Source organism: Solanum verrucosum, unplaced genomic scaffold (genome assembly GCF_900185275.1).
Source record: "Solanum verrucosum unplaced genomic scaffold, falcon-dt-bn FXZP01000306.1, whole genome shotgun sequence".
NCBI classification, from domain to species: Eukaryota; Viridiplantae; Streptophyta; class Magnoliopsida; order Solanales; family Solanaceae; genus Solanum; species Solanum verrucosum.
This window is the reverse complement of record NW_026020398.1, coordinates 198,493-303,725: the sequence shown is the minus strand read 5'-3', so window position 1 is coordinate 303,725 and position 105,233 is coordinate 198,493. Positions and strand designations below refer to the sequence as shown.

At 31.5% G+C, this 105,233-nt stretch overlaps 7 protein-coding genes and 1 pseudogene across 9 annotated transcripts; 5 read left to right on the top strand and 3 right to left on the bottom strand.

Annotated features, from left to right (window-relative positions):
• Window positions 1–5,520: 5,520 nt before the first annotated feature.
• LOC125839630 (1-aminocyclopropane-1-carboxylate oxidase homolog) lies at window positions 5,521–7,841 on the bottom strand. The gene is made up of 3 exons (XM_049518626.1): window positions 7,253–7,841; window positions 6,057–6,378; window positions 5,521–5,820 (listed from the first exon to the last, which is right to left on the bottom strand). Exons 1-3 carry the CDS (start codon window positions 7,789–7,791, stop codon window positions 5,569–5,571), a joined length of 1,113 nt encoding a protein of 370 aa, XP_049374583.1. The 5' UTR covers window positions 7,792–7,841; the 3' UTR covers window positions 5,521–5,568.
• A 3,226-nt stretch (window positions 7,842–11,067) lies between these two features.
• Window positions 11,068–14,271, bottom strand: LOC125839645 (uncharacterized). The gene is made up of 5 exons (XM_049518639.1): window positions 14,100–14,271; window positions 11,900–12,014; window positions 11,737–11,826; window positions 11,489–11,587; window positions 11,068–11,392 (listed from the first exon to the last, which is right to left on the bottom strand). Exons 1-5 carry the CDS (start codon window positions 14,165–14,167, stop codon window positions 11,279–11,281), a joined length of 486 nt encoding a protein of 161 aa, XP_049374596.1. The 5' UTR covers window positions 14,168–14,271; the 3' UTR covers window positions 11,068–11,278.
• A 3,641-nt stretch (window positions 14,272–17,912) lies between these two features.
• On the top strand, window positions 17,913–33,478 carry LOC125839626 (actin-related protein 9). Of its 3 annotated transcripts, none has more exons than XM_049518623.1 (21): window positions 17,913–17,924; window positions 18,008–18,080; window positions 18,167–18,276; window positions 18,436–18,495; window positions 18,654–18,719; window positions 18,949–19,051; window positions 19,824–20,032; window positions 20,326–20,446; window positions 23,178–23,242; window positions 24,404–24,493; window positions 25,271–25,321; window positions 27,944–28,075; window positions 28,375–28,464; window positions 28,826–28,896; window positions 28,969–29,132; window positions 29,211–29,254; window positions 29,328–29,377; window positions 29,680–29,725; window positions 31,473–31,523; window positions 32,221–32,367; window positions 33,091–33,478. In XM_049518623.1, exons 1-20 carry the CDS (start codon window positions 17,922–17,924, stop codon window positions 32,362–32,364), a joined length of 1,743 nt encoding a protein of 580 aa, XP_049374580.1. In that variant the 5' UTR covers window positions 17,913–17,921; the 3' UTR covers window positions 32,365–32,367; window positions 33,091–33,478. The 3 variants fall into 3 exon arrangements, with proteins under 3 accessions (XP_049374580.1, XP_049374579.1, XP_049374577.1); XM_049518622.1 differs by having other exon boundaries at window positions 19,821–20,032; window positions 33,101–33,478; XM_049518620.1 differs by having other exon boundaries at window positions 19,821–20,032.
• A 5,167-nt stretch (window positions 33,479–38,645) lies between these two features.
• On the top strand, window positions 38,646–39,246 carry LOC125839647 (uncharacterized protein At4g14450, chloroplastic-like). Its single transcript, XM_049518642.1, has one exon. The coding sequence runs from the start codon at window positions 38,718–38,720 to the stop codon at window positions 39,063–39,065; it is 348 nt and encodes a 115-aa protein (XP_049374599.1). The 5' UTR covers window positions 38,646–38,717; the 3' UTR covers window positions 39,066–39,246.
• Window positions 39,247–59,585: 20,339 nt separating this feature from the next.
• LOC125839625 (uncharacterized) lies at window positions 59,586–61,915 on the top strand. The gene has a single exon (XM_049518619.1). The coding sequence runs from the start codon at window positions 59,963–59,965 to the stop codon at window positions 61,757–61,759; it is 1,797 nt and encodes a 598-aa protein (XP_049374576.1). The 5' UTR covers window positions 59,586–59,962; the 3' UTR covers window positions 61,760–61,915.
• A 1,044-nt stretch (window positions 61,916–62,959) lies between these two features.
• On the top strand, window positions 62,960–70,293 carry LOC125839646 (bet1-like SNARE 1-2). Its single transcript, XM_049518640.1, has 6 exons — window positions 62,960–63,181; window positions 65,937–66,093; window positions 68,332–68,388; window positions 68,518–68,577; window positions 68,713–68,798; window positions 70,238–70,293. The coding sequence occupies exons 1-6, from the start codon at window positions 63,168–63,170 to the stop codon at window positions 70,263–70,265; spliced, it is 402 nt and encodes a 133-aa protein (XP_049374597.1). The 5' UTR covers window positions 62,960–63,167; the 3' UTR covers window positions 70,266–70,293.
• Window positions 70,294–73,034: 2,741 nt separating this feature from the next.
• On the bottom strand, window positions 73,035–73,965 carry LOC125839407 (uncharacterized; annotated as a pseudogene).
• An 11,913-nt stretch (window positions 73,966–85,878) lies between these two features.
• LOC125839641 (AT-hook motif nuclear-localized protein 20-like) lies at window positions 85,879–86,742 on the top strand. The gene has a single exon (XM_049518636.1). It carries the CDS (start codon window positions 85,879–85,881, stop codon window positions 86,737–86,739), a length of 861 nt encoding a protein of 286 aa, XP_049374593.1. The 3' UTR covers window positions 86,740–86,742.
• Window positions 86,743–105,233: the final 18,491 nt, after the last annotated feature.

Below are 105,233 nucleotides of genomic sequence, written 5' to 3'. Positions count from 1 at the left end.
TATTTTAAGAAGTCTTTTACAAACGTTTTAACTTTGTTTTAAGACTTAAGTTTTGAGTTCAGTAAAGAGTAAAGAGTAAAGTTTGAATTCCTTTTCTTCAAAAGTATATGGGGACTAAGTATTCCCAAAGAGTTTATAAATGTTTTCACATTTAAATAAGAATGGAAACTGAGATTTCCAAAGGGCCTTCGGGCTAGTTTTCAGAAAAGAGTAATAACTTTCTAAAAGAAGCAAGCAGGGAAACTGAGATTTCCAAGATAGCCTTTGAGCTAAGTTTTTGAGCAATTATCTCAAATCAACAGAAAAAAGTATGTTTTTAAAACATAAGAGCTAGTATATTTTTGGAGTAGTATTGAGCACCGATATGGGGGAGAGTTCAGACAACTCACAGCCCCCATAAACCATGTAGCCATCATGGGTAGAAAAGGGTCATACTTTTTAGATGAACCCTTTTCACATAGACTAGTGGATCCATTAGTAGTTCAGGTCCTATACCTTTGGCCGGGTATAGGATACGCTGGCAGCGTGAGGTAGATCGATGTATCATCACTATAGCTCTTATGTGATGGTTGTCGGTTAGAGAAACTCCCACAGAAGTTATTGTATTTTTATATACATCAGTTTATTGTATTTTTATATACATTTTAGAGTTATGTTGTATCCTTGCATACACACAGATTTGACAGCATGTTTTTAAACAGTTTGTTTCTTTATATTGCACTTGTTTTAAATTGCTTTATATTGAAATTACATCAGTCATATTTAGTTGAGTATTCAAAGTTGAGTATCCAGAGTTGAGTAAACCAACACAACCACCAATGTTCCACCCCTTCTCTTAGTGAACAATGAATAGCCTAAATGACTTTGTATGTACCCTGAACTAATCAAAGCATTTGTTAACTTTGCATTCCATTGTCGGGAAGCTTGTTTCAGTCCATATAAGGACTTCATAAGCCTGCATACCTGTTGTTCCCCCTTGGTAGAGAACCCTTTAGGCATGTCCATGTACACTTTCTCAAGAAGGTCTCCTTGTAAGAAGGTATTAAAAACATCCATTTGATAGACCATCCAGTTCTCAGCTGCTATAATAGCAATAATTGTCCTCACTGTGACCATTTTCACTACAGGTGAAAATGTTTCTTGGTAATCGATTCCTTCAGTTTGGCTATACCCCTTTGCCACAAGCCTGGCCTTAAATCTTTCAACTTCCCCATTTGTTTTATATTTGATTTTAAAAATCCATTTGCATCCTATTGCCTTCTTACCTGGTGGAAGTTTCACAACTGACCATCTGCCATTATCCTCTAATACAGCAATCTCATGTTTCATGGCTTCCACCCACCTGTGGTCCTTTACAGCTTATTTATAAGTTTTTGGTTTAACTTCTGCAGATATCTTACTCAGGTAGGCCTGATATGGAGCTGATAATTGACTATAGGACATGAAGTTAGCTAATGAGTGAGGGCGATCAGTGACATGAATGACATATTTTTTCATCCAAATAGGTGGATGAGAGTGTCTAGCTGAGGTACGAGGCAGAAAAGTTGTTTCATGAGCATTTTGATTCTCCTCATGAATACCTGCATTAACTAAATCACCTGCTGCATCTACATCATTCTGTGGAAATAATACTGCACGATCATGATCAACATTTATTTTTTGTTCATTACCCAGAGAGTCGACTGGAAGAACATAATCAGGGCTCAGATCAGTGGAATCAGATAAGGAAGTATCAGAAAATACTGGTGAGAGCTGCTCCTTGAGGCCATTGAATGGAAAAACAGTTTCTTTAAAGACAACATCCCTACTTACTATAAACTTTTTAAAGGTTCAAACTGTATAGAATACCCTTTTTGAGTAAGTGAATAGCCCATCAGTACACAAGCATCAGCTCGAGCAGAAAATTTATCATTTTTGACCAACTTAGTTGCATAGCATAAGCAACCAATAGTTCTCAAATGATCAAGGCAAGGTTTAGTATGATGGAAAATATCATAAGGGGACAGACCCTGCAATACATCAGTAGGCATCCTATTAATTAAGTACACAGCTACTAACACACATTCTCCCCATAATCGAATTGGAATATAGCCCTGAAATCTGATAGCTCTGGCCACTTCAAGAATGTGCTTGTGTTTTCTCTCAACCACTTCATTCTGCTGTGGAATATGAGGACAACTACTTTCATGAATTTTTCCTAAAGAAGTAAACAATGTATGACATTCTGAATTGAAGAACTCGAAACCATTGTCTGATCTAATCCTCTTAACCTGCTTACTGAACTGATTATTTACCAGGGCAAAGAAAGATTTTAAAGTAGCAAAAACATCACTCTTGAACTTCAGTAAAAACAACCAAGTCATCCTGGAATTGTCATCCACAATAGTCAAGAAAAATCTGAATCAATTATGTGTAGTAAACTTGAATGGACCCCATACAGCAACATGAATTAGATCAAAGACATTTCTACATCTAGACATACTACTTGGAAATTGAAGTCGAGTTTGCTTAGCCAAATGGCAAATTGAACAATCAGTCACACTTGCATCTTTATTCACTAATGACAACTGCTTTAAAACCTTGAATGAAGGGTGCCCCATCCTATTGTGCCATAACATTTGTGAAGCATCACCTGATCTTGCCATCAAACTCTGACCATTGCTAATACTTTTAGCAACTGTGCTTGCTTGGCAAAAATTCTTAGGAAAATAGTACAGACCTTCTATCTCTTTACCAATACCCTTCACCTCTCCACTGAAGAGGTCCTGAAAAATACAGAACTTAGGGAAAAAACTAACATAACACTTCAACTGTCTAGTCATTTGAGAAACTGATAATAAGTCATACTTAAAATCAGGAACCACCAAAACATCCTCTAGTAAACCACCATCTCCCATTATGCAGTTTCCAGAATGAGTAACAATGGTAGTCTGACCATTAGGTAGATAAACCTTTCGTCATATGTTCATATTAGAAGAACAAATGTTATCCAGCTTATCAATATTAGAAGTCATGTGGCAAGTTGCTCCTGAATCAACTATCCATTGTTTCCTTTTTATTTTGCATAATATTTGCATTACCAGCATTCAACACATCAATTCATTTTCTATCAGAGAACAAGGAAACATTAATGTGTTTAGAATTACTTGTCATGTTGACTACAGCTTCCACCTTATGTTCATTATTTTCTGATATTGGGCAGGTGTGTATGTGGACTTCATAGCAAGAGCCTGCAGGTTAGTTTGAACAGAATCAAAATCACCTGACCCTTGTGCTTCGTAAGATTTTTGTGCAGATTTCTCAGACCTCAATCCATCATCAACCTTATCTACTTGCACATTATTTGCCATGCCTTTGTTGAGATTTGCTCCCCTAGAATTTGTGAATCTAGGTTCATTGTTGTGTCCTGTTTTCTTCTTAAACTTCCAATCTTCAAGATATCCAACAAGTTTAAAGTAAATGTCCTTAGTGTGCCCATGAAGCTTACAATGATCACAAAACAAATTCCAATTTATTTTCTTTTTATTGTTATAATTCCCTTTGCCATATTCACTGTTATCACCATTAATTCGACCATTTTTAGATCCATAATTCCCTTTTCCTGCATACAGTGTTGTGGCCTCGATCATGTTTCCTCCTGTGTGCATTTCAAATGTGTGTCTTTGACTTTCATCTGAAACTATTAGTGCATATGCCTTACTGACATTGGGTAAGGGATTCATCATCAATAGTTGACTCCTTGCATGACCATAGACATCATTTAATCCCATTAAGAAAGCAAATAAACGCAAATATTGCATGTGATCAACATAGGTCCTTGATTTGTCACAATTACAAGATGGAGGTGGTACAAGAGCATCGAATCATCCCATAACAGTCACAACTTAGTAAAATAGGCTGAAACAGTCAAATTACCTTGATGAATTGTGCAAATCTCCCTATGAAGTTGATATGTCCTCGATCCATCCACCTTATCAAAGCGTTCCTTTAGATCTGCCCACACAGTCGCAGCATCTGAAGCATAAACAATTCCGCTTAGCAATTCTTTCGAGACTGTGTTCACGATCCATGCAAGGACGAATGCATTGCATTTCTCCCATTGTTCTTCCAGTTCCAGTGCATAATCAACCCTTTTACACTTTCCAAGCACAAAACTCAACTTGCTCTTTGCTCTGAGATTAATCAACATTGATTTGCTCCATAGTGAATAATTCTCAGATCCAGTCAATTGGACAGTGGTTAATGTGCTTCCAGGAGTATCGGATGGATGAAGATAGAGTGGATGATTCCTTTTTGACTCTATCAACTCAAGTGTTTCACGAACAACGACCTGTGGTGCATTTTCTTCACCGGGCATTGTTTCTAATCGAAAGAAGCTTTGTTCTTCGCTAATGGAGATTTCCAAAATCGAACTATCAACTTGAATCAAACAATTATTGACTCAGATAGCTCTGATACCATATTGAATTTAGAGAGAAGTAATTTGGGAATTTTCAAATTACTATTTCAGAATGAATTGATTTCAAAGTAAGAGGAAAAATCCTCTACTTATACAAGTACATAAATAGTAAGTATGAGGGTCTACAGTAGTATAACCAAATTAACTAACTACTCTAACAAACTAACTAACTATGTGACTTACAAGTAATTAAATAACTAACTACAATTAAATACTCGAATTAGCTAACTGATCATTCATATCTCTATCTTCAATAGTTATCAAAAGAAAATCCTCCAAAATATCGCTCAACCACAGTGAAGGACCACACTAGTTACCTCCATAATAGAGGTGTAGATGGAACTTCTGCATTGTCGCGATACAAGATCTAATCATAATAATAATAATAATAATAATGTTATCTATTTTATGCTAGCTATTTGTCGGTTGTATTTTATACTTGTGCAGATTGTACCTTTGAATATGAAGTGTCATTTTTGTATTAGTGAGACAATTTTTAACCAAAGGAGACTCCTATGGTAGCTATTCAAAAATTGAAACATATGTTGCTTTAGCAACAACCAAACAAAATTGTCCCAGTATGTAACTATATCTTACGTTTATTGTTTTTCTTAATGGGTGTGAAATCATGAGCTTAAAGCGACACTTATTTTGAGACGAAGAAAGTATATTTTACAATGCTCTATACTCTCCTTCTCCAGTATGTAACTATGTGTTAATTGGTGTGTTTTGACATTCTGCTTTCACCAAAGAGATAACTACCATCGAGACAAACAGAACATATTTGTAAAAAAAAAAAACAGAGTATACTTAATTTGCTCTCATGGACCGGATCTTTTCAACTTCATAGAGTCAACCAACTGAGCTATTAAGATTTATCCGAACAATATACTCCAAAACTCATATTAAGCATAAATAAATCATGTGTCGCAGTATGTTCAATTTATTCGGAATAAGAAATGACATATGTACCTACACAAATCAAGAGATATATAGCAGTTCAATTTATACATTATCATTGAAATTGTTACTTTATTATTCATTGAATAAAAATTCTTGCATTACAATCCCTGCATAACTAGAATGTGAACCAAACGAACCCCTAACGTTTAGATTTTGTAGTGAGATAGAGTTGAAGTTCCATCAAGTCCTTTCTGGCTGAAATAATCATAAAAGTCCTTCAATGTCGTTGCGCGATACTTTGGGGGATTGTTTTCTGATAGCAACTCCTCAATTGGTCCATAGAGTTTGGAAGATGGCAATGACCCTGAGCTGAAGAAGCTTGCTATTGATATTCTTGGACCAATTTTGTTTGACAATGCTCTATGATCTACACTTTTGTACTTGTCATTTGATATGAGCTGAAAATACAGAGTTTACACAAAAATAATATAAGTTGATACATGTGATACTATATATTATACTGACTCTAGATCCTGACCTACTGACTCTAGAGCCCGAATTCAACTAGCTAGAAAGTAAGAATAAGAAAAAGACTTGTCTTATAAATACATGTGATACTATATATTATACTCGTTCTTCACATACTGACTCTAGATCCTGAATTCGACTGATTATTAAGAAGTAAGAGACTTGCCTGGAGAACGTCTCCGATATTGATAACTAAAGCTCCTGGTGTAGGAGGAACATCAACCCAATGATTGTGATGAAGAACTTGGAGACCTCCAATATGATCTTGTAGAAGGATTGTGAAGAAGTCATTGTCTGCATGTTTGCTAAGACCTATGGCTAATTCTGGTTGAGGACATGATGGATAGTAATTGCACAAAATGCTAAGACCCTCTGAACATTCCATTTCTTTGAGATGACTTGTTTTTAGACCAAGAGACTCTGAGAGTAACTCAAGCAAAGTGCATCCCATTTTCATTACATGATGTGAGTACTCCATTACTATTTCCCTTCAAGAATGCAAGTAAAGTTTATAAAATTTAATTGTTGAAAGTAGATAAAATATTCCATGTGTATTTTCTTTTATATGACATAGTATTTGACTAGACGTAGAGTTTAAGATATAAGTTGACTTTCATTGGAGTATTACTCATCTGTTTCGTATTATTCCTCGTTTCAAATGAGTGATGTTGTTAGCCTAGGCATACTCCTTAAGAAAACTACACATTCTTAGAAAGTAAGAAGTATTTTTACTTACCTTTAATTAAATGCTTGAAAAAGAAGTAGCTCTTTAATGGTTTATTGGTTATGTAAAATTTCATTTATTCAAATAAGGGTAAAATTGGAAGAAAATAAATTAATGACTTCTTGATTTAGTAAAACGTCACTTATTTTGAGACAGAGAAAATATGTGGCTGGATTTGAAATACAGGGGCCAAATAAGTTAACTATCACTGTGAATTCCAACTCACTCTTGAAATTTTTTTCTAAAATTAAATTTACATATTTGATAATCATATATAAAAAATATATATTACTAACTCACAATAGTTAATAATTAAAAATACTCTACTTATAAAATATGGTCAAAGAAGAAACTCTTTGACTATTCAAAGAGTAACATGAAACAGACATGACATATATATATATATATTATTGATAGACGTGAAAGAAAATAGTAAAGCAATAATTGAAAAATTAGGTTTATTGAAATAACAACATATCATAGATTCATAGTTAAAATTGTGTAATGAATTGGGCATTCTTGAAGGTTTGTTAAACTTATGTAGACATGAAATGGTGTCAAACATTTTAAAACGTCCCAAAATAGAAAGAGTGTCATATAAAATGAACAGACAAAGTAATTTTCCGAAAAATATATACCTGCAAGCCTCAGGCAATTCCTCAGGGTTAAAAGGCTCAGGACCCATAGTAGAATAAAGTGAGTCTCTCCAATTTACTGCTAAAGCTTTAGGATTATACAAATCAAAATTGCTATTGTACACCACTCTTCGTGTATAATCGCGATGATAATATTTCTTCTTAATGTCAATATCTTGCTCGAAAAAACCTCGTGCTCCTCGTAGCATTTCATCCAGGACTGACATTGGAATACCATGATTGATCACTTGGAAGAATCCCCATGTCTTTGAAGCATCACCAACTTTTTTAACAATCTCTTTGTGCTTGATAGGATCTTTATTGATGTTTTCGAGATCTATTATTGGAAAAATAAAATGTGTTTCCTCAAAGCTCGGGGAAGGCCCCGAGCCTGAGACCTCTGGATGGATGAATATCCGAGGCACTTGAGTAATTCCAGCATCAACAAGGCCTTTAACACCGGCTTTCGTGTCATCAAAGGCTTTTAGTTCTCTGTTTTTATCATAGTTTGATGAGGATGTGTCTTGAATTTGTTGTGCCATCTTGTGCAGTGACGGAATCAGAAGTTTTACTAAGTAAATTCAAATCTCTTTTGAACTATGAAATCCTATATATATTTGGTGCAAGTTTTATAAAAGTCTAGAAAGATGATAAGAATGAGATTCATTTCAAACAAATTAATTAACAGCCACTTATTTGGAAAAAAAATTTGACAATAAGCAGCAAATATGTCAGTTAAATCCTAGTGGACTAGTGGTGCAGTGAGTTATATTATTTAAAAATTTAAATGGTGGGTTTCACGCGTATAAGCAATAATTTATAAAGTCTGCGCTGACCATGTGTATTGCTGTTTAAAATAATATCACATAAATATAAAATATCATGATAACAGAGAAGTATTGAAAACACTTTTGAACTTGACGTAAATTATTAGTTTCGTTCTCAAACTATTGACAATCTTAAAAACACTCATCTACTTGACTAACTAAACTTAGATACACCCCTGATTTGCCACATGACATACAAGTGGTCTCAAACTCTTGTAGGAGCATGAGTCTCTTAATAAAAAATCAAGAGAAGTGTTGAAAACACTACTAAGCTTGGCGAGAATTTAGGGGTGTATTTCACTCATGTTGCAAGATCGAAGGTGTATTTAAGTTCAGTTAGTCAAGTAAAGGGGTGTTTTTAAGGCTATAATAGTTCAAGGATGAAACTAATAATCTGCGCCGAGTTTAGGCGTATTTTCACTACTTTTCTCTAATAATAATATCTCATGCATTTATTCAGTTTTATACAAGTTTAATTGTTTATTTGTATACATACAAAATCGGAGAGCATACATCTTAGCTAAAGTTAAGTTAAAAAACATGTTTATGTATTATATTTTTATTTTTCAGAGGTTCAAGTAAACGGTATTTCTTGGGATGGATGATGATACACTGGAATCGGAAATGCAAGAACTTTTCATAATAATTAACATGTTATTTATTTATTATGAACGAAAGAAACATAACGATATACAATAACATAATTGATGAAATTTAAATTGAAGTTTGAAAAGGATAGTGTTTAATCTTATGCTATGAAGATAAAGAAATTGTTTATGATATATCATAGACAAAAGAACCATGGAGATATGTATTTTTTGTATAGTATTAGGAGTGTACATAATCGGGTTGGTTCGGGTTTTTCAAATATCAAATCGAATAATTTTTGTAAATAATTTAAATTTATAAATCAAACCAAACTAATAAAAATCGGGGTTTTTTGACCTCGGGTTGGTTCGGATTTTTCAAATATCAAACCAAACCATTTGTGTCGATTTTTTTAAGTTTTAAATCAAACCAAACTAATAAACCTCAAATTTTTTTCAGATTTTTAAATTTTTTCAATAAAGTACTCATACAAACATATAATTTTTTTATTATTATTATTTATTTATTTATGACAAAATCCATATCTTCTTATATGCTGCAAACATAATCCCATCTTGACAAAAACAAGACATTAAAAGGAGAGTATAGGGACACGAGAAATTTGAAGGTGAAAAAGTGCCGCTACACTGAGAGTTGAAGGATGGATACTAACTTGTGCTCCAAATATTTTTTTGTAAGTCCAATTAAAATATAACTATTTAAGATATTTCTTAAAAAAATAACATAAAATATGAGATGAGTGATGACACTAAAATATTTAATAAATAAAAAATCATATAAAATAAATATTGCAAATTGATAAGTCATAATGAAAATGATCGTAATTTAAAAGTACTAAATCATGCTAAAATAAGTATTAATTACATATTTAAACATTAAAGGAAAATTAAAATTAGTTTATGTATTTTAAATGTCTAAACCAATGTAAAACTAAAAAACAAAGTGTTGTCATTTTTAGTGTTGGATTAATTTATTTTGTTAGCATTATTATTGATTTAATTTTGAATTGAGTTTTATTAGAGTTACTAATATCTATGGATTATAACCTTTATTAGACCATTCAAAATTTTAAGTCTCAAAAAATTTGAAAAAATATGTTAAAAGATAAAAAATTTAAAAACATATAAGTAATATTTAAAAATTACATCAAAGTAAATATTTTTAATATATATAAGGTCGGGTTGGTTTGGTCTCGGATTGACTTTTTTTAGTTAAAACCAAACCAACCCAAGTATAGTCGGGTTTTTTTTCCAATACCAAACCATTAGTCGGATTTTTTTTTTATTTGATTCGATTTGCGGTTTGATTCGGTTTTCAATTCGGTTTTGTGCACTCCTATATAAGTATAATTTACATTAAAAAATTCAACAATGTTCAATTTTTAAAAGATATTTATTAAATAAAAAGAATAGCTTTAACTAAAATAACACTTATTTTGAAATGGTGAAAATAAGTTAAACGAGAATGTACCCCATTATTTACCACTCCACTTACCTTCCATGCATTAAAATATGTGGCCTTAGAAGCATCAGTGGTGCGGTCCTCCTTGCAAATTGATAAGAACACCAACAACATTAAAAAACTTAAAGTTTTCCATCTGATCTGATGTTTAGAGTTCGTATTGAAGTTTCGATTAAATTTGAATTGTACATTGCAAGTCTTATTTAGAGGTAGCGCTTCCAATAGAATTTTCTTTTGGTAAGTCAAAAGTGAACTTTAGGCAAGTAAGTAGTCCCGTAGGAAATTCAGAAAACATTCATATCTGGCACTTGAGGAGGGGTGGAACTATTGAGGGGTTTATGTGAGACAGCATCAGAATTCTCCGATTTAATAGAGTCAGCAAGATTCAGATTCCAAATCAAAGAATGCAGACATGGGAACTGAATAGATAGCTTGGGACACGGGAGCTACCCTTAAGAGAAGCGTTCATTTCATACTAAAAGCTCGAACTCGAGAACCTTTCAAGAAAATTTTCTCCATACAGCTCATAGCTCAAATTCAAGACATTTGATTAAGATCGGAACAGTTCCACCACGGTACGATCCAGGTTGGTACACCAACAACATTTACTACAGCATACCGACAAAAGCTGGATTTTCTTCGAGGAAAAATCTTTGGGAAAAACGCGTGTTTTTATTTAGTGCGCACCTCCATTACTGTTGTAGGTACTTTTCATTTGGCATATGCTCAAGACTTTGATAGCTGTAAATACAAATGATTCTCCGTTTATTTTTCCTTGTCCATTATGTTAAAAATAACATAAAATATATTAGTACAAGCAAGATTTTCAATCTGTGCATGAAAAAGTGCAACTGCTGCAAAATGATTAGTTGCCTACTATGGATGCAAAGAGAACCAACATGGCTACAGATGGTAACAATGTAAATATCAACTAGATATTCCTCATATTGCACTGTTGATATATAAATAGTGTTTGTTCAAACGTTTAAAATTGCCGGCTAAAGGAAAAAACAAAGATGAATGCTTTTAAGGGTTGGGAAAGTTCAACCGTAAATAGAACAACAAGACATCGTAAAACTGCAGGAAAACTATGACATCGCGAACCCGTTGCAACAAAAATGCACTTCCCTTCTTAATTTGCTTTTGCCTTGGGACCCTTCTTCTTTGAAGATGAGGAGGATGATCTCCTGGGCATTGAGTTCTTCATGCCGATGAAAAACAATAGTGCACCTAGCAACGCCAAGTTCTGTTCAAAAGAGTGAAGAGATACACCTCATTAATGATACATTGCAGATACAAATCATAGATAAACGGAATATTTGAAGAGCAAACAATGGCTAACCTGAGAGAATTTGAAAAAGAGTTGAACAAATTCCTTCTTGTCAACATCATAGTTGTAGAAGTCGTACAAGACTGGGGAAGCAACGGCCTGATGTATCAGCTGTGTAAACAAACAAACAAGATGAGGATTAGTGAGGTATGAAACAAGAAGGTTCAAACAATACCGGTTCCCAAAAAAAGAAACCCCACGAAAGCTATTATTCAAAGTAAGTCCAACAAGAAAATGACGCATAGTAGTAAGATACAAACCAGAAGAAGAGCTCCAACAGAGCTGCCGAAGATGAATAAAAGGCTTCCCAGACTCTTCAAAACTATGGCCCCCAAAATAAGATGTTTCATCTGTAAATAACATATCATGTTAAGTTAGGTAGAACTAAGAAAGTAGGTCAAATAAGTTGAGCCAAAGTGATACCTCTACATGGGGTAATTCAAATCCGATGTGTGTTGCCACATGCTTTGACAAAACATTGAACTTTGGTCCTAATGCCTTCGCTGCTGGCCCGCCATCAGACCCAAATTCATTGAACCTATAACCCGAGCAGTTAATAAATGATGATCGGTTTACGAATAAAATAAAAGGGCAAAGAAATTATAACATAATTTTGCAATTTTCCCTACTCCCTATCATTAAGGTGGAAAAACAAATAAGAAACAATAGGCACATCTAAATTCTTCCTTTTCTAGATAAGTATACACACATTAAATATGATCAGTAGGTAGACTACATCCCAATGTTGCAGTCCAAGACAGCCAATAGTTTAACCTTTCACAAGTTCTTCAGCCTAAAGAATCCAATGTAATATCAATAAATGAACTAAGTATCGAAGCCCAGTTTTCACAAGTTCTTCAGCCTAAAGCATCCAATGTAATATCAATCAATGAACTAAGCATCGAAGCCCAGTTTTCACAAGTTCTTCAGCCTAAAGCATCCAATGTAATATCAATCAATGAACTAAGCATCGAAGCCCAGTTTTCACAAGTTCTTCAGCCTAAAGCATCCAATGTAATATCAATCAATGAACTAAGCATCGAAGCCCAGTAGATAGGAGTGCCACACAGTTGGCACTCTGGTACATGTTTTATGTTTTGACACCATTTCAGTTGTGTTATTGATCTCTAACATATTCCTTTTTGCTTCATCTTCAGCTATTTGGTAGTACAGGACTCCAGAAAGAGAGTCAAGGAAGTAGGCTGTATTTTCTATATCCGGCCACACAAAGCAAGGAGGAAAGTTTATATGCAAGTTATTGACTTTTTAAAGGCTTGAGGAAGGTTAGATATATGCACATGAAATGGAGCAAAGAAAACATTATGCAAGTCAACATTATGTCCTTGAGAATTGGCTTCCATACTAACAAATATCATACACAACTATAAACTTAAGAAGTGCATCATAAAAGGGTGTGCATATTCAATCCATTTGTAAATGAGTATCGGCAAGAGTCTATCTAAGCTAAACAAGTATTCCATAACAGATTCAGTAGAGAGAGCGGTAACAGTTAACACCATAAAACACACATACTGTACCATTGACAGCCTTAACACCAATACCAAATTCAAGAATCTAGATTGGGCCTCACATTTAAACTTCGCAATGTAATTTTCCTCTAGCAATATAAAACTCCAATGACAGATCTACTTTACCGTTAGTGTAAACAACATGTCAAGTCCCCGCTTTATAGGCATGCTTCAATCAATTCTAACACGGGTACAAAGAACATAAACCTTGACTCAAGCTATGTAATCTTTGCACCATATATCAAGTCATATAGTTGTAAATCTACATCTTGAATGGATCAACACACAGAGCAAAAACACACAGTTCCAACCAAAAGGTTCCAACTTCAACAACGAAGTCAAGAAAAAAAACTTTAAAAACATTGGGATATCTCCAATCACAACGAAGGTCCAAGTGAGCCGATTCCATATCCCAATTCCAAATCATTACACTAATTCATCCACAACTTAGTTATCCAACTCTGATAACAAATCAACCGAACCAAGTACAAACACGGGCAGGATCTACTCCCCCCAATGACAGAGTGTTCAAGGCATAGTAGTAACAACTAACAACCTAAAGATCCCAGATTTGAATCTCAATTACAACACTCAGTTACTCAATGTAAGCTATAAGCACACAAACTGACAAAGACACCATCACCTCATGTTAAAAAATTGAACTTTAAGCTTTAACTCAACCCAAAAGTTAACTTACGACGAAACAACAATAATATTCCAACACCTCACCAAAATAAATAAGCGGATCTGCATGCTGGCTAGTACAAACTAACCAAAAAAATTACAAATTGCAACTCGTACAGTCAATTATATATACACACAAGGTCAACGTGTATAGTCAATTACATAAAATTTAATGAAATATATATAAATTTTGGATCTATAACAAAACCCTAGCTTCCTCGCTATACACATCCTACCACTCCGGAGAAAAATTACACTATATATACATTACTAAAATTATTATTTAAACATACATAGTACATATTGAACCCCCTTTTGGTTCTTCGTGTGTTTACACTACATATTTTGAACCGCTTAGTGAAAAAAACCAAAAACAGAGCAGATCTGAAGATGAAAAAAGAAGAACTTACTCTTGATAAGCGGAGAGAACGAAGACGGATACGAAGAAAACTCTTCCAATGAATGATAGGGCCGCCATTACAATGTAAATGGGGATTCAAATTTCTCTATCTTTTTGCCTTTCTCTCTCTAGAAAAAGAGAAAACAGAGACGAGTTCAAACAGAGAGAGAAAAAACAGGGATCTTGTTGGTCTTTGTTTTCCTTTAATTTATAGGTAGTAAAATTAGAGATAGGGGAAATTGTTCTTTGGTCCCCTTAGTATTGGGGAACTCAACTTTGGTATTGAGTTTTTTTTTTTTGATCGGTTTAGTTCGTATTTATTTTGAAATTTGATTAATTTGAATAATATTTATTAAAGGTAATTTATTTTCAGAGTTGATAAAAAGTAGGAGTATCAATTACAACCTAACATATTTAATTTTAATTCTCGTCATTTTTTTGAAGATTTTTTAACTACTTAATTTTTGAATTTCACACTTAATATTTTTTTTCATGATTTATGAGTATCTTAGTAATATTATTATTACTATACTTAGTAATATATAAATGAATTGTTTGAGCTTTATATTTATAAGAAAAGAAAATGAAGTAATTACAAGGCTTTTAAGAAATTGTGTAAATTGCATGTTTAAGCGAAGTTATGACTTGTGAGTTGTCTATTTAATTGCAAATCTAGCAATCACTTTGGAGCTTGCAAGGGTCGAGATTCAAGAGGTTTATTCAAACTTTCTTTAATGAAAAACTATATCTAAACTTGATTTAAAAAAATATATATATAAATAGTAGATCTTGAATTTTCTTTAACCGTTTTATGTGTTTATTTTTCTAGATGCTATTTCTTTTAGTTTTGCACCTGATGTTCGAATTTATATTAGATCCCAATTAAATTTAAATTTACATTAAAAATTTCATATTAACAAATATAATGTTTTCTAACAAAAACGTCTCCTTTTTCAAAAGTTAATTATAAGTTGCATGCTTGGTTACAACACTTTTCATGAAACTACTTACAATCTAATTACTTCAGTAACTTGCTAAATTTCTCGAAAATATTTTTCTCCGAACGCACCTTGAATCACAACTCTTCTCAAAAATGCCCACTTACCTTTTCTTTTTTTCTCTATTGACGGCTTATTTTTATATTATATACTATTAAAATTTCCTCCATACCTGTTATGAATTTCTCTGTGCAGACGGCAAACGCTCGCGAGTAAGATAAAAATAGACTCGCTTTGTGGTTTGGCCATCTGTTGAAATGTACGGTCGATTGAAGGAGACACGTTTCATAACCATAGCATTGGGTTTAATGATGAGTTTCTTGTTGAACTCCTTTGTAACTTTTGTTTCTTTCATTTTGGTCCCAGTATATTACTCCCACTAATTGTTGATTCAATTGTAATAACTATAGAGGTATTAAATTGTTAAGTTTTTTATATATTATAAAAGTTTGAGAGAATGTGGTGAAGTTGGAAAAAAATTATTCTGATCGAGGTACAAGTAGTGTTAGAGCTCGTTTGGATTGACTTAAAAGTTGGTCAAATCTATTTTTAAGTTAGTTTTTACTTCTGAAGTGTTTGGCCAAATAACTTAAAATAAGTTATGAAATGTTTGACAAGGTAAAAAATGACTTAAAATAAGTTAGAAATCAAAAATAAATATCCCCTACTTTTTATTTTTTGACTTAAAAATCATTTCAATTTAACTTTTTTATTTTTTACTTAAAAGCTTTTTTTTTTAAGTCAATCCAAAACGGGCTCTTAGTTGTTTGAGGCTTATTTTGGCTGCCAAAAGGTATTTATTATTTGATTTTTTATTTTGCATTCAATATCTACATTAAAATTCAATTATTTTAAATTTGTATTGTATAGAACTTTGTTCAGAGAGATCAAGAATTTTTCATACTCAAAGCTTGAACTCGAAATCTCTAGTTAAACGAGAAGCAACATCATCCTCTGTTCCATCATTTATTTGAGGAAAAATCAAAATGAATGTGTCAAAAAATTAATTTTTTGGATGAGTTTTAAGAAATTGAAGAAAGTGGATGAGTTATAATTACACACACATATATATATATATATATATATATATATATATATTAAAAATAATGATAATATAACAAGTTTTGAATATGAAAATTTTTTGATAGACAGTATATCTTTGCGAACAAAGCCTACACAACACAAATATGAAATAATCGAATTTTAATATAAATATCGAATGTAAATAAAAAATTAAAAAATAAATATTATACAAAAATAAAATTATTATTTTAAGAGTTAACAAGTAAAAAAAAAAATGCAAGAAACAGTTGTGAGGTAAAAGTAAAAGTAGAAAAAAAGGTTAAAATGGATGAGAAAAGGAAATGAAAGGGAAGTGAATGTGGGTCTTAATGTATATTTGGCAGCCAAATAAGCCATCATACAACTGACACTAGGTGTACCTCGTCCATGATAAAAAAATTCGGTGAAGTTGAGAGTGAGAAAGAATGTTTTTATTTTAGAGAATCAATTTTGATTCATGTCAGGACGATCAACTGCAAAAGTCATTCATCTTGTGAAGAGCCTGATGGACAAGTATTCAAAAAAATAAGAGGAATTTATACATGGTGTTCATTGACCTTGAGAAGGCATATGATAAAGTCTTGAGGGAAGTCTAGTAGTGATGTCTGAAGGCAAGAGATGTATTGGTGGCTTACATTAGAGCGATAAAGAACATGTACAAGAAAGGTAAGATGTGGGTAAAAACAGTGAGCGGAGATTCTAGAGCACTTCCATGTGGAGATGGAATTACACTAAGGATCGACTTTTAGTTTGTTTCTATTTGCCTTTGTGATGAATGTTTTAACGCTAGACATTTAAGATGAAATATCATGGTGTATGTTAATTATGGACGACATAGTATTGATTGATGAGATGCGCAATGTAGTTAGTGTTGAGTTAGAGGTGAAGAGACAAACTTTAGAGGCTAAAAGATTCATGTTGAGCCGGATCAAGATAGAATATGTGGAGTAAACATTTAATAATGTGATGCATGGGATAGGCGTGGAAGTGAGGCTTGACACACAAAGTATCCCCAAGAGAGATAGATTTAAGTATCTTGGACCTATAATTCAAGGGAATGGAGATATGACATTTAATAATAGTGTTATTTTGCTTAGGGTGATTGGTGTTTGTGATGGTACTAGTTGTATTATTATAGTTTTTTTTTTATCATTATTATTTTTAACTTTTTACTAATCTACCCTAGTATGTTGTTATGGAGTTTCGATTGTCACATGTTTTATTGTTGTTTTGACTCTTCTTTTGTAGATTTTGTATTGTTTTTTTGTTATTTGTTATATTCTCTTCATTATCTCTTTCATCTTTATACCGGAATTTATTGCAATTGAGCTGAGGGTCTTTTGGAACAGCCTTTTTATCTCAATGAAATAGTGATAAGATGTAGACGTACATTCTACCTTCCTTAGATCTCACTCGTTGAATGAATATGTTATTGTTGCTTTCAAAATTCAAGAAAATTGTCAACTTTATTTTTATGTTTCACTCTTTTTAAAAATAAGATTCTTAACTATTTTTATTTTTTAGGAGAAAAGTTTCAGAAAAATCCAAAAAGAGTACTAATAATAAAAAGTAAGTTTTCAATTTAGGCCGTTAAATAATTTTCTTAAGAAATATTAATCATGAATTAACTAACAAGGAACCTCAACTAAGCTAATTTAAGTTGAGTCAAATTAATTTGTACAGAAATTGAGTATCGGGTCAAATTCCAAACAGTATATAAGCTAACCCCCTTCTTCATCAGTACCGTTTTCTGCTCCCTCAAGCTTTTAGCCATGGTGCTCATCTTCACCATTGCTATACACACTTCACTCTTCTATATTCTTCTTCTCAATCTAACAATTTTTGTTTCTATACACAGGATTACCCTAAAACAGCAGTTCCTACTAACATCTTCACTGAACGCGGGTCCAATATCGTCGTCATCAATCCAGGTACTAAACCCTAACTTCTCTCAATTTCCAGTTTTTTTTTTTTTTTTCTGTTAGCTAATTAAGTAAAATACTTCACTGTAATTTAGGTTCCGCAAATATTAGAATAGGATTGGCTCAACATGACACTCCATTCAATATACCTCATTGCATTTCCCGTCGCACTAGTCAGTTACAGAAACGAAATGCTCAAGATCAAGTAAGGCTATTTTGTGAATTTTTGTAGTTAAGTATGCAGTTTTTTGTGATTTTTCGCAAAATTTAGTTTTGAAGTTTTAAGTCATCTTTAGTTTGTTGATCATATTGCAAGGGTGTATTTTTATGTGTTTTGATGATATCCTTTTTTTTGGTGGATTAGATGCTGAATTCTCAGGTTACAACTGCACAGCATATGGAACGGGAAAGAGCGTATGACATTGTAAGTACAATGAAATATAGTAAACAAATGTTTAAATTATATATTTGAGCTTGAAAAAAAATATGTTTAATCATATAAGCACAAATATGAAACTTTATAGGTCGATGACATGAATATTTTGTAATATATTTTCAATGTTTCACTTTTTTTTTTATCAGGTTGCGTCGCTATTGAGAATTCCATTTTTGGATGAGGAGGTAGCTAACAATTCTTATCCACGCAAGGTACCAGGGAGAATTCTCTATGCTTTTTAAAGTATAATATGAATTTTTTTTTCTTGGATTCTGCAAGATTTCCATGTAAATGTGTGGTAAGGAGTGGTTATTGGAGGTTTTGAAGCTAGATTTTATCAGGAAGATTTTAATGGAATCGAAACTAGTTGAATTACAAAGTATCTATAGTCATGCTTTCTGGAATACCTCTATCGACAAGCTTTTGTGTTTATCTGCGCAGATGGGGCGTGTAGACGCATATCCTCCGCAAAATAACATGAAAGAGCCCGTGTTCACTTGGACTGATGTTTTCGAGAAAAGTGTCCCTCATTCTTCAACAACAGGTAAGAACTGTAACCTGTTCATTCTTTGAATGAAGCATTTATTCGTTCAGGTTTGGCTGTTGCATTGTCAATGCTGAAAGTTATAGATGGTGTATAGTTTTCTTGTAAACCAGTTATATGTACAGATACACAATATTTTGTATGGAGTTTGAATACTCTTTTAGTCTACTACTCATTCTTCTTTGTCCGCAAGTGATGTCCTAGCCAGTTAGTTGATTGGCAAGTAGCCCTATGTTCCAGCTGGCATGACTATATTTTCTGCTATTAATGCCTAAAGCAGCCGAATGGTTCCCCATCTATAATTCTACTAGTGCTTCTGTGGGTGGTCTAATTCATATTTTCTGGGAGATCTTTATGCGTTTAGATATCATCTGATGTTCCCATGTCAAGCTTCTCAAATGGCCAATGAGCATTATGACAAGGATATTATACTGCAACTCTTCCATACTTGATGACCCAATCTTAAATTTTGGACTTGGAAATATTTTTCTCTCAAAATTTTTGTTTTGAATATTAAGAACTCTTTGGTTATATCTCTACTGGAAATTCAGCTTCTACCTATTGTGCATATAAAAGATTTTAAGGCTTGTACACCATGAGAATACTACTCAATTGATCAGAACATCCATGTCGGAGAGATGATATTTTCTGATTGGCTTAGCTTTTGTTTGATTTTCAATAGGAGCTGGTACAAGAACATGCTTAGTTTGTTTATTCTGTTATTTACACCTTTATTTCAAGAATGAGTAAGTATGTTTTGCAATAGCAGAAGAAGATGTACCCAACGAGGGCGATACCAGCGAGTCGCCCACTCTGAAGGAAAGCAAGATTAAGGTTGAACCTAATTCCAGTGAACGTAAATATAGAGAGTACATATGTGGAGAGGAAGCTTTAAGAATACCCCCAACTGAACCATATTGCTTGCGGCGTCCTATACGCCGAGGTCATCTGAATGTATCTCAATATTACCCGACGCAGCAGGTAACATCTTCTTTCAAGATTTCTTTAGATGCATGGAAAATTTGATGTGCATCTGCTTCTTCCAGTTGTGACTCACAAATTAGTAACTTTACTTTTAAGTTTCAAAAAAAAATTAGTAACTTTACTTTTGAAATCAATGTTGGATTTCCCTTTCCAATTTTTTCATTGAGCATTGGCATGATTTTCTGAGAACTTTTCTGTTGGTTTTTCGAAAGGTGTATAAATGTAACTTCTTTCAGATTAACTAGAGGTCCAGTGACCATTATTTTAATATAATACTTGGGGAATTTTAGGTTCTCGAAGACCTGCATACTATATGGGAGTGGATTTTGGTTGAGAAATTGCATATTCCTCATCATGAGAGAAACATGTATTCTGCAATCCTTGTTATTCCAGAGACATTTGACAATCGTGGTATATATACTCTATTTTTTCCTTTTCATTTTTTCTGTGTCTGAAACCAGAACTCTGGTAAATTTATCTTTAGGCTAGAATCTTGTTATTTTTGGTCAAATCTGCAATTTTGAAATAAATATTATAAGGTGCATACACCACTAGATCTTGGAATTTAGCTGCTCATAGTCTAGCTAGCTTCGCTAATTCACATCTGCATAAGGTCTCTTATGTGTTTCTCTGAGTTGGTTTGTAAAAATGCCATAGTGTCATCCATGGGACACCTGTTTTCATTGATGAAGTAATGTGAAGTTTCAGTGTTCTAGAGAAAATAAATACTCCACTAATTGGACTATCAAGAGAGAGATATGTGTGTGTGACAGTGGGAATCCCCAGCTGCTCCAGCCTTGGTGGGCAGGTTACCAACATTTGTGCTTGTGTGCTGTAGTAGGTGGACTAGCTCAGAGTTGTGCAAATTGGCCCGGACACCACTATCATTTTTAAAAAATTGTGATAGTGTGTTCTCTTACATATGTGCTGTCCTGCAGACTGAAATGAGGAAAATCAATTTAATTGGCAATAGATTGAGATGAATCCAAAGAGCTGTTCTGGTCTCGTTTCCACTGATTTTGGGAATGGGGAAGGTAAGGCAAAAGAGAGCAGAAGTATAAGAAGTGGGTAAATTGAAGAGGAAAGGGAAATTAAAATTTGTAGGCCCAAAAGGAAATTATATCCCCATGTTCCCTCCTCTTCCTACTGCTAACACCAAATGACGAAATGGAAAGATCAGTACTTTTCCTCTGCCTTTTCCTTATCTTGACTAGTTTTCCAAGCATTAAAGTTTTCGTTGCCTCTCCAAATGCTGAAGATAGTTACCCATCATAAAATGGTTTCTCGGAAAATTTCTCAACTCATCCATTACGTGGATTTGAAATTAGGAAAATCGGAATTCAGAGCAAGAACTTTGAAAGAGGGTCTTGTTGTCCATGGAGAAGCCCAACAGTTTGGTGAAGAGGAAATTTCCCTATGGTTTCCTCAGATTGTCATTTTAATTTCTTTGGTAGGATGTACTGAAAACAACCTCTCTACCGCATAAAGGTAAGGGTAAAATCCACGTACATCCTAACCTGCCCAAACCCCACTTGTGGGATTACATTGGGTATGTTGTTGTTGTTAATGTCTAAGGGATTGCTGGTAAGTGACTAATCTTCGGATTAGGAATGGAAAACGGACGGATTGAATCGGATATGGACAAGTCGAAAACGAGTTAAACAAAAATGGATAAAATACCTGACCAGTCATATTTAACACAAATAAAAAATAGGTTGCTCACTGGATAATATGGACATCCGTATTGTCCATATTATCGTTGTGGAAGCCCCCAAGGCCTAGCTCAAGTGGCAAAAGGTGGAGGATTTGTGGCTTACGTCACAGGTTCAAGCCCCACACCATGCAAAGCGAAGCCTGGTATTTAAGTGGAGAAGGGTAGAGGGGCGGGCCCATTATCCACTGAGTTTAGAAGGCTGTGATTGGTCCAAAGGGCGGGTCACAGACAAATTTCTCGGTTATCAAAAAAAATAAAAAAACATTATCATTGTGGAATATGGTGGGTCTAAATTACCCAACCAAAGCTGATCAAAATTATCATTATCATAGTATCAAGACAATACCTACTATATCATAGAACCAAGAGAGCTCATTTTACTAGTTTTATGTACTGTGTGGCTACTCTACCGCATTATTTTGTTGGGGAACCAAGAGAATATCAACTATTCCCTTTGAACAATCCAACAATATTAATATGCTTATAGTTCAGTTATTATGTCAAACCACATTCACAAATTTCCAAGGAAATGAATTTAGCAAGACATTGTGTTTCCTGGCAAATAAATGCTAAACAATATTTATAACCTGCTTTTTTCCTTTCTTTCTAAATTCTAGGAAATAACATAATACTATATGACCGTAGCCTATGTTAAAAAAAAAGTATATGCTGTGGCCTGTAGTTTTTATCTATTTTGCCCATTAAATTACCATACTTTAAGTGGATAATATGGGTTGACTCATATTTACTCTTTTTTAAAAAAAACATCAGGTATCCAACCCATTTAAAATGGGTTGGGTTGGATGGATAACCATAGATATTACCCATTTTGCCATCCCTACTTCGGATAGATGAACCCAGATTGGACTGTAACAGTGATAGAACATTTTAAAAAGATTTTAGTTTCATCAGATCGAATAGGAAGAAGAACAAAACATTAATTTCATGTCAGTCTCTATGCTAACTTGCCAGTGCTGGTGGGTGACATAGAAGTTCTGTATTTTACTTTCTTTGCCTGGAAATTCTTTCAAATTTCACCACCTTCATTGACTCGTTAATCAAACCATCCATTATCCTCATAGTACTTCATCACAAGGAATTTAGTGGCCAAACTGGTCATTGGATCTTTTATGTTTTATTCTCTTGTTTTGTGTCCATTTCCTGAGAGTGCTTTTTCTTTCATAAAAGCTTACAGGAGGCTTCATAGTCCATGCACAAACAAGGTAAAAGAGTTTTCTAAGACTGGAGACGTGGTCAGTGAGGATTCATATAGCCGAATCCAACTTGTTTGGGATTTACACATAGTTGTTGTCGATGTTATTGTATGTGATTGTGACTTTACCATATGATCACCCCTTTCTGTCGTTGATATAGCACTTTTTGTTCCTTATAGAAAATGTAACACTACTTGTTGTTTTTGCAAAGCAGAAATCAAGGAAATGCTATCTATTGTGTTGCGTGACTTACGCTTTGGTTCAGCAGTAGTCCACCAGGTGATATTATGTTGCTGAACTTTTTAGGCATTATTAAGTGATTATATGCACACAAGTTGCACCTAAACCTTCATTCTTATTAACCTGTTCATAAAATTTTCCAACTACCGACATACATGACAGCATGAACTTTGAAATATATAGATTGCTTCATTCTATTTTTATGAAGATCTGATAATTGCTTGCCCCATGTTTCTAATCAACAATAATACCAATAAAACTTGTGTGTATGGTATGTATTTGTTAAGCAGTGCCATTTAGAGCTATAATCATAGAAGACCTTACATATTACTACCCTCATTGCAAGTTTCTTGATAGACTTGCTGCACTTTCTAAAAGGGGATCACGTTTAGTTTTCTAGAAATTTTAAGCTACTTCTTGAAAGTTGGTTTTAGGCTTTTTGATGTAGATCAAAGTTGATACATTTCATTTTCATTTACTTAAGGAAAATAGGAAGATATATCTTGTACACCATTACGTTTAGCAATAATTTGCCCAACGATGGGCCCACTTTCTTTCTTATGGAGCACCTACTTCTTGATGAAATGAAAAAAGAAGGGTCAGAATATATTAGAAACACTTATTTATTTGAAGTTGGGCATAGTTGGAGGAGGTTTGGGATGGTGTACTATTTAAATTAATAATTCTGCTCCCAAAAATCCTATGTTTAGGGTGTCTCATCAATGTTTTGTTTTCCGCTTCCTAGTTGGCTCTTATGATAATCCAAGATCTAAATTATTTACTCCCCTCGGTTCCAGTTCCTGTGACAATTTTTACTTCGTTTAAAAAAAACCCGAGAGTTTTCTAAGTTAGGAAATATTAACACAAACCTTCTATTTTATCCTTAATGACAAACTTTTATAGTGACACAAATGTTATGGCATGTTTAATGCTACAAGCTTTAAAAGTCTCCCTTCCTTTCTTGATCTTTGTGCCATTAGTTACCTTAGGAGGGCTAAGGAAGAAACATTCAGGATGTTAAGAAGTTTGCTGAAATAGGAAAACTTTACTCTTGAATATGCAATTGCCTGTTCTTGGAAATGCAGATGACTGAAAACAACTAACTGGAAGTGCTAACTGTACCATGTAATCAAACAGTAGGGATGAAAATGTGTGAAATCCTCTTTGTTACTCATGTTCTGTTTAAATTGGTTAAACCAGGAAGGTCTTGCTGCAGTTTTTGGAAATGGTTTATCAACAGCATGCATTGTCAACATAGGAGCTCAAGTGACATCTGTTATCTGTGTTGAGGTATGGTGGCTTTATTTCTACCTTCTATATGGTTGGAAAGTTACAATTAAGCCCCTTTTCTGTTACAGCTTTGTTTATAGCACTCCAGCATTAGAAATGGGATCCGGGATAAGGATTCTGGTAACTTTGATACTGGCATACTGCAAGGGTTTTTCCTTGTGTGTTGCGGAAGTGGGTGGTGGTTATAACTGGACATGAATCATGATAACGTTCCGAAAATAATTCATGTTACTAAGGCATCACTCTTCACAGACTCACAGTAATGGTATCTTTCCTCTTTATTTCTTAAATAGATTTTCCGAACGGCTCTCGCCACCTATTATGACAGGCCATGAATCATGATTAGTACATCCAGTACCATCAGTGCTATTGATGCACACCCAAGTATAACAAAATTTCTCATTACCCATAGTCTCAATACTAGGTTAAAATTATACAAGAAAATTGGGATTCTGAGAGTGCTATTCTATCATTGGCGTGACATCTTTCATTGTCATTACTTCAATGTGATTACTGCTTCAGCATGAATCCTGTGTCTTAACTCTTAAGCAAGAATATCAGGGCAACTGCCCCTTGGTCTCCCCAATTGCTCTGTCAATGCCTTGTTATCTATGTAGATAACCTACAGTCTATACATCTGCTGTTACATAAATCTGGAAGCAGAGAGAATTCTGTGATATTCTTATGCTTTTTAACAAGAACATCTGAAAATTGCTATTTGACCTTTATGCTGTTCCTCCATGTGTTCATATGCTAATGGTTGATGCTATTGTACAGGATGGAGTGGTTCTACCCACAACACAGATATCTTTACGGTTTGGTGGAGAGGTGAGCATTCAGTAAAAAGTATGGATTTTACTTTGCAGAGTGAAAAAGTCGAGAAGCTCAATTTTTTTTTTCTTTTTATTTTTTTATGCTTTGCTTATACTAGAAGTTATTTTCATTTTTATTTCTTGGAGATGCCATCTGAGTTTCTTTTTTAAGTAGGGTGAGACATATAATAAACTGGGAACTTGTTTAATCGGATGTTTCTATTGAATAGTTTTGCTATCAATAGGCTGCTTATGCTTGACAACTGAAGTGGGATTTGCATAGAGAAACTGAAATGTCTTATCCTTGTTCAATTAGTCAATCACTTATGCCTTAATGCCAACTAATTAGTTCCGACTTTATGAATCCCTTATATCCATTCCTCTCTCTTTAGACCTTTCTATTCTGTGAGAAATATATGAGAAGAATATTATTGAATTGTTGTGTTATGTCTACATTATTAAATTGAGACCCTATTTATAGACCCTAGAATACAATCCTTTACCAAGTAGGATACTATTTAGTATTCCTATTTCTATTTCTATTCCTATTCCTATTCTAATAGGATTGTATAAACCTATTCCTATTCATATAGGATTGTATAAACCTATTCCTATTCTAATAGGATTGTATAAACCTATTCATATTCAAACACTCCCCCTCAAGCTAGTGCATACAATTCATGTACCTAGCTTGTTACAAATGTAATTAACACGAGGACCGATGAGGGGCTTGGTGAGATATCTGCAAGTTGATCACTCGACTTCACAAAATTGACAATAAATTTCAATGTGCTTGATCTTCTCATGAAATACTGAATTTGATGCATAATGCCGATAAAACACAGAGTGATAAAATTACAGTGTTGGAACTTCCCAAACCAAGCTTGCAAAGACTATTTTAGACCATAGAGTGACTTACTTAATCAACATACAAAGCTACTAAACTCCCCCTGAGCAACAACATTAGGTGGTTGCTCCATATAGACTTCTTCACAATGCAGCGAACATTGTAAGTGCTCAAAATCTAGTATAAAGTACATGGTTCGTGTTGGAATCAATAGACAGTCGATATTAAACAAGTCACCGAAAAAACTGGCCAGAACATGCTCATATACCGGAGTATTAGATTTGATGGCTAAAGGTAGTCACAATCTAAGAAATAAAATTATATGGGTAGGGTTAGAATGATGTCACAACCCAACTAGAAAATAGAAATAATATAGGATAGTTCGAATTGATGGAATGACCCTATTGAAAAAGAGAAATAATATGGGTAGGGTTGGAATGATGGCACAACCCTACGCAAATCAGATTTGAGGAGTCACCGGAAAGACGAATGGAACTATGCAAATCAAATCTGAGAAGTCACTGAAAAGACACATGATGCTATGTCCAAACTAAATTACTTTTCTTGTAAGGCAAATTAAGGGTTCTCAAACCTAGAAATTCGCTAAATCTCACACTTACTGTTTGATATAAATGTAGCAACAACAACGAAAGAATCTCAACTGATTTTTCTCTAAATTTCACTTTGTTAGGTATTTTTCTATCGCATAATTGCACCCCTACTAATCTTCCTTTTCAACCATCTCATTGTAATTCTGTGTTACATTGTTATTTATCATGCCATTCTCACAGAATATTGAGTCTGGATATCTGAATTATTTGCATTTGAGTATCACAGTCTCGTCTGATCTCACTTCACCTTCAGTGTTATTATAAGGTTTAAAAATGCAACGCATTGTATTTTGTCTATTTCTACATATTCTAAATCTTTTAGTCTCCAAATTGCTTCTCCATAGTTGATAGTTCCAAATTTTGGTTGGCTGCTTTGAAAGTTTCATCTATTAATACAATATCATCTGCAAATAGCATGTACCAAAACCTTATTATATGTGTTTTTGTTAAGTCATCCATAATTAGGGTAATTAAGTACGGGCTCAACTCTCAAGGCAGATCTCTAGTGTAAACTCAGAGTCATGACTCCTTTGTTTCTCCTTTCGCAGTTCTAACATTTGTAACTGCTCTTTCATACATGTCCTTTGTGAGATATTAATATTTTATGTGTTTTTTTCTTCTCATACACCCACCCAAAAGACTTTTCCTGACACTCTATCATACCCTTTTCTAGGTCAATTCTATATCATTTCCCTCTCCCTCTAAAGTTACTTCTATCTTAGATCTATTGCTGGTGAATCCAAACTGGTTTCACCTTTGTAATATCCCCAAGTCTATATTCTATAACTTTATTCCAAAGATCTATCATATGATGCAAAGTTCAATATTATGATAATTAGAACAAACTTAACTATCCCTTGTTCTTATATGCTGGAACAAACTTTTCTTCTCCTTGTCTTTATAATTTATAAATGATGCAAAGCTCTAGGGAATTTTTGGAAAAACCTGGGGTCTCTGTGTCTTCAAGTGTTGATACATAATAGAATTAAATAATTAAAAATGTGCTCTCATTAATGGCTTAAGCTTTTAGATGAGATGATTACACATTTCAGCGTCAAGCTTGAAGCAATTTATTAAGTTCTCGGCTTCTCCTTTAGTCTTTCCTCAATGATTTTTAATTGTCTTTCGTCTTTCTTAGCCAACCTATCTGTCATTTTAAAAATAATAATAATTCTAACAGGATATATCAAGATGCCTTCTCTGGACTCAGAGGCATCATCAAACATGGCCACCTATTCGGACTGATGCCCTGTCAAAGCCTGTAGATTTGCTGCTGCTTAACAGACTTAAGGAGTCCTACTGTCAGATCAAAGTGAGTTCCCTAATATGTAGAAAAATACAAATTGAAGGTTTTTAACATTTATATGCTAGAAACACGTATAGCCCATTACTGGATATTCCTCAGTTTGGTAATCAATATATGAAGCTGGGAATGTATATCCAATGTGTCCTTGGGATGAATTGAGACAATTATTGGATAATGTTCAGTCTATTTGTTTGATTTATCACTTTCTATTGTAATCTACCACACTGTTTATAATAACTCTTGATCAATATGATGCATCCTTACATGAACACCTAAATGCATGTTTAATTTATTCCACTGTCCAGGAGGGGGAAGTAGAAGCTGTTGCTATGATACATTCATATGAAGATGGAATGCAACCTGGATCTCATAAGACTAGGCTGACTGCTCTTAATGTATACCTCTTAACCTCAAAATCTTCTTGTATTTATTTTGCTTTTGTTAATGCCATTTGCTTAACTTTCACATTCTAACTCTTCGAAGATAAATTCTGCTTATGCCTCATAATTTTCTGGGGCAACATTTTCAATGCAATATATCACAAGGTTACTGCTTACAAGGGAGTGCAGCTAGTGTTTTTTGTCATGGTTTGACAACTTGAATTGTCTAATCCAGAAAAGTTATTTATTAATCATAATTCAATGAAAATCCAAAATTAAAATTCAAAAGAAAGAGGCAGATTTGGTACTTGCTGATAAAGATGAAACCTTGAATTGACAAGGGTTGATATTAGTGCTTGATAGTTTGCTAATACAGGTTCCCCCAATGGGTTTATTTTACCCAATGCTTTTGGTTCCAGATGTCTATCCTCCGCCACCCCGCTCTTGGTAAGTTAAATATATATGATGTCACTAAATCCTTTCTCCCTCCGTCTGTGCTCAGTTATTGCATCTAAATAGGTTTAACGATTATGATGATATGCTTGAGGACACATGGCACATGGACTTCCCTGGTGGTGGTGCATATCCGATGTGGGAGAGCTACCCAGTTTTCCAAACAAAGCCAAAGAAAGAAGATATTATTGGACTTGCTGAAGCTATTACAAAGAGCATTCTTTTGACAGGTGATAATAGTAATCTATTCTATAATGTGGTAGACTTTGGATATACTCTTTCTGAGCCTTGTTTCTTACAATTGACAGGGCGTATTGAGCTACAGAGAAAGTTGTTTTGCAGCATGCAACTGGTTAGTTGTTTAAGGCATTTAACCTATAGTTATTGTCATGTGGTTTGAAGCGTGATATTTTTCAACTCTTCAGATTGGTGGAGCTGCATTGATTTATGGTCTCATTCCTGCTGTGGAGGAAAGGTTTGTTTCAAGTCTAGTTTTTCCTGAATTTAAACAGAAAAAGAAAACAATGCCCCTGTTGCTAGAAGTTGGACATAATTATGTATACATATCATCAATGAATATTCCACTCTCTGTTTAGAAGATTTTTAAAGCATAATTAGGCGACTGCATTTTGGCATGTTATCAGGGAAGTGCTAATAAGTAGAATGTTCAAAATTTTCTAAGCTATAGAAATGGTTTAGGAGATCAGTATGCTTTGATGTTTTTTGTTGCTAACAAAATAGTATGCTTTTATGCTAACTGCTCACTTTCGTATCCAGAGTTTTACATGCAATCCCTTCACATGAAGCAATTGACACTGTGGAGGTAAGTTTTGAGCTTTTGATTTCTTTCTATTCTAGTTGTTATGTCATTCTTCAATATGCATTTGCTGACAATCTTGTGTACATTATATCTTCTCTTTGCCAAATGCATAATCCGGCTTCTTAATTTAATCAAATAAATTTATATCAGTCCTGCCCCGTTACCATCCCAAGGTTTCATTATATGTTTGGCCTTCTCAAATATTAAATATATCCTTCAGATGCTTAGATTGTTTTCAGCATGCTGAAGACCATAAAAGGGGAAAACAAATTGAAAAGGGAAAGGAGAATCCAAAAATAAATATATGAGAGTTCCTTGGTATTTCCTTAGGAAACATACACGTCTCTTGCTCTCACTTGTTGATGAGTACAAATTATTTGATAAGCATCACATACTAATAATGCCTTTTAAGTATAAAAAATTATTTTATAAATAAGTAATTATGTGTTGGAGGGGGCATATCGGTTGAAGTAGATTCTTCTTTTGATCAATCCTTATGTACAAAAGCCCCAAATTCTTACTGCTTTATGGCTATATTGAGTCTAAAACATCAATTATAGAGACAGTATCATTTGAGTATAACTGATTACACCAAAAACATAATAGCAAAATGCAGTTGAGCTTCACTTTCTGCACACTGTTTTCTATGCTCTCAAAACACCTAGAGTTCCTCTCTTTCCATATTGCCCACCATATTGAAGCAGGGATAAGTCTCCATCTGCCTCTGTCTTTTGCCAGTACTCCTGCTTCCTCCCAGCTCTTTAAAGCCTCAGAAACTTTCCCAGGCATTGTCCAGGAGATGCCTTTGTGACTCAAAAAAATCCTCCATAATTGTTGAGTGTACTTGCAGTGTAGAAACAGATGATTCACATTCTCTAAAGTCTCCCCACAGAGAAAGCATCTAGAGCATAAGGTTATCCCTCTCTTCATGACATTGTCTTGAGTAAGAGTTGCTTCCTTGGCAAACAACCAGACAAAGCAAGATACTTTGTAGGGTATTCTTCTTTTCCATATTTGTTTCCATGGCCAATTTTTAATTTGTTGGTTTGTCTGATCCATTAGCTTATAAGCTCTATTAACTTTGTATACTCCTCTATTGTTAATTCTAATTGATTCAACTACAAATTAACTTATGTATCAATTTACTCTAAATTGATTTGATAGGATTGTTTTTAATAAATGTAAATTATTTTATGATAAATGCAATAGACCTAAGCACAAAAGAGAGAAGAACAAATGGTGAAAATGGAATGAAGAGGGAGTTAGGTGTTTTCTATGAAAAGGGTATTTTGAGGTTTAAAAAGTATTAGGGATTAAATAGTTGTCACGATAGAGCAATCTATTTAAGATTTATATTTGGAATGAATGGATAAAAGACAAATTCTTAAGTGTTTTTTGTTCTGTTTCGGATTCATATAGTCGACACCAACTTGCACGGATATGAAGCGTAGTGATTGTCGTTGTTGCCATTTTTTCCCCGTATGTCGATTCCTTCGTCAACTAATCCAACTTGTTGAAATACACATGTAAAATGGACCATGTGTGGGTAATATTTGGAATGGAACTTTGAAGAATCTTGGCTCAAATAGGTGCAATAGAAACTATTGTGTTTGGGTACCCATCCTTTTTTGGGGCCCTTACTGTCCTTGCAGACTTGCATCATTTTGTTTTCTTCTCATCTTTTATTCTCTTTTTATATAGTAAGTTGCTGTCAAGAATTTACATTTACGTTTGTATGTACATATATTAGGTCTTGCAATCGAGAACAAATCCAGCATTTGTGTCGTGGAAAGGCGGAGCAGTAAGTAGACACTATTTTTATTAGAGGTTCTGCTTAGTTTCCATCACACTATTTTTTAACGGCTAAATCCTACATTCTGGTAATATGGCTTTGATACAATTTAGGGCTTTGTATTATAAGTTATTATAAGGAGGTGGTAAATAATAAGCAGCCAAGGTACCTCTCACACCACAATTATAAAAGGAATAAAAGGAGTTGATAAATAATAACTATTTATTATAGCATTACCTGAAGTGTGTTTTTGTCACAAATGAAATAAATGGCACTGAAGAGTCTGAACAGCGTAATGGGGCTGCTAATCGCATCAACTGACCTGTAAGACTCCACTACAGTGCTTAAAGAACAGTTGATGCTACAGATTATTGTTGCGTTGAACCTATTTTGGTGCATAATTTATGAATAACATCTCAATTCAAGATCTTAAAAGGGACAATCATTGTATTGTGTTGTGCTTTTTGTTTAATAATCTTAGTTCCTGAAGAATACTAAATGGTACACTATTACAGTTGGTAGAATTCTTCTTTCCAATAACCACCAGCTCAATTTGAGATTGCTATATCCAGGATTGTACTTATCTTGTTAAGACGATTTTCTTTTAATGATGCATAAGGTGATACCTGTTCAACCAAATCTTGTACCATGCTTCACTTTTAAGTTTGTATGAGACTCTATAGAGTATCACTTCTATGCACTGCAGATCCTCGGAATTCTTGATATTAGTAGGGAGGCCTGGATTCATCGTGAGGACTGGATTAAAAATGGAATTCACATTGGCAGTGGGAGAAAGCACAAGGATTCATGTTATCTTCAAGCACAGGCAATGTGCTATCTGAATTCATAAGAGGTACAAATAAGTGTTACTCTAATTTATCTATGTTCATTTTCAACTCAGGTTTTATACGTTTGCTTTTATTTTTGCTTCAGATAAGTGGGAAGGGTAAGGGATGAGTTGGGGGATTAATCTAGAACTGACGAGGGAATTGAACGGTTATGATTATTATCTTTCCTTTTCATCCTGTCAAGACATAATTCTTGTCCTTGCCTTCTGATTTCTTGTTATTGTTATAGTGCTGGACTGCTTTGGGAGGGGGGGGGGGGGGGGGGGGGGAAGGGGGAGAGAGAGGAGCGTATGCTTTCATACTGTGGTAATTGCAGGAGAGATTTTGAGAGATCACACTGGGAAGTATAAAACCGAACTAGTTTTGGTCATCAATATTTTGTGTCATGCACGAGTATTCAGAATTGTTCAAGATGGAAGAAACATGCAAGGAGAATGTGTAGAGACATACATCTAGACAACACGATCACCATTTATACACATTATTATTTCATTTCAATCAATAAGTAAGCAGTAAATATTTTACTTATGTCGTAAATGCTTCATCTCCTCTCTGCTTCTTCTTGTTTTTTCTTCTTTTGCTCAGTTGGATGTTCTTAGAGGTGGGACAAATATGTCGAGTACACGCCCACTGGGTCATACAGTAACCTTGAAACATATGCATGCTTTCCGTAGGTCATGCAATGTTATTACTATTAACATTTCTCTTTCAATTCCTTTATTCTTCCTCTTTCTGCAGGGTTATGAGATTTGATAAAGATCGAAACTGGAGCTTGCTAGCTTATCTTGAAGACAAAAGAACTGTAGGCCTCCCTCTGGACTCATGTGGTAGCCCTTGTGAACGACGATTCGATAATCCTGAAACCTGAAAAATTATTCAAGAATTATCACTGAGCAAGGCCAATCTGAAGTACATCCTAATTTCTAGGAAACTTAAGTCACAGTATAGGGTTAACTAATCTTGGTATTCTAACTTATTTAAGACTATTTTATTCTCAACTTTGTGGAATTTTCATAGAATTGGTTTGCTAGCTGACCCTCGATGTGAATAATTAACTTGGGGGGAATTTAATTAGTCAAATAAAAATATGATTATCGTGTTATATTCAAAATTAAACCATGCAGGAAGAGCCAAGCAGTCATCGAAATTCGGCGCATTGGTCAAAAACTGAACAGTTCGATGACCTTTTCGTTGGTCTAAGTTATAAACATTGAGAAACATAATCTTTCACATGACCCTTATTTTTAATTATGACCTTTGGTTGATATAACCATTCTCACTGAAATGGTCAGAAACTTTCTAATTTTTTTATATGAAAATATTATTATTATTTTCTTTTTCACCTATCAATTAAAACATCTGTGAAAATAACTAATGAATTTTTTTTCAGGGAAATTTTAGAGGGAAAATAGTGATTCTTTTCAATAGTGTAGATGCTCATCGAAGCTTTCTATTGTTACCGTATGAAGATGCCACTATTTTTTTTTCCCTCACGTTCAATCAAAATATCGGTGGGAATAACTATCAAACATTTTTCAGTGGTAAATTTCAATGGAAAACTAGTGATCTTTTAATAGTGATAATGATATTGAGGGGTTAAAATGGTCATTTTAATATTTTCAAAATATTAGTTGGTGCACCAAAAATAAAAATGGTTACAAATTAATCCTAGCAAGGAAGTAATTAATCAAGAATCAATAAACTTCTACTTAACTTTGATTTAATTGTTATGGAAGACATTGCCTGTCAATTATTACAGATTAAATTGTGATATTTCAATTAGTAAAGTGTCAGGGAGCCCTAGAGTAACTGGTAAAGTTATTGTTATGTGATTAGGAGGTTATGAATTCAAGTCATGGAACAACTTTCAGTAAAAATTAGAGTAAGATTACGTACAATAAACCTATACAACTCGATTTATTTATTTTTTGGCATATTTGGTTGATCTATTGTGAATTGCTTAAAACATAAATTAAGAGAAAAAAAAGAGAAGAAAATATGCTATAAGGATTAAAGGGTGTGGATAAATTATTTTAGTGGAGTCAAAAATGCTCTTGAAAATCTTGTAAAGTTATAAAAACTAGTGTTAGGGGTTGATTGATTCCTTCTTTTGTCTATGCTTTTGTATTGGGTCTTTGCTTGAGTCCATTCATTTGTGTATATTCTTTTTTCTTTTTTCTTTTTTGTCAAAGGTGGTTTAACTATGACCCACCATGGACACTTTGACTAGGGCACATGAAGAATATTTAGAAATTATGTTTGTTCTTAACTGATGTACTAATTAAGTGATCTTTTTGTTCCTAGATAAGGTTGAATAAGTTCGAGATTAAATTTATATTTTGTTTGATTAAAGATTTCTTATCGAAGACTCTGATAGCTGAAAACGTCTTTTTCTTATTTTAATCTATTAATTCTCCGTCTTTTCTTAGCTCGACACCTACATTAAGCTCCTCTTTTTTGTTCTTGTTGTCTTGCGAAATAAATTAGTTCAACTGTTATAATTTCATAACTATAATTTCGAAATAACTTAGTTAGGTAACCAAACAATCTCTGTGAGATTTTTGGTTGCATAAGGTAATATTTGGAAAAAAGAATCACTTTAATGGTAATAAATATATTTTGGGTACCTTTTCATATAGGAAAGCATAAAATTTAGCATTTTGCCTGCATACAAAATATTTGTATAAAGTTAGGTTAGAATTTATCTCATGATATGAAGTATGAAATAAGAATAAAGAATTGGTAAACACAGATTAAAATGTTCAATTTGGTTTATTATTTTTATTGCCTGCATACAAAATATTTGTATAAAGTTAGGTAAGAATTTATCTCATGATATATGAATAAGAATAAAAGTAGTAGTAAACACGGATTAAAGATCAAAATTAAATTGATTTAGTAAACACGGATTAAAAGATCAAAATCAACATCAGGATGGTTTGTATGAGTCTTATCCCGACCTTTTATCAGAGTAAATATTGAGAGGTTGTTTTTTTATAAATTTCCAATTCAAATAAAATATAGCAAAATAAGAAGGAAAAGAGAATATTTCAGGAACAAAATAAAATAGCACCAACAAATATTACGATATGAAAGAAAAGGGGAATAATAATAGGCTATAATAAAAATTCAAAAAAAAATAAAATACTAATACCATTGATTAGGGAAACTCTATAGCACAATTACCTATTAACCTGTTCTTGATCCCTGATCACTATATTTTTTCATCTAGAGTCGTGTCATCGATAACTTATATGTGTTTTAAGTTACGTCTAATCACTTCACCATATATACTTTTTTGATCTTTCTCTACCTCTCCTTAGACCCACCAAACTCAACATCTCACATCTCCAAGTAAAGCATCTAAATATGTCCTCGTCACATATCTAAATCATGTGAGATTCAATCTCACTTTTCTTAATTTATCCTCCACAGAGGCAATATCCACCTCGTCCTGAATATCTTCATAATTTCTAATCTTGTTTCGCCTAGCTAGTATACCAATAGATCCATTTCAAATCCCCATATTCAGTGCGAGTTCTTAACTAATCGATACTATGAATATATAACTAATCGAGCAACCACTTTATTAATTCCGTAAATTGCTAATTTTACATCATTGTTCCCATATTGCTTTACAATATAATCTTAATTAGTAGTAATTTATGTATAACTTGTCTCTAAATCAAACAATCTCTTAAGTGTAATTTATATTCTCAAGTCTTTTTATCTACGAATTTACGGAAACTCATAACTTAAAACTATATCCAAAAAAATTCAAATTAATTTAAAATATTTACCATAAAAATGCATAATTTCAAAATTTTAAAGTTATCTCAACACTCTTTATTGTAATATTCTATTTATTATAAAATTACTACTTCATATTTGATTAAAAACGAAAAAGTCTCATTCATCCTACCACACTTGTGGGCGATATCCTCGAAAGGAACGTTAAAAACGATCCAAAGTTTGAAATGTGTGACAGCACAATCAGACAATGAAGATAACTCGATATCTCCGACCCAAACGTGCATTGATCTTTTTAAGGATTAAAAATAGCCACGTAAGTCTAATCATAGCCGTTAATTGTTACATCATTTGTCAGAAAATGAACGATGATGATGTGGTTTCACGTGCGGGTAAAAATTCATTACTTAACGGCTGGATAATATGTAATACTGTGCAATAATTTTTTACAATTTCTTCAAACCTCTATTTTTCGGATGAACGCTTTATGGTAATTAGTTAATTGTGTAATAATTTTTACTTATTAAATCACATAAAAAAAGTAAGTCGTATTATTAAGCTTCATGCTATGAGCTTATGACTGAGTAGCCGATGAGGGTTGGATTTGATCCAAGGTCTTTTATCCACTTCTCAGACAGAGCCAGAGCCAGAATTAGGAGTTTGAGGTTCTAAATTTTAAAATAAAAAAGAAAGGTGTTCGAACCCAGAAGAAATGTGTGGAAAGTATTTTCACCGCTCTTCCTTATCACTGAACTGTCAATTAATTTTATTAGGGGGTTCACAAGTTAATATGCATATATATTTATTTAATTTTTTAAAACAAATACAAATTTTACGGGAAAGCTAGTGGGTTCGTCCGAGCACATGAACCCTCACCTAGCTCCGCCTCTGCTCCCAACTACTCAACTATCACTATAATAAAGATAACTTTTAATGATAATAAATATGTATATTAATAAAAGGTAAGAAAATCTTTATTGTCATTGAATTTAATGTCATATTTCAGGACATTTACAAAGAGGGATAATATTCTCTAAAAAATATATTTAGTTTAATTAAGCTATTATTGTTAATTAATTGCGGTTGGTTAAGAGGTGTTTTTACTTCTAACTTGTAAAAGTGTTTTCACTTATTTTATGAGACAAATTGGTATAGGATTTGCCAATAATAGAAAGAGTGACGTTGGGTTAAAGGATTCAGTCAGCTATGTAACGCTTTTGACCAAGTGATGATGAGTTTTTTTTTATTTTTAATTTACTATATAGTATATACTATAAAAATATCAGTCTTTTTGCTTAACTTGCTTAGACGTGAGCTCGGCTTAGAATGTCAATTAATCTATATTTTAATTTATGTGGCATATTTTAATTGACTATTAAATTTATGAAATATAAAAGAATATTTTATAATGTTTTAAAACTATCTTTTAAAAAAATATTTTAATATATTTAAATTAGGATATTTATAAATCAGGACTTATATATATAAATTATAACACTTCATTAATACAAACGTTAGAATAAGTTGTATCACACCATTTTAATGTATAATTTTTCAAAAACTTTACGTGAACATCTCAAATATTTCATTCACCAAACTACCCATTGCAATTTATATCATCTATTCATGTGCTCATGGTATCAACAAACTTATTTTTCCTATTATGCTAATATCTTTTTTGGTATACAATTTCCTACTATCCTATTTATAATATACAATGACAAGTATCCTCTTATTACGTAATTTATTCTCAAGGAATCAAATCTTTAAGGCAATAATAATGTATTTGACATTTTCCTAAAAATATTTTTAGAAGATAACCAATAAAACGTTAAGTTATGAGTCAAATTTTATCATAACAATTAAACTTAGTTTTATAAAATATGGAATTTTAATGTTTAAATGATTATTTAATTAATTTAATGAGAGAAGTATTGAAAACACTTCTAAACTTAATAAAAAAATATTAGTTTTGTCCCTAAATTGTTGACAGCCTTAAAAATACTCATATACTTGACTAACTAAATTTAGATATACACGCCCGATCTGCAACATGACATAATAAGTAGTCTCAAACTCTTGTAGGAGCATAAGATTCTTAACTGAAGTCATGAGAAGTGATAAAAAAAATTAAACGTGACCAGAATTTAGGGGTGTATTTCACTCATGTTACAAGATCAGATGTGTAATTAAGTTTAATCAGTCAAATTAAGAGGTGTTTTTAAGGCTATCAATAATTTGAGAATGAAATTATGTTTACACCGAATTTAGGGGTATTTTCAATACTTTTTTCAAATTTAAATTCCATGTTAAATAAAACTTACATTTCGAGTTAACATGATTCATAATCACGATCTTAAGATAATTTTCACATAAATTGAAATGGACAAGACTCGTGAGAGTAAATACTCACAGTTATCCAGCTCAAAGCCGAGCTGTGCAACATAAATATTCTGGCTCTTTCTTTGACCTTTGACTGAAAATCTGACACGTGTCCTCCACATGCCCCTATATAAACCCCCAAATCTCTTCTTCACCGCATTCACATTTCCCCTCTTTCGAGCCCTAATTTCTCTCTCCCCAAGTACAAATCTCCGATCCAATTATGTCAATCAACCACCGGACTTCCACCGGAGACCGCCGGAATCCTAGCCGGTTACAGCGTCGAGCACCGGCATCGATTCAAATCAACCGACCGACCGATTGGAATGTCGCTATACCGCTTTTATCGCCGTTGATTACTTCTCCGGCTTCTCCTGATGCCGGAAATCTGAAATCGGTGATTAATCGTCTCTCTAATTCTAACTCTAATTCGAGTAATAGTAAGAAAGAGGAGGTGAAGAAAGAGTTACCGGTGTTTAAGAAATGGCAACATCCAGCGGCGCCGTTTTGTCATGAACCGGCGCCGTTGATTCAGTTTTTGTGTACAGGAACCGCCGTTGATAGACGGTGAAATTTATCATTGATCTAAAAAAAAATGTTAGATTTTAATTTTAAAAGTATAGATTAGATCTCTGATTGAAGCTTTTTATTAACAAATTGTTGATAGGTTTTTCTATTAGGATGCAGAATTTGTATAATTAGATTATTAACAAAGTTATGAAAACTGATTAAGGAAAAAATATCTCTCTTTATTTCTTTGTTTCCATTAATTACTTTGATGAGATGATAATGTGAAAGTGTAAAATACAGCTGGCACTTTTTTTTTTTGCTTTATAATAAATTAAATGACAATGTTTGTTTGACCAATCGAATTGTCGTGGAGTGGTAAGTGTCTCGAGAAATTACACATTTGTTGGTTTGAGCTTACTCACAGTCTCCTCTTGGAGTTGTTTTTGTTAGAAAATAAAAATATTTAGTATGAATTTAAATTTAATTGAATTTTAATACGGGCACCAAGGCCGATGGGATTTTAGATTCAATAGTTAGGAGTAATTTCTTTTTGCATAACGCTTGAATATATAAAATAAATTCGATACAATTCAATATAATTTAAGAAATGATCAAATTTGAAAATTATTTCTTTTTGGAATTTATAAATATTCTCATTTTTTCTTTTTTTTTCTTTTTGAATTGAATATATACATGAATAGGGGGCTCCCTTCGATTTTTTATTTTTTTGGATGGGACAAATATACACTTACAATATTTTAATTTTTTGAAATTTTATATCTGAACTATTGGTTCGATATACATTTTAAGTGTGTTTCGATAAAAAAATTAACGTTAGTCCAGGTAGAAAGCTCAGAAATAGCTTATGTGTTTAACAACAACACTTAATAGGCAAGTATAAAGTGCATACATCTAATAGTTCATATATATAACAATACCTGATAATCAAGTATGAAACTCAAAAAAATGAGATTTCAGATGTGTTTAACTCTATATAGTTAAGTCTGAAACTCAAAAAAATGAGATATTCCAAATGTGTTTAGCTCTATATAGTTAAGTCTGAAACTCAAGAAAATGAGATATTTTAAATGTGTTTTTTGACTCGCGATTACTTTATTTTTTTTCCTTTTTTTTTTTGTGATGAAAAGGATAGAAAAAGTAGTAGTAGTAGTAGTAATGCCTGGAAAACAAAAACTAAAAGGATGTCCACTTTGGATGATTGTAAATAATGATCACATATTTGCTAACTTTTTTGCTTTTTTCCTTGCACATAAATAGTTTTTATACAAACACCTCACGTTTTATTGTTTTTGTCTATTTTTTGTTTCTTAGATACGTATCTTTTTATTATTGGTCTCTTCAATCAAACAAAATAAGCCTAGATCATCGACAACTAAGTCCACTACTTCTCCTTATTCATGCCAAATAATTATGTGTCAATAGTTCACTACAATTTCAAACCTTATAATATCAAGAGTTCGAATTGAAAATCACAACTAGTTGTGAATTTTTAATATGAAATTTATTTTAAAGAAGTTAAATAAAAAGGAATATTCCGAAGCATATAACTATAATGAAATATACAATATTTATCGAATTTGATAAAGAGTTAGAAAGAAATGGTCTTTGTCTCTTATTTTGATGATTTTTAAAATTGAGAGATTCATAAATTGATGAATCGAGATCATAATTTATATAATACAAATAATTTAATAGGGGCAAGAATTTCCCTAAACCTCTTGTTGGGATAAGCATAAAACAAAGTAAATTTACTTCTATTTTACCTGTTTATACAGACAGATTCAAAATTTTAATGTATATTAATTCAGAATTAACCAATAATATATGTTAACATAAATGATAATGCAATAAAATAACCATACTATTTATATTGCATTCAAACTAGATGATGTAATATAAATTATAATAATACTATAGATATTACATCTAGTTTGAATGCAATATAAAATAACCTATTATAACATATATAATTAACAAGGTGGTATAAACTAGTACCTAATTTTTTCAAGTTTTAATATTGAATTTGATATAATAAGGATGATGAGGTTATACACTAATTGAATAGCCAAACATTCTAATTAAGTGTAGGCTGTTGCATACATAGACCGGCCAAACCTATTATATTAGTAGTCGTATTTGATTATTTTATTATATGGTATACTTTGAGTTGTTTGGTTTGATTTTGAATTTGAATGGTCTATAAATAAGAAACACAATCCATGCACAACATGATTTTCTTTTATTTATTCATATATATATATATATATATATATATATATATATATATATATAATAATCCATTCAACGTCGATACACTGGAAAAGTATTAGATGCCAACTTCATGAAATATTATTTTTATTGTTTTGGTTGACAAATGAATTCCTAATTTATATATATTTTTAAGTGCGTTCACATAAGGTTAATCTCGCTTAGTGTAAGACTTAAGTCTCATGTGATGAGTTTGGTAAAAAATGCATGCACAAAATTTTTTTTTATATGAAAAATCACTTGTTCAATTAACTTGACCGGTGAAATATTACTACTAGAGTATTATTATAGGAGTACTAACTTTTTTGAGAATACAGTTGATAACATTTTGGTAGTATAATTGTGTGGTTTTGACTTATATATCTTTTGGGAAAGGTTTTAGGTCTATCTCTTCGCTGGCCCACGATATGCATTTTTTAAAATAATATAAATTTTAATTATTAATAATCTTATAGGTTTAAGAGTTTATATTTGATGAAATTCAGATACATGCCAAAACATCCCAATACATCGTGTTCTAATTTCATATCCATCCATCAACGTCTTGATACTTCGCATCTTGGTTTGGGATACATCACTCAACGTCCCAATACATCGCGTAAAGTTATGTATCCAATCGATACATCGCGTAAAGTGATGTGTATCAGATTGATACACAGCATAAAGTGATCTATCCGACCGATTCATCGCATAAAGTGATTATCCGATCGATACATCGCATAAAGTGATGTATCCGACCGATGCATCACATATAGTGATGTATCTATCCGATTTTTGTAATTTTTTTAAATGGTAAGAAATTTTAGAGAATATGATAAAACAAGTTATGTATTTTAGGGAAATTTTTTCATTTAAAATAGACATTGTAAACCCATTGTAGATATTGAGTAATTTTACCCACAAAAAATAAGTCAGTAATTGAATTAATAAATACTTCATCCGTCCTTTTTTATATGTCACATTTTTACTTTGCACTTGCATTAAGAAATGATGTAACTTTACCCTTATTTAATGTTTTCTTAAGTCAACTTTATAATAAATGATATTGAATACATTTACAAGATTAATTAACTACTCTATCAAGGGTATAGTAGGCAACATATGGTAATTTATGCATAAATTTTATAAAATGACAAGTATTGTAGTCCAACTATTTATAGAAAGAGATGACATATAAAAAAGGACGAAGAAAATATTATTAACATACGTTAAAACTATTCAAGATCTACAAATAAAATGACAATTTTACTGCTACCTTATCGGTAAGATTGTGAAGGATTCAATTTTCATTTATAATTTTGTTATTACTCATGACATATAGGTGAAATTAATGGGTAGTTAATAAGAAATAGTAATTCCATAATAAGTTATAGTGAAATGGATTAAATTCTTCATTTTTAACTAGAGTCTAGTTAGAGGCCTCGGGTTTAAGGTATGAGAATGAAATTTTTTTTGATAGGAAGTACTCCTTTTAGTAGGTCTTAGACGAAGCAAATTCAAACTAATTATGGTTCTCAGATCAGTATTAGTTATATATAATAATAAATATTATAAGAACATGTTTCTCTGCGACACATATAATTAGGGATGAATATAACACATTAACATGTCGTAGTATCAAGTTCATATGAATCCAAAAGAGTAGTCTAACATGTCGTCTGTCTTGTAATTCTTGAGAAAATTAATTAATTTGGCAATCCAATCTGTTGAACTAACAAAAGAACGTCAACTTAAACAAAGAAAATTAGGTTTTAAAGTGTCAAACATGTTGACATTAATTGTCAGCTTCCTTATCAATTACATAAGTTTTTTGTTAATTATAATTTGGTATAATTAGGTTATTGGTTTGTCGTCGTACCTCATTGTTCTTTGATGATAACTAAGTATGGGGTAAAATTTGCATTTTTAAATTACTACACATAATATATATATTTATATATATGTTAAGTTGTGGTGGTGTGCAATTATATGAAATAGAGTAAAACAATTCAGAATTCCAGAAGCTAATCTAAAATCACCTACTTTAATTGATAAGCATAGTTTTTATAGCTATTTTATTTGTCGGAAGTTTTATAAATAAAAAATGAATTAACGGATATGAAGCAAGACCTCTTCTCTTCCATCCCATCTCAAAAATAATTGAAGAGAGAGATCTCTAATCATCAAAATTGACATAAAAAGAAGTAAGAATGAATAAATACCACATAAATTGAGGACTATGTGAAACTTCAGACATGTATGAAATGGTATAAAGATGGATTAAACTGAACATATGTACAATATAACAAAAATGATACAAATATACATTTAATCTTGTGGTTTTAAACTTATTAAGTGGAAAGTTAAGATTAAAAAAATAGAGAGAATCTTTTTACAACATACTATAAAGGAAAGTAAGACACACAAACTGAAGCGGAGAAAATATATTTTTGTTGAACTTAACTCAAATGGGATCAAATTATAAACAGTGACACAAAAATATCCTATATAGTCACTCATACTATAGTAATAAAAGGGGTTTGTTGTACCCATCCTCCACCTCTAACTTAATTGTGAGTTAGAAATTTTAAATTACTAAAAAAAAAAAAAGATAAAAACTTCTAGGCAGGGATTTAAAATATCCGTCTATGTTGTTTCTTTTTTGGAAAAACTATAAAATATGGCAAGCATTAATATACATTTAAAATAAATAGCTACTGTTTATTTTATTTTTATGTTATATGGATATAACTACACAATAAATAGTAAAGTTAATTATATATAAATAATCAGAAAAATTATTAATATTAAATAGGAAAGTTATTATTACACACTTAATTGATTATGTCTAGGCATGTTTTATGTGATTGGTTCCCCATGTTTACCCTCAGTAATACTCTCTTTCGTCAATCTTCCTATATCACAAAATTTCTGTATTTTTCTTCCAATTTTAGATCTTTTTGATGATTCTAGGAGCAATTTTTGTAATTTGAATTCATCATATATCGCTTAATTGATTTTCTCCTCCTTTTTATGAAGATCATATTTGTATACATATATATTGCATCTATTTTTATAGGCTTTCTATTGAAGAATTATTTGTTTCTACATTACAATTGCTATAGTTATAAAAAAAAGTAATACAAGCTAAGAAGAACACGAGCAAAAAGAGATTGAGATTTGTGTGATTGTCAAATTTGTATATAGTAGAATAGTTATATACATAGATACTTGTATTCTAATACTAACACAAGTTGAAATGATGATTTGTGAATACAAGTATATTTGGATACATAAGTAATCTATCGAATTTGAAAGGTTAGTTAGGCAATACAAGTATAATTGGATACATCAATACTATATTTTTATAAACAAATACATGAGTCAACACCAAGCCTCAAGTATTATAAGAAAAACTTGACCAAAAAGAGATTGATGTTTGTTGGTTTTTTTCATTTTTTTATACAACCGAATACTTGCACACTTTTGCTACCTACACATTCTATTATTTTCCATTTTTTTTGTTTCTGTATTGTCAAATATATCCTTTTTTTGTTTAACAACAATGTATTCATATGTATACTATATTGGTGTATTCATTTTTTGTTTAACAACAATGTATTCATTTTTCAAATTATCGTGTTCATATGCTAAATTGTTATACTTTATCTTGTTTAATATATCAATACATTAAGTTTTTACAAATACTTGTATCCTTGATATATTAATACTTTAAATTTTTTTATAATAAAGATACTAATTTGAATTTGTACAATTAATATAGTTTCCTTATTTAGTTCATTGTAATTAAAACTGTATCAGCGTATAAATAGAAAAATAAAAAACATATACTATAATATAGCTAGAAAAAGAGTTAAATTGTAGTCATTTTTTTATAAATACCATACTTATAGCGATTGAATTTTAATACCCCTATAAATATAGTCATTTTTGTAAGTTGCTTTTTTTTTTTTTCCTTTTAAATTATGAAAACAACAGGTATGCCAAAGTCGATCCAAAAAATATATGGGCTTCTACATTGTTGGACCATACATATGAGATGATAATTGGGCCATATATTGTTGGTCCTGAAGTTGACCATTTATCATGCAAATAAGCTAAAGTTTGTTCCTATTTAGGGGATAAAGAAACAATATTACATCTTTTGTGTGTAAAAATTAACACTTGAGAGTGTCAAAATCAATGGATACTATATAAGATTGGACGTGTTTAAATAATCGAGTCAATAAATAATTTTTAATTTTATCCTCCTAATGTTTATAAAGCTGAAATAGTTAGGTAAAATTAACTTGTAAAAAAATAGAAACTAGTTACGAAATTTATCATTCAAATAATTCTAATCCAAAATCTTTTTTACAGTACATTCTCATAATTTCCCAAGCAAATTTACTTAGGAGGATCTGAGAGGACTTTCGACAATCCTTTGTTAATCAAAGAATAATTATTATTATTTTTTATTGTTCAACGACAATAATTATCGATCTCTAGTTTTTGATGTAATAATCCACCTATGTAAAGCTCTACTCAAGTTTGTTGAACATATTACCTTTTAGTCATTTACGGATCAAAACAAATAAAATAAGATTTAAAAATACTTTACAACTTATATAATAATTTAGGACTTCTAATAACATTGTCTCTTTTATAAATGAGTATGGAAAATATTATTAACAAATATTAAGTGAGTGAACGCAATGAAATAATCATTTGGTCCACAATTCCATATATGCATGTGGAATCCACTTAAAATGTTATTCCCTCCGTCCCAAAATATTCGTTCTGGTTTGCTTTTCAAAAATCAGATTATATAAATTTTGATTAATAGTTTAACACGTGTTTTTTTTCACTATATTAATATGAGAAGAATCACAATTTATAATCTTTTCATATAGCTTTGTAGACTAGTTAAATTTATTTCCGAGAAGCGAAACGTGCCAAGTATTTTGAGATCGTAGTACAAAATTGAAACATCTCTTTCTACTTTGGGATCCACAAAAAGGACTAATCATTGGGCTTTCCAGCATAGACTAGCCTGTTATTGAAAGGCACATTTCACTCCTAAATTTTGAATTGGGCCTTCCTGCATGAACTAGTCTCTTAATTAATTAAGGAGAAACTACTTAATTACACAAATATTTCTACCATATTTACTAATTCTTTTTATAATTTAAATTAATTATATTTTATCTCACTATTTAATAATTTCATACCAGATTTCAAGTCAGATACACCTAGATACATGTTTTTTTGCTACCAAATACACTGAAATAGAAAGAGAGGAGAGCAAAAACAGGAGGAAGAGCAAAATTTGTCTATATATCTCAGATACATGTGAATCACACTAAAATTAACTAATTGGAAAAAATGAATAATTTGGGATAAGACAGAACCAAGTCATGTGGACCTTTTCCTTTACATCAGTAAAAAAAAAAGTTTTTAATAATGCTTTGCATTAAGTTTGCAATTTCATTTTCCCTGTAACTCAGGCAACATTTATGAATAATGTCTCTTCTGTAGTGAAATTAAATAAACATAATTTGTGTATACAGTATGTGAATTATTAATATTATTTATTTATAATATCAAAGTAATTTAAAGATATTCTTAATATGATATTATATTTTTCACGTTATGACTATCAAAGCGCACTGACTTCTTTTTTTGTATGAATCTTTAATGTTATGGGCAAAAGCAACAAATCGGACTATATATAGACGGGATAAGACACTAAGCTCGACATCATGCTATTACTCTTAACATCTTTATGCTTGTCTTGGCTAACCATTGACTCAAATAACAGTTATTAAATTAGGGCAAAACAACTAAAAAATATTCTTAATATGATATGATTATAATATTTACTTTGATCAAGTCTATATACACGTCTTTTCACCAAAAGCCTCAAACCATTAAGACTATTATTCGACATTTCACCAGTAACTTTTTTTGCTTTTCTAATTTTCATATGAAATTTTGTTCACGTACTCTTGATTTTATTTAGTTGACGATCCAGCATTTATCGTGAATATGATAACTACTGACTAGCTAGTATATATAGTTGAAAAGAATACTCCTGTATTTCTAATAAAGAGAAAAGGATGGACCATTACGTACTGATTTAATAAAAACTAGTAATAACTTTACCAACAACTTGGATCTTCAAACATGAATCTTCTTATGTCTAAATCTAGCTAGGTTCCACCACTTGAATTGAAGGTCATCTTCTAGAGTTAGAAATATGTTGAAACATTCTCTATCTCTATTCTATGGTCATATCATATATATGTTGAACTATAGATTTGAGTTTGGGGTGCAGTGGTGGAAACTGTTTCATCCTTAAGTAGAGGTCAGGTTTGAGCCCTAGCTAGATATGGAGAAAATCTTATTGGGGCTATCATCCCCAGTGGGCTTTGTAGTTCGCGATCCATATTTAATCGAGGGCTCCAACACGGGTTTTGGACACCAGATGGTAATCAAATATGTATATATATGTTGAACTAAAAAGATATCCTTATTCAATGTCCGACGCTTGTATTGGTGTTTGATTTAATCATGTTCATATGTATTGCATAATTTATTTCTGTGGAGTTGGTGTTCCCAACAAGATTGTTTCCGTTATCAGAGAATCAAACTTAAAATCTCTGATTAAAAATAAAGGAATTTCAACTATTCCACGATCGCGCCCCACGACTAACGTTGGTTGAACTAACTTTTCTTTCATAGCATATAAGTCCAATTTTGGAGGTCAACTAATACAACATTCTTGCTGAATTTTCTGTGGAAAAACAATAGTTCCAAATTGTCTTTACGTAGAAGTTTAAACAATTTGAGTTGCATTTTGTAACCTCTTTATTTGACAAGGACTAGTGATAATACGTGAGCATTTGGTATTCGATATTCGCCTTGATCCTGATTAATTTCGATCCGTGTTGCATAAAATCATTAAAAGAAAAGGTATTTTCTCTTATAACTGTGGTATTCGGATCAACTTTTGTACCTCGACTAGTTTCACGGATATTTGTCACCGACAACTCTATCCAACAAAGCTATAACAGGTACCAAGTAATAAACAGTATTGTTATGAGGAATTTTTCTATTTGAATTGAAGGACTCAAACCCGAAACCCTACTTAAGTATACATTGAAAGCACTTTATGTTGAACTTGATTTCTAAATATGTGTGTTTGGTTTAAACTTTAAATGTAGAAGTTATTGCATGATAAATCTAGAGAATTATTGATACCAAATCTTGAAATTGCCAAATTTAATGCTTTGTTAATTTTTGGCCAAATTGATAAGTGTTAGGTTTAGCTAAAAACTCATTGTCTTAATTAGTCTCTAATATTCTTTAAACATTAACAAATAATAGAACAAATTAAATTGTTTAAGGACATGGGTTTTTTTTCTTCAGTAAATTAAAATTTTAATATAAACATTGTGATCAACATGTATACACTGTTTTCCCTTCTAAATACTTTCAACAACTATAAAATTACTATTAATTCTTCGCAATAATTGTTTAACATATTGGTAATTAATTAAACACCATAAATTTATTCAAGACACATTATTAATGGCATATTAAATAAGTTTGCCTAAATTACTCCTGTGAATTGTTGGATATATTAATTCATTACCATTTGAATTTAATAAGTTTGACTTCCTGTTGCTAAGTTATTTACTTTTGTACTTCTAAATTTAATTGAGGAAAAAAATTAAAAGCAAATGACTATATAGCTGTAATATAATTATAATTAAATTATATCAATTAAAGAAACAATAAAACGAAAAAAAAAGAGAAGAGATTTATACCATGGTTTGTGGTGTAGTAGTGAGACTGTTTCACCGTCTCGAGTTCAAACCTTGAGTATGAATTTTTTTTTGTTGGGAGTGTCACCGCGAATGGACCCCTATAGTGTACAATCCAAATTAATCGAAGCTCCGATTAGGACTCCAGAACCGGCGTGGGAAACCAAAAAAAAGAAGAAGCTTGTGGTAAATTATTAAAATGATCCTAATCCTAGATTACGTGCCCATGTTTCTTGCAATTAATCATGATTATAGTACCACTAAGGTGTTACGTGATCCTATTTAGCTTATGATCATGATCATAATACTTTCAAGAAACTAATAAAAAAGATAAAGTTGCTTTGTCATTTTATTTTTGGTTTTATGATAGAGACATATATAATATATATATATAAACTGGGCGGAGCTAAAAATTCAAATATAAATTCAGTCAAAATCAGTATCTTTTACTCAAATAATATACTTATATTTAATTTTTTTTATCAGATTTGTGTAAATACTAAATTTAGAATTTAGGTATTAACACTTAAATTAAATCATCATTTAAAAATTTAAAGCTCATAAAATTAAAATTTTGACTCCGACTCTGTATATAAATATGATTATATGGAACTAAACTAATTTACAAAAACTTTAAAATGAAGTTAGGTTTTCTTTTAATATATAGGGGGCGGAATGGAGGCTAAACAAAACCACTTATTTTGGTGGCTCAGTATCACTCCTATTTAATTTTTGAATGTTGTTTTTTTTTTTTTGAAAAATTAATTACCTTTTTTTTTTAACTACTTTTGAAATTTTTTACGTGGGAAAAGAAAAGGGAAACGAGGGGGAAATATTTTAGCAAGAAGTAGAAATAATGGAATACTGAATTTAATTGGTGTATGTAATTGGGAGATGCAAACAACAAACTTTAAATCAGACTTTATATATGTGTGGAATATTAGAGTTAAATATGTACAAATTGTTAATTTCAGATTCAATAAATTAAATGAGTTATAATAGAATTTTAAATAAGATCATAAATTTTAAATTTTATTACCCCTTTATTTTCACCACTAAGCTTTGGAGGAACTGAATTCTCTCATGGACATTATAATTCGACTAATTCTTTAGAATTTTTTTTTAATTAGTCGAGTCAAATAAATTTCAAATATTAATCGAATGACTACACAAAAATAATAAGTAATATTTTTCATGTTAAGAAAAGATAATGGTGATAAATTAACAATTTAGTATACTTTATGATAAAATAAAACTTTCATCATCGAGAAGAAAATAAAAGGCTTTCATTAAAATTTTCGTAATATTGAGAATAATTTTTTTATTTTGTCGTAATTCATTTGTTTTAGAAAGTGGACTCAATACTTATTTTTTCAATGATCTGCATGGAGGGTGATAACTTATGAATGACTCTAATATTACTGATATAATTCATGAAGAACTATAACTTTAAAGCTAGCTTACCAAATTCTTTGTACGAAATTATTTATGTTTCAATGATCTGCATTTACTTTTAATTAATATAATGTAACTTTTTTTATATATAATGGAATGTTGAATTTGGGAGATGTGATCACTCTACCGTTGATTATATTATTTATTTATTTAATTAATTAGGACTCTAAAGTCTACATTTTAAAAAACTTTTCTTTGGTTGACGGACTCCAATTTCAAAAAGTTTTTGTTTTTGGTCATTAAAAAAAGTTGTTTTTAGCTAGTCTTTATGGAGTACTTTTTATCTTTCATTTCTTCAACAAGCTAATCCATTATCTTCTCCCAAGAAAATAAATAAGTTATGAAGTAAATGTTTCATTTATAAGTTTATCATTTGAGAGGATTAAGCTCAAGTTCTACCTTTTTTCTTTCAATTTTTTTTTTTTGGAGGAAACGACCTTAGATTATGGAAAGGGGAATCAAAAGACTAGTTATTTTTTTAAAAACTTTTAAATTATGGTTAAATATCGATTTTGCATGTGTAATTCTGTCAGTACTTCATTCGAATCAAAATAAGTTATTTTTAAAATTATTATATTTAGAATAAGTGATCTTTTTAGAATTAAAATAAGTGATTTTTTAGCTTATCGAAATTTATTCAAAATGACTGACTTTTAAAAAAACAAACATGAAAGTTAAATATTTTTTCAAATTTATTATATCTAATCTAATAAAAGACAACAATTTTTTAAAAGGTCTTTCAATATTTCTTAGTTAATGTTGAGGAGAAACAAATAATATTATTTTAATTATTAAATCATGACTTTAAAAATGAATTTGTCAAAACCTTAAAATAGTCATTGTGAACAAGATGAAATGTCTTTTTAACCCTTTCTATGGACATTTTCTACAACAACTTTCTCTTTCTTTTTTCCAATCTTGTTTACCTAAAACAGATTTGGTTTTTATTTTCTCTAATCTATCAAAAAGAAAGTTATAACAAATCCTCTGGATTTCATTTTCAACCACTACACCTTGCACAAGTATTTGCAAAAAATTTGGTGCAGTGGATGAGATTGTTCTTTTCTTAATTAGGAATTTCGGGTTTAAGTCTTGAGTTTGAAAAAATCTTTGATAATAAGTACTTATCTTTGAATAATTCTACACCACGTGAATTCAAAATAATCAGATACCAAACACCATATAGGCCTCTCCAAAAAAATAATATTTTCTTTTTCCTCTTCTTTTCTTAATAAACCTGTGTTTGCTATGAATTAAAATATTCTTAATGAAAAATATTTTTCTGAAAAATTTGTTCTTTGAGAAAGAAAAAAAAGTGATTTATCTGCCTTTTCTTTTTTTGTTGTCTGATAAGTAAATAAAAAAATATTATTTTAAAACTATTTATATACCATTAAAGAAAAATCATGGGATGCGACTTAAATTGTGAGTCACGAGATAAAGACTAATGAATTTGAAATGCTATTTATATAAATTATTTTTTCTAGTAATAAACATGTTATTTTAGAGAAAATATTTTTCAAACTATGTCGACGACTAGACGAACAAGCCAATAAAGCAAGAGCTTTAGGCCCCAACTTTTTATATCCAATGTTTGGTATCTCTATTGAATTTTTTGATTAGTTTTATTTTGAGACATGCAAGATCGATTAAAGAGGAAAATATTCTCTAGCAAAAAAAATTAATTCTAAGGCTCGGACACAAATTCTCTAGCTTAAGAAAAGATGAGACCCAAAAATTTTAAACCTTCCGTTGATATTGGCTTTAGGCCACCAAACTCATTGAGCCGCCCGTCCCTATTTTCCAACCATGAGAAAATGTAAAACATATTTTTTCTTCCATACCAAACACACCTTAATTAATTTTTTACTTTTCTTTTTCTTATCCAAGAAGAATATAGAATGAATAATAAACAAGTTTCCCTCCATAAACATGTTAAACTTTTTTCTTTCTTTTTTTTTCCTTAACCGTTTTTTCCATTTTCTCAACGAATAACTTTTGTTTTTCTAGAAGAATATTAAAAGACTGTTGAAATTAGCCCCACAAACTTTTAAAATATTAAGAATTTTAATTTGATTTTTTTTTTTAAAAAAAATGTCAATATCATGGAGAAGGTGCTTTTGTTCTTTAATTATTTAATTAAACTTAGAACTTAGATTCTACTTTTTGACATATTGTACCCCTCAATTGACAACAAAAAGTCATCAATTTAGTTAACCATTATGAAACAACCAATCAACTATATATTACCTTTTTAATGTAACCAAGAATTAACCTAATCAATTAGTAGTATGATTTTGCCTGCCTTTTATTTTTTATTTTTTATTTTTTATGCTTCTACTTTTCACTTCTTTTGATGAAACTTTGATATATCATATGGATTGATTATCATCATTTGATTTAAAGGAATGTTAAACAGTCTTTTTAAAAGAGCACTCACCTTTATATAGTTTGGCACTTACATAAATAAAATGGTCCAACATATGTCTATATATTAATCCATTATTTTGATTTACCTGATAAGTACTCTTTTATTATAATCGAAGGTTTCAGATTCGAGCTCAGAATATAAAATCGTCTTAAATAGGAAGTGTTTCGCTCTTCAATACAAATTAATCAAATCTCAAAATAAATATTGGACATCAGATAAATTTTTTTAAAAATAATTACATTAATCCGCTTCAAATTTCATTTAAAACATTTATGAAATATTAGAGAATAATTCTCTCATAGATCATCAACTAAATATCAAGGCTCAATTTTGTTCGAAAGTAGATTTACATTCAAAAGATTAAAATTGTTCGAAAGTATATTTACAAGACTATTTTAAACTTACCCCAAATATCAAGGATCAACTTTGTCACTTCCTCTCCACTCTACTAAGAGATAATGCTTCATTTATCTACAACAACTACATGTCGAATGTAAATGTGAGATATGATAAATATATGTTTATCGTTATATTATATGAGATGGAGAAGTTTCTAATAGACTTCATTCATCTATTGATCTAATATATTCTAAATCTATTCCATATATGACCATTTAATTCACATTTGTGGTGGACTAAAAAGAATTATGGGACAAAAAGAACAAAACAAAAAGAAAGAAGTACACAAACAAAAGCAAATTGTGATACTAAAATGCATGAGTGGAAAAATATGAGGTATCTAAAAAGACATTTAAACCAAACCCACAATATACTCAAGGTGGATAGCTAGTTGGGCAGGTTAGATCTCTTTTTGTCATTGTGTACTTTGTTTTTGAATAATTATTTTGTCTTTGTATTGAAAAATAATAATAATAATGTCAACAACTCCCACTATATATTTTTATCTTTTTGACATAATTGTTTAGTCAAGTTTCTATCTCAATATTTTGTCTTTACACCTTGTAAAATTGAACTATAACTTACCAAATCCAACTCAATAGCCCCATCTAAAAGATAGTGAACTACTTTTGATGGAGATGTTATAAGTCCTTTTCATTCTATAACTAATAATATTTCATCTTTTCTCTTTACCAACAAATGTGGTGTAGTGAATATGACTGTTTAATTATTCATTAATTAATCAGATGTCTCAAGTTCGAGTCCTGGTTTGTCACGATTCAAAAATGGATGTGATGACACTCGTCTTTTCTCACCAAGACAAGTCAGCCTAAAACCCAAATATCACAAACTATGCGGAAGTAATAGTATAAAATCAACTATAGCACTTAGCAGGTGACAAACAACAAACAACATGAACAAGTGACAACTGAAACAAGTACGTAATCAATCACAATATCAAGCACACACACGAGGACTCATGCCTCCACACCACGCTCATTTGAGAAATGAGTTCTTAGAGATTGAGTACATTCAGTTAATTCAATATGTTTTCCATTAATGTCACTGTGTCAGAACGTGACACCTAATCCTATAATACAATGTCGGAACGTGACACCCGATCCTATAATATCGTGTCGGAACGTGACATCTGATCCTATAATACCGTGTCGGAACGTGACACCCGATTCTATAATATATCGTTAATTCATTTGTTATTCTTTATCATCTCTGAAAAAATCCTAAGTACGGAACGCTCCCCCCACTCCCGAATAGGGTCCTATGTGGCGTGAATTTAGAATAGTAGGGCTCTAGTGTGGATACTGAACACTGAATAGAAAATCAAAAGGAAAAAAATATTCCATCTTTTTCATAAATCATTATATTCACTCTTTGTTTTCTTCCTAAGATGGCTATTGATCTTTCTTGCCCCAACTTTTACTCTAGAGACTTGAAATGACCATGTCATGGACGAAGCTAGAGTATCGAAAGGGTTCATTTGGAACCAAAAAAATTAACTATATATAAGATCAATTTTTTTTTATTTTCTTATTTATAATAGATGTTGAATCTTTTTGACTTCTTTGTATGTTTACCTTTTATATTCTGCTATTTTTAAGCTCATATCTTATTCCACTTTATATCGTGCTCACTCCTATCCACTTACCCTATCCACCATAAGTGATTTTAAAGAATTGATAGATAAAATTGCACATTGAGTCCTTTAATTACTCGACTAGGGCACCTATTTGACCTTGATAAAAAATAGTCTATTTTGAGGTAGATCTCCCCCGACCTCCCTACTCCATAAGTGTTGACCAAAACTTTGCGCAAGACTTGGTTTTCGAATCGCCAAAATGCACAATGTAACACAAACAATATTTAGAGTAATTTAAATTTTAACCTTAATAATTATACTTTATAAGTTGAAATAAAATTTTAATTAATAATCAATACATACATGAAAACCACATATTTTAAATTAATTTGATATAAATTTTGAAATCCTTTTGGATTAATATCCAAAGGTAAATTTGGACAAGTTGTTTTAATTTGCCACTGCAAAAATAGCAGGCTTTGGTTTGTGATGCAGTGTGCCTATTTGACTTTCTAGAACAATGATTGTGATTTTTACAACACTTCTACTTACATTTTGTTCCTTTCTTCAAATTTGTGCCTACTTTGACTTTGCAAAATTTTACATGAAATTTAACTCTTTCACACTCTTCTTTTAACTCTTTCAAATTTGTGGAATCAAATACTCGTTACATAGATAAGTTAATCATTTAAAATATGTATCATAATTAATATTTTATATTATACATATTAATTTCAATGAGAAGTAAAATTCATGCATGTTCTAATTCACATAATTAAAGGAGAAAGTATTTTTGTGTGATTAACTTATTTGTATAATAGAAGTTTGTGATCGATCACACTAGGAACAATACTTTATCAAGTTCTGAATTATTACGTATCATAATTTAATTGCCTAAATAAAATTTATTGATAAATTTAAGGTATCGTAGACGTATCACTATAATAAAAAATTTTAGTGGCAATAAATATAAACATTAACAAAGAGTGATAAAATCTTTACCATCATTAGTATATTGTCATAAGATCAAATGTCGTTATAGGCTTTAAGGACATTTACAAAGAGAGTTACTTACCTCTAAAAATACATATTTAATGATAATTAAGTTATTATCGTTAATTAATTTTGATGTTTTCTATGTAGAGCTAGTATTCCGTTAGCTGTGTGAAGTACCCGTTAATTAAAATAAAACGTCTTCCTTTAAAGCAAATGGAACCTACCTACGATTTAATATTTACCCACTTTTTTACATTATTTTTTAAAAACAAAATACAAATCAAATAGCATTAAAGATTGTAGTGCAGTGGATGAGATTTTTTTTTTCGAGCTCTAGATATCAAAAATATGTTTAGTAGATAACATTTTCCGCCAAAATGAGGGTCTATGCAACATAAATTTAAATTAATCAAGTTTCAATACAGATACAAAACAGCGGACAAACGCTGAACTTCAATAAAAAGTACTCATTTTTCCTCCCTAGATTCTTTATAGCTGTATCTATATAATTATAGTAATGTTTGTTACTTGATATATTATTCACAATAAATTGACCATAAATAAAAAACAACTTCCATTCCTCATAATCACCACTCAAATTTGGAGCACAATTATATTTTTTCCACTAATTTTTGCTAACTAAAAATAAAACAGTATTATAGAGTAAGATAAGGAAAAATTATGAAATCTGCAAATAATAATCATACTTTTGTATCGAATTTTTGTTCGACTCTCATTGGAAAAAAAAACATTGCGGTAGACTCTGCCTATCTATAATTATCTTTTCGATGATTCTATAATGTAACACTCTCTCTGTTTTATATTTGTTATTCACTTTATCCTTTACACGTCCACTACATAATCATAAATAAAAATAACAATTTTACCATTATTTTCCTTAAGAAACTTTACAAACTTATTTGCTCTTTCATAAATAATTAGCTATAATGGTAAGATAATAATAAAATAATTGATTATATCTTAATTTTATAAATTAACAAATAATCTGAAAAAGTTATTTACAGTATTGTGGAAAACTAATATAATAAAACGACGAGTGTATTTATTAACTTTATTAACTTCCTTAACCCCATATATTTGGAAAACATGAAAACCACTTTTAAAACACTATATTAAATTTTTCCATGCGTATATTAATGTGTACAGCTAAGGTAGTTTCAAAATTATGGTATAGTATTTTATTTTTTTCCAAATAGTACTATGGTAGTAAAAACTTTTGACATGAAAACGATAAGGCTAAGGAAGTGAATTTGGTCAAAAAATTTACACACATAAAAGGAAAAAGAAAAAATAATAAAGTAGTAAATAAATTATATAGCCTACAAAGGTAGCATATGAAGAAAATTTTTATTGTGGGTGAGGCGCACATAGTGTCAGTTGTGTGAGGCGTTTTTTGGCTGCCATTTGTATATTGTGGGGCCCATATTGTACTTGTTTCATTTCCTTACTTTTTCTCTTTTCATTTTAATCTTTTCTTGTACTTCTTTCTTTCTTACTTGCATTTTCTTTGTTTGCTTGCCAACTCTCTTTGTAATTTTATTTTAATAGAAAAAAACTTTAGAACTCACCGACGGATATATATATATATATATATATATATATATATATATCAGATGAAATTAAATTATTATTTTTTAAATAAATTCGAAGAGATTGAAGATAGTGAAACTAAAATAAATAAATTGAACTCTCACAAAAAAGTAAAAATTCATATAATCAACCAATTGAGCTACTAAAATTCATTCGGTATTATTTATTACATTTAAATTCATAATTTAATTTTAATTATTTAAATTTTAGTCATTAATTTATTTTTTGAGATTTTCAATTTTAACAACCCAATTCTTAATTGCCTTGTAACTCTTCTTAATACACTCTATTTTAATTATCTAAAATAAATAATAATTCCGGAAAAATATTTTTAATAATATGAGACGGAAGGACCACAAGTTTGTATAGAACCTTTTCTCAATTAATAAATGCTAACATAATGTACATTCTCACTAGTCACTACGATAAATAATTTAACTAATGAAATAATTTATATTTTGTGTAAATGAAACGCAACATGATAAAATTAAACCAACAATCATTTAATGAGATTTTCGAGTTTTCAAAACAAACGATATCACTTTCTTTTTTTCCGCTCTTTTTTCATAGTCCTCCATTTCTTCACCCCATTGCTTTAGTAGCATTAAAGGGTTTATTTAATAGGTTATTAGAATTATGCATGTCTTCAATTTGGTATTTGACGTTAATAGTAAATTAGTTTGAAGACAATAAAAAATACACAAATCTTATCTTATCTTGTAATATAGAACTATTTTTAAAAGTAACGCGAGTTTAAAGAAAATAGAGTGTAAACAAATTTCAATATAAGAATAATATTTTTAATAGATATTCAATTCAACACGTTAAATAAATGTGGATATAAAATAGAAAATAAAAATATTGATCAACTAATAATATGACTTTTTATTCCCTTGCACTTTTCCACTTTCAATATAATATTTTAATTTATTTAATTGAAGTTGACATGGACTCCACAATTATCTTGCAATTCTCACTCAAACTTTACATTCTCTCTCCTTTTGGTTTCATTTTTCAGCCTTAACTAATAGTTTGGGCCCCACGATCCACATGTCAAAAAATGGGTGGAGCCTCTTCCAACTTTGGTTGGTTGGGCCTCACCCATAATAAAATTTTTCAGCATATGAATCATATTTGATTCGACCAAAAAAAGAAAAAAAGATAATCATATTTGATTACCTTTGTTTCTTTTCTATTTAAGTTTATTAGACACTTTTCATATTTGAAAAAGAATTACAATAAAAATTTAAGTTTAATGATATATATTCTTGAGATGAAAACCACTAGATACTAAAAGAATTTTAGATTTTTTTTACCCCTCTACACAAAGCGAGGGATGTTTACTATTCGAACAACTCTCTCTTATCGGAGTATTTTAGATTATGTTATATTGTTTTTATTCTTGTATCATACCCTTTTAAAAAAGATTCATTTAAACAAAGTGATATAATTTTTGAAAATAATTAACTTTATATTATAGTAAAAATTGTCAATTATTTAAAATTTCTTTATTATAAATTTTACGGCATTTTTAAAAATATAAATTTTCATTTCTTAGTTAAATTTCGCGATGATTCAAATTGTGTTATATTATTTTTTTCCACTTGTTCTCAAGTGTTTATTACATAAATTAGTTAACTATTTAAATTGTATCATCTTCTTTTAATCATACACATTCGCCCCAATAAGTTATAAAACTCTAGACATTTTCTAATTGAGAGTGATAATCATAATTACAGGAGAAAACACATTTTAAATAGTTAACTTATTTAGTTATTTATGTAACGACCAATAAAAGTTGAGGTGTAGTGATAAATACTTCGTTATCTATAACCAAATGTATCAAATTTGAGTCCCCTTTTTTAATGTGACACTTTTCGATGCGACTTCAGATTTAGTCGGACATTAAACTTCTTTGCTTGTTTGGGATAATGGTACAGTTGATAGGGGTGGGGGGTTATGAGGGGGTTGGTTTTGAGTGGGGGATGGGTTAGGGAGCTTTGAGCTTTGGCTTCTTCTTCCTCTTCAAAACTCCCATTGCCTTTTCAAAAAAAAATCATTACAAATTCTCACACGCAGAGACAAGTCTTTAGTCTTCTCTGTAACCACTCAACATTTTCCATTCTTCTTCTTCTTCTTCAGTGCATCAAAATCAATTGCATTTTTTCCCCACCATTCACACCATGCGCGTTACTTGAAACTCATCTACATTGTTCCCACTTTTTTCAGCACAAAAAATCAATGAACCCACTCTCAAAATCCATTCTTTTACCCTTCAATACTTCAACCCCACTTCAATTTTCTTGTTTTCTTGCATTTCTCTTCTTGATTTCACTCTTTTTGTAGATCTGTTGAAACCCCATTGCAAGAAAATGGTGGCTGAGCCTTGGTGTTTGAGGATGGGTAGTCAGGTAAGTACTAATGTCAAGAAACATTCTTTACTTATTGAAAATTCAAAGAAATTATCTATGAAGAAACAAACTCAACAAGAGAAGTTGTTTATAGGGATATTATCATTTGAAGTTGCTAATATGATGTCTAAGATTATTCATCTTCATAAATCTTTGACTGATTCTGAGATTCTTAAGCTTAAAAATGAGATCTTTAAGTCTGTAGGAATAAAGGCTTTAGTTTCTGATGATGAAGATAAGCTTCTTGAATTAGTACTTGTTGAAAAACTTGATGATTTGAATAGGGTTGCTAGTGTAGTGTCTAGGCTTGGGAAAAAATGTACAATTTCTGCCTTACAAGGGTTTCAGCATGTTTATGGTGATGTTATTTCTGGGGTTATTGATGTGAAGGATTTGGGATTTTTGGTTAAAGATATGGAGGGGATGGTTAGGAAAATGGAGAGATATGTGAATTCTACTGCTAGTTTGTATTGTGAGATGGCTGTTTTGAATGAATTGGAAGTGGCAACAAAGAAATTTCAGCAGAATCAGCATGAGGAAAGTAGAAAGGCATTTGAGCAGAAACTTGCTTGGCAGAAACAAGATGTGAGGCATTTAGAAGATGTTTCACTTTGGAATCAGACTTATGATAAAGTTGTTGAACTGTTGGCTAGGACTGTGTGTACTGTATATTCTCGGATCAGTACGGTGTTTGGCAATAATGTTCTCGTAAAGAGGGATCTTTTAGGTAATCGAGGATTCAATGAGAAGTCTGGTGTAATTGTTGCAGATAGCAAGTCTGAAGTCATGGATGCTGATTTCAAGAAGCCTGCATTGAGGAACAATAATGGAAGCTATCGATCGGGGTCAACTGAGAGGGGGGCGTCGGGGAAAAGGAGCATGAGCCATAGTACTCAAACTAAGGTTGGAAGAAATGAAGGGAGCTTATTTGGTACTGAGAATTTTAATTTTGCTTGTGGAATGGGACCTGGGAGACTATTCATGGAATGTCTGAGCTTGAGTTCTGCTTCAAAAATGGATTTCGACAATGATGTTGGGACTGATGACAGAAGTAGTCAGATATCTGGATGTTGTAGTGTTTCAAGTGGTATGAAGAGGGAGCAATCTAGCGTTTCGGGTTCATTCAATAGGTCCCCTGGTAGTATCCGTTTTAGCGGAGATACCAGACAGCTAAAGAGTTGTGTGGCTAATGCTGCAAAACATGGTCCCAAAAGTAGGGTAACTTTGTATGCTCCTCCTACAACAGTCGGAGGCTCTGCTTTAGCTTTGCATTACGCGAATGTGATTATTGTCGTAGAAAAGCTGCTCCAGTACCCACATCTGGTTGGTGATGAGGGGAGGGATGATCTATATCAGATGTTACCGACAAGCTTAAGAAAGACGTTGAAGGCTAGTCTGAGATCTTATATGAAAGGTTTAGCCATATATGATGCGCCTCTTGCGCATGATTGGAAAGAAAGGCTTGAAGAGATACTCAAATGGCTTGCACCTTTAGCACATAATATGATCCGGTGGCAAAGCGAACGGAACTTTGAGCAGCAACAGATTGTTAAGAGAACTAATGTTCTCCTTCTTCAGACATTGTATTTTGCCGATTGTCAGAAGATGGAGGCTGTAATTTGCGAGCTGCTTATTGGATTAAACTACATATGCCGGTTTGAACAACAACAAAATGCTTTATTGGACTGCGCCAGCAGCATTGATTTTGAAGATTGTATGGAGTGGCAACTGCAATTCGGAGGTTCTTTTCATTCTTGATCACATTGTTCGCATTGGAACAACACTAGTGTGGTAATATTTTTGAATTTGATGCATTTGTATGATAGTTTAGAATATAGTTCGACACGATGTCAACATCAGAGATCCATACATTCAAGATGTCTGGTTCTCTGGTGTTGATCATTTTAGATAATTTCATTGCAAGGACTTCCAAGAGTACATATTTATGCACCTCCACTTAATTGCTGTGTAAGTTGTATATGTTTTTCGTCTTCAGAATAGACCTTCTTTTGTTAACCATTGGTATCGTTCGATTGAGATACTCAACGGATTATTACTGTTCCATTTGTATCGTTAGATTGAGATACTCAACGGAGTATTTTAGATCCAAAATTCAGAGTACTGAATGGATTCATTTCTGGAAGTGAAGAAAATTGTTGATTCATCCAATATATTATGTTTCTTCCAAGATTAGCTACAGTGGTCTATGTCACAGAAAGTTTCTGTATGATGTTTCACTGTACAACAACAACGACATACTCAGTGTGATCCCACGAGTAAGGTCTGGGAGGGTGAGATGTACGCGGACTTTATCTCCACCTTTGTGGAGGTAGAGAGGCGATGTTTCACTGTATGTTATTACAAATTGCTCTTGCAACACTGATGTATGGGTGCCTATAAATCTTTAAATTCGAATTCTGAAGCTGGAAGGTTGCCCTAAAACTGTATTGTCATAATTGTTTCTTTGTTAAGGTAAAGTTTTATTAATGAACACTAACGAGCTGGTTGTGAATCAAGTACAAAAAGGATCAATTGTTTTGTGTTTAAAAACAGCAAACATCCCTTTATTATCTGTAAGCATATGAATTGAACTCGAGACCTCTGATTGATATTCTCATGGTAGAGCCATATAATCCTTACACACGCTTATAAACCATTTTTCATTTTTACATATAAGAAATCTAAAATGACCATTTCTTTTCTATTTAAGAAACATTTCATTTACCGTCATATAAAATAAAATATCACTATTTGAATAAATTTAAGTTAGGTATACAGACAACAATTTTTTTTTTATCATCAGTAATAGAATGTTAGGTAATAAAAAAAATCCATTTTTCACTTAATTTTTCATATCAAATGTATATTAATTTAATATAATAACCTATAGTATATTTTTTTATTATTCACCGACACGTCCAATATTCTTCTCTCGCCATTGTAACTCAAATTTCAGTCGCTTTTCCCAACATTTCCAATTCGATTTGTATTTATCACTCAAAAAAGTACCAATTTTTCCCTCTGAAAATTTCCAGATCTGCAATTGCTGGTCCAACTTCTGATTCCAATTACAGACTTCTACTTCCGGCTTCTAGAATCTTCCATTGTCGTGTATGCATAGTTTCAACCGGATCACCGGCGAGAACTGTGACCGGCGGTTTCTGCAATGAGTTATCGGAGGTCAGTCAGTCTCTGCGATTCTCTGTTAAACGCATTCACAATTTGGAGTATTTCTGCATTGTCGTGCAATTGTAGTTGCGGAAAAGAATGATGAATAGAGTCAAGGTATCTAATATTTTTGGTGAATGTGATAGTGATGTACTAATTAGTTAAGTTGAAATAAAATTTACAAGGTCTTTTGGAGCTTTAAGCACAAATAAAGGTTAGCTTTATTGAAGAAAGGCATAAATGGAGAAAAAAAAATACAAATGTGTATGTGTACTCCAAGATTAATAATCATAAGCATGAATAACAAATATATAGACAAAGAAATTGAAAAAAAAAATAACTAAGATAAAAGTGAAATATCAATTGTTTAGTGTCTCGTCTTCAGATTTATGCTCATCGGTAAGGAAAAGTATGTCCTAGAGCCTTGATGATGAGGTGAACCGCTCAACATGTTTTGTGCGTTGCTTCAGGGCTTAAGCGGACAACACTGATTAAAAAGAATGTTAAGACTCCCCAAATAGTGCCTCTGTCATATAAAATGAGATAGAAAGAGTAGTTTGTGTTCTTCTTTCTTTTCCCCTTTCAAGGACATGGTTAGTTCAAAATTGTGTAGGAAATTGCTGGGTTATCTCATGACATTAACATTCTCAAATGCTATTGGGATTATTGGTTTAGCAAATATAGTGACGTTATAACTCTCCATTTAAGTTAATTGACATTAAAAATGAAAAAAGAATCTCAATATGACAAACAAATTTGATCAGTTCGAGTGTTGGGGCTATGCCGTGAAGATTTGAAGTCCCTTGTCCAAGGAGAGTTAGTTTGCACGTAAGATCGCCCAATGATATCGTAACCACTAAACTTGAAGAAAGAATAGAATGTTTATCGGTCCATTTCAGGTTAAAGAAATAGATGGTGCATTTCTGGCTCCCTTTCTAATTGTGCTTGACCTGGTGAAATGATAATATGAAGGTTTTCACATAACTCGGTCAAGATTATTAATAGCAGCAATAATCACCAGAGAGGATTTAATATAAAAGTTGACATAGGATGAATGGGTTGTTAAAATATATCTGAATGTTAGATTCAAATACTGGACAGGTTAAATACGTTAAGTGAGCTGAACTCTCCACTTTGAGGTTTATGCTATGTTGATAAGTTTTTTTGAACCAATGCTCTAAACTTGAGAGTGTGATTTTGGATGCCATTTTTCTGTCTGCAATTTGGAGTTGCTTTTCTAATCAACAAGAAATGCTAAAATTTGTTCTCTGAATTGGTACTTCAACATTTGTGAAATGAAACAGCAGTTAGTTCCTGTATTTCTACTGTGTTGAAAGGAAATTTTGAATAACAAGTTATCAGAGAAGGGGTTTCTTTCGTCTTAAGATTTGTAGCTTTAATGATACCACTATTACCAAAATAGTTGTCAAACAAGTATTCCGGATCAGATCATCTGTTGGGTTCATCTCCTAAGTGACTTAAACTTGATCTCACTTCCCGTGATAAACTTTCGTTCCAGGACTGCTTGATTACCAGTTCTATAAATCATGGAACTAGTGAATATTTCTGTATCATCTATTTCTCCGTTGGATAGCTAAGCAAAATACATACTGGGAGTTTATTAGATCTGAGAAACTTTAGGGAAATTGTTTGTTCTGTCTGCATGTTATATCAATGGTAAGGTATTCCTTGGTTTCAACTAAAGAAAGTTGAGTTTTTGCTGAGACTAGAAAAATGTGTCATAATATGGCGCCTCTGCTGACGCAGTTACCATGAGACACAAGCCTTCTGCTAGGTGTCAGTGTGAATGTCATATCATATTTCTTTCTTAAATTCAAAGATTTACGTGGAATTTGCACTCAGCTCATAGTATCTTCCATAGATCATAAGTAGTGGCACTTTTAAATCTTTCACAAAATTAAGAAGTGGAAGTTTACATGTCGAGTCCACAATTGCCCTTATATATAAAAGGCTTTCAAGAATTATGCCCTTTACCTTAAAGTTATGGGTAGTTTTGGAATGAGAAGTTCTATCTGTGGAAAAAGCAACAATGTTCAGACATCAAAGAAGGAAAGGAGGAACCTTGGGATGGAGGGATTGTCTATTTTAGTGGCACATTCATCTGACCTTTTGCAGTTTGACATAGTTGTTGTGGTTTCGATTTGCTGCTTCTTAAAAGACAGGCAGATGCCCCTGTTCTTTCTGGGCTCATGTTAAATCATTGCTATGGAAGTTAGTCGAACAGCTTGGTGTGAACATACTTGAGAGTATCTGAATTACTTCTTTCAAAGAGTGTTGAAACAGGAACTTGTCTAGTCTGAAGGAGGAAATCAATTAGCACTATTGTAATAGATGCTTACGACCAGCCTACCAATGTTGAGATGTTGGCTAAATACCTGGGAAGAATAATTCATGATTGTGACAATATGATGGATTAAGATGCCAGCTTAAATGCATTGAGATGGATTTCATAATGCGTAACTTTGAGAAATAATTTGGATAGCTGGGGGTGTATTGTGACATATGATGAAGCTTAGACTGGGGTTAGAAGATAGAAGACATGAAAAAATTGCATTTCAGTTATCATGATCTCATTTTTTATGTGCCAAGTGAATGCTCTTTTTGCAGGGTGTCTCTTGTACAATGAGATACATAGCAAATAAATAGATGTAGTTACTTTACTGCCTGCAAACACATAATATCCAGAAGTCTCTGTTATTCTTGTTTCATGGCCTTAGAAATTGCATTTGAACTTCTTGGTCCACAGGGATCATCGGGCCCATAGAGCTGCTCTCTTTGATAACTATGATAGTATTGAGGAAGGTGGTATAAGGGCTTCATCTTCCTATCCCCGTGATCTTGATGAACGAGACAATGACAAAGCTGTGGATAGCTTACAAGACAGAGTCAGCTTTTTAAAGAAAGTAAGTTTTGCAATATTTTATTTATCTTCTTTCCGCCCATTTTCTATATTACCTCCTCTCTTTGTTTTAGAGCATATACTCCATTGAGTAGCTGTGGTTTCTGCCCAAGCTTCATTATCTTTGAAATTAAGCAGAATTTTCAAAAACCACGAAAAGTTAATACTTTTGAGTTTGGTTCACATATTAGTTATTGTGGATTGTAAATTAATAATGCAAACAAATTTTTTCTTATAATGCAAGGATTGATTGTATGACGCATAATAATAAAGAGGTCGTTATGTGGTAAATAATAATGTAGGTATTGTTATGCGATGAATAGTAATACAAGGAATATTATGCAGCAATTGCTTACTTTAAGAATATTTTTTTCTTTTATACTCTTATAAGTAATGCACAAATTTGTGCACCACTTAATATGGACATTATTTTATACCCCGACCAAATGTTGCTTTCTCTGCAGGATTTTATATTGACTACTTTCGTAATCCCTCAAACTAAATGCCCACCTAGTTATGTTGTACATGATCCCAGTGGCGGACCCAGGATTTTCACGAAGTGGGTTCAAGATATAAAAAATAAAACTAAAATGTGGCAACAGGGATTCGAACTTGGGCTGGCTGGGAAAATTGAACCCTTTTCACTACTCTGCCAAGGGTCACACTTGTGTTAGTGGGTTCAAAAGTTAATATATACATATAAAATTTTAAAAACTGATCAAATATATATATATATATATACGGTGTTATATTTCAACGAAGTGGGTTCATATGAACCCACTTGCCTCTGTAGGTCCGCCCCTGCATGATCCTTGGTGCTGGTGCACTAACTAAGTTTATCAACTTTTATTTTTAAAGGCGTAAGTGCAAAAACAACAAGGTTCTTTATGGTTTAGGTGAAACACTTGAACTGAACCACACAATTCTTTGTAATGAAGCACACAATTCACAACATTAGAAAATACCAAACATATATGAATTTAGCAGTATATTGCTCAAATTGCAATTAAAATACTCCCTCCATCACATAAAAATCACAAGTTTCAAAAGTCTTTCTTTTTTATCAAACACCGTGCCCAATTAAACATCACCAGATAAATTGGGATGGAGGTAGTGACAAATTCAGTATTCAATATGTCAATACTGGTTCAACTCCTTCAAAGTGAGATCTAAAGAACTGGCCACTTCCCCTTGATATTACTTTGCGCATCGTTGTTGAAACACACTTCAATGAAGTGGTGAATTCACACTTGAAGCGCTAACACTCGCTTCTTCACTTTAAGTAATGAAGCGATGACTTTCAGGAACATTATTTATGACTACAACTCTTTGAGTTAGATGTCATTGGACCTGCAGAGTAACAGTTGTGTATTATTTATCACTACAACTCTTTAAGGTGAACATTATTGTTGTGGAAAAAAGAAAAAGAAGAGCTAGAACTTTTGAAGAGCAATATGGCCTATATACATAGCATCTTATCTTTGATCTACTTGACCAAAGTGGTCGTGCCTAGAATTTTTGTTAATTACAAACTTATAATATCATTGACTAAGGAGAAACATTCCGTTCACCTTCAAGAGCTGTCACTCAGTCCTTATGTGAGGTGTCAGCAAAGGATGGTCCCAGATGGTTGACGTATTACTGCAATATGATGACAATTTCACTAACAGTTTGTCATTGAACTGCAACATCATGCTTCTGTCCATGGTAGGTTTCATTGCTATCTTATGGACCACATTGTCTGATGCTACTGTTTTTCTCTTGACTAGTCAAAAAGTTTCATTAATAAACACCAAGTGACCAAAATTAAGTTCAAAATGTGCTTGTGACTCTGCTTGAGTCATACATTATCTTCCACCAAGTTTTACCAACTATCAATACAACATGGTATTTTCTCCTTGCACCAAAAATACAAGTGCTACTGAAAATCAGGAAGTTGGAGAAACAATGTGTGCTCAGTGTTATTGACCCTCTGGAGTTTAATCATTCATGCTCAAATTTCTGGTGCTACTTTCACTGAGAAAGCTACATTTTTGTAAAACTTTTTCCTACTGAAGTTGCATATGTGCGTGCATAAAAAAGTTATGACATGATGCTCAGAGCTTTATAAATGAAAGCTGTTCTTTCTGTTGTCATATCATGTGTAATATTCTTGAACACTAATGATATTAGTTTTGGAGTTCCAGCATATCTGCTATGTAATTTTAAATGTTCTTCGAGGCATTGATAATATATTTGCCAGTTAACAGGTGACATACATGAGGAGGTGGAGACCCACAACAAGATGCTAGACCGAATGGTAAGCCGGCTAATTTTGTGAATCTTTTTTTGTACACTACTGGTTAACTTTTTCGGTAATGCAGCTATTTTTTGAATCTTTTTTGTACACTATTTGTTAACTTTTTCTTTTTTGGATTATTTCCATTAGGGGAATGAGATGGATTCATCTAGGGGAATCATGTCAGGAACTATGGATCGGTTCAAGATGGTAAGCACACGTGATATATATTGTTGTTATGTCGTGTGTGTTTGGGATTGTGTCTGACATACTTATAGGATATGCTATGTTTTCCCGTAATTTCCTTTTATCAGATGCTAGTCTAACATCCATTTACTTTCTTAGGTGTTTGAGATGAAATCGAATCAGAAAGTGTGCAAACTTGTTGGATACTTCGTACTTTCCTTTTTCCTAATATACTACATATTTAGGTGAGCATCTCTACTTGGATTCTACAGTTCACATTTTTTATACGAGATACTGAATGCAAAGACTTGCTTTTATATATATATATATATACCTGCAGTGAGAAAATACGTAAACTTGCACTGTTACCCTTTCTCTTTTGGTATTAACTATATATCCTACAGTGAGAAACCACGTAAACTTGCACTGTTACCTTTTCTCTTTTGGTACTAACTTTTTGTTGCAAAATTGCTAATGAGAGTGAGGCTATTGGTTACAACAAGCCAAATGAAGTTACTGACATGATGATATCATTGAGGCAATTGATGGCTATCTATGAGCCTATGCTAAAAATTAGACCTATTTAAATCAATGTATTAGAGCTGGGTATAACCATTTCACATCCATGATGCATGCATGATATGCTGACCATATTGTATGAATTGATAAACTAACGAGAATGTTTGTAAAAAACTTTGGTTATGGAAAAAGGCTTTGAAGAAAATTGATTTTAGGATACGTTGGAGTAAGATAGATATATATACAGCAGGTAAGACGAATATATATATATACTGCAGGTTTAGCTAGTATCAGAAAACTGAAGTTAAGATGAGACTAGACCAGGAATTTGATGCCTAATATCTACACTCAGGTGTTTTATCTCTACTTATAAAAAAAACTATCCAGGATAACAATACGATAGATGAAGATTTAACATAGAATTAAATAAGATAGCTGCAAGAAGTATCATTGGAGTGTTATTGATAAGAGGAAACCTATCAAAGTGAAACCTCAGTTCTATAAGACAGTTGTAGGACTAACAATGCTATAAATGAGCGAATGTTGAGCTCGTAATGTCAACCACATCCACAAGATGAGTGTTGGAAAATAAAAAATGGGTATGTTAAGATGTATGTGTGGTAAAATAAGATTATACACAATCACATTCAGCAGAAGCAGAAGGTGCACGTAGCATGCGTACAATGTAAGATGAAAGAAGGCCCCTTGAGATTGGTCGGTCGGTCAGTCCTACGTTGTCATAGGTATGGAAATATAGTTAATGAATTTGTTTAAGCAGTAAGGAAACCTAAAAGTTACAAGGAAGTAAGTCATTTTGAAAGATCTACAATCTTTAGAAATTCATGCAGACTTAGAGAGAAATTGAACAAAATGGAGTATCTTGAGACTAGTTTAAATGGAGCGACATGGATAATGAGGATTCATATAGCTGATCTCAACTAGTTTTGGAATTGAGGTGTGGTAGAGTAGTTGTTATCTGGCCTGTCTTGGTATGGCCATTTTGTCTGAACTAGGTCTGTGGCACTCAATCTGGCTATTACATAATTAGTTCATTGTTTCCTTAAGAATCATTTCATTGTTTCCTGGAAACATAAATCAGTAAACCGAAGAGACGGAGATGAAACATAGAAGGGTTCTTAATCTCCATTTGCTTTTTTTCTTGCAGGTTTCTCATGTATTTCATGTATGGATGAGGGGCAGGATCACTAAAATTGGTTGGCCATACCACAAAACACAACACATAGAAGTTAGAACTGGAATCTTATCTTCTCCATTCTTATCGGTAAAAGGTGGCACCATGTTGTGTCAAGTCATCAAAGACAGAATGATATCATGTTCGCGTTGAAACGGAAGAGATCTTTAGTCATATGTTTGAAAAATCATACAGAAAGCAATGTGGTAAAAACTTGACAAAAGAATTGTTTTTATTTTTTTGGTTTATAGACGTGTATAGTAAAAGCATATATTTCAATGTTATGCTGATGACAACTACAGTTTTTTTAACTGAAAAATGTTGAAAATCAGTTAGTATTACCAATGTCTTTGTGCCGGCTTCATTGAACAATAATTGTAAGGGAAATAATATTTGTTTAGTTACAACATGATTTTGAATGTTTGACTCATTGTATGAACACAAAACTAATCTTGTCTCGTGCATTGAAAATTTCCTCTAAAAGTAGCTTTCATTTGGTTTGGTTACTAATCGTCACGAAATTGAATTGTTCACTATTCGAATTGACTTCTAATTGGTATCCTAATTTATGATACCTTATTGAACAAGCCACAAGTCTAAAAAGGCTCGTTTGATAGGATGGATAAGAATACTACTCTGATGACACCCTCGCCACGCTATCTTTATCATCACTATCAACCATTACTACTATTGCGGTCAATCCTATTACCATCCGCATCTACCATCATAATCACCATTATCGTGTCAATCATAAGTACTACAACACTAATCACCTCTACTGTCACAAATCATCATCACTATTGCTAGCTAGTAGCACCACTACAAACCATCTCCAACATCACTAATCAAAATAAATATTAGTTTTTTAATAAAAAATAATTTTATTATATTAAATTTAAATTTATTTGAATGATATATTTATTATTTTTTATAATAATAATCATGCACATTCAAATATTAAAAAGCAAATGGTGTTAATCATTTAGAATTCAAATATACAATCTAACATTTTAATCATCTAAATATACATTCAGATTTAAATATACTACTGTTAATGTAAACAAATGAGTCCTATATATAAATCATATTGAAATGTCAATTTTTGGCAAAGTGATAAATGTTAGGTTGGTACGTATTTCCACGACATTTAAGTATGCTAATCTTGTCATTTTAAACTTTGAAAATTAAACGTTAAAAGTGCCTTTACTCTGTAGGTTTTACCTATTCAATTTTTTTTCTTACTTTTTTTTTATTGTTGGGGTGGGTGGGGATGAATAGCTCAACTTTGAAGAATATAGTCTCCCCGTCAAAATAATAATAAGAAACTTTTTTATATAATTATTATAATCAAGTAACCATATAAGCAATGAACTCACTCATAACAAAAGATTAAACTATATGACTTTTTAAAAACAATGTTATCTTATCTTATGTTTTAGTAAGGTAAGGTCGATATCTATTTTATCTGTATTATTCAATTGATAATGTTTCATATTAGGAATTAAAAAAAGTAACAAATCAATAAATTTGTGAAATATTGAGCTATTAATAAAATGCCACGTTTTTCTCTCATGTGCATTTGACAGTATCAATTTGACACCATACTATTTTTTTTTTCACACATCATGAGAAACGTATTTTTTGTGTTAAAAATCATCAATCAGACTGAAACAAATCTGAATTCTCAATATAAATACATAAACATTATATTCATTGATAATCAAATTATAATAACAACACTTGAATTATAAAGAGAAGTACTGTAATAACAAATAACTAAAGATAGAGATAAGAATGTTGATGAGAAGTTAAGACTCTAGAAAGAAGATGAGAGGAAAAGACAATTTCATAATATGCATAATTTTCCAAAACCGCAGATGACAACCATATAAACTCTATTCAACCTGGATCCCAAGCCAATTTAGTATTGGGATGTCTAATTCTTGGCCTCTGCGTAGTTTAGCCCCAGTCCCAACAGTTCAGGGACCATCCGCTTTCACAACAATACTCCACGCCTCAAAAAGAACCTTGTCCTCAAGGTTCGAGTAAAGCATAAATTGTAGTGGTATCTGCTCAATATTGTTAATAGCAAGTAAGCAATTCTTAGAAACTTCTTAGCATCTATTTTTAGTCATGATAATATAGCAATGGGAATCATCATCTTCCACCAATAAGAGCAATATTGATATATGTGAATTTGCACCAAACTTGATCGACCAAGACTATCTGCAATGATCACATAATAGGCATTTTCATCTTCAAACTTAGACTCTTCTATTAAGTTGAGATATTGCAGCCCATGTTCAAGCTTTAAGAGATTTTTTCCACCTTTCTCTTCCATCCTTCTTTATTAATAGTACATAAAGCCAAACTATTACTCTGTTGATGCCACTTTATTATGGTTGAATTAGAAATTTCCACCCAAAAACAAAGCATCATTAAATTATTGCATGCATTCCTTGTACATGTAGCAAGTGAACTCATATTTGTAATAACTGATGCCCATCGGCCAACACATGACAATAATTATATAAGCATATCTAGAGTAGCACCATGTCATTCCACACCCAACATATCTCAATTGAGAAATCATGCATGTATTGTTCTTCAAGGTGAGTATGAAGGCCATAAAGAGAAAACCTCAATATAAGGTTCCACAATAGCTTGTAAGTCGCACGAGGAGTTATCACATTACCACTGCTTGTAACATTCATTTTAACACCGCATACATGCTCCCAATCATACAACTTCACAAGTAAGCAATTCTTCCTTATTTTAATGCAATTTTCTGAACATGAACAACGATGGTAGTCTCACTAAGGTTCAACAGTAGATTACCTTCATCGTGTTCTTCTCCCCCATAAGTGAGATTTGATGCAATTCCTTGAACATGGACAACGAAGGTAGTCGCGCCAACATTTAACAGTAAATTACCTTCATCATGTTCTTCTCCCCCATAAGAGTTGCCACATTCTGCATAAGGTATTATTTCGTCAGCAGAAATCGCACCTTCCAAGGTCTCAATTTCATGAGTGTGTTGTTCATTAGAGCCACGATCAAGATCAATTACATTGACGTACCTCTCTGACAGTTCTCTTTGGGGATGTTTATTGAACAATTGGACTACAATACTTTTAATATTTGTAGCCTCTTCACTAACCATTTCAATTGGAGTGTCTGAATGCGTCTCAACAAATAATGTGGGAAAGTAACCAAACAACTTTTCGTCAAACACCTTATGCGTGCGCATTCATTTTTCTTTTGCGTTCAGATTTCTCCTCATAGTTTTGAAGCATAGATGAATTTGTTATATTGCTCCACTCCTGAAGATTTGACAAGTTTTCTTTTTGCGATTCGAGATGGCATTTATGAAAATGAATCAACACTTCTCAGTAAAATATTTTCAATCCGCCAACTGTTTGTTTTGGAAAAGCCATTGATGCCACTGTAAAGCTGTCCCATCGATATAACTTGTGGTTTTATGTAATCTCATAAAACTTAAAGTAGCATTCAGCCTGAGAAATCCATAACTCTGGATTCTCACCAAAAAATCGTTGAAATTCCATAGTTCCAGGTTTACTCATAGTAAGGGTTCCAACCAACTCGCGTAACATTGAATGAATATTAGTAAGATCCTTTGACAAAGTATCCATCATGACCTTAATTGAATCTTTGATTGTTTGATATATTTGGTCCTCCATTGAAGACCTCTGGATGAAAGCACCAATGAAACAAATCCGAATTCTCAATACAAATACATAAACATTATATTCATTGATAACCAAATTATAATAACAACACTTGAATTACAAAGAGAAGTACTGTAATAACAAGTAACTAAAGATAGAGATAAGAACGGGGATGAAAAGTTAAGACTCTAGAAAGAAGATGAGAGGAAAAGACAGTTTCTTCATAATACACATAATTTTCCAAAATCGCAGATGACAACCATATAAACTCTATTCAACCTGGATCCCAAGCCAATTTATTATTGGGCTATCTAATTCTTGGGCCTCTGCATAGTTTAGCCCCATGCACAACAGTTCAGGGACCATCTGCGTTCACAACACATATAATGAAACAAACCCGATTTCTAATACAAACACTGATATATATTATTATCGCTAAATACAAGTTTCTACTAGAATATGCACTAAAAAGTAATAATACGCTAACTAAGGAGAGATTAACATAGAAGAAGGTAACTAGAAATTGATGAGATACTAGAACATAGAAAGAAGATGAGAAATAACTGAAAGCCAAAGCTTCAACATAATTTGCATAACCGTTCTTTCTAATCTCTAGACTTTTTTAACAATAGCTAATTGAGCCTGGATCCTATATAAAACTCTTCAACATTTTACTCGGCCCAATAATATCAACTGAATCAGTCTTATTTACCACGTCTAGCCCATATAGACTTATAGAGTTATCTTGTTTCACAACAATACTCCCGCCCTGCAAAAGAACCTTGTCCTCAAAGTTCATGTCAGTAAACTTCATCGGATAATCTAAAGTATTTAAATATCTTGGATATTACTGGCGAAAACCTTTATGAACAGTATCAAGATTTGGTTGGCAGCTTGGAGGATTCCAGAATTGACTTCATCAGTCTTGCTTACCTTCTAATCATTGATCACTTTGCACAAGATTACATGACAAAGATGTGTAATAATTTCATATATGTGCAAATAAGTAAAACATCTAATGATATCACTCAAACTTCCATATATAATTCTTTCGATCTTAGAAACATTACTAACAGCAACACGAGGAACATTTGACATATTAACAAACAGAAACTCACTGATATAGCTAAGCACATCAATTCCTTTTCTATCAATTGATATATGATGCAGGTGATACTTATTAACATGCTTCGACCCATCAAAGTTAAAATTGTCCACCTTTAAGTACCGATGAACAATTTTGGAAGATCTACCTCCACCAAGTCTCTCCATTGTAGCTAAGCCATGATGTAATCTATGGCGCACAACCAAATTGAACATATTAATGACACCATAGAACGTATAACCAGTTTGGTGCACAACTTGAAGTTTTATCTTAAATCTATTTCTTAACTTTAATACCTTCCACTCATGTAATATTGCAGCAAGTGCAGTAGCTGCGGGCTGCATTTTACTACTTAAGTTTGCAGCGTATAAACGAGCATTTGTCTTGTAATCAACCCCACCGATTATGACAAGCCTATCAGAGTCGAATTCCTGTGCTATTTCAACAGATTGCTCAACTTGGGTGAGGAAATCCAATAGTAATGTTGAGAAATGTGGTTTTGGAGGTGATCTTGGAAGCCGATGTTGAAAAGTTTGTACACAAAGATAGACTAAATGATTTACCATACTATCAAAAGGAAAGGCACCACAATCAAGATATTGTTCAGGTTAAAAGTGAATATAGCACGATGCATCACTTGATTTATAAACTAGATCAAACATAGCACACAAGAGTTTAACAACTCTATTGACCGGAATAATTGGTGACTGCTTGGAGTAACAGTTAGCTAATTCTTGAGGAACCTTTGTTTTCTCCTCTATAACATTCTCTCCTGATTTGGACAATAAGAAACCATGGAAATTTCTTCCATCCCCAGTATATATACAACTGCAAGAATTTCTCAAACTTGATATAGCGAACTCATCATGATCCAAGTCACTAGAGGCAACACAAAATTTCAAATTGAACATAGTAAGTAAACTAGAGCAAGGATCAAATGGAAACTCTAAGCCAAATTGATTAGGTGGAAAAAGATTCAAAATCTGGAGAATCACATCATGGTCAAGTCTATTGGTTATACCTCTAGTTATAAGGTTGGGATATGTAACGACCTGATTCCATCGTTAGAGAAAAGCCAATGGAGAAAGAATTGGGGTCAAAAAATGATGTGAAACAAGAAGATAAAAATAAAATAGAAATAAAAAAAACTAGATAAAAGAGATAGACACAATTAAATTTAAGCAACTAAGAGATGTAATGGTGAAACTAACCAAAAACACCACTTAATTGAGAAATAAAAACACCTAATCTATTAGAATCATCAAGAAAGTAATAATCTTACTTGCAAATTGTAGGACAAAATGTTGAAGTTCAACAAAGGGCATCCAAATTCTCACAAGAGGCATAACATGTCCAAAACTATTTATGAAACCCTAATATCTACTATCTATACTAAAAACTAAAATAGTGAAGAAAGACTCATTTCCCTTCATTTTAATTACAAGGTAATTAAAATGGTAAAGCACTTAATATATTAAATATCTTCAAGTCTTCCATGTTGGTGCCTTCTAAATCTTCATCCATAAAGCTTGCAATGCTTGAAGATCCTTAGCTTGACTCCTTGTGAAAGGCCTCCTTGAAGTAGTGTCACTTTGATCTACATCAGAAAACTTTTGGTAGTAACTTGGAATTTCCTAACCTAGTCCAGATTTGGACGAAATCGGAGTCAGTAAAGTCTAGGGAATCTGGTAACAACTGGGTGATTTAATTATGATTTTCATTATATGAATAGATAGCTAAGACGTTAAGGAACCCGTAGGACTTTACAGAATTGAATCTGAGCGAGTAGAACTCCCGAAAATAATTTTAGCGTGAACAAGTAGTTTTTAAATGTCAAGGGTTGAAGGTGTGTTGTGAAATGAGGCTTGGAATTCAAATTCCTACATTCTGTCTCTGTGCATGCCGCCGTAGCGGGATGGGTCCCGCCATAGCGGGACAGACGCGACTTAAAGTCGAAAATAAACCCCAAAATTGTTTTATTCTGCACTTTTCGACTTTGTGAGCTAAGGAATGACCCCAGGGGTTTTCTTGACAGTTTTCCACCATTCTTGAAGCTAAAGGTAAGGTTTTCATTCCCCGAATCCATTTTTCGATCCATAGAACTTGATTTCTTAGGTGATTATTGTCGGGGAAGGGTTTTTGGAATTATTTAGATGGTGGGAAAATCCCTAATTTGGGTAATGGGATCTTGGGTTGGCCTAGGGTTGATAATGTTGATTATAATTCGGGTAATTAGGCCTCGTTTATTGATCCTTGAGTTAATTGTATGCTTTTAGACCACAAACAAGCGGGAAGAATTCGGACAGGGAAGATTCAAGTACCTTAGGGAACTCAAACTTGGATTTGAGGTAGGTGATGTTGTGATTTTATGTTGGTGTGATATATGTTTATAATTGCTCATTATAATGCATGTATGTATGTGAATGTTGCATTATTGATCACCCTAATCGTAAATGAGGATAATTGAATAATTATATGCCATGAATCACCGTTTGTTGTATGATTGTGAGAATATACATTGTGATTGTGGTTTGTTGAATGGATCATGTGTTATGTTTCGACACACTAACTTGGATCGGTTGCCACGTTCTGGCATAAATATGGGATCACTTGCCACGTTCCAGCATAAATATGGGATCGGTTGCTACGTTTCGACATAAACATTAGATCGGGTACCACAAATCGGTACACTAATATTTTGGGTTTGGGTTTCATGAGAGGACCATTGAATTGAGTTTCGTGAGAGGACCATTTAATTGTGTTGTGTATTTTCTTGTGATGATTACGTTCATATCTAATGGTGATTGAGATTAAAAGACTGTTTGTTGTTCTAAAATGATAACCAATGTGTATTATTGAGAACGTGGAATGCTACATTGATCCTGAAAAAATGACTAATATTGTATATGTTCGGTATATGCCTGTTTTATAATGTTGTGGTTACTTGCATGTGTTTCACTTATTCGGATAGCCGCGTGATCCTACCAGTACACTGTGGTTGTGTACTGATACTGCACTTGTTTGTTCTTTGTTGAGTACAGGGTATCTTCAAGTGGCTATTGATATGCCTCAACTAAGTGACTATTGATCGTGACTGGATTTAAGGGTGAGCCAGTTCTTTCAGGTTGTCATGGATCTTTCTTGTTTAAGTCCATTCTTTTCGGACTCACACTATTTATTTAAAGTGTTTGTTTAGTTTCGGGGTTGTTCCCCTTGTTCTTAGACTTGTTGTTAGTAGAGTTTTGGTACAATAACTTTCAGGTTCTATATAGGGGTTGTTCTTCCACAATTAGTTTGGTTAGTTGTTTGTTAAAACCTTGGAGTTTATGGGAACTCCATTTTTATAGTCATTTAAACCTGTTTTCGTATTTTTAAATACGTAGTATTTGGTTAAGTTGTGTAGTTGGGTTGTAGTAGTGGTTCTCCCACCGGAGGGTTAGTGTGGGTGTCAATCATGACAGTCTGAATCGTGACAGAATAACTGCAAGTTGAAGGAATTGAAGACATATTCTTCCAGCATTGAGCAAGCTCGAGTCCATGTTGATGGTAAATTTTTCCATCTTTGATGGTAACAATTTCTTCTTCATCATTCTTGTTTTCACTTTTAACATCATTTTCACAATCAGTTGCCTCAGCAGTAGGAGAGACAAAATATGCCAGATCATTAGGAAAAAATATGTTAGTAGTATCTTTTATTGTCAACTTACACACTTTGTGTGTATTCTCAACTTCATGCTGACTAAGCTTGCAGGATATATCAACGAAATTTGCGTCTTTGGATCTTTCAGACAAGTCATCAAACACCTTGGGCACATGGGTTTTCTTGTTGCCTTCATGTTGCTCGTTACTACTTTGAGACAAAGGTGGATTGGTTACATCACTCCATTGCGGAGAAACATATGCAATACTTGTGTCACGACCCGGGAGCACCCCCTAGTCGTAACCGGCGTACTCGACCTCGAAGAGGTCTAATACAAGCCTCTTAGCAATTCATTCATCGCATAGACACTAAAACCATAAGGAATTAAAAACTTTCTTTACCAAGAACACATTTCATAAAAAAAGAAACAATAGCAAGCGGAAGACTTTCCACATGATGTCTCAAAACCATCTAATACTTTAGAGTACAAAATTCGGGACTAATCCCATACACAACTTAAACAATACTAAAAAGACATAAAAGAACATATGGGGTATTGTCCTCGAATATATGAGGACTCACAAAGTCTTCATCTTCAACACTTAGAAACCTATCAAATAGCCATGACATGTCATCATCTCTAAGTCCCTACACTTTAGTCCAAAAAGGGAAAGAAAGGGGTTAGCACAATTAAGTACTAAGTATGGAGACCATGCAAAAACATGCCAAAAAGGACATTTTCAAGGAAGTAAATGCTTTCATATCATTTGATAAAACCTTTCCTTTATAAGTATAAGAGACATAATACAAGTCAACATTAACATATAAGACCATAGCCAACCATACATATACTCAACATATGTTCATATACAACCCATGCTTAACTTTAAAAGAACATATGTCATTTCATTACCATAGAACCTCTACCTAATATAATCTTAAGACACACTTGAGTGAGACAAGAAGTGACCGCCCATACAACCTCTTCAAGCACACTTAAGTGTTCCCCAAGATTACCTTAGATAAGGACATTTCCTTCACAACCTAACATCAATAGACCAACATTCTTTAAGAAACCATTTTGGAGACATTCATGTATTTAGAGGACTTTCATACATTAGCCATTAAGGCTTAGGGAACTCACTTTAGCATCTTCAAAGCCTACTCGTGCCATGTGTAGATAGCATCCCATACTACTACCTACACGTTGTAGAACCTATCCAATAACTAGAGTGCACATCCTACGTGATGGGAATAGGCATTAACCGACATAGACCATGCGAGCTAGACATGGAATCCGGTGTCATAAAACCCTACACCGTGGAAGGTGTTCTACTTGCCAAGGGTAGAACTAGGACACATCCTATGTAGGCACATGGTTTAGGGGATATCCAAAGATGTTCATTGTACTCTTGCCTAATACTCGGGAGAGCTACCATCTTAACCATATCCACTCGGTGCTTAGCCTTAGTTCCCATGGAGTAATTTCATTCACATGTATGTGCTAGAGAGGGCACCATCATTAGGTCTACCGACCCATAGCACATCTACCAAGAAGGGCACCACAAGGATCTACCGATCAAGGTTCATTAAGAATAGCTCATTAAATCCTCCTGAAAGGGTGCCTTAGGCCTGCCGATTTTTCATTAAGGGTGCCTTAAGCCTACCGGTCCAAGGTTCATCATTTCACACATGAGAAGGGCTACCACCATTATGTCTACCGATTTCATGGTTTTACATTTACTTAGGAAAGCTAGACTTATGAAAGGGCACCATTTCTTAGTTTTGCCGATTCAAGTCTTAGCCTAGAATTCCTCTTTTAGCATTTATAGAAAGGGCACCATTTCTTAGTTCTGCCCACTTCACACATTTATGCATTCAAGACTTTAAGTAACAAGGAGGGACACTTTAGTCTACCAACCAAGTCACAACATTTTCATTTAAGGATACTTCATAATCCAACATCATTTCATATATACATCATGAGAAGTCATACTTTAACTCACAATGCTATCCACTTTACATAGGATCATCACAAGATCACATAAAACTCATTCACACCATACCTTCACATATAGCTCCACATAAAACTCATTCACATCATACCTTCACATATAGCTTCACATAAAACTCATTCACATCATACCTTCACATATAACTTCACATAAAACTCATTCACACCATACCTTCACATATAGCTTCACATAAAACTTTACATATAGCTTCATATAGGACTTTACATATAGCCTCATATGTGTATAATAATACAACAATATAATAACATTTATATAATGCCCTTCATGACCTCAATTCACAATAATACAACAAATAACCACCTCCACCAAAGGTGGATCAAACCAACCAATAACAATTATATTAATACTAAGAGATCAAACCATCTTACCACCCTTTTCAAAGGCCATAAGCCACAATACTCAATTCCATGCCAATTATACAATATTTATCAAGTTTGATCAACTTACCCTCTTTCCATGACTATCTTCATCATCCTCATATTCCAACAATTAACAATACAATAACAATGATAATAACAACATTCAACTATACAAGCTAAGCTAAGCATAAGCCAATAATCAACATGAAGACCAATTCACAATTTTGCCCATTCAAGGCTAACATCCCACATCCTTCAATTCACTAACAATTCTTAACAATTCCACATAGATAAATACATATATGAACAGTCCGCAACAATCTACACAATAATCGTCCATCAATTACACAAAATCAATACACCCACTTTAGGCCAAATTTAGAGAATTTGAGAAGACATGGGTTCATGGGGATTTCTTTCTAAAAACCATTAATAATCATTAATAACCATATAAATCATCATTTAAAACCTTTTTATGCAAGAACCCATCCTAGAATCGAAATAGGTTTTTGTGTGTATTTGAAAAACCTTGAAAACCTTTTGATTGGGTTCCTTGAAAGAAAGAATAATCAAGGATAAGGATCCCCATACCTCTAAGTTGAAAACCCACGAAAATTGAAGAAGAAGCACTCGAAATCTTCAATCCTAGCTCCAACTCCTCTTCTTCCTTGAGTTAGAGAGAAATATATGAAAGGAGATGAGTTTCTTTTTTTAATTTAAGAGGAGTGACTTAAATGAAAGGAATTAAGTCATAAAAAGGTCTTATAGTTGCTAGGAAAAGAATAAAATAACATAGGGTCAATTTTGGAAAAGGACTAAGGACCCATAAAGTCTTAACTTAAAAATTCTGTCCCTTCCCGTCTTATTCGCCCTTTTTTTTCCAGCCTGACAGTGCTTCAATATTTCGGGCATAACTTTTTACTCCAAGGTCGGAATTGGGCAAACTCGGTGGCGTTGGAAAGAGGACTCAAAGACCTTTAATTGGATAGGTAAAGGTCCACCTAATTCATTTTGAGCTAAAGGATATGACCATTTAAAGTTGACCCTTATAACTCACTAGTTCAAATGACTAGTTTCCGGACGTCACGGTCATTTCTCATCATTTCATCAAGTTCTCAACTCCAAACTCACATGTGAGGCTCTAGTTTCACTAGTTCGTTTTTAGGGTCGTTACATTATCCCCTCAAGTACATCAAAGTCATCATATCCCGACGAGACATCCTCAAAACTACAGTCAATCACAAAAGATACCTGCAGACTATTGGCTGAGTGACATCTTTGTGATTCTATATGCCGTTTTTGAAATCGAATTATTACCTTCGCTGTAAAGTGTTTCCAATTTGCCAATTGGTTGTTCCAGAAAAACCATCGATACTATTCCAAAGCTTCCCCATCGAGATACAATGAGGCGAGACATAACTTATACTTTTCTGCAATTTCATAGAATTCAAAGTAGTGTTCAGCCTGGGAAATCCATGCCTTTGGATTATCACTATTGAATAGTCCAAATTTTATTGAAGCATACTTATGACGAAACATCGATAATGCCGGAGCTAGATCTCTTTTCTCATTCATCGAAACATTGTTTTGGCACCTATCAGTTGCAACTTTTCCGACCAACTTCTGTAACATTGAACGAATTTCAGCGAGATTCTTCGACCACGAATCTTCAGTTGTTCGAGATAGTTAGTCCTCTATTGAAGACCTCTGGATGAAAGCACCAATGAAACAAACCCGATTTCCTATACAAACATTGATATATATTGTTATCGCTAAATACAAGTTACTACAAGCATATATGCACTAAAAAATAATAGTACGTTAACTAAGGAGAGATTAGCATAGAAGAAGGTAACTTGAAAGGGATGAGATACTAGAACAGAGAAAGGGGATGAAAGATAATTGAAGGCCAAAGCTTCGACATAATTTGCCTAACCGTTCTTTCTAATCTCTAGACCTTTTTAACAATAGCTAATTGGGCCTGGATCCCATATAAAACTCTCCAACATTTTACTCGACCGAATAATATCAACTGAATCAGTCTCATCTACCACGTCTAGCCCATATAGCCTTATAGAGTTATCTTGGTTCACAACACAGACAACACAATTGGTGCATATAACAGGAGGAGAATCTTTTCATTAATATATATGTTGCGCAGACTCTTTAAAATTCGTGTTATATCTGTATCAACATAATATATAAGTGTAGATACGAGATTTATATCAAATATGATCAACTTATTTTAGGTACTTGATTTTTGTAAAGATTTTTTTTTTTAATTCAGTAACTATAGCTAACCAAAATATGTACTCCGTACTTTAATTATATGTCGCAATATACATTTATTAACAGTGTATTTTAACACCTCACAATCGCTCTCGTATGTGCAATGTATATACTTCAATATTAAGTATTTTGTAAATATTTTTATACGTAATAAATATCTTCCAACTAATTTTTATTTAGGCCACATGAACATTGGCATTAATTTCACAATTGTGCTGGCAATTTTGAAGGCTAGTACACGTGTGGATAATTAATGTCACATTGGAAAAACTTAACCAAAGTCAAGTCAAGATTAATACCTTTTGTGCTCTTCGTTAACAAATTTATATTTCTTGCGATGATATATGTAGAGAAGAATAAGATATTTATCGAAATCTGATAAAGGAAAATAAATTGAATATCGAATCAACTTGATTTCTTTTGTTGATATTTTTAACGTTTATGACAATCTGTTAGAATTATCAAACTTTAATGATCAATTTATTGTGATAGTTAGAATTTGTAACAAAACAACTTGACAAAACCTTAATTGTTGTTTAACTAGATATGTAAACACTTATATTATGGCTAATATACACACTAAAGATTTGATTTGAACATAGAAGCAAATACCACCTGGAAGGTCCCAAATTAATGGAACACTACTTAGATTGAAAATCTAACAACTTAAAGAAAACAACAAGGTTTATTTTATGTAGATTTTTCTCTCGTGCTACTTTAATTAATTTGTCCAATAAATATATAAAAAAATATTATCCATTATGGCAAAGTCCACCAATTAAATTTCACAACTCTAGTACATATATATGTTTTTATAATGGTACCATTTTATATTATGTTGATGTGAGCATTTTGCCTTCTTTTCTTTTTTTACTATATTCAACCATTTATTATTTTATACTACCTACCAAAACAAATTATACTATTGTTCAATTAATAATTAAAAAAAATACATTATTATTAATAACGTCAATGATTACATATCCATAATTGAATAGGCTAAAGACAAAGTCGTTAACTCAACCGTACACAGTTGGCATTAGAAAACAATTAAGAGTAATTATTCATAAAAGAATAAGTGAAATTAGTTAATACTTAAATAAGGCAGGCTACTTATTATAATAGATTAAACACACAAATACTGTAAATATTTTTATATTATCAGTAAATATAGGTTAAAATTTTTAAACTTACATACAAAATTATGTGAACTTTTAATTTGTTGTAGATTTTAGGTCATCTTAACGATATCAGTAGATAACTATCTCTGTAAAAATGAGTTTATAATGAAAATAATATAAATTATTCGTTAGCATGCCAGACATGATTTGCGATATTAAGTTTCTTTAAACTATTAGCATATATATATAAGATGAAGTTTAATTATTAAATAAAAAGAAACATAAATATTTTGATTGAGTAGTGAAAAAAAAATGTTCAATGCATATTCTCAGTATTTCTTTGAGAATCTATTTCCGAATTTTTCATTGAGCTAGTTTGTTTGAAATAGGTAGAAGAAATATTTTTTATAGCATAAATTTCTCATTTATTCACGTGAAAACGCCTATATTTTTAATAGTATGTATTGATGCTTTTACCAAATCATGTTAATCTATGATTAAATGAATTAATAAAATAAGTAACATATGAAAACTATAAACGGGTGATATATATATATTAAATACATTTTACACATCTATTAATTTAGCATAAACTCGATCATGGCGCGACTAACATAAATCTTCACGAAATAATACTAATATATACTTTATTCTCAATAAATCCATTCATGAAATTTCACGATATATTATTACGATAAATTAATACGATTCAATGCAGATAAGTTTTTACCGAGCGTGAATACGGTGGGGTCAAGAGATAGCGACGTGCTTCCCACAATGCCACCTACCCACGCGCATGCGACCCCACAATTTTGGACTCAATGGAAAGAGACTTCAAGAAACCCTAATTTTTATATACAAATATATATACATTTATTTTTTATTTTTTTTGAAAAAAACACCACTACTTGATGAGAAACTTCTATAAAGAAAAAAATCCATCAACTATCTAAAATCATTTCTTACTTACTCCCTTCTCATAATTCTCTCCTTTAGACTTTTTGTAATGGTATTTTTTTTCTTCTAAAACCAAAAAAAATAAATAAAGATATATAATATACTATGTAATATAAACTTTGTTAGTATTAGTTTTTTCAATCTCTATGTGTGCTTTATTCTCTCTTTTTTTTTGTTCTCCCTTTGGGTTTGATTCTGTCCAGAGTTTCTGTTTTTCTTTAATTTGCATTTGTTCCTTAATTTAGATCTTCACTTTTGTTCTTTTTTTTAAAAAATAAAAAATAAAAATAAATTTTGCTAATTCTAGCTTTCCATATATAACCCTAATTTTATCAGTAGAGATTCTTGAAGATAGGTTCAACTCATTTAGGTTAAAAAATAAGCAATATTTTTGAGTTTGAGGTAATATTTTGCAATTATGGCAAATTGGTGGGGTGGTCAGGTGGGCATATCCGGGCTTGAGTCAGGATCTTGCCCACCTATGCTTCTAACGAAGCAGGTTTCGAGTGGGAGTAGTGGTGAAAATCAAGAAGATAATGATAGAGAAAATGGTGATCATGAGCCTAAAGAAGGTGCGGTTGAGGTTGGTAATAGAAGACCTAGAGGTCGTCCACCAGGATCCAAGAACAAGCCCAAACCACCAATTTTTGTGACCCGGGATAGCCCTAATGCCCTCCGGAGCCACGTCATGGAGGTGGCAGGAGGGACAGATGTCGCAGATTGTATTGCACAATTTGCGAGGAGGCGCCAACGTGGCGTTTGTGTACTTAGTGGGAATGGCTCGGTTGCAAATGTAACCCTAAGACAACCAGCATCTCCAGGTGCTATTGTTCTACAAGGAAGATTCGAGATTTTATCGTTGACCGGAGCATTTTTACCCGGTCCAGCCCCTCCTGGCTCGACCGGGTTAACTGTCTATTTGGCCGGTGGCCAAGGACAAGTGGTTGGTGGTAGTATTGTTGGGCCGTTAATTGCTGCGGGCCCAGTAATGATTATAGCTGCCACTTTTTCTAATGCAACCTATGAAAGGTTGCCACTAGTAGAAGAAGAGGAAGAGGTTGGAGGCGATCGCCCCAGCCAATCACAAGTACCGGCTGAAAATTCGCCTCCAACCTTAGGTTCAAGTGATGGAAGGCCACAACAACAACATCAACAACAACATGAATTGCCTGATCCATCATCATTACCTATTTATAATTTTACACCAAATTTATTACCAAATGGTGGACAATTGAATCATGATGCATATGCTTGGGCAAATCCTAGACCACCTTATTGAGATTTTTCAAAAAAAAAAGAAGGTGAAATTTGATGAATAAAAGAAGGGTATATTAGGAACAAGAGATCATATGTACTAAGGTAATTAAGTTTCTATCAATGTTTGATTTTATACATAGAGTTTATAATGTTTGTGTTTTGTAGGAAAATGTTTTTTGGAAGAAGTATATATAGTTATAGGATGGAGAAAAACTATATTACTTTTTCCAAGTATATAAACATTTTCTCTTGTAACTTCCATTATGGTTGAAATAAAATATGGTTTATTTCCTTTTTCTCCAATAATTTACTCTATCTTTTAGTTAGTGTTAAAAAAGAACAAGTGCTTGTTTAATTACCATTGAAGATTTATAGGAGTATGTGTCTTCTTTTTCTTGTTTGTGCTTCAAATTTTGTGACTAGAAACAATGAATGTTCATGTTTGTGTTTTTTAATATTAAATATTCAATATTCCCTTCTTGCACTTTAATTTCTTTTATCTTTATCATTATAGTTGTCCAAGCACTAAAGAAAGACCAATCCATGTGCCTCTATACTTATAATTAATGGGTTTTTATTAGTTTGTTTAATTAATTAGTTGATGTTGTGGATAAGTACTAAACTTTCCTTATTTTCATTCTAATTTAGTGAAAATTATAAACTAGAACTAAAGAAATCCATGGTGGTATGTGAACAAAATCTAGGAGTGTTGAGTTCAACTAATAATTTAATCCTTTTTTATTGTTACTATTAATATGCACTTGATCAAAATTGCTACATCATAACAATTAATTTATATTATATTATACCTATGGATAAGACTCAAATATTATCTTGGAAATGCTCCTGCTATGCATGCAGGTTTTTTAAAAAAAAATTATAATAAATGTTTAGTAGTTTATTGGTTACTGTTTGGAGGGGAGTGTTTTAAAACAGAAAATAAGCAAAGATTGCTTCCTTACTCAAAATAAAAAATTAGTGACGGCTCAGAATTTGAATTTTAAGATTCTTGTAAAAATCTTAAGATGTTATACAATAATAAATCAAATATTTATACTCTATTCGTGCAATTTATGTCATATATATATATACCTTTTGATTTTGCGAATCAATGATTTTTTCCTTAAACACAATCTTTTCATATGCGTTTTAAATAGTTTCAATTATTAATTATTATAACTTAACCTTTTATATAGTTTTTTAGATATGTAAATTTCATTTCAAAATACTTACAAATTTTATATCCAATTTCACAGTCAAAATTATATTTTGCAAAATTGACTTTTAAAATTTAAATTGTATGGCATAAAAATATATAACAAGAATAATATTTAATGTAAAGCTTCTTATGGAAGAGACACATTTCCTGGCTGCTTCTGTATACATGTTTTTTGGGTAAATTCATGCACTTACATTCAATGATATGATATAGCTAATCAAAAATAGTTCAATTATTACTTATGTGTTATATATATATATATATATATTCATTATATTCCTTTCCCAACAAATTAAATAATACTAAATGACAGAGTTGACAATTTGTTCTTTGAATCCCACTTGCAAGGAACCCTATAACTGGAATCACTGACTGACTGTCCACTTAATTAATAAAAAGGAGTCAAATGCAATGCTGATGACAAATTGTTATAACCAGACTAGATTTACATGTGTTTTTATGTATTGTGTGTATTCACTGGGCTGACGTTTAGACATAAAAAATATGAAATGTGTATTAAAAATGATATTTAAAAACTAGAGTCGTATTTAGACATGAATAGAAATATGGAATTATTTTTTTGAACTTTTTTGGTGATAGAGAGTGAATTATGAAAATAGATTTTTGGAGTTTTTCGAATTTCGGAAAATTCCAATTGAATTATGAAAATAAATTTATATTAAAAATGATATTTAAAAATTAGAGTTGTATTTAGACACGAATAGAAATATGGAATTATTTTTTGAACTTTTTTGGTGATAGAGAGTGAATTATGAAAATAGATTTTTGGAGTTTTTCGAATTTCGGAAAATTCCAATTGAATTATGAAAATAAATTTGTATTAAAAATGATATTTAAAAATTAGAGTCGTATTTAGACATGAATAGAAATATGGAATTATTTTTTGAACTTTTTTGGTGATAGAGAGTGAATTATGAAATAGAGCTTAGAGAAGTTTTCAGAATAAAAAAAATAAAAATAAATAATGTAATAATTTTTTCCGTTTTAATGATATGTCAAATCAATATAATTATATGACAAACACTGCAAAAACATCATAAAGAGAACGTGAAAAATATTCCTCTTTGTAAAACAAATTTTTTTCTTCCACTTTATAAAGTGTAAGAAAAACTTCCACTTTACAAAGTGTAAGAAATAGTTTCGTTATATATTAAAATATACACGTTATGAGACTAACGAAAAACGTTTGGAATATTGCATAAAGCATAATTTTTTCTTCCACTAAATCTATTTTAGTTACTTACTAGAATAGTGGCTTATTTTGGTCACTTTTATCTTTTTGTGGCTTATTTAGGTTTCGAACTTGATATATAATAAGCAACCTACTGTTTGCTTTCTGGGGTATTGTTGATCAAGCCAAACCCTAAAATATTATACCACTTGATGATTTGAAAAAAAAAAAAAACTAAATGGTTCCATGGTAACTAAGATAATTGTCATTTTATTAGGTTATCGATTATAATATTTATTATAATAATATACTCGTAATTAATTTTCAAGTGACTGAATTGTATGTAAATATATGTTATTCTTTAATGCAGAACAAAAAAATATCCTAATTACTTTCTCTAGCTAAAAAGAAAAAAAAAACTTTTTTAAGGAATTGTTTTTAAAAAATAATTATACCGGGGTAAGAAAGGAAATATAGAAGAAAAAAAGTTACAAGAGGGAGGATTAAACCGTTATTAATAATAATTTAAATGTGTAAATTGGACGCAAAAAGAGAAAAAAAATGTAAGTATAGGAATATGTAAATACAAATTGTCATAAAAATGAGTTTGCGTATCGTGTGCACATGTGGTAATAATTATTGCACACGATGAGTTGTAAAAGGGTTCCTACCAAAAAAGTTGTAATATTTAATTTGCTTCAACTGTTAATCTTTAGGTGCCATCTTGTCCCATCCATGCTCATGCCCAATATTGTCCGTTTTATCATGAACGGATGTGGTTCAGTGGATGAATTTATTCGTCTCTTAATTTGAAATTTCAACTTCAAATACGGTCTATGAAAAATCATTGATAAAAAATATTTTTCTCAAATAAAATTTACGTGGTGTAAATTAAATAAAAATTATTCATTTTAGTTCAGATGTAATTTGTCTTTCTTTGCTTATGCTATTATCTAGCATATGTAGACTAGTGTGCATCAAATAAAAACTTGAGTTGTGTCTTCTAAAATTTTCATTTCGATGTGAAATTTCTTAAATTGTTGTATTCATCCCTTCTTTTAGAAAGTTGGGAGTTTGAAATTTTATTGTCTTTCTCTTTGATCCATTCTCATTTGTCACCCACTATTATAAGCACCGCACCACATACACCCTTCATAGAAACTCATCGTCCTCAATAAGGTTTATCCCATCACCAAATTAAGTGAACGTTAGGCTTTGATATCATATTTGTGATTATCTTAATCCATGACATGCATTGTCCACTTTGGTCCAATATATTGACTCCATAAATTTGTTCTTGGAGTATGCAATTATCGATGTAAACTTGTATATTGTGCCCAGTAAAATCCATCATCTTTTTTTTTCTCTATTTTAATATGAGTTTACCTAAAATGACATATATACTTCTTCAGAAGATTACTAATCTAAAAATCTACAAAATCTTCTCTTTGACCCATCCTTATCAGCCCGCCTCCCGTCACGGAAGTCACACAAGGCTATTAGACCTAAACCTCAATCTTTTACTAGATGCTTTCACATAATAAACCAAAGTCATATTTCTATTTCACCATTAACTAGATATTTGGTTATAGTTTTGTGTTCCAAACTTCATACTCAATAAAATCATATGCCTAAATTAAACATATATGGTCAATAAATACTTATGAACATATCCATAATCATTCAAAAAAGAGTGCTACTAACACTCAAAATATTATATCCTAAGCAGGGCTGTCTCAATAAGTTTGGGGCCTAAAGCCAAATTTTATAATGAGGCTCTATTATTTTTAGTTTACAAATATAAATTGAATAATTATAACTTATTTAGTGTAATCCTACAAATGAGGTCTGGAGAGACAGGATATATGTAGACATTATGAAGTAAGAATGCAAATAATGTAAATTTTCAATGAAAATTATGTAATATTGTTAAAATAATAAAACATGACTCAAAATTTTAAAAAATATGATGATATTAAAATAGTATTGCGATGAATTTGATAAGTTCATAAATAATATTAAAATAGTGTTGATTAGCTTTAGTGCTTTAAATTTGAATAAGACACCAAAAATAAATTTGATCTTTTTATAAACACACAACAATAGATTTTACATAATGTAGAATGTTTGAACATTTGAGAGACTTCACAATATTCAATAATGAAAGAATAAAAAATAGTGAAAGGAGAATAAAGAAAAGTAAGTATAAGAACACAATACTGTTGGTTCACATGATAATCGTTAGAATATAAATGAGCTAGACAATAAAATAGATAGCCACATGCGAAACTAGAAAGGATACTACAATTAACTAGCCACATAAGAATCTAGGAAAGATACTACAATCAACTAACAATATTCAATTTCTCAATTATATTTTCTATACAAAAAAAAAATTCTTCAAATTTATCAATACATGAAATTTTAGTTAATATATATACATCTTTGGGAGAAAATGGGGGCCCCAAGCGATTGCTTTAGTGGCCTTATGGTTGAGACGGCCCTGATCCTAAGTATTATTTTTTTCAACAAAAGATTTACAAACATGAAGGTCCCCTCTTCACATGAATTCACGTGTCAACAAGGTTAATTAATTAATTTAATCTTAATAAAAATATACTTAGCAACTAATTGGTCACAACATTCCAACACTAAAGTGTCTCAATATTAGTGGGGTCCTATTAGGTTCAATAATTTCAACTATTATTCGCCCTTCTCTCTGCTCTACACTAAAATAGTTAATTAATTCGAAACCAAAGGGGCCAATATAGAACAAATTGGTTCTTCCATTTGTTCGCATTTGCATTAACTTTTCGTCATGGCATAACACCACCACTAGCAAATTTTTGCTAACTACTTTAATTATAATTCAAACTCTATGTACTCGATCGATTAAAAATATCTTTGATTTCAAATTTGAATAAAGAAAGAGAATTGCAGTAAGCTGAAGAACAATAATAATATATTTAACATAATCTCATATAACTACTATTAACTATGAGTTATTTAACGATAGATTTCAATTTGTTTTATAGTGGATCATCCTAACGTGCTTACAAAGGGCCGAGAATAATATTGTATTCTTGTTGCTACGAAATAATTTTAAGTCCTAGACGATTATGTGTACGTGTGGTTGAAGTTGTGTTGTGTTGTGTGACTATCTAAAAATTATGAATTTTGAAGAAAAATATTCACCCCTACTATTATTGGTATCAGATTTACATAATTGATCTCGACTAATTAGGGATTAAGATGACTAATTGATTGATTGGAGGTGACTTCTACTTTTGGCTACTTTTAAGACCTCTAAGAAGCCAATTTGAAACAATTACATCACTATGAAAGGGAATCCATTAAACTAGCATTAATAAAATGTAGACCATACATTTTATAATTTATAAGCCCCTTCAAATACATTAATAATTGTGTGCACCAAATTTCATTAATATTATTAGTGGTGGGGGCATAAACATTTGTCCATTTTTCAAGAAAAAAAACAAGAATTGGCTCTTGGCTTAACTTTTATATGTGATCTTTCAAAATCAAATTTTGACGCACAAATCGAAAAGGACTTGTATTTGTCGTGAAGTACACGTCATACTATGGGTCCAAAATGTTTTCAACTTTAACCTAATATCTTTGTGCTTTTTGGAGACACATTTCTGATTTCTTGTTATTTGGTGGTATGTGAATATGACTCTCTCTTTGCTGAGACTGATTCTCACTCAATTAGAGATTACGATTTCATATTTTTAGTATGAATTTTCTTTATAGTAAATGCTTTCAATTTAATAGTCAAACTCCAATGTTGATACCTTGAATGGAAAATTTAAAAATGAATATGAATCTTAATGAGTTCATTATTTTACATCTCGTGAATAATAAATATATATATTTTTAACTAAGATTGAGACTCTTCTATGCGACGATTCGAAATTTGATCATGAAGTGGGGATGTGATTCACAACCAATCTATATTATCACTCGAATGAATTTTGTTTTAATTGTCTAAATGCTAAGTATTAACGAATTTAGCACAATAATATAGAAACGTCTAAAAATCAACTCACTCAAGATTTTTTTCTTAATGTAAGTTATTATAAAAATGTCACACAAGTAATTACATCGTTATACATAGTTCTTTAACTTACCTCGATCAATTATGAAAAATCTCTATCAGCAAACACGTGTATTCTGTCCTCATCTAAATGTCCATACAATATTCCAAATATAGTACTACTAGTTAGATATTATACTCCGAGGTGGAGCTAGGTGGAGGTTCGTGGGTTTGGATGAATCCATTAATTTTTTCGTAGATCATGTATTTATATTAGAAAATTTAATAAATATATATATGTATATTATCTTGTGAATCCCTAACAAAATTGATTGACAACTCAGTTATAAGAAATAGTGGTGAAAATGTTTTTCACAGTGCTTTGCAATTTTTTCTCTTCTGTTCTAAAATTTAAAACTCCCAAATTTCTAATTCGGGCTCCTATACACCTTCATAGCTTTTTAAACAAGGGCTCGTTTGGTGTGAGGTATAATAACAAATAGTCCCGGGATTAAATTATAGTACCGCTTATTTTGTTGTTTGGTTGGCAAGTTCGGGATAACTTATCCCGGGATTAATAATTAGTACCGGGATAAGTTATCCCTCTCCTTGGGTGGTATAGTAATCCCGGGATAACTTATCCCGGGATAAAATAGGTAAATGACAAAAATGTCTCTTTCAACCCTTTTGTTATATCACTTTTTACATTAATGAAGGGCATTTTTGTAAACAAATAAATTGTTCTTAAAATTTATTATTTTGAATACAACAAACCAAACACTCAATAAAAAATAATCCCAACACAACTTATCCCATCATAACTAATCCCAACATAACTTATCCCAACATAACTTATCCCATCATAACTCATTTTCAAACCAAACGACCCCTAAGTATATTTTCTTAATTTCAAAATAAGTGATGTTTTAGTTTTTATTTTATTTTATTTTAAAACAAGTGATATTTTGATTCTTTCAATTTTATTCTTATTTAAATAAATAAAGTTTTACATATCTAACAAACTACTAACAACGAATTACGTCTTTTCAAGATATTTATGAAGCATTATTAAGTTGCAAAAAAAATATTTTACTTTCTCGAAATGAATCATTTCTTAAGAGATGGACCCAAGCTAATTAAAAACATAATTTATTTGGAATGGAGAGAGTGCTCCCTCTCTATTCACTTATACTTGTCTGGTATTTTAAAAATATTTTGTTTTTTGTTTTTTTTGCTTACTTGTCACTTTTAATATATATTAAAAAATAGTTATTTTCTCATGTTTTATCTTTAATATTAATAATTTATTTTTAAAATTATACATTAATTAATTAAAATATTATAATATCATATCATATTAATGTTATTTCTTTAGAACCGTTCAAATTCAAAGTGAAACAGTAAAACTAAACGGGTGGAGTAATAATTTTTATCATTTATTAATAGAAAAAACTATTTAATTGGGGGCAGTGATTTAGCTAATAAAACAAGAAGCAAAAACTATAATGGTGATTCAAATAATGTGGGACCAAACACGTCCTTGTCACTTTTTTGGTATTGACCAAACTATCCGTTAAGATTGTGCCACGTGGTAGATGTAACACAAAGGGGGTGTAAACGCGTCAGTCCTGTTCTCTAAATATATAGATTGAATTCGTGATCCGATTAATTCAAATTTAATTCATACTAAGATTCATTTAAAGGGAACAATATTTTTATTACTATGAACTTTTACTACAAGAGTTTGAATTGATATCTTTCATTAATATGAAGTGATCTTATTCTCAAAGACGGAGCTATAATTGTTATTTTTTACAATCCTGAATTAATACTTTTTTTATATTTATTGAGTTTTGAAGAAATTATTTCTGTTGAATTTATAACCATTATTATAGTCCGTCCTTTCTTATTCATCTCATTTCACCCTTGATAATCGCCACGATAAAGTATAATTAAAAAAACAAATTATTGAAATATTCTTATCAAATAGTAAGTAACTTTAGCCAAAGTTAAAATAAGAATATATCACAATTTACCAGAATTAAGTATTAAACTTTGACTAAATTTAAAACACATATATGTCACATATTTTGTGTTTCATACAAAGCGAATTTATTGGGATCGATGTTTATATCAACCTAAGAAGTAGTAATATTAAAGTGATATTTTATCTTAATTAATCACAAATTAAGTGTTAAGACTTAATTTAAAAGACATTTCTAGTAGCTTTGTAGTTTGTGCAAATATTAGGTGCGATTATATGTATTCGACACTCGAAAGAGAAGAAAATAGTAAAATGTACCATTAAAGTTTAAAAGAATTCTGAAAAATTGAAAATTTTAGTCTGTATCAAAAAGATATTGCATTTAATTTATTTTATATGACGATATTTGTTATTGTGCAAATTTTTAGATTTTTTTTGGTAAACACATATCGAAAGTATCCCTTGAATTAGTGACTTTAAGCTTGGGTAATATCAAATAAAATGGAAGGAATATAATAGTCATGTCATATATATAAAACACAAACAGGAATATTTTTAAACACTTTTCTTTTTCAAGAAACATGATATTTCTATTATATAGAAGAGTGAAGTGGTAGGACGACCAAGGGTAAAAACATAATTTCATTCTAACAAAAATCTATTAAGAAATATAGTAAATAATTCTAGAAACATCTTTTTATATATTAAGTGAATTATTATCAAGGGTAAAAATGTAATTTCACGCTAACAAAAATCTACCAAGAATGATATCAAGAAAATTAAATAGTTCTAGAAACATCTTTTGTTATTGTTATTGTTATTACAAATAAAAATGAATAGGATGATATAAATGCATTTAAGACAACCAAGAATAAAAATGTAATATCATTATAACAAAAATCTATTAAGAAAGATAGTAAGAAAAATAAATAATTCTAGAAACATTTTTCTATATATGAAGTGAAAGATGATCAAAGGTAAAAACGTAACTTCACGCAAACAAAAATCTACCAAGAATGATAACAATAAAACTAAATAGTTCTAGAGACATCTTTTAATTATTGTTATTACTATTAACTCATTTTATTATTACTTCACCTTTTTTATGAGTTATTGTGATATCTACTCATTACTCTATTTTACTATTACTTTAATTTAATTAATTATTCATTATACTTAATAAAAATGCCTACTTTAATATAAAAATTCATTATTTAAATATATAATTAATTACTTTCACTTTTATTTTGGCTCTAATTAATATACCTGAAAAGAAATAAGTGTGATAAATTAATAATATATATTTGATTGAAATTAAAGAATAAATAAAATTAGTTTCAATATTAAAAAAAATATGTTTAAAAAGATGTTAAAAAATAACTTTACAAATAAAATGAATAGGATGGTATATTTGCATTTAAAGTAAACTAAAAATGTTTACTAGATTATAAAAGAGTAGTTCTTCATTAAAATATATAATCAAATTTTAACTTTTATTTGATTTCAAACATATTAATCTGAATAGTGAACTAATGTAAGTTTGATTTAAATTTAAAGTTGTCGGGCCAAAATTTGGTATTTTTCTATTATATAGAAATATGAAGTTGAAGACGATCAAGGATAATATGGTCATTTCATATATATTTCATTTTAAAACTCTTTAAATTCTATTTTTAAATTTGTCAAAATATTATTTCAAGTGGCTAAATTTCCTCCATAAGTTACATGATTATTCTAGAAACTATAAATTATAAGATTTTTCTAGATAGACACATATAAATAGACACTAACTCATTCTTCATTTCATTCACTGTCAATTCTCTCTACTCTCATGTCTTATACCAAAAAATTTCTCACCCTTTATTTCTAATTTTCATCCTAAATATTACACACTTCAGTATAGATCTCTTATTAGGAAGATCAATAACACAGTTTCCGCATTAAGAACTTCATTTTTTATCTATTCCCTACATAATGACCCTACTTTTGTAAAACAATTATAAGACAAAAGTAAAATTTACTATTTCTTAGTGAACACATCACTTCTGGAACTTGTCCATATAACAAAATTTTCAACAAAATTCAATTGATCCACATTTTTCAAACATTCTAATGAATATGATAATGAACCAGTATGTTAAATCTAATATCAATCTCAATTGCAATTCTCAAAATGCGTAATTCATAAGGAATGCAATCTGTGAGCAAGCTCTTCAAGAACAAAAATTTCAAAAATTTCGGAGCATGTTATGTCCTTTTCTTTGGTTCTCTTTAGACTTTTCAATTTCATGGGTTGCTTTTCTTTCTGGATTGTAAAGATACTTTTTGAAGTTTCTAATTTACTTGATTTCTCTTTTTATGTATAATCCCAAAATTTCACGTAACATATATGTCATTATATAATTTATTGAAAAAACATATATTTATTTATTACTATTATTTTATCACCAGTTAAAATCATTTTAAGCAAGTTATATAAATTATTATTTTAACTACCTTATGTTAAATTACTGCAATATATATTATATTAACTTTTGTTAATATTTTTAAAATCTCATTATTTGAGGTAGAACATTCATTTATCGGGTATATAAATTACTTCAAAAAAAAATTCTTTTGTTACTATACTAGATTGTTCTCCTAATTTTAATGAATATAAAGACAAGATATAAAGTCATAACTTTTTTTTTATCCGTTTATCACTTTATAAATAATGAAATGATTCATTCTAATTTTCATCAAGTAGGTCATTATTTTTGTTTGTTAAACACCTTTAAAACAAATTTATAAGTGTATTCAAAATTAATCTATAGATGGATCAGTAGACTTTATTGCTTCATATATTTTATGAAAATTGTTAATATATTGAGAATAATTTAATCTATTCTCTTGAATAATTTTCAAATAAAATAGAAAAAGAATATCATTAAATTAATTATTTATTTCGAATATATATGTTTGACATGATTTTATACTAATCACTGGAGCATCTGATATTTTATTATTATTTTTATCATGTTTATTTGAAAATGTCATAATAATTTTTGTTTTTGAAAACTAATTAAATTTCTATTATAAATATATACAATATTGTAATATTGAGCCCATAAACGGAACTTTTATTAAATTGAGCCTGTATCACGGGCCTAAAATTATCTACAGTATATTTTATAAAGATGCTTGAAATGACAATTTTAACTTCTTGTACATGAAAGCTGTGTCTGCTAATTTTCCTGTCAAATATATGATGTTTTAAATATTTTCAAATTAAAGTAGTTACTTATGAGAGTCCTTGAATGTTTTTTAAGAAAGAATTGTATATACGTTGAGAGTTATAGTGAAGTAAATAAGATCTTTTTATTTTTAATTAAATATCTTTAATTTGAGTCGTGAATGAAACAAAATTGTAGTGGAAAATGTTTTCCCCTTTAGATCTTTCGTGAATTTGGATTAGTCAAGACCTCAATACAAGACCTCGCCATGTATATTCACTTTTGATCCCTCAAATCTGTATGTGCTAAGAAATTCAATTATTAATATATTATGTTAAATATGTATTGTTACTTCACATTTGAGGGTGAGACAGTTCTCAAAATACTCTTGATGTCAAATATTTTCTATATAAACTAATTGAAAACACATATTTTAATTAATTGAAGGTTAAATATATTTAGCTAAATATTACCGAGATCAAAACCAGAAAAGCTTATTGAATTTTCAACAAATACTTCCCATGTTTTTAATAAAATTTTCAATAAATTACAAAATCTATACAAAAAATTATTAAAATCCCGAGAACTCACTTTCACCATCCTAAGAGCCTATTTGGATTGACTTAAAAAATAGTTTTTAAGTCAAAAATAAAAAGTTAAACTGAAATGACTTTTAAATAAAAGAATAAAAAGTGGGGGAGACCTACCTTTGGTTTCTGACTTATTTTAAGTCATTTTAAACTTATTATAAGTCATTTTTTACCTAGTCAAACACTTCCTAACTTATTTTAAGTTATTTTTTATATTTGTTAAACACTTACAGAAATAAAAAATTAACTTAAAATTAGGTTTAACCAACTTTTAAGTCAATTCAAACACCATCTAAATTCACCCTAACTAGCTAGTAACTGTAATATTGATAGTTATATAGATTATATAGGGTTCATAGTAGCCAATTACTATCCTTACAAATTCAAAGTCAACATCAATTAGGAGACAAATCGTTTTCATAAATCCAACTAGTATATGACATAATAAAATTAAATATAATCCATGCATAGCACGCAAAATATTTTTCTTTAATTCATATTATAATATCCTTGTTTTTAATGAGATGAAAACTTCCTGCCAACTCATGCTACTATAATTAAACTCTCATCACCTATAAACATTTATACATATATATTTTGTAAATCCATTAAAGGAAAAATGAAAACCAACGACTTTCTATTTTTTACAAAATAAAGCTATAATCAACGTTGCAAACATTGAAATATTCACTCAATTAAAATAGTATATGTATTTGAATATAAAGTATACACCATTTATATACTTGGTATATATTTTGTAAAATAGATTGCTGAATGATTTAGTAATTATCCTTTTAATTTAGAATAAACAACACAAATCTCACTAGCTTAGGAGCTAATTTTATATATATATTTTATTTATTTTTTTGTAGATTTTTAATATTATAATTCATATCATATTTTGATTCCTAAATGCATATATCTAACCCGTGCAGATATATGTATCTCAAATTTTGACCTTTGGGTAAAAAGCATTTTATTGATTGTCACTAAACTATAAGCCCATTGACTACAAAAGATGAAGTATATTCATTATATTCACATCTTTCTATCTTATTGTCTCTGATATCATAGGTTATTTGATTTAGTTGACAATGTATTCCTGCTTTTGCTTTGAAAACACATAATATATATATATATATAGAGAGAGAGAGAGAGAGAGAGAGAGAGAGAGAGAGAGAGAGAGAGAGAGAGAGAGAGAGCTGTCAATATGGGGCCCACCCTATTCGGACTAATTCATACAAGCTTTGAAATTTGACGGGTTAGGCCGGGCAAGCCCATTTTTGGTATGGGCCAGAAAATGATTGGCCCAGCTCACAAGTACGTGGGCTACGGGCTTTGCCAGACCAATCCTCTTTTCTTAAAAGTATATTTTTTATAATTTTTTAAATTAAATTATAATTTAAAAATATTATCATAAATATTGACAAGACAATGTTACACGGTGTTAGTGTTACTACTTGTTAATCAAATCCACAAATAAAATTTTCTTTATAATATTTATTAAGTTTGATTTCAAGTAAAAACATAAATAGCTAAATAGAAATATTAACCTAATTGTTTTCCAATGATCATAATAAACACAAAAACTATGACAATATTCCATTGGCTATGGCCGATGTAGTGACTCCCTAGAAATTTTAATTTTATGTAGTACATATTTTATAAATATAATTTGTATTTAAATTGTAATATTTCAAACTTTAAACAGATTTTGAGTTTAGACTCTTGTTATTTTTAATACTCTATTTTATTTTTATTTGGCCCACGGATCGGCCCTATCCATATTTCCCAAGCCCCAAAAATCGACAGGCTTATTCAGGCCAGGCTAAAAAGCCCTTTTCTTAAATGGGCTTCAAAAATCATAGCCCAGCCCTATCAAATCACGGGTTAAGCCAGGCCGGCTCAACATGCCTAACCCATAGACTCTCTCTCTCTATATATATATTAGAATTTTTTATTGTGTCTTTGATTTTCAGGTAAGATAAAATATTGAATATACACAGTTACATACTTTCTGCTACATTTTGATTTTCAGATTAATTTAGGCTAATTAATCCAAAGCCCAATCCAAAGAAAGTGAAAGGAGCCCAAAATTATTGGGCTTTTTAGACGGGTCAAGGTCCATAGTTCAAAGTTAATTGAGAAAACTTCATAAATGAGCCATAATATAAAAAATAATTACAAGTTCATACCCAAATCCAAAGTAACTCCAGAAATGCCTATTCTCTCATAAATAATTACAGCCCATACCCCCTATTCATTAAGGCTCATAATTTTCGCTTAACTGATACTAAATCATTATCATATATTGTATTGGTATCATTAAGACTGATAATTTTCGCTTAACTGATACTAAATCAGTACATATATTGTATTGATATCATTAAGACTGATAATTTCGCTTAAGTGATACTATTATATATATATATATATATAGGACTAAATACAAGGCGAGTTACTAAACAAATCTTTTTTCTTTATTATATTTATCTTATATACTACTTTTAAAATATCTAATTTTTGTAACACCCCGTAACTAGAAAGAAGTTAAAAAGTGTAAATAGTTATTTTTGGAAAGAATATAAAAATCTGGAAAATTTGTTAAGTATGTTAAGTTGGATTTTTGGTCAACTTCAAACGACCATAACTCCTAGCTCAGGATGATTTAGGTGTGTTTGTAGATATCGTAGGAAAAATCTTGGAATAATCTTTCCAATGCCACCAAGTTTGTGAGATTTCGAGTTCGTATGAGTGAAATATGCCCATTGGAAGTTGGGTTGTTCAAATAAAGAAATGTCCAATCCGGATTTTGGAAGGGTATTTTAGTCTTTTCCATATCCTATAATTTTAATTCGGTTTTAAGAGATTAATTGGGGTAAAATCAGATTTTAGTCAGTTTAGAAAAGTTGAAGTTCACGCTAGGGCTTGGAGAAAAGAGAAAGGAGAAGAAAGTTCAAGACTCTTCGTCTTCGTAAGGAATCGCTTGTGGATTTCGTCAAGGGGTGATCCCTACGAGGTATGTCAGATCACATAGCGTCAGGTTAGTTCATCCACGCGCCAAACATGTTTAATTCAACGTATTTTCGTCCTAAAATGATTGAGAGTTTGATGTTCTTGATAGTTGTCCTTGAATTGATTTTGTTCTTGAATATGAGTTGGGATTAAGGAGTTTCTTGATGTTAAGGTGTTGTTTCCTTGAGTTGTTTGGGTTAGATTTTGTGTATATGATTTGGGTACATGAATCTAAAGTGAATTTGAGAAAAAGAATCGAATTAAAATGATTTAGGATCAGAAAACGAGATCAAAAGTTCGTCAGAATTTTGCCTAAAGGGAGGCTGGCGCGGCGCGCCACCAGTGCCCCAGATTAGAGCTCCAATAAGTTTGGGTTGGCGTGACGCGCTAGGGATGCGTCCGGATCGTCATTTTTCACCAGTTTTTCGTCGTTTAGCATATTTAAGTCCTTCTAAAGTGTACTAACACTTTCCATTGATTCTAACTACTCTAAATGACTTCTAAACATGTAGAAATCATCCAGAAACATGAATCATAACCTTGAATCCATAAATTCAAATTCAAGAAAAGTCAAGAGCCAAGTTTAGGAAGTTCTTAGAGTCTTTTCAATAAGTCTTTTACAAATGCTTTTAACTTTGTTTTAAGACTTAAAGTTCAAGTTGAGTAAAGAGTTAAGAGTAAAGTTTGAAGTTCATTTATTCAAATAAGTATATGGGGACTATGTATTCCTAAATAGTTTAAAATGTTTTCACATTTAAATAAGAACGGAAACTGAGATTTCCAAAGAACCTTTGAGCTAGTTTTCAGAAAAGAGTAATTGCTTTCTAAATGAAGCTAGAAGAGAAACTTTGATTTCCAAGATAACCTTTGAGCTAAGTTTTTGAGCAATTATTTCAAATCACAGAAAGAAGTATGTTTTTAAACATAAGAGCTAGTATCATATTTTGGGAGTAGTATTGAGCACTGATATGAGGAGAGTTTAGACAACTCACAGCCCCCATAAACCATGTAGCCATCATGGGTTAAAAATGGTCATACTTTTTAGATGATTCCTTTTGTGCTTTTTAGCATAGACTAGTGGATCCACTTAGTAGTTCAGGTTCTATACCCTCGGCAAGGTATATGACGGCTCTAGCAGCGTGAGGCAAAACGTTGTATCATCACAATAACTCTTAAGTGATGGTTGTCGGTTAAGAGAAACTCTCACATAAGTAATTGTATTCTTACATATATAATTTATTGTATTTTGACATACATTTTAGAGTTATATGCATCTTTGTATACACACAAAGTTGAGATCATGTTTTGAAACATCTTTTCTTTATATTGCACTTGTATTAAACTACTTTATATTGATATGAGTTCATTTATGTTGAGTTGAGTTGAGCCAGGTAAGTTCTTCAGTTCCTTTCAAGCCTAAGTTATGTTTAGCATTACAACTCACATACTCGTACATTCAATGTACTGATGCTAGTTGTCCTGCATCTTCTTATGATGCAGACGCAGGTAACCAGGATCAGTATCCAGCGCCTCGTTTATCCAGTTGAGCATTCAAAGTCAGTTGGTGAGCCTCCTTGCTTTTCAGTGGGCTAATTTGTTATCATTTGCTTTTAGTATTTCATTTGTTAAGATGATCGGGGGTTTTGTCCCGACATCCATCTCAGTTATTTTAGAGGCTTCATAGATAGACAATCAGATGTTAGTTCTTTAGTCTTTTCATTGTCACTATCTTATGTTGAGACTTAAGTTTGCCTTAATGGCCAGTTAAATGTTCTTTTATAACATTCCAGTTTATTTCATAGATGTATCTGTGTTGAGTTAAGTCTTACGCTGAGTAAGTAAGCCAGGACAAGGGTTTTCTTGGGGCCAGTAATGGTTCTCGAGTGCCAGTCCCGCCTAGGGTTTTAGACTTGAGGGGTGGGGTGACAAACTTGGTATCAGAGCACAGAGTTCAAGAGTCTTAGAGAGTCTATGAAGTCGTGTCTGTAGAGTCCTAGTTATCGGTGTGAAGCGCGCCACATCTATAATTAGGAGGCTGCAACATTTTAGGAAATTCCTCACTTTCTTCATACTTATTTTGTGCGATAGAGTTCATCTATACAGTTTCTTTCTAACTTGTGCTTACGCGTAACTGATTGTGAGCTGACCTATGGTCGATAGTGCCTTCATGAGGCGTTTCTTTCCTCGTGAGCTAAGAGAAGCAAAGAGATGGTTGCTGACATGATGAGCAGGATGTTTATTCATTGTTGGCTTGACTCGTCTGTCAAGTAAGGAAAGTAAGACAACCATGCTAATAGGTTGCATGGGCATAACAAGGCTGATGATCCATATGCAACAAGTTGAGGATGACCAGCTGAAGGATAAAGATGAGTTCAAGAATAAGAGGGCTAAGACATCAGGGAATGAATCCGGGCAGTAAAAGAGTAATGTGAACCGATCTTCTTTGCAACATAAGCAAAAAGGACTTGCTCCATTATTTGCTAGTGCACCTGTGTTCTGTCGTAATTTTACTATCTTTAGAAAAATCACTTTTTGAAATGTTCTAAGTATAAAACAATTTGAGAAAAATACTTAGAAAATAGTCGCCACTTAATTTTTTAAAGAAATTAAGAAAACTTTATTTAAAAAGACTCTAACAGATTAAGTCTTTATAAATTTAGAGAAAATGGGTAAGAGATTATTGTTTATGCTTCAAGAATGTTTTTAAGGCATTTGAAGCGCCCACTAACACTCGGTTATCCCACAACTTGGTTAAAAAAAATTGACTATTTTTTAGGAAAATGATTTAACATAAAAAAATATAATAATTTACGATATTCGATTAACTTTGAGAAAATAGTTAAACAAAGAACAATTTTTAGTTTTTAAGAAAATGAGACCTTAATTGAACCATTTGAATTAAAGACAAGTAATTAGAATTTTAACAAAACTAGATTAATTGGTTTTTTTATTTGAATCATTTTTTGGTTAATCAAAATATGAAAACTATTTTAAACTAATAAAAATGTTTTGACTAAAGATTATAAATGAAAATACAAGAGTTGATAAAATGAGATTTGTTAAAAACAAAACAACACAAAGAAATAGTTCGTCTTTTGGGAATTTAACTAAGTTAATTAATAATTCTAAAGTTAGAGTTAATAAAACAACAAACAATAAAGAATCACAATTAAATTATTTAAGAGTAAGAGAGAGATTGAATTTGGGCCCTTTTTGGGCCAGACTTAGCGTTGATTTGGGCTCTTGG

Coding starts and splice junctions, on each gene's coding strand:
- LOC125839630 (XM_049518626.1), bottom strand. CDS start 7,791: ATGGCACAACAAATTCAAGACACATCCTCATCAAACTATGATAAAAAC. Junction 6,379..7,252: donor GAATTGCCTGAGGCTTGCAG/GTATATATTTTT, acceptor GCATTCTTGAAG/GGAAATAGTAATGGAGTACT. Junction 5,821..6,056: donor ATATCGGAGACGTTCTCCAG/GCAAGTCTCTTA, acceptor CTGTATTTTCAG/CTCATATCAAATGACAAGTA.
- LOC125839645 (XM_049518639.1), bottom strand. CDS start 14,167: ATGGCGGCCCTATCATTCATTGGAAGAGTTTTCTTCGTATCCGTCTTC. Junction 12,015..14,099: donor GTTCTCTCCGCTTATCAAGA/GTAAGTTCTTCT, acceptor CTCGGGTTATAG/GTTCAATGAATTTGGGTCTG. Junction 11,588..11,736: donor CTGTTGGAGCTCTTCTTCTG/GTTTGTATCTTA, acceptor TTGTTTACACAG/CTGATACATCAGGCCGTTGC.
- LOC125839626 (XM_049518622.1), top strand. Junction 24,494..25,270: donor CATCTGTTATCTGTGTTGAG/GTATGGTGGCTT, acceptor GCTATTGTACAG/GATGGAGTGGTTCTACCCAC. Junction 28,897..28,968: donor CCTCCGCCACCCCGCTCTTG/GTAAGTTAAATA, acceptor GCATCTAAATAG/GTTTAACGATTATGATGATA.
- LOC125839647 (XM_049518642.1), top strand. CDS start 38,718: ATGTCAATCAACCACCGGACTTCCACCGGAGACCGCCGGAATCCTAGC.
- LOC125839625 (XM_049518619.1), top strand. CDS start 59,963: ATGGTGGCTGAGCCTTGGTGTTTGAGGATGGGTAGTCAGGTAAGTACT.
- LOC125839646 (XM_049518640.1), top strand. Junction 68,389..68,517: donor ACAAGATGCTAGACCGAATG/GTAAGCCGGCTA, acceptor TATTTCCATTAG/GGGAATGAGATGGATTCATC. Junction 68,578..68,712: donor CTATGGATCGGTTCAAGATG/GTAAGCACACGT, acceptor TTACTTTCTTAG/GTGTTTGAGATGAAATCGAA.
- LOC125839641 (XM_049518636.1), top strand. CDS start 85,879: ATGGCAAATTGGTGGGGTGGTCAGGTGGGCATATCCGGGCTTGAGTCA.